This window comes from Leucoraja erinacea, chromosome 35 (genome assembly GCF_028641065.1).
Source record: "Leucoraja erinacea ecotype New England chromosome 35, Leri_hhj_1, whole genome shotgun sequence".
NCBI lineage: Eukaryota > Metazoa > Chordata > Chondrichthyes > Rajiformes > Rajidae > Leucoraja > Leucoraja erinaceus.
In genome coordinates, this window is record NC_073411.1 from 13,185,463 (window position 1) to 13,328,076 (window position 142,614).

At 50.3% G+C, this 142,614-nt stretch overlaps 4 protein-coding genes and 1 long non-coding RNA gene across 8 annotated transcripts in view; 4 read left to right on the forward strand and 1 right to left on the reverse strand.

The window, feature by feature from the left end:
* The first annotated feature begins 7,442 nt into the window (after positions 1-7,442).
* LOC129713358 (serine/threonine-protein phosphatase 2B catalytic subunit gamma isoform-like) lies at positions 7,443-31,395 on the forward strand. 2 transcript variants are annotated; one of them, XM_055662355.1, is made up of 14 exons: positions 7,443-7,592; positions 12,745-12,942; positions 13,574-13,698; positions 15,945-16,056; positions 17,612-17,757; positions 18,845-18,984; positions 20,682-20,759; positions 21,789-21,883; positions 22,053-22,178; positions 22,980-23,045; positions 24,422-24,503; positions 24,649-24,746; positions 25,391-25,423; positions 28,802-31,395. In XM_055662355.1, the coding sequence occupies exons 1-14, from the start codon at positions 7,451-7,453 to the stop codon at positions 29,143-29,145; spliced, it is 1,785 nt and encodes a 594-aa protein (XP_055518330.1). In that variant the 5' UTR covers positions 7,443-7,450; the 3' UTR covers positions 29,146-31,395. The 2 variants fall into 2 exon arrangements, with proteins under 2 accessions (XP_055518330.1, XP_055518331.1); XM_055662356.1 differs by having other exon boundaries at positions 24,425-24,503.
* Positions 31,396-35,580: 4,185 nt separating this feature from the next.
* On the forward strand, positions 35,581-65,332 carry LOC129713290 (E3 ubiquitin-protein ligase SH3RF1-like). The gene is given in 23 exon segments (XM_055662241.1): positions 35,581-35,777; positions 42,030-42,086; positions 42,600-42,794; positions 44,354-44,426; positions 45,245-45,393; positions 46,039-46,102; positions 46,426-46,467; positions 47,081-47,159; positions 48,774-48,885; positions 50,568-50,609; positions 50,706-50,804; positions 51,035-51,084; positions 52,197-52,293; positions 53,096-53,191; positions 53,922-53,968; positions 54,333-54,346; positions 54,349-54,446; positions 56,855-56,980; positions 58,755-60,140; positions 60,218-60,517; positions 62,196-62,236; positions 63,167-63,273; positions 63,653-65,332. Coding segments are annotated over 22 exon segments (3,291 nt in total). The 5' UTR covers positions 35,581-35,777; positions 42,030-42,074; the 3' UTR covers positions 63,715-65,332.
* A 4,787-nt stretch (positions 65,333-70,119) lies between these two features.
* LOC129713359 (PDZ and LIM domain protein 2-like) lies at positions 70,120-82,025 on the forward strand. Its single transcript, XM_055662357.1, is given in 10 exon segments — positions 70,120-70,269; positions 75,454-75,605; positions 75,902-75,962; positions 76,610-76,743; positions 77,204-77,282; positions 77,654-77,693; positions 77,696-77,810; positions 80,675-80,823; positions 81,165-81,261; positions 81,675-82,025. Coding segments are annotated over 10 exon segments (1,095 nt in total). The 5' UTR covers positions 70,120-70,176; the 3' UTR covers positions 81,850-82,025.
* A 3,144-nt stretch (positions 82,026-85,169) lies between these two features.
* LOC129713360 (uncharacterized) lies at positions 85,170-93,030 on the reverse strand. The gene is made up of 3 exons (XR_008726211.1): positions 88,078-93,030; positions 87,316-87,402; positions 85,170-86,339 (listed from the first exon to the last, which is right to left on the reverse strand). It is a non-coding gene; the product is annotated as an uncharacterized LOC129713360 (long non-coding RNA).
* A 17,111-nt stretch (positions 93,031-110,141) lies between these two features.
* LOC129713361 (cell division cycle and apoptosis regulator protein 1-like) overlaps positions 110,142-142,614 on the forward strand; it is a 33,886-nt gene continuing 1,413 nt past the window's right edge. The window contains exons 1-21 of one of the 3 annotated variants that reach the window (XM_055662358.1): positions 110,142-110,201; positions 113,503-113,619; positions 114,952-115,022; positions 117,790-117,899; positions 118,455-118,569; positions 119,809-119,941; positions 122,278-122,401; positions 123,078-123,212; positions 125,269-125,494; positions 126,638-126,751; positions 126,929-127,095; positions 128,683-128,893; positions 133,552-133,635; positions 135,163-135,357; positions 135,899-136,090; positions 136,832-137,155; positions 137,642-137,753; positions 138,482-138,549; positions 139,226-139,378; positions 140,826-140,952; positions 142,106-142,306. In XM_055662358.1, the coding sequence (XP_055518333.1) occupies positions 113,583-113,619; positions 114,952-115,022; positions 117,790-117,899; positions 118,455-118,569; positions 119,809-119,941; positions 122,278-122,401; positions 123,078-123,212; positions 125,269-125,494; positions 126,638-126,751; positions 126,929-127,095; positions 128,683-128,893; positions 133,552-133,635; positions 135,163-135,357; positions 135,899-136,090; positions 136,832-137,155; positions 137,642-137,753; positions 138,482-138,549; positions 139,226-139,378; positions 140,826-140,952; positions 142,106-142,306 (2,899 nt within the window). In that variant the 5' untranslated portion in view covers positions 110,142-110,201; positions 113,503-113,582. Of the gene's footprint in view, positions 110,206-113,502; positions 113,620-114,951; positions 115,023-117,789; positions 117,900-118,454; positions 118,570-119,808; positions 119,942-122,277; positions 122,402-123,077; positions 123,213-125,268; positions 125,495-126,637; positions 126,752-126,928; positions 127,096-128,682; positions 128,894-133,551; positions 133,636-135,162; positions 135,358-135,898; positions 136,091-136,831; positions 137,156-137,641; positions 137,754-138,481; positions 138,550-139,225; positions 139,379-140,825; positions 140,953-142,105; positions 142,307-142,614 lie in introns of all 3 variants that reach the window. The other 2 variants (XM_055662360.1, XM_055662361.1) reach the window with 2 other exon arrangements.

Consider the following 142,614-nt stretch of genomic DNA (forward strand, 5'->3'; position numbering starts at 1 on the left):
TCATATTGAATGGCGGTGCTGGCTCGAAGGGCCGAATGGCCTACTCCTGCACCTATTGTCTATTATCTACATTAGTCCCACCTGCTCTCGTTTGTCCCATATCCCTCTAAACCATTAGTCCCACCTGCACCTGTCCAAATTTCTTAAAACACTGTTAAAGTACCTCCCTCAACTACCTCCTCTGGCAGCTCGCTCCAAACACCCACCAACCGCTGTGTGAAAAAAAAGTTGCACGCTCAGGTTCCCATTATATCATCCCCCCCCCCCTCACCATAAACCTATTGTGCAATGTGTTTGATAGAAAGCAATTGCCCGATCTAAGTCCTGAAGCAAATGAAATGTTTACTCTCAACAGAAAATGCAGGTGATCTTGTCTCCGGAAGTTGTGTATCAAAGATCCTATAGCGGAGCAAGATAGACCACTCCTGCTAAATGCAATGGGCTGACGTGTAGTACGCAACGGAGCGGAACGTGGGCCTTTTTTTCATCCATTTCAGTAACCGGACCCGACCCGACTCGCAGTGTAATCAACGTTGCGGGGAAAAGTTTCTGTTAATACATTATAATTCTGAAAATGAGGAGAAGATTTTTACCAAATAACTTTTATTTTTACGAGGATGTTTCCGTAACCGGCTTCCGTCTCCGCACTAGTATCTTTGCTCCGCTACGGGATCTTTGGTGCGGAGATGGAAGCCGGTTATGGAAATGGCGCCAAAAATGACCCATGAATCTGCCCACGACCGTACTACGTTTTTTTCGTTGAGTGGACTATCTTGCTCGCTGTAGGATCTTTGCTGTGTACTGTGTTATCTGCTGATGGAGAGCCTATAGTACGATCCTACCACATGTTCATCAGGGGCGGAGGTTGGCAGTGAGACGGGGACATTCAGATGTCCATTGGCGCTCAGACCAATGTCTGCTCCCCGTCTCAGACATTCCTTTAGAGGTTCCCTCAGTCCACTAGCCAGAAGTAGTAGAAGTCCACTGGCTGGAAGGAGTAGAAACAGGAACCTGCAGATGCCGGTTTACACAAAAAGACACAAAGTGCTGGAGTAACTCAGCGGGTCAGGCAGCATCTCCGGAGAATGTTGATTCCGTGACGTTTCGGATCAGGATCCGTCTGATCTTATTGAAACCTTTAAGGGTTTGGACACGCTAGAGGCAGGAAACATGGGGGAGTCCAGAACCAGGGGCCACAGTTTAAGAATAAAGGGTAGGCCATTTAGAACGGAGACGAGGAACTTTTTCACGCAGAGAGTGGTGAGTTTGTGGAATTCTCTGCCTCAGAGGGCGGTGGAGGCTGGTTCCCTGGATACCTTCAAGAGGGAGCTAGATAGAACTCTTAAAGATAGCGGAGTCAGGGGATAAGGGGAGACGGTACAGATTGGGGATGATCATATTGAATGGCGGTGCTGGCTCGAAGGGCCGAATGGCCTACTCCTGCACCTTTTGTCTATTGATCTGCCAACAGTTATAAAACGCAAATTACATGAAACATGAAATTAAAGTGATGATTGGAAAGGATTGGAGATGTGCAAAGATTGGGGGGGGGGGGCGGTCTAAATCTCAGTGTCAGTCTACCCCACAACAGAAGGGGGAGGAGTTGTGATACAGTTTGATAGCCACAAGGAAGAAAGATTTCCCATGGCGTTCTGCCCTGCATCTTGATGGAACCTGTCTGTTGCTGAAGGTGCTCCTCAGGTTGACCAGTGTGTTACCTTTCTGTGTTCTCCAGAGCTGCTGTCTGGCCCGCTGAGTTAAGGGCCTGTCCAAATGTACGAGCTCACCCAAGAACTCTCCCGAGTTTTAAAAAAATCAAACTCGTGGAAGTACGTAGAACGTACGTAGTGGGTATGTCAGAGCTCGTAACGCTAACGGCAGGTACTCGGGAAACGCGGTAAGTTCGGGAACATTTATCAACATGTTGAAAAATGTCCACGAGAGCCCCGAGTACTGACACCGTATTACCGTAATTCTCCGAGTTCGAATCGGAGGAAACTCGGGGGAACTCTGGAATTAGCTTGTATAGTGGGATAGTGTGTACAACCTTTCCCTGTACTGCCTGGCTGTTCACAGCCTGTGCTATTTAAAAGCAATATCACTTGTAAAAGCCAAGAAGTATTACACCAACGTGTTAGATGCTGTTTGCGTGATTTACTCGGTTATCAAAATGCTATTTATTTGTTGCTGTTGTACTATACTAGTCAAGGGTCTGTGGGCTTTGATGCCAGTGCAGGGTGGTCTCCTCACACCCATCCTCTGGCAAGAGGGGCTTCAGGGGGCTGGATCCTGGAGGATACAGTGTGGGTCACACCCAGGAGGTTTTGTGGGCTTCTGACAAACTCATCTGGACCCCCTGCTGTAAATACCTCAGCTCTGACTGCAGGGGTGACATCTGCTGCTGTATGTTGTGAAAGACTGAAGCAAAATGAATGAACGCACCATGCTGGCGATGGGATAGCCTATATATTGTGAACTGTAGAAACTTCAATAAAGGTGAGCTGAATTCTGACTCTGGTGTCTGCGAATCGTGGACCATTTGGGCCATTAGACTTGTGCCTGTTCTCCCATTAGTCCAACTCCCTTGCTATCCCCCCTCACAATTCTGCAATTTTAATTTTCTTTTTGGGTATTTGTCCAAAATATTCTCCAGCTCCCTACACTCTTCCTGGTTGCATCCAAAACATAAATCTGATTCCAGTTCTCCAGCCTCATAGGTTCATAAATCACAGGAGCAGAGTTGGACAATTCAGTTTCTCCAGTCTACTCCGCCATTCAATCATGGCTGATCTATCTCTCTCTCTCTCTCTCTCTCTCTCCTAACCCCATTCTCCTGCCTTCTCCCTATAACCTCTGACACCCGTACTGATCAAAAATCTATCTCTGCCTTAAAAATATCCACTGAGGGCCTCTACAGCCTTCTGTGGCAAACAATTCCTCCTTGCTTATGACGTGCACAGCCTAAAGTTGCAGGACAACTTGTTCTATTTGATTGAGCACGCCGGGTTGATTGCATTAGTCGAAACAGGGTGGACCACGTGAAGGTCGCAATCTCCCATCCCAGTAATGGAGTGTGGAAACAGGCCCTTTGGCCCAACTTGCCCACATCAGCCAACACGTCCCACCTACATTAGTCCCACCTGCCTGGGCTTGGTCCATATCCCTCCAAACCAGTCCTATCCATGTACCTGAATGAATGAATGTTTATTGACCAAATAATCACATACAAGGAATTTGCCTTGGTGCTCCGCCTGCAAGTGACAACGTGGCATACAGTGACAGTCCATCATCGGTTCTGACCTCCCAACCATCGAGGGGATCTATCGCAGTCACTGCCTCAAAAAGGCTGCCAGCATCATCAAGGACCCACACACCATCCTGGCCACACACTCATTTCTCTGCTGCCATCAGGTAGAAGGTACAGGAGCCTGAAATCTGCAACATCCAGGTTCAGGAACAGCTTCTTCCACACAGCCATCAGGCTATTAAACACAACTTCAAACAAACTGATCTATAACAACCTATTGCACTTTATCTGTTTACTGGTGTGTGTATATATATATATTCTATGGTATATGGACACACTGATCTGATCGGTATTTATGACTACAATATCCTGTTGTGCTGCAGCAAGCAAGAATTTAATTGTCCTATCTGGGATACATGACAATAAACTCTCTTGACTTGGCTCTTGACTTGAATGACACATAAAACATTATTAATTAAACATTTAAATTCAATAAAATACCAGAACAAAAGGAGGCTACAGATTTTTGGTCTTAACTATTTCTTAAACATTGGGATCGTCCCAGCCTCAACTACCTCCTCTGGCAGCTTGCTCCATACACCCACCACCCTTTGTGTGAAAACGTTACCCCTCAGATTCCTATTAAATCTTTTCCCCTTCACCTTGAACCTATGTCCTCTGGTCCTCGATTCCGCTACTCTGGGCAAGAGATTGTGCATCTGTGGTTGAAAGTGCATTGCAATCCAATCTGATGTGAATTGGGGGGTGAAAAGACCACCCAAATCTTGGGTAAATATTCTTTGAAGACACCCAAGGGTGCTGTTGCTCTGGGGTGAAATGTACACACCAGCCATTTGGAGGCAGCAGAGACCAAAGTAATTGCACTAAAGGACACATGGTGCTGGAGTAATTCAGCAGGTAGACAAAAATGCTGGAGAAACTCAGCGGGTGAGGCAGCATCAATGGAGCGAAGGAAATAGGCAACGTTTCGGGTCGAGACCCTTATTCAGACACTTTCAGCGGGTCAGGCAGCATCTCCGGTGAACATGGATCGGTGGCATTTCAAGCCGGGATCCTTCAGACTGAGTTGGAGGGGTGGGGGGAGAAGAGAGAAGAAAGCTGGAACAGGGGAGAGGCAGGACAGAGCGGGGCTGGTAAAAGGTGGGCACAGGCGAAGGGGGGGTTTTGATACACAGTTGGTTGGAACAAAAAGGCCAGTCGGAGTGGAGGTCAGAATTGAAGAGATGAAGATTGTGAAGCCCCAGGGAGTAACTGCAGGTGGATCAGTCTCATTTTTCCATTGGACTCCCGGAATTCAGATCTGTGAATGCACACTGGGCCGTTACATAACCCCCTGTGACAGGCATGAAGGGACATGGAATTCCTGATATGCATGCAGTAGGGTTGTGATCAGAACATTGAAAATTCAGACCACGAGAGAGGGAATAAATCCGGGCAAGTGGGAAGACAGTAAATCATTATTCAGTTAGATTTAACGTGGATATAGAAAATAAAGAGAATTTGTGCAGGTTGTGACAAGGTTAAGGCAGAGGTAGACAAATTCTTGATTGGAACGGGTGTCAAGTGTTATGGGGTGAAGGCAGGAAAATGGGATTAGGCGGCAGAGATCAGCCATGATTGAATGGCGGTGTGGACTGGATGGGCCAAATGGCCTAATGCTATTCCTCTCACTTGCACAGGTTAATGTTTCCAGTAAGGAATATGATTTAGCTTAAGGAGAACAGATGCAACAGGTCAGGTAGTATTGTGGGTGTGATAGAGGGAGGTCAGTGGGGACTCACCAGACCAGTTCCAGAGATGGGGAGTCAAGAGGCTTTAATTGTCGCATGTCAAGAGTCAAGAGTGTTTTATTGTCATATGTCCTAGATAGGACAATGAAATTCTTGCTTGCTGCAGTACAACAGAATATGTAAACATAATACCTAAATGAGAGAAAAAAAAGTTCAGTGTGTATATACAGTATAAAGTAAGGTTGTGCATTGTTCAGGGTAAACGAAAGTGCTGGAGAAACTCAGCGGGTGAGGCAGCAACTATGGAGCAAAGGAAATAGGTTACATTTTGGGCTGAAACCCTTCTTCAGACCTTGTGCATTGTTGAAGAATAGCCTGCTTGAAAGAAGCTATTCGAGAACCTTGAGGTCACGGTTTTCAGGCTCCTGTACCTTCTTCCTGATGGTAGCAGCGAGATGAGAGCATGGCCAGGGTGGTGTGGGTCCTTTTTGAGGCAGCCCTCCTGTAGATCCATTTGATGGCGGGGAGCTCGGTACCCAGGAGTAGGCTATTCAGCCCTTCGAGCCAGCACCACCATTCAATATGATCATGGCTGATCATCCAGAATCAGTACCCCGTTCCTGCTTTTTCCCCAGATCTCTTGATTCTGTTAGTCCGGAGAGCTATATCTAACTCTCTCTTGAAAACATCCAGTGAATTGGCCTCCACTGCCTTCTGTGGCTGAGAATTCCACAGATTCACAACTCTCTGGGTGAAAATGTTTTATGAGGAGATTAAAGAAATTAGATTTCTGTTCTCCTGAGTTTGGGAGAATGACTGGCGAAACGTTTAGAATGCTCCAGTAAAATGCAAAGTCGATGATTCCCATGTCAGGGGTCACACCCTCAAGATAAAGGGTTGGACTATTAGGACAGATTAGTTTAGTTTAAAGACACAGCATGGAAACAGACCCTTCGGCCCACTGAGTCCATGCCAACCATTATCACTCATTCATACAAGTTAGAGTCATCGAGTTATACAACATGGCCACAGGCCCTTCGGCTCAACTTGTCCATGCCGACTAAGATTTAGTTTAGTTTATTGTCATATGTACCGAGGTACATTGAAAGCTTTTGTTGGATGCTAACCAGTCAACGGAAAAACTACAATCAAGCCGTCCACTGTGTACAGCAGAGTAGAGATTTAAAAGAGTGGAGCGATTACAATGCATAATTGCAGATCTACTTCTGTGACCAGCACACAAAGAGTTGCCTGGTATGGGCGCCTCCTTGGATAGTTGCTCCATCTACACCACTCCCACCTGCCCGTGTTTGGCCCATTATCCCTCTAAACCTTTCCTTTCCATGTACCTGTCCAAATGTCTTTTAAATGTTGCTATCGTACCGGCCTACTTACTCAACTACTTACTCTGTCTGAAGAAGGGTCTCGACCCGAATCGTCACGCATTCCTTCTCTCCAGAGATGCCTGTCCCGCTGAGTTACTCCAGCATTTTGTGTCTATCTTCGGTTTAAACCAGCGTCTGCAGTTCCTTCCTGCACACTCCACTCTGTGCTACATCTATGCTGGGATGTGTAGACTGTAAACAACTCGTGCTGTCCATGCCCTGGGAGAGAGCAGAGGGCACTTGGAAATAGTAGACATCTCCTCTGGATGCTCGATCCATGCACCCACCACCCTGGCCTGTATGTGAAAGATTACAGGTTGGAAAGAATTAATAACCATATAACAATTACAGCACGGAAACAGGCCATCTCGGCCCTTCTAGTCCGTGCCGAACACTTATTCTCCCCTAGTCCTATCTACCTGCACTAATCTATGGATTCAGATTCATATTCAACTTTAATTGTCATTGTTAGTGTACAGTAACATAGAAACATAGAAATTAGGTGCAGGAGTAGAGGCCATTCGGCCCTTCGAGCCTGCCTGCATTCAATATGATTCATAGCTGATCATCCAACTCAATATCCCGTACCTGCCTTCTCTCCATACCCTCTGATCCCCTTGGCCACAAGGGCCACATCTAACTCCCTCTTAAATATAGCCAATGAACTGGCCTCGACTACCCTCTGTGGCAGAGAGTTCCAGAGATTCACCACTCTCTGTGTGAAACAAGTTCTTCTACATCTCGGTTTTACAGGATTTACAGAGATCCTTAAGAGAAATGGTTCTGTGCTATCCCAATTTAGGGACTATTTACAGAGGCAAACCTGTACATCTTTGGGACGTGAGAGGGAACCCGCGTCCTTGCAGGGAGAAAGTGCAAACTCCACACAGACAGCACCCGAGGTCAGGATCGAACCCGTGGCCCTGCATCTCCGGTCCCTCGCCGTCGCCATGGCGACCGCAGCCGCCCGCCATGATCGCCCGGCCGGCCGGCCGCCCTGCGCATGCGCCGCTCCCCAACACCGCCCCCCCCGCGCGCTGCCCGCTGGGAGTTGTAGTCGGGTGGGGATGAGGCGGCGGTTGGACTACAACTCCCGGCGGGCGTCGCGCGGCGCGAGGGGCGGAGCCTGGCTGCCCGTTCACCAAGACATGGCGGCGGCTTCGGAGGCGAGGAGCGCTCCCCTGCCCACCGTCGAGAGGGTGATGAAAGGTACTGGCAGCCGGCGTGAGCACCCACACCCCCCCCCCACACTGTACCCCCCTCCCTCACTCCCTCACTCCCTACCCACGCCCCCGGGGTCACTCGCCCACACACCCAGCCAGCACCCCACGGCCTCACCCCCTCATCCTCATCCTCCATCCCATCACCCCCTCACTCATCTACCCCCCCTCCTCTACCCCCCTCACTCCCTCCCACAACCTCGCCCACCCACGGCCTCACCCCCCCCTCATCCTCATCACCCCCACCCTCACCCCTCTACCCCCCCCTCACTCTAGCCCCCCCCCACTCCCTCACTCCCTACACACGCCCCCGGGGTCCTCCCCACACACCCAGCACCCCACGGCCTCACCCCTCATCCTCATCCATCATCACCCCCACCCTCACCCCTCTATCCCCCCTCACTCTACCCCCCTCCTCTACACCCCCTCACTCCCCTCCAACACTCGCCCACCCACGGCCTCACCTCCTCACTCTACCTCAACCCCCTCATCCTCAACCCCCATCATCCTCAACCCCCATCATCCTCAACCCCCATCATCAAACCCACTCATCCCCAACCCCCCTCATCCTCAACCCCCCTCATCCTCAACCCACTCATCCTCAACCCCCCTCATCCTCAACCCAACCCCCTCATCCTCTCCCCCCTCCCTCCCCAATCACCCTCCCCCCTCCTCCCTCAACCCTCCTCCCTCACACACACCCTAACCCTCAACCCCATCTCCCTCACCCTCCATCATCTCTCCTTCAACGGCCTCTCCCTCCTCTACCTCAACCCCCTCTCCCTCATCCTCAGCTCTCCATCAGCCTTGATCACCTCTTCCCCTAACCCCCCTCCCTCCCTCATCCTCCCCTTTTCCCTCACCCCCCTCAACCCTCTCACCCCCCTCACCCTCAACCCCATCCTACATCACCTCTCCTTCAACGCCCTCTCCCTCAACCTCAATCGCCTCTCCCTCACTGTCCTTCGTATTCCTCCACCCTCTCTCCCTCATCCTCAGTAATCTCTCACTCATCCTGTCACCTCTCACATCCCGTCACCTCACTCCCTCAGCAATCTCCCCCCTCAATAAACTCCTTAATACCTACCCTCAGCCATCTCCCCTCAAAAAAAGACTCTCCCTACCCAAATACTCAGCTCAACCATCCCTATCCATGCACCCTCAACCACTTGCTCCCAAACACACCCTCAGCTCAACCTCACCCTCAACCACCTCCCCTCCACACCCTCATCTCCACATCCCTCCCCAGCAACCACTCCCCTCAAATCTCCTTCTTGCAACCCCTTGTACCTCCCCGCATAACCCCCTGTGTGAGTCCTCACCCCACCCTGCGTCACCCCAGTTAACTCTTTCCACATTAAAGCACCCACCTCATCAGACCCACTCCATAATCCCCCCTACATCATTCCATTACGACTCTTCCTTATCTACTTCATCTCTTACAACCATTCCTATGCATCATCTTACACTGATCACCCTCTCGAATCCTCCTCTTTTTTCCCACTCTCTGCAATCCTCTCTGCATAAGCCCTTACAACCACGTCCTACAAACCTCTCCGACATGTTGCCCCCTGAAAACATTATATAACACCTTCCACTTGACATCACCCACTCCCCCTTCCAACTCCTTCACCTCTAAATCAACCTCCTGTTCAACCCTACCCCATCCTCCCACTCCCTTCTCCATCCCTTCCAATTTCCTCCCTCAGTTTACTCCTCCACTCTCCTTGTCCTCATTTCCACATTATGTATCAATTTGCAGAGAAACACAGATTAGAGGCAGAGTTGTTTATAGAATCTCAAAGTATTTTATAGAATCTCAATGCACAGAAATAGCTATTCACAATTTATTTCATTTACCACTGGCTATTTTTCCAGACTGCTTGGTCAGCTCCGTTTGTATCTTCCTTATTTATTCGTATAGTTCTGGGCATTGTATCATATGTCATTTTTGACCTATGGGCAATGGTTCTGATATTCCAGAAGATATTATTGAATGTAGCCTTCTGGTCTTATAAGAAAACACCCATTCACCGTTGCAAGTGCCTTCTACACTGTTGTATGCACATACATTCACACTCCCTTTAGTCCGACAGCATATGTTATTGTTGACAAGATGGTGCAGTGGCAGTCCTTTCAAACACTTCATGGAAGTCACAGAGCCACAATATAAACCACACTATTATTGACAACTTTTTCTGTTCGTATTTCAAACCTCTCCATTTCAAACCTCTCCACCAAACAGGCTGTAATAAATCTTTGATAGACCCTAAGCCCTGGAGTAACTCAGCAGGTCAGGCAGCATCACTGAAGAACACAGATAGGTGATGTTTTGGGCTGGGACGCTTCTCTTAGGCATTCTATTTATTATTTTTCTGTAATAAATCTTTATGGGTTAGCATGTGCTCAAACGTTTCCATCAAAATGGCAACTAATTTAGTTAAGTGATTGAGATCTCTAGACTTTCTCAGTAGATAGTTTATCTCTCTTCCTGTATTGAACTGAGAATTAGACATGTCCAACTTTCAAATTCTCTGCAGAAAATACAAGACATGAATTATAGCCACCCCAATTACTTCTGAGCTGGACTAGATGCCTTTTCTTTGTGAGTAGGTCGAAGCTTTGTTGCCACCCCCTCACTGTATCTGCTTCTGTCTTGCTACCATTCCTCCTTTACAATTATATTGGCGTCCGTTTTCTTGAAGATAGACGCAATAAGCTCACTTGGCTATTTGACCCAAGCTGTACAGGACTTAAGTCCACTGCCTTCAGTGAGACAAGAATGGCAGTAGAAAGTCAGCTTAAAGAATAGAGTGGCATAAGTCAGGAGACCATGTACCAGTTTTTCTTGGTGGAGAAGAGAATTAGCATCTCAGATGACCTGTCGTGGGCACAGCACACAGATGTAATTATGAAGACGGCAATCCAGCATTTAAAAGATCTAGACCTCAGACCCAGCATGTGAGCTTATGGACTATTGAGCAACAGTGATCCCAACCCTTCTGCAAATTATTAATCAATTGATTTGATTATCGTGGCAATGTCAGCTTCCCCTCCAGGCTGATATCTCTACGTCAAGTCTCTATCTAAACACTGAGTGGGTCACGATCACAAGAAAATTGGAGCAGGAATAGACCAGGAGACCCCCATTGCTGATCTCTACTGACCTCAACTCATATGTTAGTTCCCCATATCCCTCAATTCCTCGATCTTTCAAGCATTTATCTATCTCCTCCTTAAATATATCTGATGATGCGGTCTACACCACTATCTGGGGCAGAGAATTGCCTTTTTCCACTGCTACCGTACTTATTTTGTTTACATCATTTCTAACTGTTTTTTCTGCCTTGTTCCTTTCCCTCCTAATATTCTTCTTGGGTTTTAATCCCTGGTCTAAGTTTATTTAAACCATCTTGAAAAGCATGGCAGTGGAGGCCAATTCACTGGATGTATTCAAGAGAGAGTTAGATTTAGCTCTTAGGGTGAACGGAATCAAGGGATATGGGGAGAAAGCAGGAATGGGGTACTGATTCTGGATGATCAGCCATGATCGTATTGAATGGTGGTGCTGGCTCGAAGGGCTGAATGGCCTACTCCTGCACCTATTTTCTAAACCCAACTATCGAGGTATAACCTGTTTATTGAATTGAATTGAATACATTTTATTAGCCAAGTATGTATACATACAAGGAATTTGCCCGCAAGGATAGCAACACGATATACAGTAGACAATTAAAAACAAAACATTATAATTTAAACATGTGAAGAATAAAATAAAATACCAGAGGATAAAATATCCGTATCATCTCCCCAGTCATTTATTCTATCTTCCTATTTCTGTGATTATTAACACGTACAACTAGGTATAATCTTGAGATTGAGATACAAGGAACTGTTGATGCTAGGTTACAAACAAAAGATACAAAGTGCTGGAGTAACTCAGCAGATCTGGCAGCCTCTCTGGTGAACTTGATAGGTTACATTTTGAGTCAGGACCTTCCCGACCCAAAACATTACCTATCCATCTGATGCTGCCTGACCCGCTGAGTTACTCCAGCACTCTGAAACGTCACCTATCCGTGTTCTCCACAGATGCTGCCTGACCCGCTGAGTTACTCCAGCACCTTTTTAACTTCTTTCTTCATTCTCTAAAACCTGCATGGAGGACCTCCCTTCATCTTCTACCAATTTGTCAGAGTTGCATTGCTCCTCATGTCCCTTCTCACTGTTGCCTCTACCTCACTGAACACCTCTTACTCAGCAGACTTCACATTGAAAGAATCATTCATTCAGAACAACGCTGTGTTCAAACCAAACCTGCCCTTGAAGATCACTTTTAGTTTTTAATTGAAAGGTTTCATTTGAAGCCATCTCAATTGAATTCCTTTTCATCTTCCAGGGAAGGATCAGAAACATTTCACTGTTTTCGATCCTTTTCCACAACCACTCGGCTGATATGTTACATTCTTTGTCTACACTTCAGCATAGTACTGAGGGAGCACTGTACAAGTATTAGTATGGGAGTAAAGCACTGTTGAAAGTGTGCTGATATGAAAAACATTACCTTTCAGATGGGATGCAAAAGCAAGGTGTTGTCTGCTCTCCACAGAGGAGCCCATGTCACGCAAGAAGAAAAGTAGTGCAGACCTCATCAGTATTGTGGCTAACATTGGACCCCTCCGGTTAAAATCACTACCTGGTTACCATTAAAGGTAGACAAAAATCGTTGACGTCATCTATTCCTTCGCTCCATAGATGCTGCATCACCAGCTGAGTTTCTCCAGCATTTTTGTCTACCTTCGATTTTTCCAGCATTTGCAGTTCCTTCTTAAAGTCTGTTAGTCTACATTCTAAAGTCACTGGTTATCATAACTGATAGGAGCAGAATTAGACCATTCGGCCCATCAAGTCTACTCCGCAATTCAATCATGGCTGATCTGTCTCTCCCACCTAACCCCATTCGCCCGCCTTCTCCCCATAACCCCTGACACCCTGAGAGGTTATCGTGAGGGGTGTGCTGACAATCCTGGGAAATTGACTAAATCTTTTAATAAATGCAACATTGTCTGTCTGCTCAGTTACTTGGGCTGGTGTGATCTCTTACTGTGGACTGGTCAAGGTCTGTTGTAACTCTCTTCCAGCTGTTCCCTTACCACCAGTTCGCCGCTTGACCTTGCAGGATATTTACTTTGACGGCAAACCCAGGTTCGATATCCTCAAAGCACATTTCATTAAAGAAGGGCGGCTGGAGGAGGAAGCTGCCATCAAGATTATAGAAGATGGAGCTGCTGTATTTCGTAAAGAGAGGACTCTGATTGAGGTGGACGCACCTGTCACAGGTCTGCAACATCAACCTCTAGCTAATGGTTTACCATTCCCGCTGCTCATCCCACGGCTCACCTTCATTGCACCCCTCCCCTCCCCACCTCACCACCCTTGCTTTGCCAACTCTTGCCTCAAGGCATGTGGGTTGGCAAAACGAGAGGACAAAAGTCGTGAGGCATTGCTGCCGCACTAACCCACACCTCACTTCTTCTGCCCTCCCTCTTTGCTGCTCCTGCCTTCTCTCCTGTCACTCTGCATCTCATCAGCCACCCCCATTTCACCACACAGACCCTCGGCTCACACCCCATCCTCTCGTCTCCATCACTCGACCCAGCCTGCCACCACACACCTAGTGACTCTAGACTGACCACCCACTTTCCCTGGCACCACGCATTCTCTTTACCACGCAACCCTCCCCAGCCCAAACCCTCAGTTCCGCACTACCCTCCCTGCCACCTTAATCCTGCAGCAACCCAGTCCCCAATGGCCATCCAGCTTCTCTGTTGCAATCCCCTCCATCCTTTTCTTCCTTCTCCCAGACACAATTTCTCCACTCCTCTGAGGCTGTCTGCAGCCCCGATCTTCCGTGTGGTTTGTGTGCTTCGGAGAGCAAACTCTCACTTAACTTCTCTCTCTTCCCTTCAGTTTGTGGTGACATCCATGGTCAGTTCTTTGACTTGATGAAGTTGTTTGAAATTGGTGGAGCGCCCAGCAGCACACAGTATTTATTCCTTGGCGATTATGTGGATCGGGGCTATTTCAGCGTTGAGGTGAGATCTGGACCTGGAGTTTTGTTCGTTCAGAGGGAATGGGAAGGTATTAACAATTCTTTTCAGAGCCACAATCAGTCATTCACTCCTCGGCCTCTTCTGGGAGAGCTTTAAGGTCACAAACATGCTGCATTAAGGTCCTGCATTGAGTTTGATGAAGGGTCTCGACCCAAATCGTCACCTTCCATTTTCTCCAGAGATGCCGTTGAGTTACTATAGTATATCTTTGGTATAAACAAGCATTTGCAGCTCCCTTTTTATTGCATTACGGTCTGTGTGCTTGTAATTGACCTGTGGCTGGACGCAATCTGTGACAGAGCTGATCATTAAACACCCAAAAATCTGACACTGATTGAAAGAAAGGCTTGACACTAATTTTGGAGCAAACTTCAGATGCTGGACTTCACATCAGATGTTAATTTATCTGCTCTGCTTCAGATTATGACTGAGCTTTTGTACATTTTCAGCTCTATTTTTTTTCAAATTACAAGCAGAACCCGCAGTCAACATGTTGATTAAATTTAGAGATCTCAGAGTTAGCAGGGTGGCAGTTGACAGTAATGAGTATTTCTAAATGACATAAAGGAGCTAGATTAATATCAGTAGAGATTAAATCAGTAATATATGTTGCTGCGGTGTGGGAAGGAACTGTAGATTAACCGAAGATAGACACAAAATACTGGAGTAATTCAGTGGGACAGGCAACATTTCTGGAGAGAAGGAATGGGCGTCGTTTCGGGTCGAGACCCTTCTTCAGACCTCGACCCGAAACGTCACCCATTCCTTCCCTCCAGAAATGCTGCCTGTCCTGCTGAGTTACTCCAGCACTTTGTGTCCATTGCTGGGGTGTAGGGTTGTGGAGTATTGATTGCTTGATTAACCACAGTGGAGTTAATATTACTGGGTATTGAATAGACAATAGGTGCTGGAGTAGGCCATTCGGCCCTTCGAGCCACCACTGCCATTCACTGTGATCTTGGCTGATCATCCACAATCAGTACCCCGTTCCTGCCTTCTCTCCATATCACCTGATTCTGCTATCTTTAAGAGCTCTATCTAACCCTCTCTTGAAAGCATCCAGAGAATTGGCCTCCACTGCCTTCTGAGGCAGAGAATTCCACAGATTCACAACCCTTTGTGTGAAAATGTTCTTCCTCATCTCCGTTCTAAATGGCTTACCCATTCTTAAACTGTGGCCCCTGGTTCTGGACTTTCCCAACATCAGGAACATGTTTCCTGCCTCTAGTGTGTCCAAACTTTTAATAATCTTATATGTTTAAAATAAAACCCACTCATCCTTCTAGATTCCAGAGTATACAAGGCCAGCTGCTCTATTCTATCAACATATGTCAGTCCCGCCATTCCGGGAATTAACCTGGTGAACCTACGCTGCACTCCCTCAATAGCAAGAATGTCCTTCCTCAAATTTGGAGACCAAAACTGCACACAATACTCCAGGTGTGGTCTCACTAGGGCCCGGTACAGGGCTTACTACTGAATGACAGTGTGATGGAACTGGAATAACTTCATTAACTTCTCACAAGGTTTCAGATATTGGATGGGAACATTCCGAAACGTTGTTTCTCAACAAAATGACTTCCGTTAATGCATAAAAGGGTACGGTATCAGATTGATTGGTAACTTTAATAGGGAAATTGAAGAAATGCACACAAAGGAAATGTTTGCAGGTTCCTTACTCTGTCAGTAACTTATCTCTCACTCGTTGATGTTAATATCATTCTATCACTAACCACTGTAATCAGCAGTTACTGTCTTTAATGATGCAATGCCAGTTCAATCCTACTGTCATTCAGTAACTATGTATTTCTGCTGATATTAGCTCTGTCACACTATCACTCAGTGAGCCATTTTCCCCACTGCTCTGTACTACCACCGCAACTGCTGCTGTGCCAGTTCTCTCCTCCTGTCTCTCTGTTACCTCTCTACCCCATTGCACTGTGTCACTGATTGTAATGTTGAGATTACAGCCTTCAGTAAGCCCTACATTCAATACCTTGTCTTACTACATAGAGGTCAATCAAGCTTGCTCACGTAATCTCCAGAACCCTACTCCCCAGCAACATGTACTGGTTTTACATCTACTGATGTTAATACAGCTCTCGCACATTGCCGCTGTTTCACTAACTATAGGTTGATCCATTTCTCTGGTTGCTCTTACCTGCCACACAATCGCTTACATATTCACCTATTCCTGCCTGGTTCTCTGTTAATGTTTCCTCTTGCAGTGTGTGCTGCTTCTCTGGGTCCTGAAGATTCACCATGCAACCACGTTGTTCCTGCTCCGGGGGAACCATGAGTGCAGACACCTCACTGAGTACTTCACGTTCAAACAAGAGTGTGAGTATAATTCATCGGCCGACTGAACGTTTATCTAGCCAGAGCCTGAATATCCAGCGATTAGCTTGGGATGCCGCTCCATTTGTCCAGGGCAAGAAAGAAAACAAGCTGACAAGAATACCCGGTACATTACTCATCCTGTCACTATCCCAGAGTTGCAATGTGTGACTTTGCAGCTCTTCTTACACGTAACCCTATATTACACCGTCATCTCCTCTGGGGCAGACTGCACACTAGACAGAGTGCTTTAAACTGTGTGACAATCCTTGGGTGGCAAAACTCTAGTTACATTCATCGAATCCTCTCGCTAAACCAGGGCAGCACTGTGGCGCAGCGGTAGAATTGCTGCCTCACAGCACCAGAGACCCAGGTTCGATCCTGACTACGGGTGCAGTCTACGGAATTTGTACATTCTCCCCGTGAGAAACCTGCGTGGGTTTTCTCTGAGATATCTCCCGGGAATCCTGGATATCTTTGGGATATCCAGTTTCCTTCCACACTCCAAAGATGTACAGGTCTGTAGGCTAATTGGCCTGGTATCCTTGTAAATTGTCACCAGTGTTTGTAGGATAGTGTTAGTGTATGGGATGATCGCTGGTCGACGTATGCTCAGTAGGCCGAAGGTTATCTGTATCTTATCTGCGCTGCATCTCTACACTAAACTGAACTAAAATAGCTCTCACCCTTCATAATGACCCACCTTCATCATTTCCTCAGTGATCATCCTCTCCCCTTTATGGATCCCTCCCTGCCCCATGAAAAGTGATTCCTCTCTTTTCCCATACCCTGCCATGAGAAAAGCTATACATGTAGCAGACCTTGGATCTGGAGCCGTTGACTGACACCATGGAAATGTAACATCGTGCTGCAAAAACAGAGTGACTGTGGGGTGCCACCATTCCGATCCTCATCAATTATTTTGTCCATGGTGGGATGTGAAATATGTGCAGAATTATTCCCAGTTTCCGGTGACCTCTTTGTAGGAATTCTGGTAATTTTCCTTCTGTATATTGAGTCTCTCCTGCAGTGAAGATAGCTAACAAGTCAGTGAGATTAAGAAATCTCTGCTGCTGCACACAAGGACTTTACTTGTTGATAGAGGATTTGAATCCAGTGTTAAGGATGCTCATTATTCTAGCACCCTCCCATTTGTGAAGGGCTTTCTTCGGTAAAATGGGAAGTTTCCTTTAAAAAATTACAAATAGTGCACAAAATATCCAAATGATACGTATTCTCCTGGGGCTGGATTGACAGTTGCGTATTATATTTCATCAGCGGCTCAACCTGGGATAATCCTAGGGATAAGGAAGATTTATCAAGGGCCAAACTCATCTGGGCGTCTGTATGTTGTCTCTGAGGACTATGACATGGGGGCGGTCCATGTGATCAACAGCAATGAGACTGCAGTGTCAGCAAGTGAGACGAAGTGCAGTAGGGGAGCTAGAGGTTTAGTCAGTGATGGGGTGCTAAGCCAGTTTGCCAGGCAGTTTGTCTCTGCTTTGTGGGGGTAGTGTACGTGGTGTGTTAATATTCCTTATGTCGTTCCTGTGTGTAGGCAGAATCAAGTACTCAGACCAACTCTACAATGTCTGCATGGGTGCGTTTGACTGCCTGCCTCTGGCTGCCCTCGTAAATCATCAGTTCCTCTGCTTGCACGGGGGCCTGTCACCGGACATCCACAGTCTAGATGACATTAGGAGAGTAAGTACGAGTGCTCATGAAGGTGGGACAGGATGCCCAGCAGAAGCAGGTCAGTGGCAAGCAGGTTAACCAGGTCACCGTTGGAGAAGCAAGTTCACTCCCTTGGTTTTGAACCACTATTTGGTTTCTCAGTAAACCTGTGCTGACGACTGGAGGACTGGGAGATGACTTTGGGTGCAGAGTGAGAAGGGTGGAACGTGGGTTTGGAGATGGGACTGTGAGAGAATGGAGCAGGGCATGGAAATACAATGAGGAGTGGACAGGAGCGGGTTGTAATGGGGTGGGGAGGAGTGCTGCCGTGCTGTAGGACCACCTGCGCCCTCCTGTACCTCATTCCTTCTTGTATTGGAGCTTATAAACATTGGGATCTGCTGCCCACCCAGCCTGCACACCTCCACACATGGAGTATCTTCCACCTTTATCCCCTTGTTTGTCCTAGACTACCCTCACATAATAAACCTTTCCCCTTTTACCCAAACTAGAAACCTCTGCATTATAGACAATAGGTGCAGGAGTAGGCCATTCAGCCCTTCAGGCCAGCACCGCCATTCAATGTGATCATGGCATTCATTTGGCCCTGTTCTGACTCATGCTTGCTTCCTTTCTTTGTTCCCCTTCCCCCTTGGATTCACATCAGCAGGGACTTCCCTTCTCCATTTTGTGAATTAACTGGTAACGGTTGCAGACTTTGTTCCCGTTCCAATCTCCAACCCTACTCTCTTCCCAACAACTATCCGCAGTTCCCCACATCCCTCGCACTCCCCTCCCCCCATCCCACACTTCCTGTCTGAAGAAGGGTTTCGGCCCGAAACGTTGCCTATTTCCTTCGCTCCATAGATGCTGCTGCACCCGCTGAGTTTCTCCAGCTTTTTTGTGTACCCACACTTCCTATCACCCACTTCACTCAAACATCCACAAGCCCAGCACAATTTACGGGATCGCGTGCATGCAGCCACACTGTATCAGAGGCTACATATCAAATGAAAGCTTTGTGGTTGGGAAGACATTTGGGGAAGGTCCTGATATTGCAAAATGCGTTCTGTAATTGTAAGTCTATTTTCTTTTAATGTTTCATCTCATCTTTTAGTTAGACAGATTTAAAGAGCCACCAGCCTTTGGTCCCATGTGTGATATGCTGTGGTCGGACCCAACCGAGGACTATGGCAGCGAGAAGACTCCAGATCACTTCAGTCACAACACTGTACGAGGCTGCTCCTACTTCTTTAGGTTTGTGCATGTGCTATTGAGGGTATGTGAAAGATGGCTTGGCCCAGTTATAGGGGCAGCTAGTCCTAGTCTGCATGGACAGTATTGGGTCATCCTCCAGCCTTGTGCCTTTTGAATCTGGAGCGCAGGAGGCTGAAGGGTGATCGTATAGAGATGCATAAGATCATGAGGGGAATATACAGTGTGATAGCATAGAGTTTTTGCCCAGGGTGGGGGCATCGAGAACCAGAGGTTTATGGTAAGATTTCATAGGAACCTGAGGTTGAGGCAGGTTCTATAACATAATTTAAATGACATTTGGACAGGTTCATGGATAGGAAAGGTTTAGAGGGATATGGGCCAAACACCAGCAAATGTGACAAGCACCTTGGCTGGCATGGATGAGTGGGGCTGAAGGGCCTGTTTCCATGCTCTATAACTCAATCACTCTGTGCTTCTTCTGCAATATTCCACCCAGCTCCTTTCAGACCCTTCCTAACTAGCTCTGCGACATCCTAAAATATAGTCCCACTTATTCTAGATTCCACCACAGGGAAGAATTGTTCTCATCTACTCCACCCACCTCTATTGATTAAATCCCTTGTGTATGTCTCTGATCTACCCAGTTTTTAAACAGTTTAATTAATTGTTGGATCATCCAGCCTTCAGTTCTTCGAGCCTGCTCTACCATTCAGTTTCAATGGTATAGCTTTATTGTCATGTATACTGAGGTTCAATGAGAAACCTTTTTTTGCATGCTGTCCAACCAGTCCAAATAGGGTCTGAAGAAGAGTCTCGACCCGAAACGTCACCCATTCTATCCACAGATGCTGCCTCCCGCTGAGTTAATCCAGCATTTTGTGCCTATCTTCGGTGTAAACTAGCATCTACAGTTCCTTCCTAAGCAGATCAGATAATACCATACATAAACACAATGAAGTCAAACTCAAGTACAACAGATAGAGCAAAGGAGAGGGTACACAGTGCAGAATATAGTTCTCAGCATTGCAGTACATCAGTCACATAGACAAAGTCCACAGTGGATAGAGATGAATTGGACAGTACCATCATAGAAGGATCGTTCAGAAGCCTGAAACAGAGGCTGTTCCTGACTCTGGTGGTGTGCGCTGTCCAGTTCATCTTAGCTCCTTAACCTATAATACTTTTACCCAACCAGCATCTTTTTTAATCTTAGTTTTGAAAATGTTATTGACTCCCTACACTCCCAGGTTCAGCCTTTTGGGGGAGAGACTTCTAGATGTCCATTGTAAAGAACAAGCTGCTGTAATTTGTAAGAATATGCCTCCATGTTCTATCCATGTATGGATCTGGTTTATCTGACTCTATCAACCCTAACACAAAATACTGCTAGAAATGTGAAATATAAACAGAAAATACCCAGCAGATTAGAAAACATCTATGGAGAGAGAAGAGCCAACTGTGTAAATTGTTGACCTTTCATCGATAGCTATTTCTGGACACTACTCTAGATGAATCTATTTAAGAGCAGGCTCGAGGACTTGTTGGTCTTTTCCCATTACCCCGTTGAATATTTGCACTGTTTCTCCCCTTAACTCTCTTCATCTATATCTCGAAACTAGATATGGAAACAGGCTTATAGTCAGTGCTGAAAGGATTGGGATGTTTTACATGGGCCCTGTCATTACTCGACGACAAGCCACTCGCCTGCTCTAACAGTATTTGTGTCTCCTTTGCAGTTATGCCGCAGTTTGTAAATTTTTGCAACACAACAACTTGTTATCAGTAATCCGTGCACACGAGGCTCAGGACGCTGGGTAAGCTGTGATTTCCCCGGATCAAGTTGGGAGTGAATGCTTTATTTATTTATGTGCTTGTTTTTGCTGTCTATGGTGCTGAGAGGCAGAGCTTTGCTGGGAAGATCGGGTTGGCAGGTGAAGCAGCCGCCTCATCTCCCCGCCAACCTTCAGGGGAGTGAGGATTGGTCGGGAGAGGGCCAGATAAGGTTCCCAGCTCTCTCCTCTCTCCCTCTCAGCTCCTTCCTCTGTAGAACTGAGCTGCACACTTCTACCTGGTATAACTGCAAATTAAGAATGAAAGCTTGTACACTGGTAAAAGGCAACTGCTGCTATCCCCAGAATCTCCAGCAAGTGGCACTCATTACAGAACCTTCAGTGTCAGAGAGGTTTACCAAGAGAACTCAACTGCATTGTTCTGAGTTCCATCTTTTGTATGGGGCTTTAATCTTTAGCTCCACTGCCTACGCAATGAATATAAATGATACAATAGTAACATTCAACTTCAAATAAGGTTCTTCTATTTGTTGGCCTACCAGATATTTGGCCTGTAAATGATCTCGGCCAACTCATTGCTGCCTATGGCATTTTTAAGTGTGCTGTGATTCCTATAATAGCAGAGTCAGGGGATATGGCGGGAAGGCAGGAATGGGGTACTGATTGTGGATAATCAGCCATGATCACATTGAATGGCGGTGCTGGCTCGAAGCCTAACTTTATAAAGCACTCCATAGTTTGTACTCCCAGACCTGTTCCCTGATCACTCCGATTCAGGAGCCCACTCTTCACTTGCTGAAAATCAGGAGTCTATTTCCCAGACTCCGGCAGGGGGTCTTGTTCCCCACTCAATCCAGTAGTTTTCCACTCCGCGCTTGCTCTTGTTCCAGAGTTAATTTACCTCTTGCTCCAGTATTGAAGGCTTCTCCCCCTTCACTTTGGTGGAGATGCCTATTCCCCAACCAGGGGTTAGCCCTCAACCCCCCTCTGTTCCCTGCTTTTGGTTATTTGAAATGATTGTACATTATTAACTTATGATTCCCATATCCACAGATATCGAATGTATAGGAAAAACCAGGCGACTGGCTTCCCATCGTTAATAACGATATTTTCTGCACCAAATTATCTGGATGTCTATAATAACAAAGGTGAGGTTCATCTTTTAAAACAAGAGCTTGAATCATTCATTCATCCTCGTATTGCCACAGTCAGACAATGATTCTGCTCATCAGCTTGTGTGTACAAGATAGTAAGGGATGATGTGCCAGTGCCAACTACACAGAAGTATTGACCGGCATTTTCCATCTCTCTCCATAGCTGCTGTATTGAAATATGAAAATAATGTGATGAATATTAGGCAGTTTAACTGCTCCCCACACCCCTACTGGCTGCCAAACTTCATGGATGTCTTCTCCTGGTCTCTGCCATTTGTTGGTGAGAAAGGCAAGTGATGCGTTTATAAATAATTTGGTTCCTTTTCCTACTTGGAGAAATAGGTCAGAGGGCAGGCCAAAGTCCATGGAAGGGTGAGAGTGAGGGAGATGGGGCAAGCGTGGGATTGCAATGAGGGAAGGAGGTAAAATTAGGAAGAGGCGTGCTCCAGTGGGCGGCCACGATGGCACAGCGGTAGTTGCTGCCTGGCAGCACCAGAGACCCGGGTTCGATCCCGACTACGGGTGCTGTCTTCACGCAGTTCTCCCCATGACTGTGTGGGTTTTCTCCGAGATCTTCCGTTTCCTCCCACACTCCAGACACATACAGGTATGTAGGTTAGTTGGCGTGGTGTATGTATGAATTGTCCCCAGTGTGTGTCGGATAGTTAATGTGCGGGAATCGGTGTGGACTCGGTGGGCCGAAGGTCCTGTTTCCGCGCTGTATCTCTAAACTAAATCCAGAACAAGGGCATTGGAGTTGGGTCATTTTCTCGGTGGAGGCAGGGGGAGATGTTGCGTGTGAAAGTATTGGAAGTGTTGTACAAAATACCAAGTGCTGGAAGAACTCAGCAGGTCAGGCAGCATCTGTGGAAGGAATGGACAAACGATGTTTCGGGCTGGGAACCTTCTTCATACTGGGAGTTTTGCACTTTGGTTGGGCTGGGTGACGTGATCCAGTTGTTACACTGAGTGTGATATTGTAACACACACCTGATGTGCTTTGGCTGTAGACATTGTGAGTAAGGCTTCATTCAGTGAGTGCGGGCTGTGTGGCTGGCACTATGTGGAACTACTCTGCTTTCTTTTACAGTTACAGACATGTTGGTTAGTATCCTCAACGTCTGCTCCGATGACGAGCTCTTGGATGAGGATGATGGTGAGTGCAGTTTTACACTAATGCTAGAAGTACGTGAACCATTTTAGACATGGCCAAATTTCAGAGCAAAGAGGGAGGGGAGAAATGATTTGCAGGCAGCACCGGCGAGCATCTGGAAAGATGAAGACACTAGAGACTGCAGATGCTGGAATCTGGAGCATAAAACAAGCAGCTGCAGGAACTCTGCAGGTCAGACAGCATCTGTGAGGGCAGAGGGGTAGTCGACAATTTGGGTTGCGAATGTAAAGAGGAAGTAGCCAGTGTAAAGACCGCGATTCAGGTTGAGATCCTGCATTAGGACTGTGCGTGTCAAGGGGGGGGGGATACCTGTCCAGTGTAAAGAGCTAAGGATGAGGGGTGAGGCAGGAGCTGACAACTTAGTGATGGGTGGAGAAATGGCAGATGGAGTTTAATCCGAGCTGGTGTGAGGTGTGGCACTTTGGGAGGTTTAAAATGTATGGGGAAAATATACAGTTAATTACAAGACACAACAGCATTGACGTGTAGAGGGATCTTGGGCTTTAAGTCCGTAGCTCTCTGAAAGTTAAATCACAAGTAGATAGAGTGGCATGCTTGCCTTCATTGGTCAGGGCATTGAGTATAAGAGTTAGTTGCAGCTTTATAGGACTTTGGTTAGGCCACATTTGGATCATTGTGTGTTGTTCTGGTGGCCCCATTACAAGATCTAAATGGAGGCAGATGGCGTTTACAAGAATGCTGCCTGGATTAGAGGGTATTAGAAGAGATTGGACAAACATGGATTGTTTTTATCTGGAAAGTCAGAGACTGATCGGAGACAGGATAGATTATATAAAATTATGAGAGGCACAGATAGGGTAGACAGTCAGAACCTTTTTCAACAGGGTGGAGGAATGTCAAGGACCAAGGAAATAAATGTCAGAACTTTAAGGTGAGAGGAACAAAGTTTAAAGGAGATACGCAGGCAAACGTTTGTTTGCACACAGAGAGGTGGGTGGCTGGTACGAGCCAAGGGTGGTGGTGGAGGCAGAATCGAGAAGGACATTTGAAAGGCTTTTAAATAGGCACGTGAACATGCAGGTCAGGGAGGGCAATAGAGTACATGCAGGCAGACGAGATGAGTTCAACTTGGCATCATTTTTGGCATGGACATTGTGGGGTGCTGTGTTTTCCTGTTCTATGTTCTAACCCATTGTAGTGATAAAGTTTCAGCTGGACTTAGGTTATCTCTGCCCCTGCACCGCTCTCCAAGTTTATACAAAACTGTACAGTGCCAGTAATGATCACACCCACCTAGGAAGTGGCCGGGTGCAGTTGCCCCTTTTTTCCTTTGCTGTGCACTGCTTTGAAATGTGGATGGTGCTCTTTCTGTTCCTAATTCATGTTTCATTCCTCAGCAGCTCAACATGATCGCAAGGAAGTGATCAAGAATAAGATCCGTGCAATCGGCAAGATGGCCAGGGTCTTCGCAGTGCTCAGGTATTCTAGTGTCAGCGTGTTGGTGCAGTTCACCGCTCCGTGGTGGGATTGTAAAGGTGGCTCTAGATAAGGTTGGATGTTGCGATAGGGTTGAGGAATATGGTGTGCCACATCTTGACCGCTTCTTGTTTTGTGGTCTTCATAGAGAGGAACATGAAAATGTGCTGACGTTGAAAGGCTTGACGCCATCCGGCAACCTGCCGCTCGGTGCCCTGACAGGAGGGAGACCAGGCCTGGAGCAAGGTTAGGAGCGTTCAAACATGCCCAGCAGAGCCCCTGTACACTGGACCCCCAACATCAAAGCCCTCAGCACTGCATCTCCTGTGCTCTGGCCAGTCCGCCCTCTGCTCTGCTCCCTCGTCCCTGGTGCCCCCTTCCTATCTCCCCCCCCGGTGCGCCCCTGCCCTTCCCTCGCTTCCGGTGCTGCCCCACCCCTCCCCTCGCCCCTGGTGCCCTCATCCCCTCCCGCCCACCCGCCTTTAGTGCCGCTCTTCCCCTCTTGCTCATCCCTGGTGCCCTCATCCCCTCCCACACGTCCCTGGTGCCATAGCCCCCCTCCTGCCCTTTCCCCTGGCACTGCTCCTCCCCACCTGATTGTGTATCGGGTACTGATTGGGGATGATCAGCCATGATCACATTGAATGGCGGTGCTGGCTGGAAGGGCCGAATGGCCTCCTCCTGCACCTATTGTCTATTGTCAGCCGCCCGCCCCTCGCCTCTCCCCTGCAACCTTGCACTCCTCATTGTCTCTGCCCTCTGCCCTCTTCCCTGTCCACCCATTGCCGTCTCCTTCTTGGCCCCCATACATAATGTTTATTCAATGATAATATTTAATGATGACTCTGCTTTCCTCTCTCTCCCATTCCATGCTGGGATTCACCCTGAAGCTTTAACTGATGCAACCACTACCCCCTCTAAGGGTATGTATATGCATGTTGGGAATTGTGTGTGACTCATGCTGTAACACTGTGTTTTTGTCCCTTTATTTTGGACCCAAACCTGCCACCAACTCATTCAGCTAATCAGTGCATGAAGATTTGTGTGTGTGTATTCTTTGGCTTCTGAACGACAGAATTTGTTTCCTCGCCCTTAGTGAAGTGGGTTAATCTTTTGGCATCATTTGAGTCCAATTCCTGCTTTTTTTTTGGCTGCAGAAGCTCCAATTCTCTGTTCCATTTGAACTTTGCCAAGTTCGAAGGTGACAACAGGAAAACTGTTGCAAGCTATTAGGGAAGTTCTCTTTTACCTCCTCACTTCTCAGGCTGTGTGAGCTGATATTTGTTGCCCTGATCTTGAGGCTATGCAATGATTTGGAACTGCAGTAGCATGAGCCCAGGTTATGAATGTTTACATGGTGTGCAAAGGTGAGAATATCAACTGATGGATAGAAACCCCCTCTTGCTGTGAGAGTCTGGAGTGTTATTAACCCTTCAGATCACAACCCTGTTTTTGTTCTGTGTAAGAAGGAACTGCAGATGTTGGTTTAAACCAAAGATAGACACAATAAGCTGGAGTAACTCAACGGGACAAGCAGCATTTCTGGAGAGAAGGAATAGGTGACGTTTCGGGAGTCTGACTTGTCTGAAGAAGGGTCTCGACCCGAAACGTCACCCATTCGTTCTCTCCAGAGATGCTGCCTGTCCCGCTGAGTTATCCCAGCTTTTTGTGCCTATCCTCTTTTTGTTCTGTTCAACATTATCAACCCCTCCCATCTCAACCCCATCTCACCTCTTGATAGAACATTATCAACTGCATTTAATTTTTGAACAGTGGTGGATTTTTAAAAGCACATTGCTGTCTTTGGTCAGGGCAGAGTATTGAATTACATCAGTGTTGCTCAGCTATCTTAGTGGAGAGTAGTGTAGAGAAAGCAGGGACTATGCAGAAGGACTTGGACAGGTTGGGGAAGTAGGCAAAGAAGTGGCAGATAGAAAGAGTGTAGCAAAGTTTGCTGTCATGTATTCTGGTGGTAGGAATAAAGACATAGAATATATTCGAAATGGGGAAAGGGTCCAGGAATCGGAGGTGCAAGGGGACTTGCGAATGCTGGTGCAGGATTCCCAAAGAGTTAATTTGCAAGTTGAATCCATAGTAAGGAGGCCAAATGCAATGTTAGCATTTATTTTGGGAGAACTGGAATATCGAAACACACCTTTAATGGTCGGAGTAGAAATGCAGAAACGTTCTCAAAATTCGAGTAAGACTTAAAACCTTGGCTCGTGAGAGGCAAAAGTGTTAGCTAGTGACCTGCAATGTATCAGATGTTGACAAAAGGTGAGGAGCAGATAAGGTATCCCGGATGTGTTTAGCATTGGAAGCGTGTTACCTGCAGAGCTGGAGTCTGCACGCAAGGCCTAGATAGACTGCAGCTGTAAACAATGCACTGTCATTATGAATAACCCCACTGTCTAAGCCTGAGAGCACAGTCATGCCTTCACCTTTGTTCCTCAATTCACAAAGACCTTTGAGCTTGTTCCATCATTCACTTAGATCAAGACTGATATACAGTGTAAGCGATGTGTAGAAAGGAACTGCAGATAATGGTTTACACCAAAAATGCTGGAGTAACTCAGCGGGCCAGGCAGCATCTCTGGAGAACATGGATAGGTGATGATTCGGGTCAGGTTCCTTCTACAGACTGACTGGAGTCTGAAGAAGGCTCTCGACCCGAAACGTCAGGTATTGCTTTTACCCACAAATGCTGCCTGACCCGCTGAGCTACACCAGCACGTTGTGTCTGTCTTTGAACAATAAGTGATGTAACTTGTGTGCTCAGCTTTTCTGATCAGTAACAAATGAATCAATCTCAGTTCTGAAGTTTATGGGAGAGAGAGTCCTGTTTTTATTCCAAGTAGTGTGGAGAAGTTCTTCCTGACATTGCCTCTCAGTGATCTGGCTCTAAGAGAAATAGGCATCCTATTTCTGTAGGTAATAAAGGAAATAGATTAACCTCAAACCTTTGAACCAATTATACCTCCACTCCTTAAAGTTCTATATACAAAGCACTGTAATCTGTTCTTCCAATGAAGTCTGACGAAGGGTTTTGGCCTGAAACGTTGCCTATTTCCTTCGCTCCATAGATGCTGCTGCACCCGCTGAGTTTCTCCAGCACTTTTGTCTACCTTCAATTTTCCAGCATCTGCAGTTCCTTCTTAAACACTTCTAATGAAGTCTTCCTGCCTCAGTATTATTTGATGAGTCTATACTCCTCTCCAACTAAGGTTTTATTTCTTGGAGCACAGAGGATGAGAGTATAGAGGTGAACCGGATCATGAAGGGGTTAGATAGAGTAAATGCGTAGTATCTTACCCTGATGTGTAGGAAGGAATTGCAGATGCTGGTTTACACCAAAGATAAGACACAAAATGCTGGAGTAACACAGTGGGCCAGGCAGCATCTCTAGAGAGAAGGAATGGGTGACGTTTCGGGTCGAGACCCTTCTTCAGACCAAAATATCACCCATTCCTTCTATCCAGAGATGCTGCCTGTCCCGCTGAGTTACTCCAGCATTTTGTGTCCATCTTCGTCTCTTAACCTGATTGGGGGAAATCACAAACTGGAGGACGTAGGGTTAAGGTGAGGGGAGAAAGATGTATTAGGAAGCTGAGGAGCAATTTTTTTATACAAAGCGTGGTGGGTATATGGAACCGGCAGCAGAGGAGGTAGTTGAGGCAGGTATTATTACAACGTTTAAGATACATTTGGACAGTTACATGGATAGGGAAGGCTGGCAGGGATACGGGCAAAACGCACGCACGTGCGACTAGTGTAGATGGGGCATGTTGTTTAGTGTGGACAAGTTGGGCCGAAAGATGACTCTATGTCTCCCTCCAACCCAGGAAGCAGTGCTTTGCAATTTGCACAATTACTTTAGATGAGGTGTAACCAGGGTTTTGTCCAGCTGCAAGGATGTAGATACCAGATTATTTTTTGGTTGTGATTTCTCTTACAGAATGTGTTAATTTTCTTTAATAATTAGGCCTGAAAGGATTTACACAGTTATGAGTTTAGTTTATTGTCATGTGTACCGAGGTTCAGCAAAAAGCTTTTGTTGTGTGCTAACCGGAGTGGCGTATACTGTAGGCATATGGATGTGCAGGAAATGAAGGGATGTCGATCATAAGAGTTGGTCTTGGCATCATGTTCAACACAGACATTGTGGGCTGAGGGCCTGTTCCTGACCTGTGCTGTTCTATGCTCTATGATAATCAGAAACCTTTCCGTTACAGTGTTGGGAATGCGATTAACAGGCTGGTTGGTGCCTTACATTTTGCTTTATCTCTGTGTCTGTTTCCAAGGAAAAGGTCCTATCTCGGCTATCAGCTTTGAACAGGCCAGAGGTTTGGACCGTGTTAATGAAAGGATGCCACCACGCAAGACAACGAAAGAGAAGACTACGGGTCTGGCAACACCCCAGGGTCATTCGCAGACCACAAGTCAGTCTTGGATTCAGTCTCGGATGCAGAAGCAGGGCAGCCAGTCCTCAGCCAGCCCGCCAAAGTCAACCCACACAGATACTTCTTCCGACCAGGCGTCAGAACGACCTACGACCGTGACCTCCCGCAGACAGCAAGTTCAGGCCACCGAACACAAGACACGTGATATGCCACCTCTCAAGTCTGACAAGGGGAAAGGCAAATGATAATTGGCACATTAACTGCTCACCCCATCTCACAGGTGCAACAAGGGCCTATTTATTTATTGTAACTGTTTGCAAGATGGGAGTGTCTTGGAATGCAAACCACTGACCAGCCCTTTGGTTCCAGCAATCAACAGCGAATGATGCCAAGTTTGTGCGGGACGTCAGAAGAAGACCTCTGTCGGAGTGGGAGATCCATGGACCTCATTAAGTTACCGGAAGATCCTGGGTCATTACTTACAACTTCCCGATCGCTATCTCCAGGGGGTTGGGGGTGAGGATTGGTTTGGATGTCATCTTGAATGGTTCCTTTGGCCTCCCCACCTACTTTTCATCCACACCTTCCACAGCGGTACCTTGATAATTGCTCTCCTTGGACTAAATCCTCAGGATAGAAGAGTTGGTAGTGGCAGGAATGAAATCCTCACGTAGTCCCCATTGCAAACACCCTTTTGGCAATCCTGTGGTGCCATTATCTTCTACCCATATGGAGCAATCAGTGTTTCCTTCACGAACCCCCACATCTGTGAATTCACCTGGATTAAGGAACTTATTGTCACTCATGAGCCTGTCCATTTCTCCATTACACCGCCACTCTTTCAGTATTTGAATACCTCAGCCGTCCTGTTTGTTCACAACCCAATCACAAGGTTACATGATCCCAGGCTGTGAATCCATGAGATTTTTAGCTGAAGTGTTAGAAGCCCAGAGAGTGGACCAGAAGTTCATGCCAGGCTTTTGTTTCACTCGGATTTTTAATGAACAATATTTTTTTTAAATATACTTGCACGGTCCTCCACTCTTGATCCTTCATTACGGAGTGAGTGAATCCATTGCCTGTTCACATGAGAGCACCAGACTCAGGGGACTATCTGGGAGAAGAAAGAGCAAGTTCTGGTGCTTAAAGGTCTCTGTCAGCAAAGGGAATTGAAATACTCATTGTGCCCTTATTATTTCAAGGGTTGGGCTGTGTAGCTTTTTATTAATGTATCTCTCATATTATCAGCTTATGTTTAGCTTTACAACAGAGAGGGGTGGACAGGGCCTCTGGAGGGAGATGCGCCAGTGAACTAGGTTGACATGTTAGTTTTACATCTTGCTCTCTCGGTGGTCTGGTTTGATCTCGAGCTCATCTGCAAAGGGGGAACGGTGCTCTCAGTCTCCCACCTGAGCAGTAGCAGCCAGGGAGGTGTGCTGATTTCACCTGACAGGTGGTTGCTCTTGTGCTCAGTCTGTGCAACTTTAGCAGCACTGTTACAGCTGACGAGCATGTTAGTCAATGTGGTGGTATCGGTGTATTCCTTCATTGAGGTGACTGTCAGTGAGCTGATTAATACCTGTTTAAAGATCCCATCCTTGCTGCCTGGCAGTGAAGCGATGGCCATTAACTGCTTTCACTTTTTTTGTATTTAATTATGCAAAGTTGCATCGCGGCATCCCTTGACTTACGCTGACAAAGCTGTGTTTACATCGTGCCCAGTCCTGCTGCAGTTCATCTGACCCAAGACCCAGCAACTATTCCAATCATTAACCTGTTTCTAAAGCCACCGTTTGCTTGCTGTTGAGATAAGGAGGTCATAAATTGATACCAAACAGAGCTGTGAACTTCTTCTGTTCTCCCTGTCATAGCAAATGCACAAAGACATCATTCAAGTGCAGCTCTTGGCCCAGCCTTAGAGTCCCCCCCCCCCCCCCCCCCCCCCAAATAATGACTACTGACTACTGTTCACTGCCACTACCAAGATTAAATTAATGGCTAAATTCACTTAAAACATCTTCCACTTCCACCCTACTCCCTAAAACGATGTCTAAGATGGGCTTCAAGGTCTAATTTAATGTGCGGGTTTAAACACTCATAGGGACTGATCAGTTCATAATCTTAGGCTGAAATTTGGAATCTCCTCAGGAATAATTCACACTGGTGCGGTGGGACCCTTCAGGGAACCTGAACCAATCTCAAACTCTTGGCTTCCAATTCATCAAGAACGTGATCTATTTCTGCTGTTTTTTTTAAAAGGAAGAGTTCTACTGTTTGCAGAATTTTTAAATGTGCAGCAGTCGTTCTTGGGGTTGAAATGTCGACCCCCCTCTGGAGAGCAACGCTGCATAAATACTGTTGTTTAAAAAGTGTTTCATTAACTTGTTTTTTTTTTTGTAAGTACTAAAAATCTGGAACCGTTTCTAATTTAGCACAGCAATAAGATTTTTCTTGTAACAAAATGTGCATTAAAAATATGTTTGGTTTAATCAGAACATTCTCCGAGTATGTTTTCCAGTTCTTCAAAACTGAACCTGCGGTCTATGAAACGCTGCCAGATCAGGATCCGTGTGCAAGCAGCTTAGGTGGTAGACACCTGTCCTCCCAAACGAGGTGGAGCTATGGACACGCTTCTGTCACCAGGTATCCTCAGTTTCATTCCACTCTGTTCATTAACTTGAGGCCCTTCCTCCTTCTGACCCATTACATTCATTCTCAGGACTTGAGATTCATGTTCATAATCCTACCCTGAGTCTGATACAGCAGGGGGTTGAGGCTGCTGTTGGCAACAAGATGCAGGTGGACTGGGATCACACATTATCTTTCCTCAAGGATATTATTAGTGAACCCGGTGGGATTTTACAGCAACTTTAAACTCACTTGTCCCGTCACCAGATTTTTCAAACTGTTCTATTTCTCAGACACGTTGACGGATGTAAACTTGGCTTCTTTGGGTTACTCCTCCAGTACATAAGGCCACTAACATAATCAAGGACGAGTCTCACCCCAGACACTCTCTCTTCTCCCCTCTCCCGTTTGGCAAGAGGTACAGAAGTGTGAAAACGCACACCTCCAGATTCAGGGGTCAGTTTCTTCCCAGCTGTTGTCAGGTAACTGAACCATCCTATCATGCTGGAGAAAATGCTGGAGAAACTCAGCGGGTGAGGCAGCATCTATGGAGCGAAGGAAATAGGCAACGTTTTGGGCCGAAACCCTTCGTCAGACTCGAACTATCACAAACTAGAGACCGGCTCTGACCCATCATCTACCTCATAGGAGACCCTTGGACTATCCAAATTAATCTGTATGTATATATCGAGTTTGAAGGTTCTCCCCGTGATCTGCGTGGCTTTTCTCCAGGTTCTAAGGTTTCTTCCTACACTCTAAAGATGCACAGGTAAATTTGTAGGTAAATTTGGCTTGGTAAAATTGTAAATTGTCACTGGTATGTGTCGGATAGTGTTTAGTGTGTAGGGATTGCTGGTGCTGTATCTCTAAACTAAATTGAAACTAAACTATGTTGAAGTGTATATAAGTATTTCTAAACTAGACAAAAATGCTGGAGAAACTCAGCGGGTGAGGCAGCATCTATGGAGCAAAGGAATAGGTGACGTTTCGGGTCTCGACCCGAAACGTCACCTATTCCTTCGCTCCATAGATGCTGCCTCACCCGCTGAGTTTCTCCAGCATTTTTGTCTACCTTCGATTTTTCCAGCATCTGCAGTTCCTTCTTAAACACTGTATCTCTAAACTAATCACTTCTCGTGCTATTTCTTTGCTAATACTAATTTTTTTAAAGGTTCTCGTTTTATTGAACTGAACCGTTCATTCTCTAGTAGATTGGAGGTTATGGAGGTAGTGGTTGATGGAAGATGTATCTTGTGTGAAGGCAGACTCAAGGAATTTAACTCCTCTCCGCACCTTATTTCACATTATTAATTCTCCCAACTCTGTAAGGATCCTACATTTGGCCTCACTGCCTATTGCTGTTTGCGTACACTTGGAAACACATACACACACACACATACACACACATTCGCACACATTCACACACACACACACACACACACACACACACACACACACACACACACACACACACATTCACACACACACACACACACACACACACGCACACACATTCACACACGCACACACACATTCACACACACACACTCACACACATTCACACTCACACACATTCACACACACACACACATTCACACACACACACACACATTCACACACACACACACTCACGCATACAGATACACACACACACTCACACACATTCACACTCACACACTCTCACACACACACACACTCACACACACATTTCACACACACACACATTCACACTCACACTCACACACACACACACACACATTCAATGGTGGTAAACGGAGCCTCTGTTTCACGCACACAGAGAGTCAGTGCTGGGCCACTCTGTTCTGTTTAATAGTCAGTAGTTTCAGGGACAGCCAGTCCCTGTTGTACACACACACACACACACACAGTTAGTGCTGGGACACTGGGTCCCTGTTCCGCTCAGCCAGTCCGGAGACAATCAGTCCCTTCAAAGTGTCAGAGTCACAGCCAAAGATCTTAGAGCCGAGCTCTGCTCTAAGATCTTTGGTCACAGCTAGAATGATGCTGGTGACTGGGTGTGTTCCTCACTCAGCTCCCTGCCTTGTTGCTGTTTGGGGAGGGGACATCGGTGGCCTGAAGCCCCCCCCCTCACAGTGCCCATCCCAGCCCTCGAGGCTGCGGTTCACCGCTGCTAATGTTTCAAGAGGGAGTTCTCGTTCAAGTTGGGAATATGATTTATATCAAAGTTGAAGCATTTGCCGAGGAGCGAGCGTGGGTGACAAGAGGGCGACTGGGGTGGGAGGGGGGCAGTGACGGGGCTGACTCTAGCGACAGGGCCGTGGGTGGAGATACTCAAACAACTCCATTCCCTCTCGACATTACAACACCGCCCACAACATTTAAAACTCATTCCGATTCGCCTCGTGGGTAGAAAAGGTTGAGAGACGCGGGGCAAACGCAGGCACGTGTACCCAGTGTAGATGGAGCCCCGAGAAACATAGACAATAGGTGCAGGAGTAGAGGCCATTCGGCCCTTCCAGCCAGCACCGCCATTCAATGTGATCATGGCTGATCATCCACAATCAGTACCCCGTCCCTGCCATCTCCCCATATCCCCGCTCTGTAAGAGCCCTATCTAGCTCTCTCTTGAAAACATCCAGAGAATCGGCCTCCACAGATTCACAGCCCTCTGTGTGAAAAAGTTTGTCCTCATCTCCGTTCTAAATGGCTTACCCCTTACTCTTGCTGTGACCCCTGGCTCTGGACTCCCCCAACACCGGGAACATGTTTCCTGCCTCTAGCGTGTCCAACCCCATTAATAATCTTATATGTTTCAATAAGATACCCTCTCATCCTTCTAAACTCCAGAGTGTACAAGCCCAGCCGCTCCATTCTCTCAGCATATAACAGTCCCGCCATCCCGGGAATTAACCTGGTGAACCTACGCTGCAGTTCAGAGCTCCGAGCTTATATGTTGTAGTGTTTAATAGCCTGATGGCTGTGGGGAAGGTGCTGTTCCTGAACCTGGATGTTACAGTTTTCAGGCTCCTGTACCTTCTTCCTGATGGCAGTGGTGAGATGAAAGACAATACGTGATTATAATCCAGCCCTTTACAGCGTTATAGATACATGATGAGGGGATAATGTTTAGTGCAAGGTAAAGCCAGCAATGTCCGACCAAGGATAGTCCGAGAGTCACCAATGAGGTAGATAGTAGACAAGGAACTGCATGTGCTGCTGTACACTGAAGACCGGCACAAAGTGCTGGAGTTACTCGGGCAGCGTCTCTGGAGAGAAGGAACGGGTCACGTTTCGGGTCGAGACCCTTCTTCAGGCGGTTTTGGGCGGGCGGGGGGTCTTCGTGCCCCGTGGGAGAGGGTCGTGAAGTGACCGGGAGTGAGGAGGGCGGGAGATTCCCGGAGCAGCCGGTGAGCTGAGGCACAGAGTGAGTTAAAGCCCAGCTCACTGCCCGCTGCCAGAGCATGCGAGTAACACCACGGGCCACTGTGTTCTCTCGCCCACCGAGTGTGTAGTGGCTGCAGAGGGTGCTACCCTCTCCCTCCCCGCTCCCCTTCTCTCTCCCTCCCTTCTCCATCGCTCCCTCCCTCTCTATCTCCCCCTCTCCCTCTCTCTCTCTTCTTCTCTCCCTCCCTCTTTCCCTCCCTCTCTCCCTCCCTCCTCCCTCTCCCCCCTCCCTCTCTCTCTCTCTTCCTCTCTCCCTCCCCTTCTCTCTCTCCTCTCTCTCTCTCTCTCTCTCTCTCTCTCTCTCTCTCTCCCCCTCTCTCCCTCTCTCTCTCTCTCTCTCCCTCTTTCTCTCTCTCCCTCTCCCTCTCTCCCTCTCTCCCTCTCCCTCTCCCTCCCTCTCCCCCTCTCTCCCTCTCTCCCTCTCTCTCTCTCTCTCTCTCCCTCTCTCTCTCTCTCTCTCTCTCTCTCTCCCTCCTTCTCTCTCCCTCTCTCTCCCTCTCCTCCCTCTCTCTCCCTCCCTCCCTCTCTCCCTCCCTCCCTCTCTCTCCCTCCCTCTCTCCCCCTCTCTCCTTCTCCCCCTCTCTCCCTCTCTATCTCTCTCTCCCCTCTCTCCCTCCCTCCCCCCCCTCTCCCGCTGCCATTCACACACACGCCCTGTTGCCAAGTGACCTTGGTGAGTGGCAGACTGGCGATCCAGTGAAGAGCTGAACTTGAGCATCGGACTTCACCCGGGCGGGCAGTTGGAGGGAGCAGGAGACAGAGGTTTGGAGAAGCGAGCAGGGACTGTACAACACAGCTTGACTGTCACCTCGCCAGGAACACTGTAAGTTAATCTTTTATCCAAGATTCGGGGCCCAAAGGAAATGTTTTTATATTTTCCACTGATGGTTTGTGAAGGAATGTGTTTGGCAGATCTGCCTGTCCACTGAGTCCAGGAGCCTCTGCTGTCAGTAAACAGTGACTGTGTGTGTGCGTGTCACACTGTGTGTGTGTGTGCGTGTCACACTGTGTGTGTGTGTGTGTCACTGTGTGTGTGTGCGTGTGTGTGACTGTGTGTGTGTGTGTGTGTGTGTGTCACTGTGTGTGTGTGACTGTGTGTGTGTGTGTGTGTGTGTGTGTGTGACACTGTGTGTTTGTGTGTTTGTGTGACACTGTGTGTTTGTGTGTGACACTGTGTGTGACACTGTGTGTGTGTGTGTGTGCACTGTGTGTTTGTGTGTGTGTGTGTGTGACACTGTGTGTGTGTCTGTGTGTGTGTGTGTGACGCTGTGTGTGTGTGTGTGTGAGACTCCCTGTGTGTGTGTGTGTGTGACACTGTGTTTGTGTGTGTGTGTGTGACAGTGTGTGTGTGTGTGTGTGTGTGTGGTGTGTGTGTGACACTGTGTGTGTGTGTCACGTGTGTGTGTGTGTGTCACTGTGTGTGTGTGTGTGTGTGTGACTGTGCGTGTGTGTGTGTGTGTGTCACTGTGTGTGTGTGTGTGACACTGTGTTTGTGTGTGTGTGTGTGGCACTGTGTGTGTGTGTGTGTGTGTGTGACACTGTGTGTGTGTGTGTGTGTGTGTGTGTGTGACACTGTGTGTTTGTGTGTGTGTGACACTGTGTGTGTGTGTGGCACTGTGTGTGTGTGTCACCGTGTGTGTGTGTCACGCTGTGTGTGTGTGTGTGACACTGAGTGTGTGTGGGTGTGTGTGTGTGTTTTATGTGCCCACGTGATACAGCAACAAAAGAGACCATTCGGCCCATTGAGCTGCTGCCAACCACTATCAGCCATTCACATCAGTGCCACACTAATCCCATTCTCCCCACTCCCATCAAACTGTCTAAGATTCCACAGACATGCCTCGGTTTACAGCAGTTGGGATGTGGGATGAAACCGGAGCGCCAAGGGAAAACGCAAACAGTCACAGGGAGAACGTGCAAACTCCACACAGTTAGCATGGGAAACTGGGATTGAACCTGGGTCACCCGAGCAGTGAGGCAGGTGTACCACCACACACCACTGCCCCTGTGACCTGTGGCGGTTCCACAGTTGTATAAATACTGAACCACTTGCTCCCTTTAAAGGCTGTGAAGGATGTCAGGAACTGCAGATGCTGGTTTAAACCGAAGATAGACACAAAGTGCTGGAGTAACTCAGCGGGACAGGCAGCGTCTCTGGAGAGAAGGAAGGGGTGACGTTTCGGGTCGGGTCTGAGAGTGAGGGGAGAGGGACATGAGAGATATAGAGGGTGATGGAGAGAGAGAGAGAGATTTCCCCATGTCAGCAAAGATGCTACTTCAATAACTATCATATGTCCGTAACTCCCTTCCTTAGCCTCTTGCAGTTGCTGTCAGTGTGTGTGTGGGTGTGGGTGTGGGTGGGGGACAGCTCAGACACTCCCCTCTATAACCATTCGCAGCCGGCAGGGGCCGATCCTCTGTGACTTTGGCCGAGATTCACTTTGTACCAGAAACAGGAACTGGGAGAGTGAGTCATTGATTCCCCAAACTCCAGCTCGGCACCAAGAGAGCGGACACAGATCCTACTCACTGTGACCACAGGGTTAACCCCTCAACAACTGCACCAGCCCAGGCAGGAGAGCTGACATCCTGACCCATGGAACCATGCTGCCTACAGGCTAAAGTTTAATTTACAGGGAACAATCCTAATCCTAAGATTCATAGAGTGATACAGCCCGGAAACAGGCCCTTCGGCCCAACTCGCCCATACTGGCCAACATGTCCCAGCTACACTAGTCCCATCTGCCTGCATTTGGTCCATATCTCTCCAAACCTGTCCTATCCATGTACCTGTCTAACTGTTTCTTAAACAGTCTGAAGAGGGTTTCGGCCCGAAACTTTGCCTATTTCCTTCGCTCCATAGATGTTGCTGCACCCACTGAGTTTTATAACCATATAACCATATAACAATTACAGCACGGAAACAGGCCATCTCGACCCTTCTAGTCCGTGCCGAACACATAATCTCCCCTAGTCCCATATACCTGCGCTCAGACCATAACCCTCCATTCCCTTCCCATCCATAGGAGGATGAGGGGTGACACAGTTTCTCCAGCAATTTTGTCTACCTTCGATTTTCTAGCAGTTCCTTCTTAAATAACTGTTTCGTAAATGTTGGGATAGTCCCTACCTCAACTACCTCCTCTGGCAGCTTGTTCCATATACCCACCACCCTTTGTGTGGAAAAGTTACCCCTCAGATTCCCATTAAATCTTTTCCCCTTCACCTTGAACCTATGTATGTGGAATTCTCTGCCTCAGAGGGCGGTGGAGGCAGGTTCTCTGGATACTTTCAAGAGAGGGCTAGATAGGGCTCTTAAAACTAGCAGAGTCAGGGGATATGGGGAGAAGGCAGGAACGGGGTACTGATTGTGGACGATCAGCCATGATCACAATGAATGGCGGTGCTGGCTCGAAGGGCCGAATGGCCTCCTCCTGCACCTATTGTCTATGTTTCTATGTTTCTATGACCCGAAACGTCACCCATTCCTTCTCTCCAGAGTTGCTGCTGCCTGTCCCACTGAGTTACTCCAGCACTTTGTGTCTACCTTCTTCAGGAATAGTAATGAGCCTGAGCCTGTACACAAGAGTTGCCACGTTTCCCTTCAAGTTCAAAGTTGTTAAAAACTCTCACCTTGGCCATAAAGGCCGGTTGTCGTGGCGACGGCTCTGGGCCGGAGTTGCAGGAGTCGGCCTGGCGATGTTGGCTGTGTTCTCCACCGTTCTCTGTAACAGGCCCTTCTGCCCATCGAGTCCGTGCCGACCAGCGATCCATGCATGCCAACACTATCCTACACACACTAGGGACAATTTACACTCACATCTGAAGCTACAATGAACCTACAAACCTGTACGTCTTTGGAGTGTGGTCTTTGGCCCCACTGTATGAGCTCACTGTACTGATATCTAACGCAGGACAGACACCTACTGACTCAGTCAACCCAAACAACCTTGATTTCTGCAACACTCCCTCAGTGTTCAGCTCAGTTTAGTTTATTGTCACATGTATCGAGGTGCAGGGAAAAGCTTCTGTTGCGTGCTAACCAGTCAGCAGATGTTAGGGGTCATGGGGAGAAGGCAGGAGAATGGGGTTAGGAGGGAGAGATAGATCAGCCATGATTGAATGGTGGAGTGGACTTGATGGGCCGAATGGCCTAATTCTGCTCCTATCACACATGACCTTACGAGGATGGTTCCGTTGCCTGATAACAGCCGGGAAGAAACTGTCCCTGAATCTGGAGGTGTGCGTTTTCACACTTCTGTATCTCTTGCCCGATGGGAGAGGGGGGGAGAGGGAATGGCCGGGGGGGGTGCGGGAGAGATGGGGGGTGCGACTGGTTCTCGATGATGCTGCTGGCCTTGCCGAGGCAGCGTGAGGTGCAGATGGAGTCGGTGGAAGGCCGATACCCCTCCCTACTCAGTATCCCAGAATTGTTCTCCAAGAAAGAGAAATCACCCAGCAATGGGAGAGAGAGAGAGAGAGAGGGGGGATTGGCACAGTGTTATGGAAAAGCATGACTAATCCTGGCCTTTTGGAAAACTGTACACAATTCCCGGATGCTGCCAATGGGAATGACAGGGAGCCGATCTTTGGAATCCGAGTGCAATAATGAGCGGGCAGAATGAGTCAGACCGTCTCCTTGCCCAGGGACCACCCTGCACAGCTCGCTGTTAACCCCTTCATCTGCAACACCACACAAGCAAAGGGTGGCAGGGTGGCGCAGCGGGTAGAGCTGCTGCCTCACAGCGCCAGAGACCCGGGTTCGATCCCGACTATGGGTGCTGTCTGTACGGAGTTTGTGCGTTCTCCCCATGACCTGCGTGGGTTTTCTCCGGGATCTTCGGTTTCCTCCCACACTCCAAAGACTTGCAGGTTTGTAGGTTAATTGGCTTGGTGTAAATGTAAATTGTCCCTAGTGTGTGTAGGATAGTTTTAGTGAGTGGCAGCGTCTCTGGAGAACATTAGTTCAGACCCAGATCCAAAATGGCACCTCCATTTCCTCCAGAGATGCTGCCTGACCCGCTGAGTTACTCCAGTATTTTGTGTCTATATTTGAGTGCCAGTGAATGTTGCTCACTTGGATTTTCAGAAGGCCTTCGATAAAGTGCCGCACTTTAGTTTAGTTTAGTTTAGAGATACAGCGCGGAAACAGGCCCTTGGTCCACTCCCAGGATACGAAAATAGGTGGAAGGGCAGGTGGTGTAGAGAAAGCTGGGACTCTGCAGAGGGACTTGGACAGGTTGGGAGAGTGGGCAGAGAAGTGGCAGATGGAATATAGTGTAGCAAAGTGTGGAGCCGTGCATTTTAATAGTAGGAATAAAGGCTTAGACTATTTTCTAAATGGGGAGAGAATCTAGAAATCGGAGGTGCTAAGGGACTTGGGAGCTGGTGCAGGATTCCCAAAAAGTTAATCGGCAAGTCGAATCAGTAGTAAAGAAAGCAAACTCAATGCTAGCATTTATTTCTAGAAGCCTTGTATACAAAAACAGGGATGGAATGCTGAGGCTCTATAAGGCGCTGGTCAGTCAGGCCACATTTGGAATATTGTGAGCAATTTTGGGCCCCATATCTGAGGAAGGATGTGCTGGCTCTGGAGAGGGTCCAGAGGGGTTTACAAGAATGGTCCCAGGAATGAGTGGGTTAACATATGATGAGCGTTTGTCGGCACTGGGCCTGTACTCGCTGGAGTTTAGAAGAATGAGGGGGGGGACCTCACAGAAGGAGATGAGGAGGAATTTGTTTAGTCTGAGGGTGGTGAATCTGTGGGAACCCCCTCCCCACGCCCCCTTCTCTCTCCACTCCACACAGAAGACTGTGGAGGCCAAGTCCGTGGATATTTTTAAGGCAGAGATAGATAGATTTTTGATCAGTGCGGGTGTCAGGGGTTACGGGGAGAAGGCAGGAGAATGGGGTTAGGAGGGAGAGATAGATCAGCAGTGATTGAATGGTGGAGTAGACTTGATGGGCCGAATGGCCTAATTCTACTCCTATCACTTATGAGCTTATGAGCCTGTGATGGGGCTTGGGGCTTTAGTAGGGAAGCAGCTGCCACAGTGGGGCTGTGCCCACACACTGAGTTACCCCCACACTCCTCTCATAGAAACATAGAAAATAGGTGCAGGAGTAGGCCATTCGGCCCTTCGAGCCTGCACCGCCATTCAATATGATCTCGCTTCCACCCAGGTTAAACACCACCGCAACATTCTCCCCGCCAGCCACGTTTGTCACCATGCTGAAAACATTCCTCTTCGGGGAAAAAAGCTGGAGGAAGATTAATGATTAAACTGAATGAGTAACTTGATTCGGACCGGTTTCCGTAATAATTAGCATGCTCGCTAAGCCAGTAACACAATAAAAACATTATAAACTTTCATGGTCAGGATAAAAACACTCTGTGTGTGTGTGTGTGAAGGAACTGCAGATGCTGATTTACACCGGAGATAAACACAGAGTGCTGGAGTAACTCAGCGGGACAGGCAGCATCTCTGGAGAGAAGGAATGGACGTGTGTGTGTGAATGTTTCTGTGTGTGTGTGTGTGTCAATGTTTCTGTGTGTGTGTGTGTGTCAATGTTTCTGTGTGTGTGTGTGTGTGTGTGTGTGTGTGTGTGTGTGTGTGAATGTTTCTGTGTGTGTGTGTGTGTGTCAATGTTTCTGTGTGTGTGTGTGTGTCAATGTTTCTGTGTGTGTGTGTGTGTCAATGTTTCTCTGTGTGTGTGTGTGTGTGTCAATGTTTCTGTGTGTGAATGTTTCTGTGTGTGTGTGTGGGTGTCAATGTTTCTGTGTGTGTGAATGTTTCTGTGTGTGTGTGACCACTGTCACCCTATTTCTGTGTGTGTGTGTGTGTCAATGAGCCGGCTGTGTGTGTGTGTGTGTGACAACATGTTTCTCTGTGTGTGTGTGTGTGTCAATGTTTCTGTGTGTCAATGTTTCTGTGTGTGTGTGTCTATGTGCATGTGATAGATGTTAGGATGATGGGGGGGGGGGTGGGATGATTGGAGGTGGAATGAGGGGGGGGGGGGGGGTTGGGGAGATGTCTCTGACTGCATTTGTCTGACCACTGCACCCTATCTACAGGCCGTGTGTGGGAAGGAGCCGGCAGAGAGGATTGGAGTGGACAACATGCAGGCACAGGTGGGCAAACATTCCCGTCCCCCCTCTCTGTATCACCCCCTAACTCTACATTTGGACGGCACGGTGGTGCAGCGGGTAGAGCTGCTGCCTCACAGCGCCAGAGACCCGGGTTCCCTCCCACACTCCCAAAGACGTGCGGGTTTGTGGCTTCATTGGCTTCTGTAAATTCTCCCATGTGTGGAGGATAGTTCTTGTGTACGGGGTGATCGCTGGTCAGCATGGACTCGGTGGACCGAAGGGCCTGTTTCCGTGCTGAAAAACTAAATTAGCCATCAGGCTATTAAACCTGGCTCGGACAAAACTCTGAACATTAATAGCCCATTATCTGTTATTTGCACTTTATCAGTTTATTTATTCATGTGTGTATATATTTATACAATGGTATATGGACACACTGATCTGTTCTGTAGTCAATGATCTGTTCTGTAGTCAATGCCTATGTTCTGTTGTGCTGAAGCAAAGGCAATGAGGGACACATGACAATAAACTCTCTTGAACTTGGTCTGTTGGCAGGAGGCTCCGATATTCCTGATTTCCAAGCATACGAGTGTCCAGCTGGCACAGCAAACCAATGGAATCTTCCGGAAGCGAGTTTCTCCCGAGCGGGATCCTGAGACGGGGGTCTCTCCCGCCCACGATGGGCTGCCTTGGCCGGAGATGACCAGGGAGTTCACCGTGGCCACTGGCTCCAGCAGTGGACGTCTGCAGGTAGGTGCACCAAGCACTGGGCATGATGCCAGAGGAAGAACTCTGTCCCTCTGTGCCAGTGCTGTGTGGTCAGCGACAGGTCCATGCCACACCCTCTATGGTCAAGACTACAGGCCCTGAGCTACAGGGAGAGGTCGGGCAGGCTAGGACTATCCAACGGAGCGCAGGAGTATGAGAGGTGATCTTATAGAGGTGGACAAATACATGAGGTGAATCTCAACACTAACAATTATTTATTGTAAAGATGAAAGAATAGACAACAGACAATAGGTGCAGGAGTAGAGGCCATTCGGCCCTTCGAGCCAGCACCACCATTCAATGTGACCATGGGTGATCATCCACAATCAGTACCCCGTTCCTGCCTTCTCCCCATATCCCCTGACTCCGCTATCTTTAAGAGCTCTATCTAAATCGCTCTTGAAAGCATCTAGAGAATCGGCCTCCACTGCCTTCTGAGGCAGAGAATTCCACAGATTCACAACTCTCTGAGTGAAAACGTTTTTCCTCATCTCCGTTCTAAATGGCCTACCCCTTATTCTTTGCCCAGAGCAGGGGAATCAAAAAACAGAGGACAGTTTTAAGGTGAGAAGGGTAAGATTTAACAGGAACTTTCTAACACGGGTGTATGGAACGAGCTGCCACAGGAGGTAGTTGAGGCAGGGACTATAACAGCATTTAAATGACATTTGGGCAGGTACATGGATAGGACAGGTTTAGAGGGATATGGGCCAAACGGGGGCAGGTGGGACTCGTGTAGATGGGGCCATGTGGGTCGGCACGGGCAAGTTGGGCCGAAGGGCCTGTTTTCACGATGTGTGACCTTCTGATGATGACCGTCTCATTGTCCCCTCAGGTTCCAGAGACAAAGGAGTAGGCCATTCGGGCCCTTCGAGCCTGCACCGCCATTCAATATGATCATGGCTGATCATCCAACGGTATCCCGTACCTGCCTTCTCTCCATAACCCTCTGCTCCCCTTAGCCACAAGGGCCACATCTAACTCCCTCTTAAATATAGCCATTGAACTGGCCTCAACTACCCTCTGTGGCAGAGAGTTCCAGAGATTCACCACTCTCTGTGTGAAAAAAGTTCTCCTCATCTCGGTTTTAAAGGATTTCCCCTTATCCTTAAGCTGTGACCCCTTGTCCTGGACTTCCCCAACATCAGGAACAATCTTCCTGCACCTAGCCTGTCCAACCCCTTAAGAATTTTGTAAGTTTCTATAAGATCCCCTCTCAATCTCCTAAATTCTAGAGAGTATAAACCAAGTCTATCCAGTCTTTCTTCATAAGACAGTCCTGACAGGAATCAGTCTGGTGAACCTTCTCTGACTCCCTCTATGGCAATAATGATCTTCCTCAGATTTGGAGACCAAAACTGCATGCAATACTCCAGGTGTGGTCTCACCAAGACCCTATACAACTGCAGCAGAACCTCCCTGCTCCTATACTCAAATCCTCTTGCTATGAAAGCCAACATACCATTCGCTTTCTTTACTGCCTGCTGCACCTGCATGCCTACCTTCAATGACTGGTGTACCATGAATCCTTGTCCCCTCAGGTTCCAGAGATGAATGGAGTTGGAGGAGAGGGAGCGAGGGGGCCCTCGTGTGTCACGGATGGAGTGTCCACAGGTAGGTGACGGTCTGGTCAAGGTTAGGGATGGACAGTGGTCACGCAGTGTTGATCAGCTGCCAACCCACCACTGAAGACAGACACAAGATGCCGGAGTAACTCAGCGGGACAGGCAGCATCACTCGAGAGAAGAAATGGGTGACGTTTCGGGTCGAGACCCGTCTTCAAACCGGTTAGGGATATGGGATACGAGAGATATAGATGATAATGTGGAGAGATACAGAACGGTGAATGAAAGACGCAAAAAAAGTAACGATGAGAAAGGAAAGAGGCCGTTGTTATCTGTTTGTTGGGTGAGAACAAGAAGCTGGTGCAACTTGGGTGGGGGAGGGGTAGAGAGAGAGGGAATGCCGGGGCTACCTGCAGTGATCATTGGCTGATCTATCGTTTCCTCTCCACTCCATTCTCCTGCCTTCTCCGTGTGTGTGTGTGTGTTTGTGTGTGTGTGTGTGTGTGTGTGTGTGTGTCTGTGTGTGTGTGTGTGTGTGTGTGTGTGTGTGTGTGTGTGTGTGTGTGTGTGTGTGTGTGTGTGTGTGTCTGTGTGTGTGTGTGTGTGTGTGTGTGTGTGTGTGTGTGTGTGCCTGTGTGTGTGTGTGTGTGTGTGTGTGTGTGTGTGTGTGTGTGTGTGTGTGTGTGTGTGTGTGTGTGTGTGTGTGTGTGTGTGTGTGCCCCCACTATTATCTATTGTATCTTGTTATCTATTTTATCCTTTAGTTATTTTTATGTTGCACGGAGCCAGATGCAACAACATTTTGTTCAGACTTGTTTATTGGTGTATTTTTGAATGACAATAAAGTCTTTTGATTGATTGATTGAGGTCTAGAGACCCCACCCCCCTCGCCCCCCACGGGTCTGGTCACTGGGGCCGTGGTCAAGCCAAAGGCGTCCACGCTGGAGAGGATCTGGGTGAAATATGACGGGGCTGGGCCCACGGATGAAGCAGGCATGCCCATCGCCTCCCGACCGGTGAGTGGTGGCATGGCTAGCGTGATGTAGAACATGGGTGACACACGACACGGGTGACATAGGACACGGGTGACATACAACACGGACCCTCACCAGGTTTATTAACGTCACGTGTACCGAGGTACCGGGAAAAGCTTTGTTACGCACTAACACTTACACTAACACAACCAAGTCAAACTCCAGTACAACAGGTGGAGCAAAGGGGAAGATACAGAGTGCAGGGTGTAGTTCTCAGTATTGTAACGCATCAGTTCCACAGACAAAGTCCAATGTCCACAATGGGGTAGAGGTGAATCGGACAGTACCCTAGCTTATGGAAGGACTGGTCACAAGCCTGATAACAGAGGGGAAGTAGTGGGTTCACCAGTGTTTTACTTCAATTTAGTTTTACTTGGGTTACAGGTGAGGGTGAAATGTGGGAGAAGGGGAGGGTGGGGGAAGGGTCATGGAGTGAGGATGGACCATGAGTTCTAACTCTCCCTATGTCTCTCCCCATGTTCATCTCTCCCATCTCTCTATCCCCTTGCACTCACCGTTTCTTGGTCCCTCTTTCCCGCACCCTCCCCCCCCCCCCCCTTACCCCTCGCTGTCTGTTGCTTTCTGAATCCCCCTCCCCCCCCCCCCCCCCCCCCCCCCCCCCGCCAGAGCGTGGACAAACCGCGGGACTGGTACAGGAAAATGTTCAGCCAGATCCACTACAAACTCACAGGTAACTGCTCACCTGGGCCACAGGTGTGGGGACAGGTGGGGAGGGGGTGGGGGGGGAGTGGATGTGGTGAGGACAGGGGGGGAGAATGGTGTGGTGAGGACAGGTGGTTGAATGGGACAGGTGGTGGGGGAGACGGGTGAGGGAGGAGGGGACAGGTGATGGAGAGGGTACAGGTGGGGGGGGGGCAGGTTTGGGGGGGTATACTGAGGGAATAGGAATACTGTGGTAGTTGGGGATGGTGTGGGATTGCTGTGGGGGTGGGGATCTCTGGCGGCGGTGCCAGGGGTGGGGGTTTGCGGTAAACGTGTGCTGTTCCCTCACAGGCACGGAGTCCGGTGTAACCGATGTCACCGACACATGGCACGGTAGGTTACAGACTCACTTATTGCTGCCGGTTCCCAGCGTGTAACTGATCCCCGTGTAACTGATCCCCGTGTAACTGATCCCCGTGTACCTGATCCCCGTGTAACTGATCCCCTGTGTAACAGATCCCCGTGTAACTGATCCCCGTGTAACAGATCCTCGTGTAACTGATCCCCGTGTAACAGATCCTCGTGTAACAGATCCTCGTGTAACTGATCCCCGTGTAACTGATCCCCGTGTAACAGATCCCCGTGTAACAGATCCCCGTGTAACTGATCCCCGTGTAACTGATCCCCGTGTAACTGATCCTCGTGTAACAGATCCTCGTGTAACTGACCCCTGTGTAACAGATCCCCGTGTAACTGATACTCGTGTAACAGATCCTTGTGTAACAAATCCTCGTGTAACTGGTCCCCGTGTAACTGGTCCTCGTGTAACAGATCCTCATGTGACGGTCAGTCCTGTAAGGGACACTGTCCACTCCCCCCGTGTGTCCTCATGCCAGTGGTCCACGTCGGTCACACAGCCTCTGACCCACACGCCACTGCCGTCCCCAGGGTCAGTGGGTCAATGGTCGCCACCCTGGGGCTCACGTCTCCCTCTGTCTATCCACAGACCAGCATGTTGCGGACACACCGGGACTGGATCCAGAGACACGCAACGCACAGGAGGATCCAGATATCTTCACCGAATGGTGGGTCAGTGTGTGGCATCTACAGGACTTTCATATGAAGAAAGACTGGATAGACTCGGCTTGTACTCGCTAGAATTTAGAAGATTGAGGGGGGATCTTATAGAAACTTACAAAATTCTTAAGGGGTTGGACAGGCTAGATGCAGGAAGATTATTCCCGATGTTGGGGAAGTCCAGAACAAGGGGTCACAGTTTAAGGATAAGAGGGAAATCTTTTAGGACCGAGATGAGAAAATCATTGTTCACACAGAGAGTGGTGAATCTGTGGAATTATCTGCCACAGAAGGTAGTTGAGGCCACAGTTCATTGGTCTATATTTAAGAGGGAGTTAGATGTGGCCCTTGTGGCTAAAGGGATCAGGGGGTATGGAGAGAAGGCAGGGATGGGATACTGAGTTGGATGATCAGCCATGATCATATTGAATGGCGGTGCAGGCTCGAAGGGCCGAATGGCCTCTACTCCTGCACCTATTTGCCTATGTTTCTATGATACTTCCAGTTCCCAACCAAAGGGTTATGTCATGAGACAGGATCTAGCGAGTGATCTCATAGTAACAGTCTCCGGGTTAAGAGCTGTCACAGAATGCAGGAGGATTTCAACGTCAGTGTTTTCATATTAAATAAAAACAGACTCTTCTTCAGACCTCGCCCCAAAACGTCACCCATTCCTTCTCTCCAGGGATGCTGCCTGTCCCGCTGAGTTACTCCAGCTTTTTGTGTCTTCAGGGAATGACAAGGGGGGGTGATTGGGGGGGGGAGTGAGTTGGGGGGGGGGGGAGGAAGAGGGGGGGGGGGAGGGGATGGGAGGGATTAGATTGAGGGGCATTCAATTTTAATTGGTCATTGGGTTGGTACAGTACAGAGACAACGGGGGGCATTTAGCATCTCCCTGGAAGAGCGACATAGGGCACATGATTTGGGGGAGGGGTAATAATAAGTGTGGGGGGGGGGGGTGGTGATTGGCAGTTCACCGAGTGAGTTTGGGGGTGGGGGAATGAGTTGGGAGGGAGGGGGAGAGTTGGGGGGGGGGGGTGGAGTGGGAGAGGGGGGGGGGTTGAGTTGGGGGGGAGGAGTTGGGAGGGGGGGTTGTTGGAGGGGGAGTTGGGAGGGAGGGGGTTAGTTGGGAGGGGGAGTGGTTGGGAGGGTTTGGGAGTTGGGGGGAGTGAGTTGGGAGGGGGGGAGGGGGGGGGAAGTTGGGGGGGGGGGAGTTGGGGGGGGGGGGGTTTGGGGGGGGGGGAGTTGGGAGGGAGGGGTTAGTTTAGTTGGGGGTGAGTTGAGGAGGGAGGGTGAGTTGGAGTTGGGGGGGGAGGTTGGGGAGGGGAGGGGGTTAGTTGGGAGTTGGGGGGGTGGGGGGGGGTTAGTTGGGCGTTGAGGGGAGTTGTGTGTTGGCGTTGAGGTTTGAGCTGGCGTTGAGGCGAGCCTGCAGACTGAGCTGACAGACTCATGATGAAACACGGGCTGTGGAATGCGAGCTATGTGTTTGCTGGGAGCGCTGCCAGCCGCAGCCGCCTCAACAAGTCGTGAGATGCCGCGTCTGACAAACTCTCGCCCAGACACTCTCCCGTCTCCCCCGGCAACCCTAACCCCACGCTCGGCATTTCCTCTCCCGACTGTAGGGAGCTGCGAGCCGCCGCGTTGAACAACGACAGACACAAACTGCAGGCAGAGCATCGAAGTATCTACACCTACCTGCCCGGAAACTGCTCCGCACTACTGCCCGACCCACAGGTTGGTGTCTCCCCCTCCCCCTGCCGCTCCCTCCCTCTCCTCCCTCCCTCCCTCCCTCCCTCCCTCTCTCTCCCTCTCTCTCCCTCTCTCTCCCCTGTCTCTCTCCCTCTCTCTATCTCTCTCTCCCTCCTTCTCTCCCTCCCTCTCCTCTCTCCTCTCTCCGTCTCCCCTCCTCTCTATCTCCTTCTCCCCTCTCCTCCCCCCCCTCCCCTCCCCTCCTTCCCTCTCCCTCCCTCCCTCCTCTCTCCTTCCCTCCTTCTCTCCTCACTCCGTCTCTCTCCTTCTCTCCTTCTCTCCCTCCCTCCCTCCCTCCTCCCCCTCCCCCCTCTCCCTCCCTCTCCTTTATTTCTTTTTTTTCTCTCCCTCCTTCTCTCCCCTCCCTCCCTCCCTCCCCCCTCTCCCCTTCCCCCCTCCCCCTCTCTACCCTCTTCCCCTCCTCTCTCTGTCCCTCTCTCTCTCCCCCTCTCCCTCTCTCTCTCTGCTCTCCTCTCCTCTCTCTGCTCCCTCCTTCCCTCCTCTCCCTCTCTCTCCCCCTGTGTCCCCCCTCCCCCTCTCCCTCCCTCCTTCCCTCCTCTCCCTCTGCACTTCCCACCCTCTCCCTCCCTCCTTCCCTCCTTCTCTCCCTCCCTCCCTCCCTCCCAGAAGCTCTCGGTATCTCTCCCTGTGCTCTGGTGGATCTAGCTCTCCTGGGTGTAGGGGTCACAGATAATGCAGAGTTTGTCAGTGGGAGGCAGGGCCTTGGGGACAGATAAATGACAATTAGAATCTAATTCACTAAAGTGTGATGTTAGTGATCGGAGGCCGATATAGCTGTGTGGGAAGGAACTGCAGTTGCTGATTTATACCAAAGATCGAATCAAAATGCTGGAGTAATTCAGCGGGAAGAAGGGCCTCAACCTCTCTCTCTCCCTCCTTCTCTTGCGCTGCTGGTGGGACTCCAGCACTCTAGACTATCTTTGGTGTAAACCAGCATCTGCAGTTCTCTGCTGGGCTGTAAGGTGTGGGTGTGATTGGGAAGCAGGGTTCTGTAGTGGGCTGGGTGAAGGGGGGGCCGAGCTGCACGAACACCAGCTGGGAAGGGTTGGCATCTGTCCTTGTCTCAGGCTGTGACCCAGAGCTCAGTATCAATGCCCTGTGATGGTGGTGGATGTTAGAGATCTGGACCTGGGTGTAGGGGTGAGGTCACAGATAATGCAGAGTTTGTCAGTGGGAGGCAGGGCCTTGGGGACAGATAAATGACAATTAGAATCTAATTCACTAAAGTGTGATGTTAGTGATCGGAGTCCGATAAAGCTGTGTAGGAAGGAACTGCAGATGCTGATTTAGACCAAAGATAGAATCAAAATGCTGGAGTAATTCAGCGGGAAGAAGGGCCTCGACCGAAATGTCACCCATTCCTTCTCTCCGGAGATGCTGCCCGTCCCGCTGAGTTACTCCAGCACTTTGTGTCTATCTTCGGTGTAAACCAGCATCTGCAGTTCCTTCCCACACAACTTTATAGGACTTTGTTAAGGCTGCCTGTGGAGTTGCTATATGTAGGCAGGGTTGCTGGGGAGAGGGGTAACACTAGGGGTATGGTGAAGGGGGCTAAGATTTGCACTGGTTCTGATCAGCCATGATCCTTCCCCCGGTGCAGGCCGAAGGGCCCCCCCCCCCCTACTCTCTGCACCTAATTTCTACAGAGGCATGTTAGTCCCACCAGGAGCCGGGTGTCCTCAGTTGAGGTAAGAATGGCCTCTTGTAGCTGTGTTCCACTCCCCGCACTGACCGCTCCCCGCACTGACCGCTCCCCGCACTGACCTCTCTCCCTCTCGCTACAGGTGGCCCTGGAGGCAGAGTTGGCCCAGTTGGAAGCAGAGTTGGATTCTGACCTCGAGAAGATCAGACTGCGCCTGTCACAGAGAGACGGCAGCTCCCAGGTACTGTTCCCCCCCCACCCCCCCCCCCCCCCCCCCAATCCCCTGCCCCCCTGCCCCCCCCCCCAACCCCCCAACCCCCCCACCCCACAATCCCCTCCCCAATTCCCCACACCCCTCGTCACACTGCAGTCAGCAACATGCAGCCTCTAACATTCCCCCCATTCCCCATTCCATTCATCCCATCACAGTCTCTCCCCGTCTCCCCCGCTCACCCCTGTCTGTCTCCACAGGTCGGCTGGGGCAGGGAGCTGGTGGACAGGCTGGTGCAGAGTGGCGGCGGGTGAGTGTGGGGGGGGGGGGGGGGGGGGCGAGGTGGGGGGGTGGGGTGGGAAGACAAGGGGTTTGGGAGGGAGTGGTGGGGGATGGCGGGTGATGGTGGGGTTTACCAAAATGTTACCAAAGCTTTACTAAAACTTAAACTTAACTTAAACTAAAAGTTAAACTAAAGCTAAACTCTTAAACTAAACCACAAACTCCCTGCAACAAGGTGCAGCTATGTGTGTGTGTGTCTGTCTGTGTGTGTGTGTGTCTGTGTGTGTGTGTGTCTGTGTGTGTGTGTCTGTGTGTGTGTGTGTGTGTGTGTGTGTGTGTGTGTGTCTGTGTGTGTGTGTGTGTGTGTGTGTGTGTGTGTGTGTGTGTGTGTGTGTGTGTCTGTGTGTGTGTGTGTCTGCGTGTGTGTGTGTCTGTGTGTCTGTGTGTGTGTGTGTGTGTCTGTGTGTCTGTGTGTGTGTGTGTGTGTCTGTGTGTCTGTGTGTGTGTGTCTGTGTGTGTGTGTCTGTGTGTGTGTCTGTGTGTGTGTGTGTGTGTGTGTGTCTGTGTCTGTGTCTGTGTCTGTGTGTGTGTCTGTGTGTGTGTCTGTCCCAGTTACCTGAGTGTCTGCTGAGGTGGAGGTGTCCGGGCCTCAGGCCTGTGGTTGTGAGCTGAGTACAACCAGAACTTCATAGGGAAATGTAAATCTGTAAGCAGTGTTGCTCTTGCCCTTTGAGGACATTTTTTTGCACCCAGAGAGTTGTGAATCTGCGGAATTCTCTGCCAGACGGCAGTGGAGGCTAATTCACATAATGCTTTCAAGAGAGAGTTAGATTTAGCTCTTGGGGCTAACAAAATCAAGGGACATGGGGAGAAGGCAGGAACGGGGTACTGATTTTGGATGATCAGACAATGAATGCTCACAATGAATGGGCTCCTGCAAGGGCTTTCTATGGCCTCCAGCACCATGTCCTGCACCGATTGGTTCTATGTTTCTACCTTGCTTTGCCCCTTCCCAGACAGGCCAGATGTCCTCAGGTAAGGAGAGGGGTCCGGTTCAGGGACCGGTCAGTCACTTGGGCAATTGGTACTGTGATCAGTTTTGTTTTGAGATACCCCCATAAATACTATCAACTTTTCCAGTACAACAGGTGGAGCACAGGGGCCAGTATCAGATCCCAACTTTGTAGCGCCCCAGACAAAGTCCACAATTTTGGGGTCAGGGTCTGGAGTTCAGCAGGTCAGGCATGGCAGCACTCTGGAGACCAAGGATAGTAACATAGAACATAGAAATTTGGTTTTAAACGCTATTCAGACATTCCCCACCGCCATTAATATGATCATGGCTGATCACGCCAACCTCCAGTCTCCACAGGTGGAGCAAAGGGCCAAGTACAGTATACAGAGTGCAGAATACTTGTTCTCAGCTTTGTAGCGCATCAGATTTCCACAGACAAAGTCCCACAATTTTGGATGGACGCAAAGCACTGGAGTAACTCAGCAGGTCGGGCATGGCAGCATCTCTGGAGACAAAGGATAGGTGACTCTTCTGGGTTTTGGGTTGGGACCCTTCTTCAGATGTTTTTGAAGAATTGGACAAGTTTGGATTCTGTGTCCTTCAGTATTTCTCGTTCTCTCTACATCATTTGTACGTCTGTCGCTCACGTTCCCGTGACTATCAACCTTCTCTCCAGAGACGCTGCTCGTCCCGCTGAGTTACTCCAGCATTTTGTGTCTGTCTTCAGTTTGAACCGGCATCTGCAGTTCCTTCCCACTCATGAGCCTAGAGAGTTGGCGCAATTTGTACCAGCAGTGAAATTCTTACTTGCTGTATCACAACAGGCCTGTAACACAATAGACAATAGACAATAGGTGCAGGAGGAGGCCATTCGGCCCTTTGAGCCAGCACCGCCATTCAATATGATCATGGCTGATCATCCCCAATCAGTACCCCGTTCCTGCCTTCTCCCCATATCTCCTGACTCCGCTATCTTTAAGAGCCCTATCTAGCTCTCTCTTGAAAGTATCTCCTGATTATTGAGTGTGTGTGTCTCTCTCGTTGTCCCGCAGGTTCTGGCAATGGTGAGAGCAGTCCTGATGGGACCACGGAGAGGCCAGGCGGCTCAGAGACGTCCAAGGTAATGTCAGTGGGCAGAGTGTGGGGTGAGAGGTCATCAGTGGCCCGTTCACCCGTGATGTAGAGTCACACATGCAGAACCGTCCCAGTACCGACCTCCCCACCATCGAACGTCCATCACCAACCAGTGACCGCTCACTCCCACCATGGGTGGTCTCCAATGCCGCTGAGCTCCAGGCACTTTCTATGCCCTCGCTGTGACCACCTGGGTTTCCCCCCCACATCCCTGCACCACACACAGATGGTGGTCTCCTTGGCCGTTGTCCAGGGCCCCACAGGGGATTTGCTGGGAATAGGGGCAGGGTACCTGTTGGTGGAACTCAGGGGGTCGGGCAGCATCTGTGGGGGGAAATGGACAGGCGACGTTTCAGATCGGGACCTTCATCAGACCCTTCTGGCCACGGCGGTCTCTTGTGTCTCCTTAGTTTGGGTTAGTCCAGGGGTGGCCCGGGAAGTAGGGACGGCTGGATGGGCCGAAGGGCCTGCTTCTGTGCCCCACAGCCTCTGGCAGATAGTGACAGGGTTTAGTTGGTTCTGGGATACCAGTTCCACTGGATCACTGCACATCTCGTATGTGTATGTGACAAATAACTTTGACTTGACTTGACTTCCCGCTCCACCATACTCCCACTTCCCCTCCACTCTCCGCACCCCCCCCACCCCCCCCACCCCCACTCCCCCCACCCCCACTCTCCCCACCCCCACTGACTCCCAGCTTTTCCCTCCCGCAGATGAAGGCAGCTCGAGCCAAATTCGACTTCCAAGCCCAGACTCCAAAGTAAGTAGTGGGGGAGTGGGTGGGGGGGGGGGGCGGTGACAGAAGGGGTGACGGTGGCTTGGGAGGGGTGGTGGTGTGGGAGGGGAGGGGGGCCAACAAGATTGAATAACGAAAAAACCCTCACCTCCACCTCCCCCCCCCCTCACCTCCACCTACCCCCCCCTCACCTCCACCTGCCCCCCTCCCTCACCTTCCCCCTCCCCCCACCTTTCCCCCCTCCCTCCACCTGCCCCCCCCCCTCACCTCCCCCCCCCCCCCTCACCTCCACCTTCCCCCCCCCCCCCCCCACCTTCCCCCCTCCACCTGCCCCCCCCCCCCCCCACCTCCACCTGCAGGGACCTGCCCCCCCTCACCTCCACAGAAGGGAGCTCACACTACAGAAGGGGATGTCGTTTACATCCACAAAGTCCTCGACCCGAACTGGATGAAAGGGGAGCATCACGGGAGGCTTGGCATCTTCCCCACGTCCTACGTTGAGGTAAGCTGTCTTTACACCCCCTTAAACTCCCTCTACCCCCCCATCGAACCCCCTCCCCACGCCCCCTTCTCTCTCCACTCCGCACACAAGGCTGTGGAGACCAAGTCAGTGGATATTTTTAAGGCAGAGAGAGATAGATAGATTCTCGATTAGTACGGGTGTCAGGGGTTATGGGGAGAAGGCAGGAGAATGGGGTTAGGAGGGAAAGATAGATCAGCCACGATTGAATGGCGGAGTAGACTTGATGGACCGAATGGTCTAATTCTACTCCAATCACTTATGCGCCTTATGACACTTGCTTCCCTGAGGAAGATCTAAGCGTCCAGCCACCAGTTTCTTGACCCAGAGCCACACAAGCCTGAACCTACCTCAGCAAGGGGAACAAATGCTCTCCGTACAGGAACAAACTGTAGATAGATGCTCCTTCACAGACTCAAAAAGCTGGAGTAACTCAGTGGGACGGGCAGGGCAGCATCTCTGGAGAGACGGGACGGGTGACGTTTTGGGTCAAGACCCTTCTTCAGATTTGCACTACTATGGACTTTTCTAATTTTATATTTTTCCATCAAAGTCTTATCATTTTACATGGCCTTTTGTTTGTATTGCCTTCTAGAATATGCGCACTATGACTTCATGTAGATGGTCCAGTTTCTGCCAGTTCACATCATGGCTTTGGTGCTCTGCCTCCCAGTTAGAATCCCATTTTCCTTATCGATTAAACCATTTTCTGGCCCATCTTCATTGTACCTGTTCCATGTTATGTTTAGGTTCATTATACTGAGGTACAGCTATGTTTACACAAGTTATAGGGGTAGAATTAGGCCATTCGGCCCATCGAGTCCACTCCGCCATTCAATCATGGCTGATCTCTGCCTCCTAATCCCATTTTCCTGCCTTCTCCCCATAACACATGTATATTATATTATATTATAATATATTATATTATATTATAATATATTACATTATATTATAATATATTACATTATATTATAATATATTATATTATATTATATATATATGTATATTATACATAACATAACACTTGACCTAATCAAGAATTTATCTATCGCTGCTTTAGAAATATCCATTGACTTGGCCTCCACAGCCATCTGTGGCAATTAATTCCACAGATTCACCACCCTCTGACTCAACTCGCCTCTGTCCAAACAGATCAAATTCCTCGCATGTTGCAAGACGTATTTGGCTAATAAAATATGAGTATGATTATGAGATGATACATAACACACACACCCAGGTCAAACTCCAGTACAACAGGTGAAGCAAAGGGGAAGATACAGAGTGCAGAATGTAGTTCTCAGCATTGTAGAGCATCAGTCCCACAGACAAAGTCCAATGTCCACAATGGGGTAGAGGTGAATCGGACGGCACCCTAGCTTATGGAAGGACCGTTCAGAAGCCCAATAACAGAGGGGAAGAAGCTGTTCCTGAGTCTGGGCGGTTTTTCAAGCTCCTGTACCTTCTGCCGGACGGGGAGAAGGAGGAATGGCCGTAATTCCAGTAGTCTAAGGTCCAGTTGATACTGCCAATGTGACATATGTAAGATTACATCAAGCCACTTTTATTTATATAGCACTTTTAAAAAACAACTCTCGTTGGCCAAAGTGCTTTACATTTGTTATAAGAATAGTATTGTGTTTTGAATTGAATTCTGTCTTTACTTTGTGTACTAGTCATGTCTCTACTATTTATTTCATTCCACTTACATGTTTTTCCTCTACCTGCTAATTTTTAGTAAGGTGTCCTTGAGACTCTTGAAAGGCGCCCATAAATAAAATGTATTATTATTATTATTATTATAAACAAACAAACTACATATACACATAAAGTAGCTCTTTCTTCCCAATAACCCTTTCTGGCTTAAGCCCTCCCTTCACCACCTCCAGTTTAAATTCCATTTGGAATATTTTGGAGGACCAAGATATAACCCTCGCTCAGTGGACGTCAGGAAATTGTAATTGTAATTGTAATTGTAATTGTAAATCTTTATTGTCATTTCCTGAGTATTCGCTCAGAGGAAAAAAAAAAAACGTTTCTCAGGAACCAGTTTTTCGCAAAATAAATGGGACATGCATGATACTAATAACATTTTAGTTCAGCGGCACCACAGTGGCTCTGCTTGCGCGATAAGGGGGGAGTAACGATGGGAAGAAGGGGCAGTTTTCTGATGCTCCTGGAAGATGGGAGGATGGTGAAAAAGTCATGCGATGGGTGGTAAGGGTCTTTGATGAAAGGCTTGGGAATACAGATAAGTTTTTAGTCTAGACTTAAAGGAGTCAATGGAGGGGGCAGTTCTGATGGGAGGAGGAATGGTGACCATCGAGCTCTTCAAGGTCTCTCGGCATCTGAGCGACGTCCTCACGAACCTTCTCCCCGTTCCCATTTTGCAGATAATCCCCGCTCACGAGAGACCGACTCCCATTAAAACTCCCCCCACACATCTGGTGGAGTACGGGGAAGCCCTGGCCATCTTCAACTTCAAAGCCGACTCCACCGTGGAGCTGGCCTTCCGCAAGGTGAGTGCGCTACAGCTTGCAAATGTCTGTGTGATTGTCAGGAAGTAAGTTTAATTATGTAGCGCGTTTAAACCAACTCGCGTTGAAACCAGAGTGCTTCACAAAGAATAAATAATAAAGTTTCCGTACATCCATTGGCTATATTTAAGAGGGAGTTAGATGTGGCCCTTGTGGCCAAGGGGATCAGGGGGTATGGAGAGAAGGCAGGTACGGGATACTGAGTTGGATGAATGGCCTCTACTCCTGCACCTAATTTCTATGTTTCTATGTTTCTATCCATAGAATTTTTTTTTTTTCTAAAGACTGCTCTCTCAACCTCATCTCTCGGTCTGTTTCTGTCCTCCCTCTACGCCTCTCAACCTCCCCCTCTCCCCCTCCCCCTCCCCCCTCTCCCCCTCTCCCCTCTCTCTCTCTCTCCCACCTCACTCTCATCCCTCTCTCTCCCTTCCCTCTCTCCCCCTCTCTTCTTCTCTCTCTCCTCTCCCCCCCCCTCTCCTCTCCCCCTCTCTCTCCCCCCTTCCCCCCCTCCCCCTCTCCCCCCCCCTCCCCCTCTCCCTCTCCCCCCCCTCTCCCCCTCTCCCCCCACCCTCTCTGCTCCGCCCCCCTCTCCCCCTCCCCCCTCCCCCCTCCCCCCCCCCACCCCTTTCCCCCCTCTCCCCCCCCCTCTCCCCCCCCTCCCCCCCCCCCTCCCCCCCTCCCCCCCCCTCTCCCCCCCTCCCCCCCTCTCCCCCCTCCCCTCCCCCTCTCCCCCTCTCCCCCTCTCCCCCTCTCCCCCCCTCCTCTCCCCTCCCCCCCCTCCCTCTCCCCCTCTCCCTCCCCCCCCCTCTCCCCCTCCCTCTCCCTCCCTCCTTCTCTCTCCCCCTCTCCCCCTCTCCCCTCTCTCCCTCTCCCCCTCTCCCCCCTCCCCCCTCTCCCCTCCTCTCTCTGCAGTTCCCAGCTCCTGGTCTTTGTGAGATTCAGCTCCATCTAGTGGAGATGTGGAGGTTTGCAGTGGACACTGCATTGTTTTAACAGGAGCCGAGGCTACAAGAGGCTTGGTTACAGGTTTGTGAATGGGCTGCAGTCTCAAGGACGTGGGAGTTGGAACAGGCCATTCGGCCCCTCCAACCTACCCCACCATTCAACGCAATGATTACTGGGCTACCCCTGGCCTTGTCTCCACCTCCCTGCTCACAACCCCCTTTCAAAATTGTAGCATTCAGCTTGAAATGGTACAGAGAAGATTGACGAGGATGTTGCCAGGACTAGAGGGTCTGAGCTATAGGGAGAGGTTGAGTAGGCTGGGTCTCTATTCCCTGGAGTGCAGGAAGATGATGTGATCTTATAGAGGTGTACAAAATCATGAGAGGAATAGATCGGGTAGATGCACACAGTCTCGTGCCCAGAGTAGGGGAATCGAGGACCAGAGGACATTAGGTTCAAGGTGATGGGGGAAAAAGATTTAATAGGAATGGGGGAGTGGGAGGGGAGAGGGACGGGACGGCAGGTGGTGGGAGGGGGGAGGGGGTGATGGGAGGGCAGCAGGAGATAAGAAGGCAGGGATGAAAGGGCAGTGGAAGGGGAGGGGGATTGGAGTGGGATGGGGGAGTGGTGGAGGGGGGTTTGGGAGGGGGGGGGTGGGAGAGGGATGGATGGATGGATGGAGTGTACACCAGGCCATGGATGATGGCATTAACAATTGGCCTGGAGTCGGGAGCAGAGTGGGAAGACGTTCTGGGCGTGGAGATGAGCCGCCACCTCTCACATCTCTGCTCATCCTTTGTTTGTTGCTCAGGGTGAAACCATCTCACTCACCCGCAAGGTCGATGACAATTGGCTCGACGGGAGAATTACCGGGACCAATCGGCAGGGCATCTTCCCAGCCAACTACGTCCAGGTGGTGAAGTGGCCAAAGATCAAGGTCTCCAATAAGTTTTCCATTGGTCCAACCTCACCCAACCCCAACTTCCCCAAGCCCCCGACCAGCCCCATCTCCAAGCATCAGGCCAACACCATGATGGTCCCATGCCCGCTCTCCCCCAACCCCTCTCCAGCCGGCACAGCCCAGACACACCCCTACACCTCGCCCGGCCCCAGCGCCAAGCTCCAAGCCCCCTCCTCAATGATGACCCCAAACCAGCCCGGCCCCAACCCCCCCCTGACTCCCAAAGCCCACTCTTACACCAACACCCACCCCGACACCAACGCCCAACCAATGCCCAGAAACCCAATCGTACCCCGTCCCTCAACAGTGCCCACAACTCCATCCGATCATAGAACCTCGGCACTCCACAAAGCCCAGACCCACCCTAATATCTCACCATCCCCTCAAACCCACCAGTACCCCAATATCTCACCATCCCCCCAAATTCACCAGTACCCCAACATCTCACCCCCCCAAACCCACCAGTACCCCAATATCTCACCATCCCCCCAAACCCACCAGTACCCCAATATCTCACCATCCCCTCAAACCCACCAGTACCCCAATATCTCACCGTCCCCCCAAATTCACCAGTACCCCAATATCTCACCATCCCCTCAAACCCACCAGTACCCCAGTAGTTCACCGTCCCCCCAAATTCACCAGTACCCCAATATCTCACCGTCCCCCCAAATTCACCAGTACCCCAACATCTCACCGTCTCCCCAAATTCACCAGTACCCCAATATCTCACCATCCCCCCAAACCAACCACTTCTTCAACAGCTCGCTGACCAACATAAGCCCAGACCACGGCAACATTGCACGGACCTCCCCTATCCAGTCTTACCCCAACATCTCATCAACGTCCCCAGCCCAGCCCCCGCCCAAAGCCAACCACTACCCCAACACACAAACCCCCACAGCCCAAACTCACCCCAAAACTTTGTCCATTCCCCAAACCCAAGTCCACTTCGTCATCTCACCAATGCCCTCATCCCAGCCCCATCCCATCGCAATGCCCCCCACATCCCAGCCCCATCCCATCTCAATGCCCCCCACATCCCAGCCCCATCCCCATCTCAATGCCCCCCACATCCCAGCCCCATCCCATCTCAATACCTTCATCCCAGCCCCATCCCATCTCAATGCCCTCATCCCAGCCCCATCCCATCTCAATGCCCTCATCCCAGCCCCATCCCATCTCAATGCCCTCATCCCAGCCCCATCCCATCTCAATGCCCCCCCACATCCCCCAGCCCCATCCCATCTCCAGCCCCATCCCATCTCAATGCCCTCATCCCACCCCATCCCATCTCAATGCCCTCATCCCAGCCCCATCCCATCCAAGCCCCATCCCAGCCCCATCCCACCACTGCACCACCCCCCCACGCCAGCCCCTACGCCCCCCCCCCACAGCCCTCCACTTTCTCCCCCGCTCCCCCAATGGACCCCACCACCTCATTGACCAGATTACCAGCCAACCAGCACTGGCAGCCCGTTCGGCCGGCCAATGGGCATGAGGACGTGCCGCCCGGCGCTGCCCAATGGCCCCTCCGGCCATCACCGTCTCCACGGACACTGCCGGCACCGGGAGTCATGGCAACCACCGCCTCCGCCCAGCAACCTGCCCAGGTAAGGCCCGCGACCGGACCAGTTGGAGAGTCTAGGATTAGAGGGCACAGCCTCAGAATTAAAGGATCTTAAATAAATAGAATTAGGAAGGAGATGAGGAGGAATTTTTTCAATCAGAGGGTGGTGAATCTGTGGAATCCATGGCCACAGGCGGTTGTGGAGGCCAAGTCATTGGGCATTTTTAAAGCAGAGGTAGATAGATTCTTGATTAGTACGGGTGTCAGGGGTTATGGTGAGAAGGCAGGAGAATGGGGTTAGGAGGGAGAGATAGAGTAAGTAAGTTTATTGGCCAAGTATTCACATACAAGGAATTTGCCTTGGTGCTCCGCCCACAAGTAACAACATGACATACAGTGACAGTTACGAATGAGTGAGAAAACACTAAACATTAATAATAATAAAACATTAATGATAAAACACCATTGATCAAGCATGTGAACCAACACAATACCAGATCAAAGGGAGGCTACAGATTTTTGGATGTTGAGTAGAGCTACTACTCGTGGATAAAAACTGTTTTTATGTCTGGCTGTGGCAGCTTTGACAATCCGGGGTCATGATTGAATGGAGTAGTAGACTCTCGATGGGCCGAATGGCCTAATTCTGCAACGATCACTTCTGAACTGATAATTACACCGTGCGGTTCGCGCTCGTTGCCAAGGAGGCGGCCACTCCTCACACAAATCGCACATCCCCGACATCGATATTCCAGATTCAAGAGAGTTTATTGTCATATGTCCCAGATAGGACAATGAAATTCTTGCTTTGCTTCAGCACATGTAGGCATGAATACAGAACAGATCAGTGTGTCCATATACCATTGTATAAATATATACACACATGACTAAATAAAACAGATAGAGTGCAAATAAACGGATAATGGGCTATTAATGTTCAGAGTTTTGTTTGAGTTGAGTTTAATCGCCTGATGGTTGTGGGGCAGCTATTCCTGAACCTGGACGTTGCAGTCTTCAGGCTCCTGCACCTTCTACCTGAAGGTAGCAGGGAGATGAGTGTGTGGCCAGGATGGTGTGGGTCTTTGATGATGCTGCCAGCCTTTTTTAGGCAGCGACTGCGATAGATCCCCTCGATGGAGGGGAGGTCAGAGCCGATGATGGACTGGGCAGTGGTCACTACTTGTGTAGTGCCTGGTCCCATTGTGTGAGGTGTCCTGCAGGAGATGCTGGCCCACCATGCCCCAAAACCAGGGCATCACACCTGGCCACAGCACACCGAGGTTCACCTGCACCTACCTGGTGCAACTGAGAGCCTAACAAATTATAACATGGAGAGGCAACGTCTCTGGAGAATGGGGATGGGCCACGTTTCGATACGATACGATACAACTATTTATCCCTGGAGGGAACTTGGTCTACCGACAGTCATAAAACACAACTGGATACAGGAAACATGAAATGTAACTGACAAGTGGACAGTCCAAGATTGAGGACGTGCACAGATTGGGGGGGTGAAGGGGAGTCAGTCTACCCAACGACAGAAGGGGGGAGTTATTGTACAGTTTGGTGGACAAACCGTACATCTATGCGCTCATGGCCACCACTCAGATCCTGGAGAAACATGGGAAGGGTCTCATCGCCTCCCCTCCCCCTCTCCTCCACCCTCACCCTCACCCTCTGCCCCCTCCCCTCCTTTAATGACACTTCCTCTCTGTTGCCAGGGGTCGCAGACAGAGGTCGCGAGGGGAGGGGGCTGGAGCACGTAAGTCATCAAACTCCACCCCCCCCCTCACTCACTCACTCACTTTCAGGGGGGAGCTGAGGGGGGAGGGGAAGGAGGGCGTGAAGGGGGGAGGGGAGGGGGATGGGACTGTGGAGGGGGGGGGGGAGGGAAGGGGCTTGGTCTTACTGGAGGCTAGGAGGGCCGAATGGACCAACAGGCTGGCATGGGCAGATGCCATTAACATGGAAAGGATACAGAGAACATTTGTGAGGATGTATGCATGCAGGACCCGCGGGCCTGAGCTACAGGGAGAGGTTGGGCAGGCTGGGTCTCTATTCCTTGGAGTGCAGGAGGGTGAGGGGTGATCTTATAGAGATGTACAAACATGAGATGAATAGATCAGGGAGTCTCTTGCCCAGAGTAGGCGAATCAAGAACCAGGGGACATAGGTTTAAGGTGAAGGGGGAAAGATTTAATAGGAATCTGAGGGGTAACTTTTCCACACAGAGGGTGGTGGGTGTATGGAACAAGCTGCCAGAGGAGGTAGTTAAGGCTGGGACTAATCCAACCTGGAGTCTGAAGAAGGGTTTTGGCCCCGAAACGTTGCCTATTTCCTTCACTCCATAGATGCTGCTGCACCCGCTGAGTTTCTCCAGCATTTTTGTCTACCTTTAAAAGGCATTTAGACAGGTACATGGATAGGACAGGTAGAGAGGCTATGGGCTAAACGTGGGCAGGTGGGACAGGTGTAGATGGGCATCTTGGTTGGCATGGGCACGAAGGGCCGAAGGGCCTGCATGAGAGGATGTGGGTGCCCTGCGTACTGGGAGGGGGTGAGGGGGGGGTAATGAGGTGAGGAGTTGAGGGGGGTGTGGAGGTGTGTGGGTGGTGAGGAAAGGGTGAGGGGCCCAGGGCAGGGGTGAGGGGGTGTGAGGGTCCCGCTGACCGCTGCCCGTGTCTCTACCCCAGGTACCGGGCTCTGTACAACTACCAGCCACTCAACAGTGACGAGCTGGAGCTGCGGGAGGGAGAGTTGGTGGACGTGATGGAGATGTGTGATGATGGCTGGTTTGTGGGTAAGGCCGGGGCCCGGGGATGGGGATTAGGATGGGGCCTAGTCTGGAGGCCGGGGTTTGGGGCCCAGACGCACTGGGCTGGAGACAGGGGCCTGGGGACAGGACTAGGCCTCACTGGAGCTGGCCGGGCTGAAGGCCTGAATGGAGCCTTGCTAGATGGGCCGGGTGCTGGGACTGGACTAGGCCTTTGCTGGGCCGCCGGAGCAGGCCGGAGCCAGGGTTGAGGCTGAGGCCTTAGACTGGGCACACAGGGCCGGGGGCCGGGGATGGGGGCTGGGCCGCTGGAGCAGGGGCCGGAACCAGGGGGTGGGGTTGGGGCTGAAGCCTGAGACTAGGCCCAGGACGTTCACTCACTGCCTCCCTCCCCTCTCTCTCACAGGAACCTCTCAACGGACGTGTCGGTTCGGAACCTTCCCCGGGAACTACGTGAGGCCTGTCTGACCCCCGTCTACCCCATGTCTGGTCCCTGTCTGGACCCCGTCTGACCCCCTCCCCCCGCGGGGAGAGTGGGCTGTGGGGGGAGCAGATCGGGGCCTGTGGGAGGGGTACATTCTGTTTCAGGGGCACAGTAGCAGTTTCAGGGGTACAGAGGCCATCAAAGGGGGTTCAGGTGCTTTGAGGGGGTTCAGGGAGGAGTGAAATACAGGAGGGTCGAGGGGGGTCACAGAGGGTCCCAGGTCAGAGGTCAGCGAGAGGTCATCACCCCCCCTTTCTCTTAATCAAAATCAAAAATGAAATATAATCACTTATTGCAAGAATATATACAATAGAAACCAATATCGAACAAACCCTCCACCCTAATATAAAATTACCCGACTAACTAAACAAATATTCTAAACTCTTCTATGATCTTATACAACTGTGTTACAATCCTTGTCAGGGATGTATTTCACCCCCAGTGGTCCCGGAAATCCCCCAGCGCGTGCTCCCTCTCTAACTCCACCCGGGCACGGACTTTACCCCGAACAAGGGGCGGGCAGCCGGCTCGGGCAGAGCGCTCTGCCGCCTGGCGCCGTGACCCGTGGATGGCTAGCTTGGCCAGGCCCAAGGAGCAACCCAACCAGGACATCTTCAGCCCCAAACCCTCTCCCCCTACGCACAGGGTGTCCAAAGATGAGGGTGGTGGGTGTGAAGGCGAGGAGCAGCCCCTTTAGATATTGGAACAGGGGCGGCAACCTCACATGCTCCATGTACACGTGGAACACAGACTCTTCCAGCCCGCGATCGTGGCGAGTCTGTGAACCGTGAGAGAAACAGGTTGCACAGGACTCCTCGATGCAGTAGCCCCCAACCCAGGTCCCCGATGTAGAGGGGTCACCCCCCTCTTAGGGTCAACGGCAGTGAGAGAGAGGGGGGAGGTCAGCATCCATATCAGGGTCCTGGGGGGAGAGGAGGAACCAGATGCATGTGGTGGTGGGGGTTGGGAGGCAGTGAGTCGTGTCGGAGGGGGCCAGTGTGGTGAGGGCATGGTGCGATCCCAGCCGGGTGGGGGTGGGGTCTCCCCAACTTGATCCCAACGTCAGCCAATCGCCTGTAAAACCTGTTTCACTTCAATAAATGGATGTGAGATCCAGGCTCTGTCCTCATGTACATGGGTCAGTCGGTCACTCAGTGGGGTCACCACACCCGCACGGATCAGCCTAGAGGGGTGACCCCCCTCCAACACTGACCAAACCCGCCCCAAACTCTGACCCTGAAGGACCTGAGGAAGCACAGGTAGAGCTGCTGCCTCACGGCGCCAGAGACCCAGGTTCGATCCCGACTACGGGCGCTGTCTGTATGGAGCAAGGGGGAGGGGACGATGGTTCGCTGGACAACTGGACAATCCGGACGGAGGCGACGGCTGGAGGCCCAGCAGCAGCCTGGGGCTCGCCTGGATCGGGCCCCGCTCCTGGAGACCGATTTTGGAGTCTTGCATGCTGCCTCAGTGGACTGTTTCTGTACACCTTGCTAATCGGGGATTGTGCTCAGCTTTGCTTGTACTTTACTGAACTGTAATGCAAAAAAATGAATCTCTCTGTGAGTTTGTACATGTGACAATAAAACACATATTGACCATTGAGCAGAAACTCTCAATAGGATGAGGGAGGAAAAGGGGGCCACGTAAATGCAGAGGGCATCCCCTGCTGGGACCGCTGGTGGCCAGGCAGTGGACAATGGTGGAGCAGAGACCACTCCCTTGTTGTCAGACACTGGGTCCCTGGGGAGATGTCGGACTCTGACAATCTCCTGCTCATTGCAGTTAAAAACTCTCTAAACTCTATTAAAGCACGGTGGCGCAGCGGGTAGAGCTGCTGCCTCACAGCGCCAGAGACACGGGTTCGATCCTGACTACGGGTGCTGTCTGTACGGAGTTTGTACATTCTCCCCGTGACCTGCGTGGGTTTTCCCCGGGTGCTCCGGTTTCCTCCCACACTCCAAAGACGTACAGTACAGGTTTATAGACGCGTTTAAGAAGGAACTGCAGATGCTGGAAAATCGAAGGTACACAAAAATGCTGGAGAAACTCAGCGGGTGCAGCAGCATCTATGGAGCGAAGGAAATAGGCAACGTTTCGTCCCGAAACGTTGCCTATTTCCTTCGCTCCATAGATGCTGCTGCACCCGCTGAGTTCCTCCAGCATTTTTGTGTACCTCAGGTTTATATGCTGATTGGCTTGGTATAAATGTAAAACTGTGTGTAGGATAGTGTTAATGTGCGGGGATCGCTGGTCAGTGCGGACTCGGTGGGCCGAAGGGCCTTATACCGGGCTGTATCTCTAAACTAAACTAAACTAAAATTTCAGTGGAATTCTCTGCCTCAGAGGGCGGTGGAGGCAGGTTCTCTGGATGCTTTCAAGAGAGAGCTAGATAGGGCTCTTAAAAATAGCGGAGTCAGGGGATACGGGGAGAAGGCAGGAACGGGGTACTGATTGGGGATGATCAGCAATGATCACATTGAAGACTTTGCCTTCCATCACAGTGGGTTCACTGTGATGGATGTTTTTGTAAATTGAATTGTGTGTATGTCTGTGGAAATAGTTTGGCTGTGGAAACGGAGTTTCCTTTGAGCCTCACTGGGGTTCTAATGGCATGTAATAAATATTGAATTGAATGGCGGTGCTGGCTCGAAGGGCCCAATGGCCTACTCCTGCACCAATTGCCTATTGAAACTAAACTCAAACTAAGACTCGGACTGAACGGTGGCCCCAGTGAGCTAGGAGCCTGTGCTGCCTGATGCGATGAAGCAGTGTCACGGAATGTGGCTTTGTGGTGCAAGGCAAGAGACGCTGGGTTTCCTGTCATCATTGCTTGTGTTTCTCTCCTCTCCTCTCCCCATTGCTGCTCACATTCTGCCTCAACGTCACGGCTCTAGAGAGGGGCCGCCTCAGGTTCATTGTTTGCCACGTTGAACGAGGTACAGTGAGAAACTTTGCTAAACACCCTGCCCAAACACAACAGTTATTCCTTAAATTAACATGACCAAGTCAAACTCAAGTCCAACAGGTAGAGCAACGGGGAAGATACAGAGTGCAGGATGCAGTTCTCAGCATCAGTTCCACAGACAAAGTCCAATGTCCGCAATGGGGTAGAGGTGAATCGGACAGTACCCTAGCTTATGGATGCTCCGGTTTCCTCCCACACCCCAAGACGTACAGGTTTGTAGGTTAATTGGCCTTGGTATAATTGTAAAGGGAGTTGTCCCCAATGTGTGTAGGGTAGTGTTAGTGTGCGGGGATCGCTGGTCGGCACGGACTCGGCAGGCCGAAGGGCCTGTTTCCCAGCTGTATTTCCAAACTAAACTCAACTCAAACATTGAATGGCAGTGCTGGCTCGAAGGGCCGAATGGCCTACTCCTGCACCTATTGCCTATGCTTCTATTGCTTTTTTCTCTAAGGTGCTGGTAGGTTGAGGAGGAGAGTGGGTGGGTTCCCCTGAAGCTGTGAGGCAAAAGGGAACCTGGGTGGAACCTGAACGCACGGACTCTGTGTGCGGGAGACACGTACAGAGAGGCAGCGAATGTTGCTCTACCGGTTGGACAGGCATCCCGGGAATGAGCTGAAACTAACCCAGCCTCACCCAGTGACACCGGGCAGGCCAGGCCAAGCATCGCCCGCGGAGAGAGAATCCACCCAGCCACCCTTCCTCAGCGCTGGAGAAGGCTGGCCATCGCAAGTGTTTTGGTTTGGAGAAGTGGGTGAAGCCAGGAATTGTTGAACATTGGGATCTGCCCGGTTAGAAAAAGGGACAAGAGTGTTTAGTTTAGTTGTTAAACGAACCGACAACTGTACATCCCTCGATCAGTGCGGGTGTCAGGGGTACTGGCGAGAAGGCAGGAGATTGGGGTTGGGAGGGAGAGATAGATCAGCCATGATTAAATGGCGGAGTAGACTTGATGGGCCGAATGGCCTAATTCTGCTCCTATCACTTAAGACCTTATGACCTCATGAACACAATGGCATTCTCACTTGTGGCATCACAAGCTCCTGGAGCGGGGCCTACATCACTGCCCCGCGCGGCTGGAATGGCCGCGGACTCTGCGAGCGCACACCGGGGGCTCTAACACCAAGACCCGGTGTGCGACCTCGCACCACCCGGCGTGGCTTTAATGGCCGCGGGACAATCGCCATCGCCAGCCGGGGGCTTTGACTTTGACTCTGACATCGGGGGGGGGGAGAGTGCAGTGGAGAGATAAGTTTATTTGGCCTTCCATCACAGCTATGTGATGGATGTTTATGTTAAATGTAATTATTGTTGTGTCTGTGGTCTATTTGTATGTAATGTATGGCTGCAGAAACGGCATTTCGTTTGGACCTCCAGGGGTCCAAATGACAATTAAATTGACTCTGACTCTGACTCTCTGACTCTGACTCTGACAACAACCCTGTAAACACGACACACACACAGTAGATAATATATAAAAAACAGCATTTAACAAATTAAACCCAATACCAGCACAAAAAAGCTCAAAGCCCCTGGTAAAATTAAAGGGCCAGTCCCACTTGCCGATTTTTTTCGGCGACATATCAGTGTCGCCAAAAGATTTTGAACGTTTCAAAATCCAGCGGCGACTAAAAAAAAATGCTGCGGCACTTGAAAAAACATCCGCAAATGTTTCGGTGACCTGATACATCAGTCAATGATGCTGGCAGTCGCCGAAAAAATGGCCAAGTGAGACAGGCCCTTAATGATAGTTCCCGGTTTAGCTAGTGTTGTGCAGTGTTCAACAGCCTGATGGTTTGTTGGGAAGAAGCTGTTCTTGAACCTGGAGGTCGTGGTTTTCAGGCTCCTGAACCTTTCCCATTTACACCAAGCCAATTAACCTTTCTCTGGGAGAAAACCCTCGCAGGTCACGGGGAGAGAACGTACAAACTCCGTACAGACAGCGCCCGTAGTCGGGATCGAACCCGGGTCTCCGGCGCTGTGAGGCAGCAACACTACCGCTGTGCCACCGTGGCTGACCATCTAAAATCAGTAGCCTGTTCCTGCTTTCTCCCCTTATCCCTTGATTCCTTCAGGCCTAAGAACTTGTTCCAATGTAGCACATCTGCCTAATTACTGTGGTGGGATTCGAACCTGGAACCCTCTGGTTAGATGGCCAGACCCCAAAACGGCACCAGGACAACTGGCCTTCATAGGCATGTTGAAACGCTACACCTACAACAACTGGGACTTGAAAATGGTGCCAGATCTGGTGACTCTACACAAAATGCTGGAGTAACTCAGCGGGACAGGCAGCATCTCTGGAGAGAAGGAATGGGTGACGTTTCGAGTCGAGACCCTTCTTCAGACTCAGGGGAGAGAGAGACACAGAGATAAGGAAGGTTTAAGGTGTGAAGGACACACATCAAAGGGGATGAAGCTCAAGGAAATTGCAGTATAGATCATTGTTAGCTGGGGGAAGTTGTATTAGTGAATGTTTACACTGAGACTAAAGAGTTTTATTCATATGGCTTTTGTTTTGTAGATATTTTTTAAATCTGATTGAAGTTCATATTTGTGATAAAATAACTGTGGAGGGAATGGACAGACAATGTGGATGCTAAGTTTAGTACCCATGGAGGTTTAGAGATACAGCACAGAAACAGGCCCTTCAGCCCACCAAGTCCGCGCCCGTTCACACTAGTTCGATGCTATCCCACTTCCCCATCCACTCCCTACACACCAGGGGCTGTTAACAGAGGGACAATTAACCTACAAACCCGCACGTCTTTGGGATGTGGGAGGAAACCAGAGCACCCGGAGAAAACCCACGCGGTCACAGAGAAAACGTGCAAACTCCACACAGACAGCACCCGGTAGTCAGGATGAAACCCCGGTCTCCGGCCCCAAATGGTTTAGACTTGATAAGTTCAGGAACCAGAGGCCTTGGGTTTAAGTTGAGAGGACACAAAGTAAATATGAACCTGAGCAGCAACTTTAATTCACACAGAGGGTGGTGGGTGGGTGGAACGAGCTGCCAGAGGAGGTGGTTGAGGCTGGGACTATCACAGCCTTTAAAAAATACAAGGTAGACAAAAGTGCTGGAGAAACTCAGCGGGTGCAGCAGCATCTATGGGGCGAAGGAAATAGGCAACGTTTCGGGCCGAAACCCTTCTTCAGACTGAAGAACACATTTAGAGACAATTTTAGAGAATACATTTAGAGACTTTAAAAAATACATCTGGACAGGTACATGGAACTCACGGAAATAGGCCCTTCGGCCCACCTTGACCATACTAGACCCATTTGAGAGCATTTGGCCCACATCTCCCTCACTGTGCGGCGCTCCCTCAGTACCGCCCCGCCCACAGTGCGGCGCTCCCTCACAGTCTCGGGTTGCGTGGTGCCGGGGCGGGGCGGGTGTCGGGGTGGGGCGGGTATATAATTAGCGGCGGGGCGGCGCCCTGACTGTCCCGGGACGGTGTCTCTCTGTGTCGGGGCGATGTCGCGCTCGCTGCGGTTGCCGGCGCCGGGTCCCTGGGGATTCAGCATCAGCGGCGGCCGCGACTACCAGACACCAGTCGCCGTGTCCAAGGTGGGTCTCACCCCGACCCGCCCCGACCCGACGGCACCGTCTCCCCGCCCGCTCGCTCGCTCCACCTCCCTCACTCGCCCAACCCACGTTACACACTCACTCTCTCTGAGTCTCTCGCCCCCCTCCACCTCTCCTCTGCCCCCCGCACTCCCCTCTCTGCCCTCGCACCCCCATCTCTCCTCGCCCCCCCCCAACTCTCCTCTGCCCTCGCCCCCCAACTCTCCTCGCCCCCCCCCAACTCTCCTCTGCCCTCGCCCCCCAACTCTCCTCTGCCCCTCTCCACCTCTCCTCGCCCCCCGCACTCCCTTCTCTCTCCTCGCCCCCCCCCCTTCTCTCTGTCCCCTCGCCACCCCCCCTCTCTCTGCACTCGCCCCCCTCTCTCGCCCTTGCCTTCACCCCCCCTCTCTCCCCTCACTCTCTGCCCTCCCCTCCTCTCCTGTAACCCCCAGGGTCGGGCTGGGGTGCACAAGTTGCTTCTACAGTGAATGAGGGGAGGGGAGTCTCGATGCTTGGCTCTCTGGGTCTGGGAGAGTGGACAGGGCATTGTATACCCTGCTGCCCTGTGGGGGGGGGGGGGCAAGGGGGTCGCTGGTGACCCCCCCCCCCTCCTTCGCTGCCTTGCCCAGAGGCCACTGATGTTAAGCAGGTGCAGGTAGATTCTTGATACCAGCTGGGAGATGAGAGCTCGCTGTCGATAGATGGAAATTGATTTGGTGTAATCAATGCCGTGTCCCCGTCCCCACCCTGGTCATTCCTTCTTTGCCCCACTCCCACCAGGAGCTTCAAACCCCCACCACCAGACCCAGGAACAGCTTCTTCCCCTCTGTTATCGGGCTTCTGCCCGGTCCTTCCATAAGCTAGGGTACTGTCCGATTCACCTCTACCCCATTGCGGACATTGGACTTTGTCTGTGGGACTACAATGCTGAGACTATATCTGCACTCTGTATCTTCCCCTTTGCTTCACCTGTTGTACTGGAGTTTGACCTTATTGTGTTTATGTCTGACATTATCTGATCTGATTAAGCAGTGTGCATCGCAAAGCTTTTCCCTGTCCCTCGGTACACGTGACAAAAATAAACCTGGCCCTAAAATTCGGATTGGGTGCGGTCAGTATGGAAGGCGGTACAGGCCTGAGGGGTCGAATGGCCTCATCTCCCTCCTGGTTCAGCTGCTGACTGGGTGACTCTCCTGGAGCCACCCTTGGGTGTTGACCTGGACCCCACCTATGTAAGGGATGGTCATGTACACTGGAACCAGGCCCTTCGGCCCAACTTGCCCATGCCAACCAAGATGCCCCATCTACACTAGTCCCACCTGCCCGCATTTGGCCCATATCTCTCTAAACCTGTCCCAAACGTGCGTGTGTGTGTGTGTGTGTTGCACAGCTGAATCTTCATGTCACAAGGCCTTGAATTAGGCCATTCGGCCCATCAAGTCCACTCTGCCATTCAATCATGGCTGATCTATCAACCCCATTCTCCTGCCTTCTCCCCATAACCCCTGACACCTGTGCTAATCAAGAATCTATCTCTCTCTCTGCTTTTAAAATATTCATTGACTTGACCTCCACAACAGTCTGTGGCAATGAATTCCACAGATTCACCATCCTCCGACAAAAGAAATTCCACATCTTTCCAAAGGTGTGTCCTTTATTCTGAGGCTGAGCCCTCTAATCCTAGACTCTCCCACTAGTGGAAACATCCTCTCCACACCCACTCTATCCAGGCCATTCACTATCCTGTATGTTTCAATGAGGTTCCACCCCATCATCCTTCTAAACTCCAGCGAGTACCGTCAAACGCTCATCATATGCTAACCCACACATTCCTGGGATGGTTCTTGTAAACCTCCTCTGGACCCTCTCCAGAGCCGGCACATCCCTGCTGCCCGAAATTGCTCTCGATATCCCAAAAGCTGCCTGACCAGGGCCTGATAGAGCCTCAGCATTACAGCCCTGTGTTTACATGTTAGTCCTCTCCGATGTGAACTGACCCGGACTGACAGCTTACTGTTCTGTGACTGTGGGGGTCTGGTGACTGGGTCTGGCTTTTGTTGGGGGTTTAGCCCTGAGTCACTCCAACAATGGGAGGGAGCTTGATGTTTTGCTGAGGCTGCAGCCTCTGCCCCCCTCCCGGCATCTATCAGATCTCACCAGCTCCCATTGTACACTCTGTGTTACCATGCTGCATGGTCTGGCTTGGCTGCCCAGCTGTGGCATTGTCCATTTCACCATCACTTCCTGCATTCAGCATGGCTGCTATTGTTTCCTGCAGAGAGAGGAGGGGGGGTTGTGTAGGAGCAGGCAGCTGGAGGGGGTGGGGTTGGTTGGGGAGGGAGGGGGAAAGAGTGGGATTAATTCAGACTGTAGACAAAAATGCTGGAGAAACTCCGCGGGTGAGGCAGCATCTATGGAGCGAAGGAAATAGGTGACGTTTCGGGTCGAGACCCTTCTTCAGACCAAAGATCCTATAGCGGTGGGTGGGAAGAAGAAAGGAAGAGGCGGAGACAGTGGGCTGTGGGTGAGCTGGGGAGGGGAAGGAGGGGGGAAAGCAGGGACTACCTGAAATTGGAGAAGTCAATGTTCACACCGCTGGGGTGTAACTGGTCGGTGTTCGAGATCGTACCTGAGCAGGTCACAGCGGGAAGTGACCCGACCCGAAACGTCACCTATCCACCTTCCCCAGAGATGCTGCCTGACCCACTGGGTTACTCCAGCACTTGGTGCCTTGGTTTGTGGGATAGTATGGACCCAATAATGGGCTGAATGGCTGGCCTACTGTGGAAGCTACCCTGTCAGGCAAGATGGAGGCAAGGCAGGTATGAGGAACTGCAGATGCTGGTTTACACAAATAGACACAAAGTGCTGGAGTAACTCAGTGGGTGAGGCAGCATCTGAGGAGAATGTGGATAGGCGATGTTTCGGGTCAGGACCTTTCTTCAGACTCATTGTTATGGAGGGGGGGAGGCAGGACAAAGCCTGGTGAGTAATAGGTGGATACAGGGGAGCGGGGGGGGACGAGGTAGGGACAGGGGGAGCGTGTGACGTGGGGGGAGGGGAGACACTCTGCATGAGGAAGTGGTAGAGAGAGGAAACAGGAAGGGGGCTGACAGTTAGACGTCAGTCACAAACTCTGAACCCAAGCACGGTGAAAGCAACCCACACCGATCTGGGGCAACTCGGTGGGTCGGGCAGCATCTGTGCAGGGAATGGAAATCCCAAAACTACTTTTCAGTCTGTTTTTTTTGGTGTATAAATGTCCTGCTGTACCAACTTAACATTAGAGCTGAGATCACAGCCTTTGAAGCGGTCTATCGAAGTCCCTGCCTCAATAAGGGAGCCAACATCATCAGAGACCCACACCATTCTGGCCACACATTCATTTCACCCATCATCGGGAAGAAGGTACAGGAGCCTGAAAACTGTAACATCCAAGTTCAGGAGCAGCTTCTTCCCCACAGCCATCAGTCTATTAAACACTACAACATATAAGCTCTGAACTACTACAGACTATTATTAATATTATTGCGCAATATTTGTTTATTTATTGAGTATGTGTGCATGTGTACACACCAACTGTGTGAAACATATAAGATTATTTAGGGCTTGGACACACTAGAGGCAATAAACATGTTCCCGATGTTGGGGGAGTACAGAACCAGGCCACAGTTTAAGAATAAGGGATAAGCCATTTAGAACGGAGACGAGGAAACACTTTTTCTCACAGAGTGGTGAGTCTGTGGAATTCCCTGCCTCAGAGGGCGGTGGAGGCAGGTTCTCTGGATGCTTTCAAGAGAGAGCTAGATGGGGCTCTTAAAAAATAGCGGAGTCAGGGGATATGGGGAGAAGGCAGGAACGGGGTACTGATTCGGGTTGATCAGCCATGATCACATTGAATGGCGGCGCTGGCTTGAAGGGCCGAATGGCCTACTCCTGCACCTATTGTCTATAACTGAACTTTTATCTCCTGTTCTGTATTAGGTTTACATATTCTGTTGTGCTGCAGCAAGCAAGAATTTCATTGTTCTATTCGGGACAATAAAACTCTCTTGACTCTAGACTCTCTTGGCAGGAAAAATGTTCCCAATGTTGGGGGAGTCCAGAACCAGGTCCCACATGAGCTGCCTGATGCTGCAAGTTGCTCACTGACTCCATTCTGCCAGGCAGTCTGGCATCTATCTGTCTGAGTTTATGGTGGTGTGAGGATGCATTTGTTAGTAAAAGCCATTACACTCCTGGAGTACAGGTCGGCACCTCCAATGGTGTTGGCGGTCAAACAAAAGCTCTAAGGCTTCCATCCTTGGCCATCTTTGAGTTGTCGACACCAAATGGCAGCTTGGTCTAGAATGGGGGGGGGGGCGCACATGTGAGTTGGCGTGCTAAGGTCACAAGTGATAGGAGTAGAATTAGGCCATTTAGCCCATCAAGTCTACTCTGCCGTTCAATGCCATGGCTAATCTATCTCTCCCTCCTAACCCCATTCTCCTGCCTTCTCCCCATAACCCCTGACACCGCACTAATCAAGTATACACTCACTGTAGGTGTGTGTCGGCACCTCCAATGGTGTTGGTGTGACTGTTCCATGGGTGTGTGTGACTCTTTGGTGTGTGTGACTCTGTGTGTGTGCTTGGTGTGACTCTGTGTGTGTGTGTGACTCTGTGTGTTGTGTGTGTGACTCTGTGTGTGTGTGAATTGCCATTTGTGTGTGACCTGTGTCTGTGTGTGTGTGTGTGCTACTCTATCTCTGTGTGTGTGTGACTCTGTGTGTGTGTCCCTCTAACCCCTGTGTGTGACGCACTGTGTGTGTGTGTGTGTGTGTGTGACTCTGTGTGTGTGTGTGTGTGTGTGTGTGTGTGTGTGTGTGACTCTGTGTGTGTGACTCTGTGTGTGTGTGACTCTGTGTGTGTGTGTGACTCTGTGTGTGTGTGACTCTGTGTGTGTGTGACTCTGTGTGTGTGTGTGACTCTGTGTGTGTGACTCTGTGTGTGTGTGTGACTCTGTGTGTGTGTGACTCTGTGTGTGTGTGACTCTGTGTGTGTGTGTGTGACTCTGTGTGTGTGTGTGTGTGACTCTGAGTCTGTGTGTGTGTGTGACAGTGACTGACTGTGTGACTCTGTGTGTGTGACTCTGAGTCTGTGTGTATATGGGGGTACAGTGACTGACTGACGTGTGTGTGTGTTCCAGGTGATGTCGGGGAGCAAGGCGGAGCTGGGGGAGCTCCAGGTGGGGGATGTGATCACCGCCATTAACGGGGCCGACACGTCGCTCATGATACACGTGGAGGCTCGGAACAAGATCCGGATTTGCCCCGGGGACCTCCTGCTGCACATAGACAGGTGGGGAAATGGGGGTGGTGGTTGGTGGGATGGGTGGGGGGGCCTTGGGCTGAGGGGAGGAGAGGGAGGTGGTTCGGGGGGGGGGGGGGGGTTGATGCAGACTGGGGTTGGAGAATGGGGTGGTGGGGGGGGAGGACAAAGGTGGTTTGGGAGTGTGTGGGGGGGGGGACACAGGGGAGAGGGGGGCTGGGGGTGAAACCAAAGGAGGTGGGTTTGGGGGTGTGGGGGCTAGTGTGTTGTTGGTGAGCGCGGGGGTCTTGACCATGGAGTCTTGACCGCTGGTTCTCTCTCCACAGGACTGAGTCCACTCTGCCCAACGGACCTGCAGCTGACTCCTTTGTTGCACAGAGGTTCCAGGTCAGTCCCTGGTGGGGGGGGGGGGTGTGTGGGAGGGGACTGAGGGTGAGCATGGAGGGGTTTGGGGGTGATAGGACGAGGGAAGGATTGTGGCTGTGGGAATGTGGGGGGGGGGGGAGGGGGAATGGGCGAGGGGTGGTTGGATGGGGAGGGGGATAATGCTGGGGGTTGAGAATGGGGAGGAGGGGGCTGGATGGTTTGGGAATGGGGGGGAGGGAGGTGGTCGGGGTGGTGGGGGGGGTTGGGTAAGGGTGGGGGGGGGGGGATGGTGGGGCGGAGGGGGAATGGTGGGGGGGGTGGGGAGCCGTGATTGACCGCTACTCACACCCTCTCTGGTCATCGACGCCGGAGTTCCATCTGCACGGCAAGAGGGCCCTGAATATCATCGGACTGGCTGCACGGCCACAAATGGGCCCCGACTGCCTTTCCCCACAGTGGACATTTTTGAATCTGCTGTGGGGGGGGTGGGACGTTTGTGTTGAACTCTATAATGTGTTGTGTACATTTTCTTTATTTTTTTTAACATGTTTCTATGGTGTGTATGGAAACTTAATATCTATTTTATGTAAAGCACTTTTTAGTGTCAATGCAAGTTGACTTAAAACGTGCTATATAAATAAAACGTGCTTACTTACTCTCTCCTGCAGACTGTCCTCCACATGAGCGAGAATGAGGGCGCGGAGGCGGAGGACAAGGGATCCTGGTCATCGGGAGGGGGAGGGGGTCGATCGTACACGCCCCCCGCCCGATCCCACCCCCCCACCCACAGCTCCGGCCACAGGTCAGCGATGCGGGGGGGGGGGGGGGGGTGAGGTTTAATTTGCTTTGGTTTTTAGTTCCGCCTTAGTTGAGGGCAGATACAAAATGCTGGAGTAACTCAGCGGGACGGGCAGCATCAAAGGTCGAGACCCTTCCTCAGACTGATCTCAGGGGAGGGGGGCGGGACAAAGACAGAATGTGGTCGGAGACAGTAAGACTAGCGAGAGAACTCGGAGAGGGTGGGGATGGAGAGAGGCAGCGAGGACTATCTGAAATTGGAGAAGTCAATGTTCATACCTCTGGGGTGTAAACTACCCAAGCGAAATATGAGGGGGGGGTCAGAGCAGTCTCTTCTCACGAGGATGGTGGGTGTACGGAACGAGCCTCCAGAGGAGATAGTTGAGGCAGGGTTTAAGACACTCGTGTGGGAAGGAACTGCAGACGCAGATAGACACAAAAAAACAACGGACTCTGTGTTTCAGATCCGTGTCCCCGAATCGCAGACCGCGGAAACCGAGCGAGAGGAGTCCGTCTCCTGCAGTGTCGAGGCTCAGTGTCAAGGTAAAGGCACCCTGGGGTGGGCGAGTGGTGGTCGCATGGGTGCTGGTGGGTGGGGGTTCCTGGGGTTTAGATGATGGGACCTCAGGGCAGGGATTAGGGTCCCATCATCTCTGGGGTCTCTGGCCTCTCATTCTGTGCCAATGAAGGGTGGCGGGGGAGATGGCTGGGGTTGGGGCATGGGGTCAGTGGGATGGGGATAGGGGGTTAGAGTGTGGGATTGAGGGGGGGCGGGTGAGATTTGGGGTTCAGGGAGTGTGTTTCAGGGGTCGGGGGGGTGTGATTGTGGGCGGGGTGAGCTGGACGGAGCAGGGCGCTGACCCTTGCTCCCCCTCTCTACCTGCGGTCACTCTCGGTCTCTCCTTCCCCCCCAGGAAGTGCAGTCGGGAAGCGGAGGACGCCGGAGCCTCTCCCCCCCCCCACCGCCCACCCGGAACCTCGGCTGACCCGCTCGGCAGACTCCAGCCCCTGGGGGACGAGGGGTCGCGCTGACCGCTCCCTCACCCCCAGCCCCGTGTTGGCCGGCCCTGGGTATGTAACGCAACCGCGTGGATTCCCACCCGTACCCCTGGACACCCACTGACCGCCCCAAATCACACTGACCCGCCCCACCCCCCACACTGACCGCCCCACCCCCCCCACACTGACCCGCCCCCCCCCACCACTGACCGCCCCACACCCCCCACACTGACCGCCCCCCCCACTGGCTGACCGCGCCCCACCCCCCCACACTGACCGCCCCACCCCCCACACTGACCCCACCCCCCACACTGACCCCCCACCCCCCACACTGACCCGCCCACCCCCCCCCCCACACTGACGCGCCCCCACACCCCCCACACTGAGGCCCCACCCCCCCCACACTGACCGCCCCCCACCCCCCCCACACTGACCCCCCCCCCCCCCCACACTGACCCGCCCCACACCCCACACTGACCCCCCCCCCACACTGACCGCCCCACCCCCCCCCCCCTGACCCCCACCCACCCCCCACACTGACCGCCCCACCCCCCCACACTGACCGCCCCACCCCCCACACTGACCCCCCACCCCCCCCACACTGACCCCCCCCCCACACTGACACCCCCACCCCACACCCCCCCCCACACTGACCACCGACCCCACACCCACACACTGACCACCCCCACACCCCCCCACACTGACCACCCGCCCCACCCCCCCACACTGACCGCCCCACCCCCCCACACACTGACCCCCCCACCCCCCACACTGACCGCCCCCCACCCCACACACACACCCACCACCACCCACACTGACCCCCACACACCCACACTGACCCCCCCACCCCCCCTGACACCCCCACACTGACACACTGACCCCCCCACACACACTGCCACCCCCCCACCACCCCCCCCACACACTGACCGCCCCACCCCCCCCCACACTGACACCCCCCCACACCCCCCACACTGACCCCCACCCACACCCCCCCCACACACTGACCGACCCCCACCCCCCCCCACACTGACCGCCCCACACCCCCCCCCACACACACACCCCCCCACCCACACCCACCCACCCCCCCACCCCCCACCCCCCCCACCACCACCGCCACACCCCCCCCCCCCCCCCCACACTGACCCACCCCCCCCCCACACTGACCCGCCCCACCCCCCCCACACTGACACCCCCACCCCCCACACACACCGCCCCCCCCCCCCACACTGACCTGCCCCGCCCCCCACCCCCCACCACTGACCCCCACCCACCCCCCCCACCCCCCCACACCTCCCCCCCCCCCCCACACTGACCCCACCCCACCCCCCCCCACACTGACCGCCCCACCCCCCCCCCACACTGACCACCCCCCACCCCCCCCCCACACTGACCACCCCCCCCCCCCACACTGACCGACCCGCCCCACCCCCCCACACTGACCTCCCCCCACCCCCCACACACCACTCGACCCACCCCCCACACCACCCCACCCCCCCACCCCCCCCACACTGACCGGGGGGACCCCACACCCCCCACAACTGACCCCCCCCACCCACACTGACCACACCACCCCCCCCCACCACCCACACTGACCCCCCCCACACTGACCCCCCCCCACACTGACCCGACCCCACCCCCCACACTGACCCCCCCCACACTGACCGCCCCACCCCCCCACACTGACCCCCCCCACACCCCACACTGACCCCCCCCCCCCCCCACACTGACCACTGACCACCCCCCCACACTGACCGACCGCCCCCCCCACACTGACCCCCCCCCACACTGACCCACCACACACCCCCCACACACACCCACCCCCCCCCCACACACGACCACCACACCCCCCACACTGACCCCCCCACACTGACCGCCCCACCCCCCACACTGACCGCCCCCACCCCCCACACTGACCGCACCCCCACCCCCCACACTGACCGCCCCACCCCCCACACTGACCGCCCCACCCCCCACACTGACCGCCCCACCCCCCACACTGACCGCCCACCCCCCACACTGACCGCCCCACCCCCCACACTGACCCCCACCCCACCACCCCCACACTGACCGCCCCACACCCCCCACACTGACCGCCCCCACCCCCCCCACTGACCGCCCCACCCCCCCCACACTGACCGCCCCACCCCCCACACTGACCGCCCCACACACCCCCCACACTGACCGCCCCACCCCCACACTGACCGCCCCCACACCCCCACACTGACCGCCCCCCCCCCCCACACTGACCGCCCCCACCCCCACACACTGACCGCCCACCCCCCCCCCACACTGACCGCCCCCACACCCCCCACACTGACCGCCCCCCCCCCCCACACTGACCGCCCCACACCCCCACACTTGACCGCCCCACCCCCCACACTGACCGCCCCACCCCCACACTGACCGCACCCACACCCCCACACTGACCGTCCCACCCCCCCCCCCCCCACACCACACTGACCATCCCCACCCCCCCACACTGACCCGCCCCACACCCCCACACTGACCGCCCCACCCCCCACACACTGACCGCCCCCACCCCCCACACTGACCCCCCCCCCCCCCCCCACACTGACCGCCCCACCCCCCCCACACTGACACGCCCCACCCCCCCCACACTGACCGCCCCACCCCCCCACACTGACCGCCCCCACCCCCCCACACTGACCGCCCCCCCCCCCCCCCACTGACCGCCCCCACCCCCCCCCACTGACCGCCCCACCCCCCCCACACTGACCGCCCCCACCCCCACACTGACCGCCCCCCCCACACTGACCGTCCCCCCCCCCACCCCCACACACTGACCGTCCCCCCCCACACTGACCGCCCCCCCCCCCCCCCCCCACCTACTGACCACCCCACCCCCAGAGTACGGTTAGAGGTGCCCGGTACTGACAGGTTTGCCTCTGCCCCCCCCCCCCCCCCCCCCCCCCCAGGTCACCTGTCCAGAGGGGTCTGGGCCGGGTGGACAAGGACTCTGAGGTCTACAAGATGATCCTTGAGAACCAGGCAGCGAAGGAGCCTCCGAAGCAGTCTGCTCGCTTCCGCCGCCTCCTACAGGAGGCCATGGACAGTGGCCGGGAAGGTACGGGGGGAAGGGGGGGCTGTTTCTAAAGGGGGGGTCATTTCTGTGGGGGGGGGGGGGGCTCCGGAAGGTGATGTGAGAGGGAGGGGATCAGGGACTGTCGGTGGTCTTGAGGTTGTGGGGTGGGTGGTGGGTGGGGAAGGGGGGGCTGATTAGAAGGCTGGACTCGATAGAGGGGGGTGGGATTAAGGATGGGGCTGGGGGGTTTATCAGGGAGAGGGTGGGTGGGGAGGCGAGAAGGGGAAAGGTGCAGGGGTGGTCTGGGGGGGGGGGGGGGGTTTCTCTGGGGGCGGGGTCCCAGCTTGCCCCTCGACTGCCCCGTCTCTCTCTGGTCTCTCCAGCTCCTGTGCCCCAGTTTTCCAGCGGGCTAGCCCCATCTGCCCCCCGATACACGGCCCCCAAACGCCTCGTGTGTGAGCAGTGTGGATCCGTCATCCTGTGAGTATTCTCTCCCCCCCCAACTCCCAAACCCAGGACAGACGGGGCCAGTTATCGGGGGCGGGGGCAGGGGGGGACAGTGTGGGGTCTAAAGGTGAACCCAGTCAGGCAACATCTCTGGGGAGAAGAAAGGTGTGACATTTTGGGTCGAGACCCTTCTTCAGACCCCGACCCCACCTGAAACGTCACCCATTCCTTCTACCCAGAGAGAGGGGGTCGTGGATGGTTCTGTTGGTCACGGAGAGTTGTTTGGGGGGGGGGGGGGGGGAGGGGCTCGGTTGGTCCAGGGAGGATGGGGCGTGAATCTAGGGTGGAGAGGGGCCGGGGTCCAAGGGGGTTGAGGTTCGGGGAGTTTGTGTCCTGTGCTGCAGCCCCTCACCCTCTCTTCTCTCTCCCCCCCCCCCTCGGTGCAGCACGGCGGCGGTGAATATTCAGGAGGGCCGCTATCGCCACCACGAGTGCTATGCCTGTGCGGACTGTGGCCTCAACCTGGGCATGAGGGGCCACTTCTGGTTCAACGAGAAGATGTTCTGTGAGAAGCACGCCTGCCAGCGCTACCAGGACCAGGCGGCAGAGAGCAGCTCCTGACCCCACCGTGACCCCCCCGCCCCAACACCCTCTGACCCCTGGCATCCTCCCCCATGACCCCGGCTGCGACCCCAACACCCTGACCGTGACCCCAGCGCCCTCTGACCCGCAACACCCTGACTGTGACCCCGGTCCTGATCTCACCACCCGCTGACCCCAACACCATCCCGGACCCCAACACCATCCCGGTGACCCCTACCACCCTCTGACCCCCGACCCCTTCCAGCCGCCCACAAACTAATTGTAAAATACAGGATGTTATAAATAAAAGATAACAATAGCATTAAGCAACTGAATCACTGTCTTCTGATTTTTACCCAGTTCATAGGTAAGTGGGGGTTCCCCCAACTGCCCCCCCCCCCAACACATCCCAAAGACGGAGATGAAGGAACAGCACCTCATATTCCGTTTGGGGAGTCTGCACCCCGGGGGCATGAACATCGAATTCTCCCAATTTTGTTAGTCCTTGCTGTCTCCTCCCCTTCCTCAGCCCCCCTGCTGTCTCCTCCCATCCCCCAGCCTTCTGGCTACTCCTCCTTTTCCCTCTCTTGTCCCCACCCACCCCCGCCCCCGATCAGTCTGAAGAAGGGTTTCGGCCCGAAACGTTGCCTATTTCCTTCGCTCCATAGATGCTGCTGCACCCGCTGAGTTTCTCCAGCTTTTTTGTGTAACATCCCAAAGACGTGCGGGTTTGTAGGGTAATTTGCCCCTCTGTACATTAGCCCTAGTGGATGGGGAAAGTGGGATAGCATAGAACTAGTGTGAAGGGGTGACTAATGGTCGGCATGGACTGGGTGGGCCGAAGGGCCTGTTTCCTTCCAGCATTGACAGTGGCAGAAACGGTAGATGATAAACGATGCTTCACATCTTGTCCTGAACCCAATATTCTTTCTGAAATCGCTTCTCTCAGATGCCCTAACCATGTGCGCATCCCCCCTGATCTCCGTTCTTGCACCTCTTCTATAACTCTGCCCTCTACTTTGACTCTCCTCCAGATTAACAAAATGTAAGGGTCGGCACGATGGTGCAGCGGGTGGACCTGTTGCTTTGCCACCACAGTCAAGTCAAGTCACATTTATTTCTATAGCACATTTAAAAAACTCTCGTTGGCCAAAGTGCTTTACATTGGTGAAGGTACTAACATTATCCAACATTGGTCATAGATTAAGTACATACATAAATACACACATGTAGCCCTCGCTCAGAGGACGTCAAGAAAGGCTTGGGAGTAAAGATGAGTTTTATGTCTCGACTTAAAGGAGGCGATGGAGGGGGCAGTTCTGGTGGGAAGAGGGATGCTGCTGGTCCAGTCTAGGAGCTGCAACCGCAAAGGCACGGTCGCCCCTGAGCTTATGCCTAGACCGCAGGGTGTTCAGTAACCCCAAGTCGGCCAATCTGAGGGACCTGGAGGTGGAGTGGTGGGTGAGCAGACTTTTAATGTAGGTGGGGGCAAGCCCATTGAGGGCTTTGTAGACATGGAGGAGGATCTTGAAATGTATTTGGACCCGCACAGGGAGCCAGTGGAGAGAGGCCAGGATCGGGGTGATGTGGTTCCTCGTTCGATCCCGACTACAAAAGTACGTCCTTGTACATCCGTGTGGCTTTTCTCTGGTGCCCCGGTTTCTTTCCACATCCCAGAGACGTGAGGGTCAATTGGCCCCATTGTGTGGGATGGATCTAGTGTATTAGTGTCGTTTCGATCCAGACTCTCTGTGTGGAGTTTGTATGTTCTCCCTGTAACCATGTGGGTTTTCTCCGAGTTCCTCTCGCATTCCAAAGACGTCCAGGTGTGTAGGCTAATTGGCCCTCTGCAAATTATCCCTAGTGTGTGGGGATCGCTGGCTGGTGCAGACTCGGTGGGCCAAAGGGCCTGTTTCCATGCTCTACAGAGACTGAAGTACTGCTGCACATGTCTCAGCATGAAGCCTCTCCTCATCCACAACACCTTGGGCGCTAACACTGCAGGTACTGACTCGCGTTTGGGTTGTGTTGGTTGAACAACCTCCCATCCCACACCACTCTTATACTCCTGGCTGATTTTTTTGTTGAAGAAATGGAACACAAAATGGGCTCCAAAAGAGATCATCTCTTATTCTTCTCAACAGGGGGTTCAAATTAGGTCTTTGTCTCTTCGTTTGGGGGTGGCACAGTGGTGGAGATGCTGCCTCGTAGCGCCAGAGACCCAGGTTCGACCCCGACTACGGGTGCTGTCTGTGTGGAGTTTGTACGTTCTCCCGGTGACCCGAGTTACTCCCACATTCCAAAGATATCTGGGTTTGTAGGTTAATTGGCTTTGTAACATTTATTTATTTATTTTTTTTGTTTTATTTATTTATTTTTTTTGTTTATTTTATTAGAAGTTAATACAGCACAAAACAGTACAGTGGAACCTAATTTTAGGTGCCAACTATGTAATACCGTAATCCATTCTATGTACAACCTCTAGTTTTATGTTATAAGAAGGAAGTAAGCAGGACAAGAAAAAGAAAACAATAGAAAGGGGAAAAAGTGGAAAAATAGATGGTAGAGAGTAGAAAAACGTGAAGTGTGTATATAAAAAATAAAAAAAAGGAAGAGAGAAAGTAGAAATAGAAGAGAAGGCCCCTTAAAAGAGAATTTTTCAAATCTGTATTCGGAGATGTAGCTCTATCCGCGTCATGAACTGAAATCAGCAATCCTTACGGCACCGCTGCATCACATGATTCCAAAAAGTCGATGAAAGGAGACCAACTCTTTAAGAATTGGTCATATTTATCTATTAGTCGGAGTCTCATTTCTTCAAGGTGTGCTATGTCCATCATATTCCTAATCCACATTTTAACAGTTGGCGTGTTTTTTTTAAATCCCTAGAGTGTAGGATAGTGCTAATGTGCGGGGGTCGCTGGTCAAAGGGCCTGGTTGTGCCCTGTAAATTAAAACTAGTGTATTGGTGATTGCTGGTTGGCGAGGACTTCGTGGCTGAAGGGCCTGTTTCGACGTATTTCTTTTTAAAAATATTTTTATTAGAAGTGATGTATAATAATATAAGGCATAAATAACATATTACATTTCAGCGACAACTCCTTGTTTTTAATTTAATAGGAAAAAAAAGAGTAAGAAAAGCAAGAAAAATATAGAGACTATTATAGTTAATTTCTAAACTAAAGACTTGCCCTGAGTTTAATTAATGTAATTCATGCTCCATCTCCCCCCTCCCCCCAGCCCCCCTCCCGCCTGCCCAGTGTGGTTCACTATATCAAGGGTTTACTGTAATACAAGCTCCATCTCTCTTCCCCCCCCCCCCCCCCCCCCCCCCAAAATAAAACCAAATTCTTGTCTCACCTCAGCAAGATTCAGTGCCTACGCCCCAGTTACACCATAACAAGATTTCTTAGCTCTGGTGAGAGATGTATTGAGAGTCAAGAATTCCAGAGACACAAGATAAAAAGAGACCAATATACAAGATCACGGCTCTTCATTAGTGGCTTTTTCAATGACCTTTGAAAGGGTGGGTGGGATTTGAGTTGCCTGCTGTAAAAGAAAGGGAGATCAGGACTTCAGAACAACTCCTTGGTTGGACAATACACCCACTGGTCCTCATGACCCCAACAGGTTAAGTCTTGCTGTCTACATAGACACCCTTTGGAAGGGTACGTACTGAATAACGTCCTGCACCCTGGAAGAGCAGTGTCCAGAGTGGTTACAGTGGGTTTCTGGTGGAGGAGCAGGCAGAACATTAGGGGTTCGAGTCCAACCCCTGGGGCCTCTGTATCACATTTAGTTCAGAGATACAGTGCCCTTCGGCCCATCGAGTCCACACTGACCAGCGATCCCACGCACAATAATCCCGCACACGTTTGGGACAATTTATACATGTACCAAGTCTATCAACCTAGAGTTAGTGTTAGGGTTAGGGCTAGTGTTAGTGTTAGGGTTAGGGCTAGGGTTATGGTTAGTGTTAGGGTTATGGTTAGTGTTATGGTTTGTATAAATTGTCCCCTAGCGTGTGTGAAATAGTGTGCGGATATTCGCTGGTCACAGGCTGGGTCCACAAATGGGGAGCATCGGGGAAAGTGTGTAGGGGGTGGGGGTTTGGAGAATGGGAGAAGGGGATAGAAACATAGAAATTAGGTGCATGAGTAGGCCATTCGGCCCTTCGAGCCTGCACCGCCATTCAATATGACAATACACCCACTGGTCCTCATGACCCCAATAGGTTAAGTCTTGCTGTCTACATAGACACCCTTTGGAAGGGTACGTACTGAGTAACGTCCTGCACCCTGGAAGAGCAGTGTCCAGAGTGGTTACAGTGGGTTTCTGGTGACATCTGACCTCTCTCGTTGGAACCGGTTGCAGTCCGTAGTGACGAGGCTTCAATGGGCTTCTGCTCGATATTTCCCTCTGGCTCTGTGCAGCAAAATGTTGGAGGTAGATCACCAGCCGTGGACTTGAAGGGCAGGGCAACACTGAAGATCCCAAAGGCCCACTGTTTCTCCAAATACTGAGCGATCCTGCACATACAAATAACAAGGCAAATGCAATGTTAGCATTCATTTCAAGCCAACTGGAATATAAACTCAAAAAGCTGGAGTAACTCTAAAATATATAAGAAGAGATGTAATGCTGAGGCTTTGGTCAACCCCACATGTGGAATATTGTGAACAGTTTTGGGACCCATATCTGAAGAGGGATATGTGCTGGTATTGGAGAGGTTGTAGAGGAGGTTTATGAGAATGATTGGATTAACATATGATGAATGTTTGACCGCTCTGGACTTGTACTCGCTGGAGTTTAGAAGGATGAGCGGGCGACCTCATTGAATAGTGAAAGTGTGGATGTGAGAGGATGTTTCCACTAGTGGGAGAGTGTCTAGGACAAGAGGGCACAGCTTCAGAATTAAAGGATGTATCTTTGGAAAGGAGACAAGGAGGAATAAAATTAAAGAGAAGGCATATAACATTGCAAAGGTTAGTGAGTGGGGTAGCTGGAGAATTGGGAAGCTTTAAAAAAACCAACAGAAGGTAACTAAATGTTGAGAGAGTGGGCTGAGAAGTGGCAGATGGAATACAGCATAGCAAAATGTGGAGTCAAAGGCGAAGGCTATTTTCTAAATGTGGAGAGAATTCAGGATTTGGAGGTGCAAAGGGATTCGGGAGTGCTGCTGCTGCAGGATTCCTAAAAAGTTAATTTGCAAGTTGAATTGGTGGTAAGGAAGGCGAATGCAAAGCTGGCAGTTATTGTGAGAGGGCTAGAATACAAATGCAGGGATATAATGCTGAGGAGTTCCTAGAGCACTGGGTCAGACCACATGTGGAATATTGTGAGCAGTTCTGGGCACCAAATCTCAAGAAAGATGTGTTGGTCCAGAGAACATTTACGAGAATGATCTCAGGAATGATTGGGGTTAAGATATGATGGCGTTTGGCAGCACTGGGCCTGTACGTGCTGGGGTTTAGAAGGATGAGAGGGTAACTCATTTAAACTTACCAAATAGTAAGAGTGGATGTGGAGAGGATGTTTCCACCAGTCGGAGAGTCTTCGACGACGCCATAGCCTCAGAATAAAAGGACGTACCTTTAGAAAGATGATAAGGAATTTCTTTAGTCAGAGAGTGGTGAAGCTGTGGAATTCATTGCCACAGATGGAGATGGAGGCCAAGTCAATGGATATTTTTGAGGCAGAGATTGACAGATTTTTTATTAGTACGGGTATCGGGTTATGGGGCGAAGGCAGGAGAATGGGGTTGAGAGGGAAAGAGAGATCAGCCCTGATTGAATGGCAGAGTAGACTTGATGGGCTGAATGGCCTTATTCTACTCCTGTAACTTATGAATTTCTTTAGAGAGGGCGGTGAATCTGTGGAATTATTTGCCACAAACGGCAGCGGAGGCCAAGTCATTGGGAATTTTTAAAGCGGAGATTGACAGGTTCTTGATTAGTAAGGGGGTCAAATGTTACGGGGAGAAGGCAGGAGAATGCGGTCGAGAGGGAGAAATAGATCAGCCATGGTTGAATGGTGGAGTAGACTCGATGGGCTGAATGGCCTAATTTTGGTCCTATGACCAATGAACTTATGACAAGTGGCAGTTTGAAGACCGACAGCTGTCTACATTGTTGGTGACACAGGAGCTGCTTCAGACGGGGAGACATCGGGAGCCATGAATATGCTGCCAGTGAGTGTTCTTCAACTGTTTGTAAGGTCTATCTCGTGGGGAATTGCAGGGCAAGGATACCCAAGTAAATGTCTTACCTGAAGTCCCGAGCGATGTCCCAGACCAGGCACGGGAAGGCAGTTCTGCGGAGAAGCAGCTCAGTCTATTCCTAGTAGCACCACATCCTCAGGAGCACAGAAGAGTCGGGAGCGATGAAGCTTCTACGTTTCCCTTGGTCCATGGCCCATCTCTTCAGATCTTGTCCTTTGGTCAATCTCAGGTCAATCAGATGCTGATGATCACACTGGCGAGCCCAGCCTGTGAATGCAGAGAACAACAGCCAGCCAACCATGTCATCTCTACCACCCACCAAATGGAGCTCAGGGTCTGGCAGACATCGACCCCAGACTCCACTATTTTTAAGCTCTCTCTTGAAAGCATCCAGAGAACCGGCCTCCACCGCCCTGAGGCAGATAATTCCGCAGACTCACCATTTTGTGTGGGGAAACAAAGTGTTTCCTCGTCTCCGTTCTAAATGGCTTACCCCCTTATTCTTAAACTGTGGCTCCCTGGTTCGGGACTCCCCCAACATCGGGAAGATGTTTCCTGCCTCTAGCGTGTCCAAACCCGTAACAATCTTTTATGTTTCAATGAGATATCCTCTCATCCTTCTAAACTCCAGAGTGTACAAGCCCAGCCGCTCCATTCTCTCAGCATATGACAGTCCCGCCATCCCGGGAATTAACCTTGTAAACCTACTCTGCACTCTCACAATAGCAAGAATGGCCTTCCTCAAATTAGGGGACCAAAACTGCACACAATACTCCAGGTGTGGTCTCACTTGATGTTGAAATCCGCAGGCAGTGGTTGGAGTGTCGATCCCAAGCAAGGGCTCAGATGGTAAGTCCACGGGGCTTAAAGTCAGTCTCGAGCAAGGCCTCCAGCTCAGCACAAACTGGCAACACCCCCTCCTCTATACTTCTTCTTGCGTTTGAAGCAGTAGAGGTTATGTAACGGCCATCAGGAGCTGTAGCCAATTCAAGGTGCTGTTGTCAAGGGCTGTGAGATCCAGCCCTCCACCAGGGGGGAACGGAGGACAGTGCTGTTGAAAATGTCGTGCTGCGCTGTTTGCTGGTCTGCTCCACACACGCAGGCTGCTGATCACACAGCCCCCAGTGATGCATGTTGACGTTGAACCGGCCGACCCCTGTACGGAGCCGGTTCAGGGCGACACACTCTTTACGGGGCAGGGTGGAGCCGAGTGGGGCTGTGGTGTTTGGAGCAACAGTGAATTGAGGAGGTCGTGAAGTCTGTTCCCAGCTGGTTCTCCGTGCTCCTGGTGTGTTGAAACTGGAGCCACACAGGGTCGCTGCGTGACGGGAGAACAGGCGACGAGATGACAGGCGTTGAGGTCCCAGTAGCTGTGAGTCCTGGGCGAGGTGGTGCAGAGGATGTTTGGCGTCCGATGGGGCCTTGTATACCAGCCTGTGGGTGAAATACTCTCTGTGATGCTAGGGGGTGCAATACCTGCGAACACCAGAAGAACATTCATCGGAGTAGGACGTAGGCAGCCGGTGATGATATGCATGGTGTTGGTGAGGATGGCATCAAGATTGCTCATATGAGCGCTGTTGTCGATCTCCCCATGGTGAGTCCTGTCAACTGACCTCAGTCAGGTGAACGACAACTTTGTTCCCGATGTTGGGAAAATCCAGAACTAGGGATCACAGTTTAAGGATAAGGGGGAAGTCTTTTAGGACCGAGATGAGAACATTCTTTTTCACACAGAGAGTGGTGAATCTGTGGAATCCTCTTCCACAGAAAGAATAGTTGAGGCCAGTTCATTGGCTATATTTAAGAGGGCGTTAGATGTGGCCCTTGTGGCTAAAGGGATCAGGGGGTGTGAAGAGAAGGCAGGTACAGGATACTGAGTTGGATGATCAGCCATTATCACATTAAATGGCGGTGCAGGCTCGAAGGGTCGAATGGCCTCGACTCCTGCACCTATTTTCTATGTTTCTAAAGAGACAGCAGCAGAAATAACAATGAACAACAGCTTGCAGCCCTAATGCAACACATCCTCTATAACCAACACAGGACCAGCTCAAGGCTGTGTGCTCAGTCCCCTGCTGTATCACCAGGACTGCATAGCCAGACCATTCCAATGCCGTCTTTAAATTTCACAGATGGTACCACCAATGTTGGGCAAATAATGGGTAATGACAAGTCAGAGTGCAGGAGAGAGATTGATAATCTGAGGGAATGCTGCCAATAGGACATTATTACTCCTGGAAGGAATCGACTATGAATATTACAACTAGCACAGCAATTGGCAGAGCAGCAGCCCCGCCAGGACATAAGCTACGAAGCTGCATCTGTGGCTGGGAAAAGATAACATCCGAGAAGGGTCTCGAGATCCACCAGGGCCTGAGAGAGTTTGGTGAGAGGCCTCGCAATGACCATTACTTTCTAAGCGGTAGGTCAAACCAGTCGAGTGAAGCCCAGTGGCAGGTTGACCACAGGGTATCAGCACCCCAGGAAAAGCTCAACCAAGTACTGTCCCACCAAATGACACGAGTCCAGAGCCCAACCAGCCACAGGCAGCGGAACAGAGGAAGATGGAAGGAAAAAAGCCGAATGGAGCAGTCACTGGCTGTGTGGCTGAAGAGAAAGGATGCTGTCAGGGCTGTCACGTGACTGACCATCTAGAGGCTAAGCATAAGACACACACCCAGGTCTGATCACCCTGCGGTGGGCCTGCCTCGACTGAGGGTGTCTTGTGATAAAAGGCCGCAACGCCCAGTGACGTTGAGGTACACAACTGAAGATGTGTCCGATTGGTAGCAAAATGACCTGGTGGTCATCCCCAAGAATGTCAATTGTAGTGAAACCTTAGGGATTGTAACATCGTCCTACTAATCAATCTGTTCTTCCATATCTGCTTGGATATCCTCCAGAATGTGGTTACTGTAGAGGAAGGAGGTTTACTGTAGATTAATTGATGATTTCCTCATCCAGAGAGTGGCTATCAGTCACTGTTGATCCTCGGTAGGTGAATTGGATGAGTTTCCAGCTGAGTGGTGTTTAGGATGATTACAGAGGGGAGTGGAGTTCCTTGATCCATGACAACAGTTATATTAAAACTGATTGCCAGTCAGTAACCATTGCAAGCATGAGACAGTCTGTCCATCAGCCCCTGAAGTCCTTCTTCTGTTGGGGTGATGAGTGACCAATATGATCCCGATGGTTCCTCTTCCTTCTCCGCGGCGTGCCATTCCATGAGCAGTCTGACCTCCGGCACCTACCGAGGGCCCGTACTTGACCCTTGTCTCGGTGGTCACTTCGGCTGCCGGGTTCGTCCTTCTTCGTGGCCAAAGCAGGCCAAGTCCGGTCTTGAGTGGCTTCAATCTTCTGTCATTCAAGTCCACGGTGATCATCAATCTTGGTCATTTCCTGTCATCAGAAACCGACCTGGTAAATGGAGACAAGAATGGAGTCTTGAAGATTCCTGATCCAAACCGGTGTCTGTCCAATCCCTCCGCAGATGAAATGTCCTCTCGGAGTCGTGTCCTCGACCGACCTGCGGCATCCACCTTCAAACAATCTGGAGGAGATCCAGCGCCCTAAGAAATCCCACCAAGTTGTTCCTCAACAGCTTCTCCAGTGCCAGGTGTGGAAGTTCGCAGAGAACGTGGAGCAAGATTGGGTCTCCAGGATCTTCAAGCATCTGACATGCAAGTCCATGATGATCATCAACCTTGGCCATTTACGGTCATCAGAAACCGACCTGGTAATTGGAGACGAGAATGGCGTCTTGATCCAAATGTCATCAGTCCATTTCCTCCACAGATGCTGCCTGACCCACTGAGTTCCTCCAGCAGTTTTCTGCTCCATCTTTGCTGACAGCCGAGCTCTAAAAACACATCTCCATCACGGTCTTCCACTGAGGGCAGTTTACAGAGGATCAGCTCCACATTCCCAGTGACACCAGATCTTCCTCAGCAACACAGCAGGGTCAGGTGTGATGAAGCTTCTGTGTGCCAGCCCTGGTCCATGGCCGTCTCGTCAGATATTGTCCTCTGGTCAATCACAGGAAACATGGCCGATGGTCGATGACCTCAAGAGGGGAAAGCCGATGATCCACAAACTTGTCTCCATTAATGGGACAGTGGTGGAGAACGTTATGTTGCAAGTTCCTGGATGTCCATGTCTCTGAAGGTCTGTCCTGGTTCCGACGCAGGTCCCATTTTGTTCTCCACATCACTCCTTGATGTTTCTTGATGGAGGTAAGTCGCCCAAGCTTCACTGCTGTACAGTAACGTGTTCAACACTCACTCGTTGTAGACAGTTGCCTTGGTCTTCATTGTGAGTTTCCTGTTCTTCCATGTCCACTTGCTTAGTCTCCCGAACCTGGGTGCTGTAGAGGAAGGTGGTTTACTGTACGTGAAGTGGTTTCCTCATCCATGAGTTGCTGTCGGTCACCGTAGATCCTAGGTTGGTGAATTTAAGACATTTTCCAGCGGAGTGGTGTTTATGGTGATTTCAGAGGGGAGCGGAGTGCCCTGACCCATGACAAGTCATCTTAACGCTGATTGCCGGTCTGTCCATCAGTCCTGAAGTCCTTCTTGTGTTGGGGTGATGAGTGACCAGTGTGGTCCCAATGGTCCCTCTTCCTTCTTGGGCCCCCCCCCCCCCCCTCATTCCAACGCCGGGTCACTCTTTGTTCTCTCGGCCGCGCGACCTCGACTGACCTCCGACACCCACCGCGGGCCCGTCCTTGACCCTTGTTCTTGGCAGTCACTTCAGACGCCGGGCTGATCCTTGTTCGTGGTCACTGCCGGCCGAGTCTGGTCTTGGCCAGCTCCGTGCCGACTGCCCGGTGCTCACCAGGAGGTTCCCTCAGCGACACAGCAGGGTCAGGTGTGATGGAGCTCCTGTGTGCCACCCCTGGACCGTGGCCGTCTCTTCACATCTTGTCCTCTGGTCAATCTCAGGAACATGGCAGAAGTTGATGATCACTGTGGGCTTGATGGTGTGAGGGGGAAAAACATGAAACATCTGCCGACTGATGTGGTCGGCAGCTGTTTGCGAGGAACTTTTCCTCCAAAGACTTGCAGGAAAATGCTACTGAGGCAGATGATGAGCCCAAGCCCGAGCCAGATGAGTTTGACAAATTTCTTAAATGGCGTGCAACAGTTCGCTGCCAGTTGTACTGTGAAATGTTGATGATGAAATAACAAATGTAGACGAGAGTGCGTGCGGGGAATAGGTTGTAGCTCTTTCTAGAAATGGCTCTTAAAAGGGCCTTTGTTGGACGTAGTGAGAAATTCCGGTGCGGTCCCCTCCGATGTGGCTTCATATCCGATGGTTTTTCACGAACGGCACTCGGGCTCCTGACATCCATTCTCTCCGAAGGCTTTTGTTCCGTGCTATCCAATCCCTCTTGGGGTTGCACGGGAGAATCCATGGCATTTAAGAAATTTGTCAAACTTGTCGATCATCTGCCCCAGTGGCATTTTCCTGCAAGTCTTCGGAGGGAAAGTTCCTCGCAAACAGTTGCCGGTCACATCAGTCAGCAGATGTTTCATGCTTTCCTCTTCACTGTCTGGAGGAGATCTGGGGCAACAAGAAATCGCTCCAAGTTGTTCCTCAACAGTTTCTCCAGCGCCAGGTGTGGAAGGTCGCGTAGAACGTGGCCTTTGGCATCTTCAATGTTCTGCCATTCAAGTAGACCTGGTAAATGGAGACAAGAATGGAATCTTGAAGGATCCTGATCCAAACATAGTCTGTTCATTCCCTCCACAGATGCTGCCTGACCCGCTGAGTTCTTCCTGCAATTTTCTGCTCCAACTTCGCTGACAGCCGAGCTCTAAAAACACCCTCATGGTCTTCCACCGAGGGCAGTTTACAGAGGATCAGTTGTATATTCCCAGTGACGCCAGATGTTCCTTAGCAACACATCACGGTCAAGTGTGATGAAGCTTCTGCGTGCCAGCCCTGGTCCACGGCCTTCTCTTCAGATATTGTCCTCTGGTCAATCACAGGAAATGTGGCAGATGGTCAATGACCTCAGGAGGGGAAAGCTGATGATCCACAAACTTGTCTCCATTCATGGGACAGTGGTGGAGAACGTTATGTTGCAAGTTCCTGGTTGTGCATGTCTCTGAAGGTCTGTCCTGGTTCCAGCACGTCAATGCAATCACACACAAAACTTATGACCACCTCTAAGCTTTCGTAACATCCACAAAGGCGATGAACAATGGGGTTTGCTGCTCTTGACATTTTCCTTGTATTTGTCCATTGTGGATCTACCTCCATGGAAACCGCATTGTGCCTCAGGTCAGAGAGTGCCTAAGGTCAGCAGTCTTTGCAGGATCACTCTGGCAAAGGCCTTTCCTGTAACACTCAGAAGTGAGATGTCCCTGTAGTTGGTGCACTCACTGTGATCTTGTACAGTGTGATGATGTTGGTGTTACGCATGTGTTACGCAGAAACTGCTCAATCCATCACAGATGATGATCTCTTCACCATCAAAGGGATCTACAAGAGATGCTACCTGCAAAAGGCAGCTAATATCAAAGCCCCACACAAACCTACCAGTGTGAAAAGCCAACAGAAGCAGGGAAACTGACCACCATGTTTAAGACCAACTTCTTCCCAGCAATTACAAGCCTCTCGAACACTGCACAACATGAACCACAACAATGAGATATTATGGACTGTGTCTTTCGCTGCCCGACAGATGTTTTTTACACTAGAATTTAATTATTAATTTCCTGGATTTTAATTTTATTAGTTACCTGTGTGTCGTTGCACTACGCTCCCATTATTTTGTTCAGAAGCCCAAAAAACGTGACCTCCAGGTTCAGGAACAGCTTCTTCCCAGCAACCATCAGGCTCTTGAACACTACCCAACACAAACCACATCTATGAACTGTGAAGAACTGTGGACTGAGGTTTTGGTTGCATTACAGACATATTTACAGTAGTATCGTGAGTATAAATTTACTGAAATGTAATTTAATGCATTTTTGTGTTATTGCAATTACAGGCTTATTAATCTGCACAAGATCAGCCATGATCATATTGAATGGCAGTGCAGGCTCGCAGGGCCGAATGGCCTACTCCTGCACCTATTTTCTATGTTTCTACCCCTCCCCCACCCCCTCTCCGGCTCCACAAAGCTCACTGCCCCTCCCTCCACCTCCTGCCCACACCCCCCTCCCACACACACACCCCCCCCCCCACACACACACAACCCCCCTCCCACAACCCCCCCCCCACACCCCCCCCCCCCCACACACACATCCCCACCACCCTCCCTTCCCTCCCACACATTCCCCCCCTCTCCCACACACAACCCCCCTCCCACACAACCCCCCCCCCCCACACATCCCCACACCCCCCTTCCCACACCACCCCCCCCTCCCAAACACAACCCCCCCCTCCCACACAACCAACCCCCCCCCCCACACACACCCCCCCCTCCCACACACAACCCCCCCCCTCCCACACACAACCCCCCCCCCACACACACCCCCCCCCCCACACACACCCCCCACACCACCCCCCCCACACACACACCCCCCCCTCCCACACACAACCCACACCCTCCCTTCCCCACCCCCCCCACACACACACCCCCCTCCCACACACAACCCCCCCCCCCCACACACACAACCCCCCCTCCCACACACAACCCCCCCCCCCCCACACACAACTCCCCACCCTCCCCCCACACCCCCCCCCACACACAACCCCCCCTCCCACACACAACCCCCCCCCCCCACACCCCCCCCCCCCCCCACACACACCCCCCCCTCCACACACCCCCCCTCCACACACCACACCCCTCCCCACACACACACCCCACACCCTCACAACCCACCCCCCCCCCCAACAATGCTCACTGCACTCCCTACTCCCCCCACACACACAACACAAGAACTGTTCACTTACAAACTGAGACTTGAGAAATGGCACCAAACCTGGCCTCTCTGTCCACTATCACAATCTACTACTGTTATACACTTGTACCGTATCCGAGATGCTTATTTAAGATTTGTCAACGTGATTATGCATCCAGAGAACCGGCCTCCACCGCCCTCTGAGGCAGAGAATTCCAGACTCGCAACTCTCTGTGAGAAAAAGTGTTTCCTCATCTCCGTTCTAAATGGCTTACTCCTTATTTTTTAAACTGTGGCCCCTGGTTCTGGACTCCCCCAACATTGGGAACATGTTTCCCGTCTCTAGACTGTCCAAACTTTTAATAATCTTATATGTTTCAATAAGATCCCCTCTCATCTTTCTAAATTCTAGCGTATATACAGCAGCTCCATTCTCTCAGCATATGATAGTCCCGCCATCCCGGGAATTAACCTTGTAAACCTACACTGCACTCCCTCAATAGCAAGAATGTCCTTCCTCAAATTTGGAGAACAAAACTGCACACAATACTCCAGGTGTGGTCTCACTAGGGCCCTGTACAACTGCAGAAGGACCTCTTTGCTCCTAGACACAACTCCTTTTGTATATGGAATCAGTGAGTGTAGACTGAACTGTCCTTGCTTCAAAATGGGTGGGTGGGTATTTAGTGGCCGGAGCAGGTGAGTGACACTGGTACATTGGCCACATTGCATGTACCCAGTTGAAAAGCCCGCTGCCTCTGGGGGTTTGGAGAGACCATTGGAAGAGAGATCTGCCCTCTGGGACAACTGGTGGCCAACAGTTTAGTTCCCATGAGGAGCAGGCAGAACATTAGGGGTTCGAGTCCAACCCCTGGGGCCCCTGTATCACATTTAGTTCAGAGATACAGTGCCCTTCGGCCCATCGAGTCCGCACTGACCAGCGATCCCACGCACAATAATCCCGCACACGTTTGGGACAATTTATACATGTACCAAGCCTATCAACCTAGAGTTAGTGTTAGGGTTAGGGCTAGTGTTAGGGCTAGTGTTAGGGTAGGGCTAGGGTTATGGTTAGTGTTAGGGTTTGTATAAATTGTCCCCTAGCGTGTGTGAAATAGTGTGCGGATATTCGCTGGTCCCAGGCTGGGTCCACAAATGGGGGGCATCGGGGAAAGTGTGTGGGGGTTTGGAGAATGGGAGAAGGGGATAGAAACATAGAAATTAGGTGCAGGAGTAGGCCATTCGGCCCTTCGAGCCTGCACCGCCATTGAATATGATCATGGCTGATCATCCAACTCAGTATCCCGTACCTGCCTTCTCTCCATACCCCCTGATCCCTTTAGCCACAAGGGCCACATCTAACTCCCTCTTAAATATAGCCAATGAACTGTGGCCTCAACTACCCTCTGTGGCAGAGAATTCCAGAGATTCACCACTCTCTGTGTGAAAAACGTTTTTCTCATCTCGGTTTTAAAGGATTTCCCCCTTATCCTTAAGCTGTGACCCCTTGTCCTGGACTTCCCCAACATCGGGAACAATCTTCCTGCATCTAGCCTGTCCAACCCCTTAAGAATTTTGTACGTTTTGTAAGGGATATGAGGGGAGGGGGGAGGGAGAAGAGTGGAACTGACTCCAGCATCTTCCCCACCACCGATGTCAGGCTAACTGGTCTATAATACTGTTTTCTTTCTCCTGTCTTTCTTAAAAAGTGGGATAACATTAGCTACCCTCCAATCCACAGGAACTGATCCTGAATCTATAGAACATTGGAAAATTATCACCAATGCGTCCACAATTTCTAGAGCCACTTCCTTAAGTAACCTGGGATGCAGACCATCCGGCCCTGGGGATTTATCAAACTTCAGTCCCATCAGTCTATCCAAAACCATTTCCTGCCTAATGTGGATTTCCTTCAGTTCCTCAGTCACTCCAGATCCTCTGGCCACTGGTACATCAGGAAGATTGTTTGTGTCTTCCTTAGTGAAGACGGATCCAAAGTACCTGTTCAACTCATCTGCCATTTCCTTGTTTTGTCTTAACTATTTTTTGACTTTAGTCTTAACTAATTTTTTCCATCTTCACATACCTAAAGAAGCTTTTATTATCCTCCTTTATATTCTTGGCTCGCTTACCTTTGTACCTCATCTTTTCTCCCCGTATTGCCTTTTTAGTTATCTTCTGTTGCTCTTTAAACGTTACCCAATCCTCTGGCTTCCTGCTCATCTTTGCTATGTTATACTTCTCTTTTATTTTTATACTGTCCCTGACTTCCCTACTGTCCCAGCCACAGTCACCCCTTACTCCCTTTGGAATCTTTCTTCCTATTTGGAATGAACTGCACCTGCACCTTCTGTATTATTCCCAGAAATACCTGCCATTGTTGTTCCACTGTCATCCCTGCTAGGTTATCTTTCCAGTCAACTTTATCCAGCTCCTCCCTCATAGCTCCATAGTCTCCTTTGTTCAACTGTAACACTGACACCTCCGATTTACCCTTCTCCCTCTCAAATTGTAGATTATAACATCATATTATGGTCACTATCTCCTAATGGCTCCTTTACCTCGAGTTCCCTTTAACAAATCCGGTTCATTACGCAACACTAAATCCAGAATTGCCTTCTCCCTGGTAGGCTCCAGTACAAGCTGCTCTAAGAATCCCACGGAGGAACTCCACAAACTCCCTTTCTTGGGGTCCAGTACCAACCTGATTTTCCCAGTCTACTTGCATGTTGAAATCTCCCATAACAACTGTAGTATTACCTTTACTACATGTCAATGTAAACTCTTGTTTCAACTTGCACCCTATATCCAGGCTACTATTTGGGGGCCTGTAGATCCCACAACATCATACTTGCTAATGTCTAACTGAGCCTCAGGCTCGTCCACTTTATTTCTTTATTCCCCCCCCCCCCCCCGTCCCTAGACCCCTCTCCTGCCACCCCCCTCCACCCCCCCCCCCCCCCCCCCCCCTCCCCCCCTCTCCCACACATACTCCTCCCCCATACCCCCCAACACACCCCCCCCTCCCTCCCACACCCCTCTCCACCACACACACCCCCCTCCTCCTCCCCTCCCACACCCCAACACACCACACATACCCCCCCCCCACCCTCTCCCTCCCACACATACCCCCTCCTCCCCTCCCACACCCCACCCCCCCTCCCTCCCACCAACACCCCCCCCCCACACCCCCTCTCCTTCCCCACACCTCTCCACCCCCACTGGGACACCAATCCTGGGACCCTCCTCTCCACCCCCCCCCCCTCCGGCTCCACAACGCTCGTGCCACCCCCCCCCCCCCTACTATCCATACACTTGTACAACTCAACAACCCTGCACTTGAGAAATTCACCAAACCTGGCCTCTGTGTCCACTATCTTAATCTACTACTGTTATACACTTGTACCGTATCTGAGATGCTTATTTAAGATTTGTCATAGTGATTATGTATGATGATACATGTATTAAACTGTATACAGAAAACATTTTCACTTTAGCTCAGTATGACTAATAAAGAACCATTGGACATTTGTAAGCACATTTCTTACCTTAGTCTTGGCTTTCAGCGTTGCTAGAATGAAGAGGTTCCTGTCGCTTCTAGTGTGAAGATTCGCTCCTTCTGTGTCAGTCATGAAGACAGAGGACAGATAGGAAGATGCCAAACAGCATGGGAGCTGGGACACAACCTTGCTTCAATAGACAACAGGTGCAGGAGTAGGCCATTCGGCCCATCGAGCCAGCACCGCCATTCAATGTGATCATGGTCGATCATCCCCAATCAGTACCCCGTTCTTGCCTTCTCCCCATATCCCCTGGACTCCACTATCTTTAAGAGTTCTATCTAGCTCTCTCTTGAAAGCATCCAGAGAACCGGCCTCCACCGCCCTCTGATGGAGAGAATTCCACAGACTCACAACTCTCCGTATGGAAAAAGTGTCTCCCCATCTCTGTTCTAAATGGCTTACCCCTTATTCTTAAACTGTGGCCCCCGTTTCTGGACCCCCCAACATCGGGAACATGTTTCCTGCCTCTAGAGTGTACAAACTCTTAATAATCTTACATGTTTCAATAAGATCCCATCTCATTTTTCTAAATTCTGGAGTATACAAGCCCAGTTGCTCCATTCTCTCAGCAGATGACAGTCCCGCCTTCTCGGGAATTAACCTTGTGAACCTTGGCTGAACGCCCTCAATAGCAAGAATGTCCTTCCTCAAAGTCCAGGGGTCCAGTACCAACCTGATTTTCCCAATCTACCTGCATGTTGAAATCTCCCATAACAACCGTAGCATTACCTTTACGACATGCCAATTTTAACTCTTGATTCAACTTGCACCCTATATCCAGGCTACTATTTGGGGGCCTGTAGATGTCCTATTAGGGATTTTTACCCTTACAGTTCCTCAGTTCTATCCATACTGACTCTACATTTCCTGATTCTATGTCACCCCACGCAAGGGACTGAATTTCATTCCTCACCAACAGAGCTACCCCAGCCCCTCTACCCACCTGCCTGTCTTTTTGATCGGACGTATACCCTTGAATATTCTGTTCCCAGCCCTAATCCTCTTGCAGCCATGTCTCTGTAGTTCCCACAACATCATACTTGCCAATGTCTAACTGAGCCTCAAGCTCGTCCACTTTATTTCTTATATTTCGCGCATTAATATAGAACACTTTAACTTCTGCATTCACCTCCATTCTCACAAAGGTGACCATTGGCCCTGACCTTACTCTCTTATCCCATCTCGAACTTTCCTTCCCATTAATTCGGGAGTCTTTTGTAACTATTCCTGTACTTTCTTTCCCTTTAACTCTATCTTTATACTCCCAATTCACTCCGCTACTCATGGGGAAACTGTCCGAAGTAGCGCCATCAAGATGCATGTTCTTGTGGAAGGACTGAGTGAGGTTTAGAAGATGTGGACATCCATCCGTCTCCAATACCTGCTAGAGCCACATCTGCGGACAGAATCGATAGCTTTTGCAAAAAGGCCAATCTTTCTCCAAGTTTGAAGCAAACTTCCACGTTGGAGCAGCTGTTGAGGAACAACTTCCTGTGGCTCCGTAGGAACTCAGCGGGCCAGGCAACATATGTGGAGGGAATGGACAGATGATGTTTTAGAAACATAGAGAATAGGTGCAGGAGTAGAGGCCATTTGACCCTTCGAGCCTGCACTGCCGTTCAAAATGATCGTGGCTGATCATCCAACTCAGTATCCTGTACCTGCCTTCTCTCCATACCCCCTGATCACTTTAGTCACATCTAACTCCCTCTTAAATATAGCCAATCAACTGTGGCCTCAACTACCTTCTGTGGCAGAGAATTCCACAGATTCACCACTCTCTGTGTGAAAAATGTTTTTCACATCTCGGTCCTAAAAGACTTCCCCCTTATCCTTAAACTTTGACCCCTTGTTCTGGAACCCTAGGATCACGGTCCTTCAGGACTCCATTCTAGTCCCCATTCACCAGGTCAGTTAATGACAGCAGATAGCAGAGGTTGATGTTCACCATGGACTGGAATAACACATGGTTGAAGATCCCAAAGGCCAATCTTGCTCCACGTTCTGCGAGATCGTTCACATCTGGCGCTGGAGATGCTGTTGAGGTATAAGTTGGTTGGATTTCTTGTGGCCCCAGTTCTCTCTCCAGATGGTGTGAAAGGGGAAAGCATGAAACATCTGCCGACTCATGTGGTCGCCAGCTGTTTATGAGGAAGTTTCCCTCCAAGGACTTGCAGGAAAATGCCACTGGGACAGATGATGAGTCAGAACTGGACGAGTTTGACAAATTTCTTAAACGCCGTGGATTCCAATGTGGTCCCCATTGATGTGGCTTCAAATCTGATGGTTATACACGAACGGCACTCAAGTTCCTGACATTCATTTTATCTGTTTTAGTTTAGTTTACTTAAGTTTAGATTAGTTAAGTTTGCTTTAGTTTAGTTTGGTTTATATTGTCATGTGTACTGAGGTACAGTGAAAGGCGTTTGTTGCGTGCTATCCAATCCCTCTTGGGGTTGCACAGGAGAATCCGCGGTGTTTAAGAAATTTGTCAAACTCATTCAGCTGACCTGATCATCTATTCCAGTGGTATTTTCCTGCAGGTTTTTGGGGTGAAAGTTCCTGGCAAACAGCTGGCGACCACATTAGTGGGCAGATATGTTTCATGTTTTCCACTTCACACCATCTGGAGGAGATCCAGGTCGACAAGAAGTCCCACCAAGTTGTTCCTCAACAGCTTCTCCAGCGCCAGGTGTGGAAGGTCACAGAGAACTTGGAGCAAGACTGGGTTTTGGGAGCTTCAACGATGTGTCATTCCATCAATGGTGACCATCAACCTCTGCTACCTGCTGTCGTCGTTAACTGACCTGTTCAATGTAGACAAGAACGGAGTCTTAGAAACATAGAACATAGGTGCAGGAGTAGGCCATTCGGCCCTTCGAGCCTACACCGCCATTCAATATGATCATCCAACTCAGTATCCTGTACCTGCCTTCTCTCCAAACCCCCTGATCCCTTTACCCACAAGGGCCACATCTAACTCCCTCTTAAATATAGCCAATGAACTGGCCTCACCTACCTTCTGTGGCAGTGAATTCCACAGATTCACCACTCTGTGTGTGAAAAACGTTTTTCTCATCTCGGTCCTAAAAGATTTCCCCCTTATCCTTAAACTGCGACCCCTTGTTCTGGACTTCCCCAACAGCCAACATCGGGAACAATCTTCCTGCATCTAGCCTATCCAAACCCTTAAGAATGTTGTAACTTTCTATAAGATCCCCCCCTCAATCTTCTAAATTCTAGCGAGTACAAACCGAGTCTATCCAGTCTTTCTTCATATGAAAGTCCTGACATCCCAGGAATCAGTCTGGTGAACCTTTCTCTGTACTCCCTCTATGGCAAGAATGTTTTTCCTCAGATTAGGAGACCAAAGCTGTACGCAATACTCCAGGTGTGGTCTCACCAATACCCTGTACAACTGCAGTAGAACCTCCCCCGTCTTGAAGGATCACGATCCAAAACGTCGGCTGTCCATTCCCTCCACAGATGCTGCCTGACCCGCTGAGTTCCTCCAGCTCTTTTTCTTCTTACCGAGGAGATTGAAGCTCACCGATCTCAGACAAGATCTCGGTCTGGAAGCTCATCTCGGTCGCGGTCTCCCTCCCACGGCATAGTCTTCAAGGCTGCTCGTCCAGGGGCGCTGGATCTACTCAGAGCCAACCTGACCTGTAGATGTTTGTGCGGAGCTGGACTTGCGGGGACTTAGCGCCGGTGAGTGTAACCGCGGACACCATCAATGGAGCAAAATGACACAAGAAAGAGACTCCCCTCCCTCACCCCCCTTCATACTCACCCCTCGACCCTCTGGACAGGGAGGGTGGGAAGGAAGGATTGACCCCTGAGGGGATATTTTATTAAATTGGGGGAGAGGGGCGATGTCTTTGGTCTTGACCCTTGGTCTTGTCCGGAACGCAAACCCGGTCCGTCCGGTGAAGCGTCGCTGACCAGTGGGATGACCATGGCGATGGGCTGTGTCTTGAAGGATCGCGCCGCTATCCGCTCGGTGTATTGAAGGATCTCGCCGCTGTCCACTCGCGGTGGGGTCACGCGTCGAGGTTCTTCTCCGGCCATCGTCCACGGACACTGTGGACGCTGCCTGGACAGCGCCGCCTTTTATAGACACCGCCATGTCCCGCCCCCCTCGATGACCATTGGACCTCGCTCCGGCCACGGCGTTGGCCCGTGGGGCGGACAGTCCATCCGATTGGTGGAGACCGCTGTCCGTCAACGCTAAACTTCAGCGCCAAATTTCAGCGCGCGAAGGACAGCTCGTGCGAAGCGATTGTCCGTTCGCTCCGGCCACGAGCCCCGCGTGACCCCCCCACCCCGCCAACACTGGCGCCAAGCCGGACACCGAGGGAAATGAGGGACACTTGAGGAAGATTTTAATGACCATTGGTCACTGAGGGAATAAAGGACACTGACCAATGTTGAGGGACATTGAGGGGATGAGGGACATTGAGGGGACGATGAGGGGATGAGGGACATTGAGGGGATGAGGGACATTGAGGGGATGAGGTACATTGAGGGGACGAGGGACATTGAGGGGATGAGGAACATTGAGGGGATATTGAGGGGATGAGGGATATTGAGGGGATGAGGTACATTGAGGGGATGAGGGACAATGAGGGAAATTGAGGGGATGAGGGAAATTGAGGGGATGAGGGACATTGAGGGGATGAGGGAATGAGGTACATTGAGGGGACGAGGTACATTGAGGGGATGAGGTACATTGAGGGGACGAGGTACATTGAGGGGATGAGGTACATTGAGGGGATGAGGTACATTGAGGGACATTGAGGGATGAGGGACATTGAGGGGATGAGGTACATTGAGGGGACATTGAGGGGATGAGGGACATTGAGGGGATGAGGGACATTGAGGGGACATTGAGGGGATGAGGTACATTGAGGGGATGAGGGACATTGAGGGGACATTGAGGGGATGAGGGTGAGGGGACATTGAGGGGATGAGGGACATTGAGTGGATGAGGTACATTGAGGGGATGAGGGACATTGAGGTGATGAGGTACATTGAGGGGATGAGGGACATTGAGGGGACATTGAGGGGATGAGGGACCGCTGCTTATTGAGTGTCTGGTGGATACTGAGGGAATGAGGACACTGAGGGAATGAGGCACGCTGAGGTGATGAGGGGCACCGAGGAACTGCGGAACAGATGATGCAGAGGGATTTAGGGACGTTGAGGGGGTGAGGGGCCAACTCCCGAGGGTGACCCCTCGCACAAGGGAAAGTCCGCACTCCCAGGGGGCAACATGAGTTCAGGGAATAAAGGAGATGTTGGTACTACTGCGTATAACACCAGCAATATTGGTTTATACCCAAAGAACCGCAGATGCCGGTTTACAAAACAAGACACAAAGTACTGGAGTAACACAATCGGTCAATCTACAACAAAAGTGCAGAGTGAGAAGGAGTTATTGCTCTGTCTGGTGGTGTAGATGCGTGTACCTTTCACCTCACAGCAGCAGGGAGAAGAAGGAATGACCAGTCTGTTTGTTAAATTTGTTATAAAGGCCAACATGCCATTCCCTTTCTTCACTGCCTGCTGCACCTGCATGCTTACTTTCAGTGCCTGATGAACAAGGACACCCAGATCTTGTTGTACTTCCCCATTTCCTAACTTGACACCATTCAGAAAATAATCTGCCTTCCTGTTCTTGCCACCAAAGTGGATAACCTCACATTTATCCACAGTAAATTGCATCAGCCCACTCACAAAGAACACATACCAAACATAGAAATTAGGTGCAGGAGTAGGCCATTCGGCCCTCGAGCCTGCACCGCCATTCAATATGATCATGGCTGATCATCCAACTCAGTATCCCGTACCTGCCTTCTCTCCATACCCCCTGATCCCCTTAGCCACAAGGGCCACATCTAACTCCCTCTTAAATATAGCCACATGAGCTGGCCTCAAGTACCCTCTGTGGCAGAGAGTTCCAGAGATTCACCACTCTCTGTGTGAAAAATGTTCTCTTCATCTCGGTTTTAAACGATTTCCCCTTTATCCTTAAGCTGTGACCCCTTGTCCTGGACTCTCCCTAACATCGGGAACAATCTTCCTGCATCTAGCCTGTCCAGCCCCCCAAGAATTTTGTAAGTTTCTATAAGATCCCCTCTCAATCTTCTAAATTCTAGAGAGTATAAACCAAGTCTATTCAGTCTTTCTTCATAAGACAGTCCTGACATCCCAGGCATCAGTCTGGTGAACCGTCTCTGCACTCCCTCTATGGCAATAATGTCCTTCCTCAGATTTGGAGACCAAAACTGTACGCAATACTCCAGGTGTGGTCTCACCAAGACCCTGTACAACTGCAGTAGAACCTCTCTGCTCCTATACTCAAATCCTTTTGCAATAAAAGCTAACATACCATTCGCTTTCTTTACAGCCTGCTGCACCTGCATGCCTACCTTCAATGACTGGTGTACCATGACACCCAGGTCTCGCTGCATCTCCCCCTTTCCCAATCGGCCAACCTGTCCAAGTCATCCTGCATTCTCATAGCGTAGAGGATTCAGGGTGACTTGGACATTGCAGTGATATGGGCCCTTCGGCTCATTGAGACTACATTGACCATTAAGTTACCTCAAGATCAGACTCATCTAATCAGTCTGAAGAAGGGTTTTCGGCCCGAAACGTCACCTATTTCCTTCGCTCCATAGATGCTGCTGCACCCGCTGAGTTTCTCCAGCAATCTTGTGTACCTTCGATCTTCCAGCATCTGCAGTTCCTTCGTGAACAATTAATCTACCTCTGTTGAGGTAGTAGATGGGGGAATCAAGGGCTGTGGGGCACTGGCATAGAGGAGGAGGTGAGGTTTGGGCAGATCAGCCATGATCATGGTGAAAGGCAGATACAGTATAGGTTTGAGGGGCTGAATGGCCTCCTCCCATTTACTAATGTTGCTGCCAGAACCCTACTGCCACCCATTGGCCTGCTGTGGGACTGCGGGGAGCTGCTGGCCTTCACATTTTGTAGACAGGAGGTACAAGGAACTGCAGATGCTGGCTTTAAAAAAAGACACAAAGTGCTGGTGGAACCCAGTGGGTCAGGCAGCATCTCTGGAGAAAATGAGTAGGTGTCGTTTCAGGATGGAACCATTCTTCAGGCGTTTTGACCCGAAACGTCACCTATCCATGTTCTCCAGAGATACTGCCTGACATACTGGGTTACTCCTGCACTTTGTGTCTATGGTTTAACCTTGCATCTGCAGTTCCTTCATACACACACCATATCTGGTGATTGCTTGGTGACGCTGGGCATGGAGGCAGAGGTGGAGACAAGAAGTGGAGTGCAGGAGGAGGCTGAGGGGTGATCTTATGGAGGTGTATATATTCATGAGAGGAATGCCCCTGCCCCCCCCCCCCCATGAACTGTCTCCCTCGGATGGTCACGTCGCACATCGACCCAGCACAGACCTATTTGCACTTATCTGAAGAAGGGTTTCAGCCCGAAACGTTGCCTATTTCCTTCGCTCCATAGATGCTGCTGCACCCGCTGAGTTTCTCCAGCATTTTTGTGTACCTTCGATTTTCCAGCATCTGCAGTTCCTTCTTAAATAATAAACTATTTGCACTTTATACTGTTTTACTGATTTTTTTTAAAATCTTGTTTCTCTGGGTGTCTAAATTCTTAGTTGATATAGTTATTACATCGGATGGAAGCTGCATACCAAATCTCGTTGTACCTCTGTGCAATGACAATAAAATCTATTATTATTATTACATATCTAGAATAGGGGAAATCAAGAACTTGTGGTCGTGGGTTTAAGGTGAGAGGGGGAAATGATTTTCAAAGAACTTGAGGGGCAACTGTTTTCACACAGAGGGTGGCAGGTGAATGGATTGAGCTGCCAGAGAAGGTGGATTAAAAGGTGTATTGAGAAAGGACTCGGTGGATCCTGTGGGGTGGTTTCCCCCACGGACTGGCTAAGGCATTTTGCAAAATATGCCTCAGACAGGCAGCGTCTCTGGAGAGAAGGAATGACTGATAGACACAAAAAGCTGGGGTGACTCAGTGGAATCTGAAGAAGGGTCTCAACCCGAAACATCACCCATTCCTTCTCTCTAGAGATGCTGATCGTCCCGCTGAGTTACTCCATAATTTTGTGTTTCTATCTGCAGTTATGTCAATAGACAATAGACAATAGGTGCAGGAGTCGGCCATTCGGCCATTCAAGCCAGCACCGCCATTCGATGTGATCATGGCTGATCATCCCCAATCAGTACCCCGTTCCTGCCTTCTCCCCATATCCCCTGACCGTTATTTTTAAGAGCCCTATCTAGCTCTCTCTTGAAAGCATCCAGAGAACTGGCCTCTACCGCCCTCTGAGGCAGAGAATTCCACATACCTACACTTATGATCTCCTGCTGAGTCCCTCTTTGTTCCATCATATGTTCATAAGTCATAGGGGCAGAATTAGGCCATTTGGCCCGTCGAGTCCACTCCATCATTCCACAAGGGCAGGAGTTCCCAACCTTTTTCGTCCCGTTTACCCCTGGCAACTTTAACAGCACATAACAAAGTTATTTCACTTATTTATGAACAACTAATGATGAACAGAAGGTAGACAAGTGCTGGAGAAACTCAGCGGGTGCGGCAGCATCTATGGAGCGAAGGAAATAGGCAACGTTTCGGGCCAAAACCCTTCTTCAGAACAGATACCGGTATACCAGAACCAAACACAGTCAGTCAATGAGTAAAAATATGTACAAATCCAGAATCATCAAATTTACCCCCCTGGGTAGGTGAAATTTACCCCAGGTTGGGAACCCTTGCACTAGGGAGATAGATTGGGCAAGTGCAGTCTTTAGGAGGTAGACAAAAATGCTGGAGAAACTCAGCGGGTGCAGCAGCATCTATGGAGCGAAGGAAATAGGCAACGTTTCGGCCCCTGTACCTGCCTTCTCTCCATACCCCCTGATTCCTTTAACCACAAGGGCCACATCTAACTCCCTCTTAAATATAGCCAATGAACTGGCCTCAACTACCTTCTGTGGCAGAGAATTCCACAGTTTCACCACTCTCTGTGTGAAAAATGATTTTTTTGATCTCGGTCCTAAAAGTCTTCCCTCTTATCCGTAAACTGTGACCCCTTGTTCTGGACTTCCCCAACATCGGGAATAATCTTCCTGCATCTATCCTGTCCAACCCCTTAAGAATTTTTGTAAGTTTCTATAAGATCCTCCCCTTCAATCTTCTAAATTCTAGCGTGTACAAGCCGAGTCTATCCAGTCTTTCTTCATATGAAAGTCCTGACATCCCAGGAATCAGTCTGGTGAACCTTCTCTGGTTGCAGTCCCTAGACTGTGGAACAGCATTCCCTTTCCTATCAGAACTGCCCCCTCCATCGACTCTTTTAAGTCAAGACTAAAGACTTATCTGTACTCCCAAGCCTTTCCTGACGTCCTCTGAGTGAGGGCTACATGTATATATGTATGTAGTCTGTTTTGTTGTGGTATTCTTTTAACAAATGTAAAGCACTTTGGCCAACGAGAGTTGTTTTTTAAATGTGCTATATAAATAAATGTGACTTGACTTGACTTGACTTCTCTGTACAATGGCAAGAACGGAGCGGGCGGCGGCGCTGACTTTAAAAACGGGAGCCTGGGATCTCTCGCTGAGATCGCCAGTGGTGAAGCTCCATCTGGCACAGCCCTGTTGGCTTCGGAAGCCGCGGTCTCCGGTAAGGGAAGCAGCCGTTCCAGGGTTCCCACGCCGCTGTGAGGATTCTCCCGACGCTGGAGCACCATCACCCGGCGAGAAAGGCCTAGAACATTGGGCCTCCGTAAAGGCAACTGTGGAGGCCTCAATAGGCCCGACTATGGGTGGACATGGGATGGGGACTGGACATTGTGCCTTCCCTCATAATGGGAACCATTGTGGGGGGATGTTTTTATGTTTAAACCTCTCTATTACTGTTATGTCTGTATTCTTTCTTGATGGTGCTTTGGAGAAATGAATGGAAGACATGCAAAAAACACCAATAGTCCAGGAAGTGTTCAAGAAGGAACTGCAGATGCTGGAAAAATCGAAGGTACACAAAAATGCTGGAGTTTCTCCTGAGTTTCTCCAGCATTTTTGTGCACCTTCTTTCTTTATGTGCTGCATTGGCAAGAAGAATGTCACTACACCTAGGTGTATGTGACCAATTAAAATAACCTTTGAACCTTTGAGCAAACAAAATCATGAGAGACCTCTTCCACCCTGCAACGGACTGTTCCAGCCGCTACGGTCAGGCAAACGCCTCCGTTGCCATGCGGTGAGAACGGAGAGGTTGAGAAGGAGTTTCTTCCCAGAGGCAATTCGGACTGTAAACTCCTATCTCACCAGGGACTAACTGTACAGAACGTTTTTCCTTCTATTATTTATTATGTAAAATAATATGTGTGTTATGATTGTGTTTATAATTTGTTTGGATGTTTTGTTGTTCCGCGAGCATTGCCACTTTCATTTCACTGCACATCTCGTATGTGTATGTGACAAATTGACTTGACTTGACTTGACTTGAATGTCTTTCCTCAGGTTAGGACATCTAGTTGACCATCTTTGGTGAGCTGCAGCTGCGGGCAGGGGCCGCACGGTGGGGGTGTCGGCGGAGGGTGGCGATCTTTCCCCTCCAACTGGCGGGCGGCGGGTCCTGCTTGGCGCAGCGCACGCTCCTCGGTCTTGGCTGAGTCCTCCAGGGCGGCGGGACGCGGCGACCGCTCGGTGACGGCAGGCAGGCAGGTAGGTAGGCCGCGGCCGCGGTGTTGGCGGCGGAAAAGGCCGGGAATCCACCCACTAAACCCGGGGTGGAGAGCGAGGGGTGTGGGGGGGGAAACATTCTTTGGTGTGGGGAGGCCGGATCTGGGCCCGCGCTGTATTTTATCCCCCCTGCCGCCCAGCGAGGCCGCGCTCCCCGGGAGCCGCGCGGGAAAGGCCGCAGGCCTGGGCCTAGTCGTCGCGCTTCAAGCCTCGGGCCTCGAGTCCGGGCCAGGCCGTTCCCCGGCGACACCGCGCCCGCTCCGACACCCGCCAACGCGGTGCGGCCGTTTTATCGCTCATTTTGGATCTTTTATATTTCCCCCCATTGTTACAAAGCCCGCTCTCTCCCCGCCTCAAACCACCAATAATATCTCTCCCCCTTTCTCTCTCTCTCCCTCGCTTCCTTTTATTCCCTCTCTTCCTTTTATTTCCCTCGCTTCCTTTTATTCCCTCTCTCTTCCGTTTATTCCCTCTCTCTCCCTTTTATTTCACTCTCTTCCTTTTATTCCCTCTCTTCCTTTTATTCCCTCGCTTCCTTTTATTCCCCCTCTCTTCCTTTTATTCCCTCTCTCTTCCTTTTATTTCCCCCTCTCACCCTTTTATTCCATCTATTCCTTTTATTCCCTCTCTTCTTATTTCCCTCTCTCACCCTTTTCTTCCCCCCTCTCTTCCTTTTATTCCCTCTCTTCCTTTTATTCCCTCTCTCTTCCTTTTATTCCCCCTCTCTTCCTTTTATTCCCTTTCTCTTCCGTTTATTCCCTCTCTCTCCCTTTTATTTCCCTCTCTTCCTTTTATTCCCTCTCTTCCTTTTATTCCCCTCTCTTCCTTTTATTCCCTCTCTTCCTTTTATTCCCTCTCTCCCTTTTTTTTCCCTCTCTTCCTTTTATTCCCTCTCTCTTCCTTTTATTTCCCTCTCTTCCCTTTTATTTCCCTCTCTTCCTTTTATTCCCTCTCTTCCTTTTATTCCCCCCCTCTTCCTTTTTTTCCCTCCTCTCTTCCTTTTATTCCCTCTCTCTTCCTTTTATTCCCTCTCTCTTCCTTTTCTTCCCTCTCTTCCTTTTATTCCTCTTCCTTTTATTCCCCCTCTCCCTTTTATTCCCCCTCTCTTTCTTTTTTTTCCCTCTCTTCCTTTTATTTCCCTCTCTTCCTTTTATTCCCTCTCTCTTCCTTTTATTCCCTCTCTTCCTTTTATTCCCTCTCTCCCTTTTATTTCCCTCTCTCTCCCTTTTATTCCCTCTCTTCCTTTTATTCCCTCTCTTCCTTTTATTTCCCTCTCTTCCTTTTATTTCCCTCTCTTCCTTTTATTCCCTCTCTCTTCCTTTTATTCCCTCTCTCTTCCTTTTCTTTCCCTCTCTTCCTTTTCCCTCTCTTCCTTTTATTTCCCTCTCTCCCTTTTATTCCCTCTTCCTTTTATTTCCCTCTCTCTTCCTTTTATTTCCTCCCTCTCTCCCTTTTATTCCATCTCTTCCTTTTATTTCCCTCTCTTCCTTTTATTCCCTCTCTCCCTTTTATTCCCCCCTCTCTTCCTTTTCTTCCCCCCTCTCTTCCTTTTATTTCCCCCCTCTCTTCCTTTTATTCCCCCCCCTATCTTCCTTTTATTCCCTCTCTTCCTTTTATTTCCCTCTCTCCTTTTATTTCCCTCTCTCTTCCTTTTATTTCCCTCTCTTCCTTTTATTCCCTCTCTCTTCCTTTTATTCCCTCTCTCTTCCCCCTCTTTCTTTTATTCCTTCTCCCACCATCTCTTTCTTTCCACCACTATATTTTATTTTATTCAATCTTTGCCAGTTTTTCCTTATTATTTTTACCTTCTATTCCGCATTCTCAGTTTTTTCCCTCTTTACCACAGTCTAAATCTTATTTTTATATCTCTTTACCAGTGTTTCTTATTTTTGAATCTCTTTTTCACACTTTCTTATTTTTTTAACCTCTTTCCCAGTCTTTTCTTATTTTTTAATCTCATTACCAAAGTCTTTATTTTTTAACCTCTTTAGAACACTTTCTTTTTTTTTAACCTCTTTGTCACAATCTCTCATTTTCCCCCCTCTCTGCCACATTCTCTCATTTTATTTCCTGTTTGCCACAGTCTTTTCGTCTTACCCAGTCTTATTTCTCCCCCTTTTCCCGCAGCTTCACATAATTCTTTTCCTTTTTTTCCTCTTATTTTTGTCCTCTTTAGCCACTAACTATGGCAATGAGGGGAAATAGAAAAGCCCCTGTGTATTTTGCCGTAGTCTCCCAATTTTTCCTCCCTGCTATTTTATCCCTCTGTTACGGTCTCGTTTCCCAATCACAGTTTTTCCAATCCCCCTTCTATTTTTCTGTCTGCCCCACTCGTTATTTTTTTTCTCTGCCACATTCCTCTGAAACGTAATAATTATAGCAGGAGGAGAAAATTAGATTTTGCTTTAAAGATGGGTCCGTTTGTGTTTTCTCTCTCCATTTGGCTCTATTTTCTCTGATGCATTAAACCCTTTTCCCCAGGTATTAATCTGAAGCAGTCACTTTTTTCACAATAAAATCACTTTTCTCAAATACAATTCCTCCTATGTATTACCTCTATCAGCAATCTCAAATACCTTTGATATTATTGCCTCATTCCAAGTCTAATACAATAACCCTTTTTTTTAAGTTGAATTTATCCTTTTGTTTTCCACCACACAAGAAGTCTACCTTGGTTTGGTGGCAGGTGATGATTATTTAGAGATACAGCACCAGCAACAGGCCATTCAGCCCACCGAGTCCCTGTGTTTGTGTGTCTTTTTCCTCTCTTTTTCCTCTGAATGCCTTTTCTCAAATGGTTTCCACTTTTACCTGGATATCTATGTACTGTTTTTTTTCCCAGCTGAATACCCACTTTGTTTCCCATGTGGCCCAAAGCTCAATAATTCCTAATATCTGGCGAAAATAAAAATTCTCTCCTCTGTCCATTTCTCAGCCTGGTGCTGATGGAGGTTCAGACAGTTTATTGTAGGCCCTTCAACTTCACAAAAGTCCCATTCATTCCTTGCAATAATGGGGTGTGTGTTTGGAACTCTGGAACTCATGTGCCTTCTGTCTGAGGGTAGCAGCCTTGCACCAGTGGCCAACAATGTTCCAAGCCACCTCCTCCCTTTGGCATTGAGTATTACATGCTTCATTTGAGGTGCAGGATACGGTGGAGATACCAAGAACTGCAATTGCTTGTTTTATAAGTTCTAGGAGCAGAATTAGGCCATTCAACAATTGGAGCAAACTGCAATGCAGATTCTAACCTACCATCTCTCTCTCTTGCCGTGTTTCTCAGGTGCGTTTCAGCTGAGTCGGACGCTGCCTTCTGAGGGATAAAACATTCATCTTGCTTGGTGAAGAGTGCAGACAAGACCAATGTGGGGCAATCAGTTTCAGTCCGCGTCCAAGTCAGGTGTGTATTTGATCTGCTATTGTATTGAATTGCAATTTTCATCAGTCAATAAACATTCAGTGTCCTCATCATCATTTGTTCCTCAGTTTCAGTTTTCCCCATACCCCTAGTTCATAAGGCCCAGCAACAGAATAAGGCCATTTGACCCATCAAGTCTACTCTGCCATTCAATCATGGGTGATCTATCTTTCCCTCTTAATCCCATTCTCCTGCGTTCGCCCCATAACCCCTGACACCCGTACGCATCAAGAATCTGTTAATCTATTGATTTGGCCTCCACAGTTGTGTGTGTTAATGAATTACACAGATTCACCACCCTCTAACTAAGAAATTCCTCCCCATCTCCTTCCCAAAGGTACTTCCTTTTATTCTGAGGCTGTGCCCTCTGGCCCTAGACTCTCCCACCTGTGGAAACATCCTCTCCACATCCGCTCTATCCAGACCGTTCACTTTTCAACCCTTTCCCCTCTGTCACTTTGGCCCCAAGTCAACGTATCCCGTTCCTGATCATCCTCCACAGCACACCCACCACCCACCGCCCACTCCAATAAGGGATGTGTCATGTGTGTTTCCTGTTCCTCTTGCCAGTGGGTCAATCCAGCTGGCATGCAATTGATGAGCTCTGAAGCCCGGTAATCTGCAGTGACAAGTGTATCGTGGATACTGGTTACTCAGTAAGTGTCAGGTGTTGGAATGATCAGTATCTGAAAAGCAGCCAATATGATCAAAGACTTGTTCCAACCCGCTCATCCATCCTTCTCCCAGTTCCTGTCGGGCAGAAGATACAGAAGCTTGAAAGCTTGCACCACGAGACCCGGGAACGGCTTCTGAACATTCCTTCCATAAGTTAGGGTACTGTCCAATTCACCTCTACCTCCATTGTTCTCCCTGTGACCACATGGGGTTTTCCCAGGTGCTTTGTTTTCCTTCCACTCTCCACAGATGTACATGTTTGTAGATTAATTGGCTTCGGTAAAAATTGTAAATTGGCCCTAGTGTGTAGGATTGTGCCAATGTGCGGGGTGATTGCTGGTCGGCACAGACTAGATGGGCTGAACGGCCTGTTTCTGTGCTGTATCTGCAAACTAAACTAAACTACCAATGAATCTTTGATAGACACAAAAAGTTGGAGTAACGCAGCGGGTCAGGCAGCATTTCTGGAGAAAAGGAATGGGTCTGAAGAAGGGTCTTGACCCGAAAAGTCACCTATTCCTTTTCTCCAGAGATGCTGCCTGACCCGCAGAGTTACTCCAGCTTTTTGTGTCTCTCTTTGGTTTAAACCAGCATCTGCAGTTCCTTCCTGCCAATGAATCTTGTGTTCTTTTTCTCTAGGCTCGCATGGAGGCCAGCAACAGTCGCTGCTTGGACCTGGGCCGCCATCCATGCAGCAGGCATTGCTACAGGTAATGTCGCGGGCTGTACTGATCAATTGTGGGGCCTCGTCGAGATTGTGCTGGTGTCTGGGCAGATGTTTTGGTAGGGGGGGGGGGGGTAATTATCCCTTGTGGTTGTCACTTGGATGGTGGTGGCGGCAGTCATTAGGTTGGAATACCAGCAGGGGTTCTTTACAATGTGGACAACTGGCTTGGACCGGTAATGTTGTTGCAGACTCCAGGGGTGGGCATAATACTGGCGTAGGATGTTACTTTTAGCTGGCTTACCAATTTGGCTTTACTTATGGTCGGAGTATCATTGCTGACTGTTAGCTGGAGAAAAATCGGTGGTGACTCTCTTTTCAGAGATTACTCCAGGGGGATTGATACTGGAATATTAAATTAAAGGAATAATATTGCTGGGCAGTAATGTTATTGCTCGGAATAATATTAGTGGGGTGATAGTAATAATAACGTGGCTTGTCGATGGATGGGGGTGATGATCAGTCAGGAGAGGCTGAAATGTTGCCGCTTGGCATGGATGTGTTCGTGAGGGCTGTCGCTTGGTGGGGAATAATGTCACCCGCATTCTCGTGTGGCAGGCGGATTAATGTCGGAGGGTCATGTCACAGGGTGGTAGGCAAAAATGCTGGAGAAACTCAGCGGGTGAGGCAGCATCTATGGAGCGAAGGAAAAAGGCGCCCCGAAACATCCAGCAGTTCCTTCTTAAACATGTCACAGGGTGGTGGTGTTAGTGTGTGGGGGCTGTCACTTGATGTGGAGAGTCAATGTTGTGATCGGGCCAGTCACTTGTCTGGATGTTAATTTTGGTTAAAGAGAGGGTAACGGGGTTGGGTCATTTGTTGGGCAATACTGAAAGAGGGTGTTGACTGGGCCAATAATGGAGCAGCGGCATCGTGTATTTTTGATGCTTTCTGATCTAATTCATATTAAATATTGTCGAGCCAGCTCAGGATTTCTGAAGCTTATCAAACTAAATTGCAATCCTGCTGCTTATCCCTGGTTTTCTAGCGCCCCAGCTGCTCACATTGGAGCCAGATGACCTGGAGAAGAGTACGCATTTTGCCTTAAAACTGGAGGCGTTCCACATTTCCACACTCTGCCCATGGTTTGCAAATCGGTGACGTGCCCTTTCACTCTCAGGCTTTGTACTGGTTCACGGGGGAGACAAAGTCTTCCCATTTCAGAAGCCCAATCTCAGACTCCCGACCCTCACCCGTCCCACCAACTCGGATCTGGAACCAGGGTGGCCTGGTGGTGTTTTGGTTCACTCTGGCCTTGATCATCACTCTCATGTATTTTAAAATTAACTTTTCTCTTCAATAATTCATGGGTCATCTGGCACCTGCTATGATTGCTGTGACACTTGTTCTGTTCTCTAACCACCTCACTTGCCTTTCTCTTTCAGCCTTCAATGCTGTTGGGGGTACGCAAACAAGGTGTTGCAGGTTGCTTGCTTTCTCAATAAATGCTTAAGATGCCTTGTGATTTCCCTCTTTACGGTGTAGGTCTCAGTGTTATTATGGTCGGGCCAGATCACCGCCTAAGGAGCAGAGCAGAATTGAGGCCCTCCTGTCCGATAATTTTTAATGTGCAAAGTATTTGTCTTGGTGCCGACTTTTCAAGTTGCTGGTTGTTGCATCATAGCAAAAGCACTCTGCACTCGAGTTACCACGCCATGTCCTTCCTCATCTCTTCCTGCCTCTCCCACCGACGCATCGCCCCCATCCCATCTCTGCTGAACTCCTGACCCATGCTGCCTTTAGTTGCAACCAAACCACAGTTCTGTTGGAAGCTCGTCTAAAGCTCCACTTCTTGCATAAAGTCTGCAATTGTTGTCTCTCCCCCTCACCCCCAACCTCTCCTCTTTATCTCTTGCTGCCCACCTACACTGGCTCGTGATCTGGTGGGAATGAGCGGGGTCTTTGTCACCCCCCATCCCTACAGCTCGCTCTAATTCGTGTGTTCCTTAAATTCTGGCCATCCTTCGCTTTCCACCAGTATCTTCAGCCATGTAGAGCCCCGGAACTCTATTCCTAAACCTAACAAATGTCTCTTAATTTAAGAAAATTCTGCTCTAACATGTTATGCAGTTTGCAAATGTTGACTGACAGCACAGCACACCTTTGAAGGTTCTTGGGACACGTTGCTAACATTAAAGGTGTTGTGTTAAACCAAGTTGTTGCTGTGGGGAACATGCATTGTCATGGCACATGCCAGTGTTATTATTACAACAGAAGAGGTTTAAGACAGGAAATACAGCATTCTTCCATTTACACACAGGAGAATGCTGCAAGTGGCAAATTAGCTGATTAAATGGTCAATCTGTATGATGGATGAGTGCTGGCCAGGACACCAAACAGCAGGCGGAGCTGTAGTTTTATGTTGACTTGCGTGTGGACGAGTGTAGTGTGAGCTGTTCATTTACCTGGGCAGGCAGTGCTGCAATTACACAGGTCTTGCTCACCACTTGGACTTCATTGATCATTGCTCTTTATCAGCTGATGGTAACCTTTTGTTCTACGCTTCTTGGCGTAAACAATTGACAGCATTATTAGGGTGGTGCTTTGAAAGGTGCGGGTGCCACCCATTCATTATAAACCGATATGAAGCAGGAATGATCAGATTTGACTGGGAGTTCCCTTGCAATTAAATGCCAGTCTGAGGCTTGTCTGGCAAGCTTGTGAGCATAGTGCTTCTGTCCCGAGAAGGTATGCTGCTGGAGATTTGTTGTCCCTGTGAATGATAATGACACTGGTTCTGTTGCTATTGGCAGGACCACCAGCAGTCAGGCCAGTCGCAGAAGCAGCGAGTGTTTACAGGAGTGGTCACAAGTCTCCACGACTACTTTGGGTTCATTGACGAGGAAGTGTTGTTCCATTTGAAGTAAGTGGTGCTTGAACCAGTAGAGAGTGTAGTATTGGAAGCTCCTCTTAATGGCTCCCCTATCTTCCCCTCCCCTCTCCCCTTCCCCACACTGTTTTGGCCACTGCGGCACTTGCTCAGATCCCACTTGCTCCAAGCTCGATTACAAGTTTGCGTAATGGCTGACATTTGTGTCTTGCTTGAGGGAGAGTTTTGCTGAGAGATCCTGTCACTGATCTCTGGAAGAGCTTTGGACAGTTGCCACAGTCACCAGCCTGTCAGAATGTGCTGTTCATGCAAAGATGGGCACTTTCAAGAACTGCCAAAAGCTGTTGGGCAGTGAGTGGTCCCTGCATCTTGTGACTTCACCCAACCATGCCCCTCGGGCTGTGGTCCTCAGTTTTAATGGGGCATTATGTCCAGTGGGATAGTTAGTGCCTCATAACTTTGCCCTGAGCGATTAGTCACCCATGCCCACTTTGGGAAGCCCCTATCTTTGGGAGTATTGTATGTTGCGCAGACAGCAGTGGGTGGTATGTGCAAGAGTTGTGATCTGTGCGTGTGTTTGTATTGCAGTGTGGTGAAGGGTCGGATGCCCCAGGTTGGGGAGCGAGTACTGGTGAAGGCGGTGTACAACTCTAGTCACTCAGTGCAATGGAGCGCACTGAAAGTCCAAGTGCAGCCCACTCAGGTACAGGCTTTAGTGCAGTGCCTAGGAACCATGACAGGCAGCTTAGAATACCGCATTCATCTCTTGTAGTTCAGTTTGTATAAAGCCTCCAATGTCCCTTTTGTGAAGGGAATTTATGAGATTTGGACACCTCACCGCTACTAACCCTTCATTTTCCTCCCCACCCCAAAACTTAGACTCTGTTTCCTTCCGCTGCTCCTCTCAAATCCCCTTTCTTCCCACACCTCTAAATTCTTGAATGCCTCAGAACCGCATCCCTGTCCCTCTAAACTCTTTGTCCTCTTCTAAATGCCGTCTTCCTTTTGGTTTGTGGCCCCTCAGTGCTGGGTGGCAATGGCTAGTTGTACTTGGTGCATTTTATGATGCTGAGACTGGAACTGATAGTAGATAGAGTAGTCGGCTGGTCAGCGCACACTCGCTCATTGCTTCCTCCCAGGAGCTCCCGTCAGCCGTGCAGATCGTGTGATACGAGGTTCTGTTCCCATCGATGCAGGGATCCGCTGGAACTGGCGATGGAGGTCTCGCGGCAACGCCAGGCAGTCTTCATTAATGGCTTCTTTGCTTTGCAGGTTTGATTTGAGCTGAAGTGGTGTAACACAAGGACAATATACTCTTCTCTACCCTGCCACGTCCCACTGGAACCAAACGCACAACATCCCCCGTTCCCCACCCCCCACTCCGCCCCACCCATCTAAACCCAAACAAGGTTTAAACCAGGGGTGTCAAACTACCGGCCCGCGGAGGGGTCCAATCCGGCCTGGGGGGGGGGGGGGGGGGGAGTATATTCACGACCATTTATTATGTATCTATGGCAACTGCTCTCTCTCACCGCGCTGTCTGCCGCCTGCTGCTCTGTCCACCTCTCCATGAACGGCCCGCGGTTGCCATGGGGATGGTCCCCCCCCCTCCGGCAACCACTGTCAAACAGACAAGATGGCAGTGCTGAGCTCCCCCTGGCCTCGGGCTGGCTGGCTGACTGACGTCCGCGTGTGCACAACTGATCCGGCCCGCATGAAGTCACATTTTGCCCAATCCACCCCTTGACCTAAAATGAGTTTGACAGCCCTGCTTTAAACCCAATAAGCCTCTGCTTGTCCTGTGTCCCTCACCCAGTGTAAATTGCCGAGGTTCCAGATGGCATTTGTCCCCAATAAGTTTCTGAGTTTTCCGGAATCGTTTTTCCCCAGGAGAAGCCTCCCTCATGTTGACTCCTTGTGTTGTAATCGTTTCTCATTGCAGAACCCATCGCACATGATGTCTGGGCAGAAGCAAGGCATCCTTGGAGCCAAGCCCCAGCCACAGCCTCTGCTCCAAGCACGCATCCCCTCCCTGCTTTCTTCACAGCCACTGCTCTCTCAGCTCCCCCACAAACGTGAGTATCAACACTCGAACACAACAGAGAAGTGCCTCAAGTACTCACCACTTGACACTGACAGTAATCACATCAACATCCATCTCTTATTCATTAGTCCCATGCGACAAATTAATCTCCACTCTGGTTCACTCCATTGGTCACCTCCCCATTTCACAGTCAGACGTTTGAAGTTTGTGTTCCCCTTGAAGCTTGCACAACTGGGTGGCACATTGGGGCAGCGGGTAATGCTGTCGCTGTGGAGTTTGCGAGTTCTCTCTCTGACCGCGTGGTCTTCCTCCCAATGCTCCAGCTCCCTCTAGCATCCCAAAGGCGTGCAGGTTTGTAGGTGGTTCGGCCTCTATAAATCACCCCTCATGTGCAGGGAGTGGATATGAAAGTGGGATAACATAGAACTAGAGTAAAAGGGGATCAATGGTTGGCATGGACTGAGTGGGCTGAATGGCCTGTATCCATCCATGCTGTATCTCTAAACTAAACTAAGCTCTAAAAGCCTGCACCCCTGTTTCCATTCATCAGAGATGGGGTCCTGCATTGCCAGGAAGCCAGTGCTGCTGGAAGGACAGGACTTCAGAGGGGTGTAGGGGTGGTAGAACTATGTGAATGGTGAGATTGCATTGGGGCACTGCATCGCTGGAGTGGAGCTCCTGCAGGAGCCACTCACTCTGAGGGTGTTCGTCTTTTGATTGAACATTAAATCAGCGTCACTCAACCGATTATCTGGTCGTGGTCACATTGCTTCTCGTAGTAACTTGCTGTGCACAGCTTGGCTACTATATTCCCTTCATAAAAATAATGCCCGCAGTTTGCTCCTTCATTGGCTTCAAATTGTTATGAGATTTGCTGTGATCGCAAACGTGTTATACCAATGCAAATTTCTCTTCCAATGTATAAGCACAGATAGCGTTTAACACACCACAACCAGCCTTGGGTTAGTCTGTTTACCTTTCATAGTTCTAATTGCTTATGTTCTTTTTCCATATCCCCTTCTACTTAATCTAATCTTGAATATTGGTAGTTTCACCCGCTCACCGTTAGTGGATTTCATAACCACGCAGGTGTCTGTTGTGTTCTACATATAAATGATGTACATATATAATTAATGTACAACAGTTTTATTGGTGTATGTCGCAATTGAAAACTGCTTGCTTCAATCCTTTGCCATACTTTCATCAGTTTTACCATTTCTATTGTGATTGGCACCAATTTTTGAATTATTTTCTTGGGCCAGACTAAATAGTTGTCACTCTAAAGCTTTATTATAGCTGAACCTGTCCCCCGCTCCCCCTCCTCAGGGCTGGTCGCTCCCGCCAGGCATTTGTATTATATTCTACACAATGCTGTAAATGTTGTGTGGTCCATACTTGTGGCTTCCAGCATTGTGCCACCGATCAGATTTGGTCACAGAAGAAGTGCCAGGAAATGGTGTGGGTAAATATAATTGTGGTCATTGTTGCACACTTTAGAGTTTAGAGTTAAGGCGTGAAAACAGCCTCTTTGGCTCACCTCGTCCACGCCGACCAGCGATCGTTAGCACTATTCTGCGCACCAGGGACAATTTACAGCTAACAGAAGCCAATGAAGCTACAAACCTGCACGTCTTTGGAGTGTAGGAGGTAACCGGAGCTCCCAGAGAAGGCCCAAGGGGCAACGTAGAAACTTTTCTTCTCGGGTCTATCACTTAGGCAACAACTCTACCACTGTGCTGCCTGGGTTCATGACTCTCTGTAAATCATGTACAGCAAAAGCAGAAAATGGTGGAAATGGTTAGCAGACCAGTCAGCATCTGCGGAAAGAAACAAATTCCTAAATTCTCCTGTGCTTTCTGAGCATTAAGCCTGTTCCCATGTCTGTTTCTAGCTGCTTTTAGCATTTGCATTGCGAATGCCAAACTACCTGCTGCACTTCAGTCTTTTCCTCATCTTGGCAGTGTACTGATCACTCTTAGCCCATGCGCAAAGACGAGGGTGGCATGCTAATCCAGGTCATATTTCCACCATTTCACCACAATCACAGAGCTCACATAACGATGTTTGGTTCATACTAAAGTTATGGAAGAAAATAAAAAGTCAGACCATTTCTGCATTTCTCGTGTTTTCCATGAGTGGTCTCTGCCCTCGTGAAAGGTTGTGCTGTTTTAACGGCTTCTCTCTTTTTCCCTCTTCTCTGTTATCTCTGCCCAACCTGACTCCTCCTGCCCTCTGTGTCCCTCTTCCCCATTCTCAAATCCCCACCTGACTCACCCTCCTCTTCTCCACTTGGCTCCCTTCCCTCCCAACCTCTGTACCCCACCCATGCACACTCTCCCTGTTGTCTCCCCACACTTCGCCTTCCAGCTGGTTTGCTGCAGCCCCTGGTTCACTTGGGTCCCCATGGCCAGCTCGGACGCAGGATGGACATGGGAATGCGGTCAATGGGCAGGAATGGCCGCATGGACATGGGTCGCAGAGGTGACAGAAGGTAAATACTCTCGCGTTCCTGCAAGTTTGAGAAACGTTTTTTTATCGCCCGGTTCAAAAGTTGATTAGTGATAGGACAGAATTAGGCCATTTGGCCCATGAAGTCTACTCCGCCATTTAATCATGGCCAATCTATCTTTCTGTTTTAACCCTTTCTCCTGCCTTCTCCCCTTAACCCGTGGCACCCGTGCTAATCATTTGGCGGTGGTTGTTGTTTTATTTGGGGTGGTTCCTCTTCAAGGTAGGAGACTAAATTCATCCAGCTGTATTAGCTTTGGGGGGGTCACACGCTTGGAAGTCCCAGTTCACGCAGACTCAGTGCTGGCAGTGATCTCTCCTGCAGTGTGGGGCGAGGCAGTTGCGAGCCCCGTCTGATACCAGAGTCAGGGCATCACCTAATGCTGTGACCAGTCTGGCTCTGAAACTGAGCTCTCATTGTGCGTTGGGTATCAGTGTGAGTTCACACTCCGTGTTGGAAGCCTGACTCTCGGGTCTGAGTGTGAGCTTTCAGCACGTCCGCAGGTCTCCGTGTTTTATCTTTCTCGGTATTGAGGAAAATGTCTTCCAGCTTGGGCATGGCGTACTCGGGTTGTATTGGAGGCATTCCGCCTGATGTTACTCGTGATCAAAGTTGCCGATTGTCTCTCGATGTTTACCCCTTGTTTATCCCCACACAGGGACAATTACAAGCGGATGGGCCAGGGCTCCCACAAAAGGTATCAGGATATGGCATCCGGGGAAGGGCCCGCCAAAAAGGCACGACATTACATTCCCTCCTACAATGTGCAGTATTCCCGCTTCTGCCTGGACAGGTACCGGCCCTTTCAATGTTTTTTTTTTGTATTTTTATTAGAAGCAATGTATAAACCGCGGCATATGACATAATACATTTAATGTACATCTTCTATTTTAAATTTAACAAGAAAGAAAGAGCGAGAAAGAGAAAGAGAGAAAGTGAAAGAAAGAGAGATGTGTAAACCCCTAGACTACCAGATAGTGCAGTCCAGGAGTGAAAGAGTAAAAGCCTATAGAAGAATAAGAAGACAAAAACCAAAAATAATAAAGAAAAAGAAAAAAGGGACCCTTACATGTTGATATACCAGCTTCATTTCTCACCACACCCATCACCCTGTTTGTGAATCGGTTTATTTCCACAGTTGTGTTCCACCATACTATACTTGTAATGAATCAATGAAAGGAGACCATATCTTTAAAAATTGCTCTGATTTTCCTGCTAAGACGAGTCTCATATCTTCAAGATGTAGCGTCTCAGACATGCTTGTGTTCCACATTTTAAGCGTTGGGGTGGATGCTGTTCGCCTGAGTTGATGAGTGTTGTTGGCTGCCTGCTTGATCACTGAGGCATCTACGGACTGCCGTGCCGTTTCTACGGCTCTTATTTGCAAAGCTTAGTGACTTGAAATCCCAAATGTGTAATGGGACAGACTGTTCACCACCTTCTTGCAGGGTAGCGAGACACATTGTCTGTGAATCATTGTTGGGACAAGTTGGGCTATGAATTCTTGTCCGGGCCACGGGTTTGGGTGTGATTACTTGGATGCTCGCTGGGTGATGGAACGGATCGGAGTGAATCACAGAGGAGTAGAATCTTTCTGTGATTCCCATAGCAGGGGGGGGACGGGACAGGTGAGACTGTAACACTCACACACGCACAGTGGAGGGAGGGGAGGGGACACGCACACACACACACAGGTAGGTCTGTGACTCCCCACGTGAGGTTAACCCAGGTTGATCAATCCAGTTTGTTCCCTCGCCATCTTGCTCTGGAGATTTGGAAAGAAGGCAAACCTGTACTGAGCTTTGTGTAAGAAAGAACTGCAGATGCTGAAAAAATCAAAGGTAGACGCAAAATGCTGGAGTAATTCAGTGGGTGAGGCAGCATCTCTGGAGAGAAGGAATGTGTGAAGTTTCAACCCGAAAAGTCACCCATTCCTTCTCCCCAGAGATGCTGCCTCACCAGCTGAGTTACTCGAGCATTTTGTGTCTACCTGCACTGAGCTTGTCGGCTTAATGACTTGCACCTATATATATTAAGTGCCATGGAAAGGACCAGTTGGCTGAGCAACATTGTCACCAGTCAATGGAGAGTACCCTCAGTGACTCGCAGTATATTGACAGAATGGCTTTGGAGATCCGCGGTCTGTGGAGTGTCCTCTGTAGGTCCACGGTGATGGAATGTGAGAGTCAAATTAAGTCACGAGTCTTTTTGTCTGAAGAAGGGTCTCGACCCAAAACGTCACCCATTCCTTCTCTCCAGAGATACTGTCCCAGCATTGTATGTCTACGCAGTAAACCAGCATGTGCAATTCTTTTATTTCTTTTTTTTATTATCGGATGCCCTGAAAGAGAACAATGAAATTCTCACCTGCAGCATCGCAACAGATTTGTGATCTTTGTCCTACAACAAGTAAAGTCCGGTGTGTGTATATATATATATATTTTATTTTTTTAAACAATAATAGTGCAAAAATAAAAACAGTGCCTCCAAGTCTATGTGGTTTGGAGCTTCTTCTTGAATATGGGGCGCACAGCCTAAAGTTGTAGGACAACTTGTTCTATTTGATCTTATTTGATTGTGCACGCCAGGTTGATTGCATTCGTTAAAACAGGGCGGACCACGTGAAGGTTGCAATCTTCCACCCCAGTTTGGAGCTTATTTGGAGGTAGTAGTGTTTAGAAGCCTGATGGTTTTAGGTTGTAGGTGACTGATTGCCTGTTAACAGACTTAACATTAATGTGAACCCATTCCTTCTCGCCAAGGATACTGCCTGTCCCGCTGAGTTACTCCAGCATTTTTGTGTCTACCTACCGCCCATTAACAGCCGGTCCCTCTGCTTTTCCCTTTAGCGCTGCTTGTGATACCATTGAAGTGCAGCGCCGCTACCCGTGCCTCAACATCCCAGACACATTTTTCGATGGCAGACTGGGCTGGGTGAATACATTCCCATTGACCGAACCTTTTCAGTTAGGCCAGAAGTCTGTTTTCCACGTGATGGAGAAAGGGCTGGAACCAACTGAGGAACAAGATGGTCAAATGGATCCTCCTGATGCTGACTCCACCTACAGTGCCAAGGTGAGTGGGGTTGTTTGGGATCAAAATGGTTTTGGAAGCAGTGCTATTTTTAAGGAACCTATCACTCTAATACTAGTTCCACTGAATCAATTGTTTCGATTTCATTAAGTCGGTACTAACCCATTCAACAGATTGAAGACTGAACTTTTCAGATCATAGTGCGAGCCTAGATTTTGAAGTAAACTAATTTTCTTTCACATTTGATAGTAGTGGACAGGGAGATATCTAAGGGTATTATTTAGATGGACTTCCACACATATGTCATATGTAAAGTTCTGCAAAAGGAATTGTTAGTTAAAGTTAACAAAACATAATTGATATGGTTTAAAGATTTGCTTGAACAGCAGTGATTAAAAATAGGCAGGTACTCAGTGACAAAGTGTGCCCAGCACCGTCATTCAATATGATCATGGTTGATCATCCAAAATCAGTACCCTGTTCTGGCTTTTCCCCCATAATCCCTTGATTACCCTATCCCTAAGAGCTAAATCTAACTCCCTCTTGAAAACATCCAGTGAATTGGTCTCTGTGGCAGACAATTCCACAGATTCACAACTCTCTGGGTGAAATGCTACTCTCCAGGGATTCCCAGCAATGAATGCAAGTTTAATTATTCTGGTTAAATACCCTGGCCTTTGCCCTCGTATTTCAGTAGCAGAATAATGAATGTAATTTCCCCACCCATGTGCATGGTTCCCAAGTCGAGAAAAGATTGCATTTAGGGCAACTGTGGTAATCTCACCATTCTGTTCCATGGACTTGCACATGCAGTCCCATCTCTCTGCTCCCACACATTGAGAGGTGCATTTACCCCCAGCAAATGAGCGTAAAAATTTACAGAATAGCCTTGCATAAAACCACATCTATTTGGGGAGGTCTTGACATGATTATAATCGAGCCATTCGTACCAAGCTGAGAGTTCAGAGTGTGTAACTGTGCTGACTGTGGAACAACAAAGTTTTTCCTGCTGCAGCTTATCAGGCCTGTAAACTCAAGATGCATAGATAACACATAAACGCAAATTCAATAAACTTGTTAGCACAGTTTGAAAGGTGAATGCTGTGATTCCAGTGGATTGTGTCTTATGCAGATGTCATTGCTTGACTGCAGCTCTTTCACTGACATGTCCGCTCTACACTTCAGGTGATACTGCTGTCCTGTCCAGACCTCTTGGACCTGTACCGCCAGACCTGCACAATGGCTGAAGCACCCAAAGAACGGGCCGAGCCGGCTCAGCATGCCACAAAGCTGATTAAGGTCAGTTCCCTTGTGCCTGCCCTTCTCCATCACGATCGGGCGCAGAATCGTTTCTCCACTTCGCTCCCCGCGCTCCCGTTCTCTCTTTCCCCCTCTCCTACCTCCTACACTACTAGAAACCCCTCCCACTCCGAACCCCCCTCGCTCATCTCTGGTCTCCCATGTTCTTTTGTACAGTTCTTGGTTGGGATGAAGGGCCAGGAGGAAGCGATGGCGATTGGGGGGAGTTGGTCTCCTTCTCTCGATGGTCTAGGCCCGGATAAGGACCCCAGGGTGCTGATCAAGACGGCCATTCGCACCACCAAGTTCCTGACTGGCATTGATTTGAGCGTCTGTACTCAATGGTAAGTCCCCCAATGCAGAGTGGGGTGGATGGGCGTGGATGCATGTTGACTTGATGGAGAAAGATGGTGGTTAGGGAGGGGAACAGCAGGGGGGAGGTTAATCATATATCCTGGCACCTGCAAGACTTCATTGTTAGTTGGCGTGCTCTGGCACAGGCTGTGGAAACTTGGACCAGGGAAGGGGTTCTCTGCAGGAATAGTGACTTGGGTTGAGGAGATGCACCAGCGAGTGAGAAGGCATCTGTGGAGGCACAGTGAGCCTGGCCGGCAGCTGCGGTCTGTATCTGACTAGGGACAGCGCTGCCCAGAAGTGACGTGATGTTCAGAGCTACAGAAAGAGTCCGGCTCCACTATCTAGCTTGGTTACTTGGTGAATTGTTCCAATGTGCCCGCGTCGCACTGTAATTCTGGCTGCTGCAGTGTTGGTGAACGCTGAGCTTCCCCCCACTTCTGGGGCAACAAGACATATTACTTTAAGGGGCCTGTCCCACATGTGATTTTTTAATACAAAATGTTGAAAATCCAGTGGCGACCAAAAAAAGGTGCGACTCGCGGAGTGACACCTGTACGGTCGTGAGTAGTCGCCCAAAGAGTCGCACCTTTTTCTGGTCGCCGCTGGATTTTCAAAAACATGTTGAGAATTTTCGGCGTCCTGCTGCCACCATGACGGGTGCCTGCAAGTCACCGGAAAAATCGCGTAAGTGGGACAGGCCCCTCAAGTGTCCCAGAACCCAGGAGCTTCCGTCACAGCCCACCGTGCAGGGTCTCCCCGTGTACGGTGAAATACTATTGCTAACCTGTTTGTTTCTGTTGGTTCAATGGATGCACTGATTCAGCTGTACACCTGAGCGTTGTACCAGAAAGGGGGAATGAGTTTCGGGCAGGAGTACAGAGTGCTGCCATTGTTTGCCTTGTAGTTAGCCTGACGGGTGCTTCTGTGGGGTGTGGTGGTCTGGCAGGTGGGATTTTTACTTGGCCCTATCACACTGGGGATTAATGAAGGGAACTCAGTCAACTCATGACTGAGTCTTATCTATGGGAGGAAAAAAACACCAAGCACTGGAGTAACTCACCAGGTCGCAGCATCTATGTAGAACATGGATAGGTGACGTTTTGGGTTGAGCCCATTTTCAGGCTGATGGTTCCCGGCCCGAAGTGCCACCTGTTCATGTTCTCAAGACTGCATTTCGTTGTCTCTGTACTGTACACTGACAATGCCAAAGTTGAATCTGAATCTGAATCAGAGATGCTGTCCGACACACTGAGTTACTCCAGCACTCTGTGTGTCTTCATTTGGATCCATCCTTGTATCCATCTACGGGAGGTTGACTTGACCTGGACTTAAGGAGACCGGTGCTTGGAATGGGTGAAGGGTGCCTCCTGCTAGTTCTCGCCTCCTTTTGCAAAGTACTTTTTCCAATGGGGAATTTGGGATTGCGACCGTGCGAGGGTCTGAATGTGTAGTGGGGGGGTGCGGCGTGGTAATTGAGTTGTGTGGGTGGCGCGTATCGTTGGACTGTAAGCTTTGGCGATGGTTTTGCGGTGCTGTGTGCTATTGTATCCAGTAACCCTCTTCCCTTGTGACAGGTTTCGCTTTGCTGAGATCCGCTACCTTCATCCTGGAGAGCTCTGTGAGGGGCGGCTGCTCCCAGCCCGTGTGGAGACTGTGGTTGTATTTCTGCCGGATGTTTGGCATTGCCTCCCTACTCGCTTGGAGTGGGACGCACTGTCCCTGGGATACACGCAACAACTGACTGACAGGGAGCAGGCAGAGCACAAGGACACGGACCGAGATGAGGCATTGAATCTTTTTTTATTACTCCATTCTCTTACACACACACACACCTACATATACATACCTTCACACATACCTACACTCACACGCACATACACATACACACACACACACACACACACAGATACAAACTCTTTTCCCCTCCACTGCCATAGCAAGAGTGACCGATAACTTTCAGTTCAAGTGAGCATTTGCCAAGATAGCATAACCATGAGACTATAAAATGCTGTAGCAGGGAACTGCGGCACTGCTGCTGGCACTCTTTATGAATGTGAACGGGACTACACTATTACACTGCCACGTCACAATTCCTTAAACAGAGACAGGGTGCTGGGGGTAGCAAAAGAGTCGGTGACTAGAATTGATCGTCACATAGTCTGGGGATTGGCCCACTGGTTGTTCAGGGTCAGTGGAGTTGTGGAGCTGGGTGTGGGAAGCAGCAACTCGTTCCCCAAACCCCCAGTTACCAATAACAAACATCGGGCTGGTTGACATCTGGTGAAGCCGGCTTCCAAGGCAGGGCAATATCTCCTGGACTATGTCTAGTAGTGCCACAGGCTGAAGCCGTTTCCACACAGATACGCCACTGACTGTGGTTCCCCACAGCAAGCTTCAGCATAGATTGGCCTGAGCTTCCTCACTGGAGAATGGGGTGTGCGTCTGTATATCGACGCGGGTGATAACGACACAGCGGCGTGTGCTCCTAGTGGGGGAATGAGATGTGTCTTTGGTTCCCCTGTCTGGTGACGAGACGGGTTAGTCTTTGGTCTCCCATGATGAAGGACATGTTCGCTGGCCATTCCCTCGCGGGTAGTGGAACAAGTCAGCCTGTGGTTCCTCACTGGGTGGTGGGTCTGCAGTCTCGTCACTGGGTGATAGGATGTGGGTGGGTAGTGATCTGCCATTGTCGTGGGCGCTACTGCTGCTGTGTATTAGAATGAAAGAGTATCCTGTGATACTTTTACCATAGAGTAAAAAGTTACCCCTGCTGAGGTAGTTATGGTATTAGCTAATAGTATGTTTATTCAACGATTAATCTCTCTCTTGAGCAAAACAAAACACAAAATGGCGGAAGAACTCGGCAGGTCAGGTTGTGAATAGTTGGGGGTGACGTTTGTGGTTAAGTCCCTTCTGGAGATGATATTTGGCTTAATCTTGCTCACTGGCATTGTGCCTGGGGTAACAATGATTGGGTAAGTGGGGAACTGAAGCTGGGAAACAAAATCTCTGTTTAAAGAAATGTGACGGGGCCACACAGACCAAGGCCACACTGGTGACGCATCAACACTTACACTCTGATTCTCTGACATCCTTTCACCCCAACTGAAACACTGTTTATGATGCATTGTTCCAGACACTTTGCCGTTCCTTCCTTCCCCTGACGGGCTCACATGAACTCCCATGTGTTGCGTATTCTGGTGCTTCAGGGTGCCCTTGCCCTTTGTGTAGCTCACACCTACTGCGGGTTTCCGTCCGATACTCGTGTCATTCCCATTCCCATATTTGACGAACCTATACCACAACGACAGCTCCCTCTAGGCGATTCCTGCCCCTCACAGTGTGTCCTTTCAGGCCCAAGGCTTTAATGCTGGAGCAGCTATAGAATTAAAGTGCAGCTAGGCCTGTCCTTTAAAGCAGTCACAGCAAGAGCTGGCCTCCATCTTGTGGGTTGGCGATCTGTTACTGTCCTGGCATGGGGACCCTTGGATGGTCTAACTTCTGCTGGCTGAATCCATGTGTGTTTATCACTGGGTCATGAAAAGCTGGCCCTATGGCCGTTTTGGGGCTCATTGATATACTTGTCGAGCTAAGACGGGCTGGTGTCATATTGATATCCAGAACTGCCAGTTCCGAACACTGGACATAACCCTGCAAAATGCTCTACCCCAAGACTACTATTACCCAAAATTATACAACGATAAAGTCACACACTTCCTACCCTTGCTAGACTTTTAAGCACAGCTCTGAACCTCAGTGTTAGATAGGAACAAGCCAATGTGACCAGTGTCGTACAGTAACAGACCTGTTCCCACCATCACCTTGCACCAATGTTAAACGATGTATAAGTAACACAGGTACTATTGTCAGTGGGCAGACCTTTATCCATCTATACTGTATCCAATGTGACATCAGGTACCCCCATGTAGGGCTGTACAGCCATTACTGTATCTCAGTGTAAGGCAGTGGTAAGCTTCTACCCATTAACAATCTGCCCAATGAATGAGTCCAGAGCTAGCCATCACAATCTGCCCCACATTAAATCTCCTGTCTATCCTGGGTTCAGGCTCAGTCAGAAACTACTTGCTGCTCCGCATTAAATCCAACACTGAAAGAGACTTGTTAGGTGAGGAACCCCTGTAGTATATATAGCCTTGGTGAAACATTTCACCTATGAAGTCTGTCGACTCTGTTCTCTTACCTCAAAACCTGGTGAATGACGTTGATGCTGTTGGCTGCCTCCTTGAAACAAACGGAGTTACCACCTACAGTCTCGCTGCTGCTGGCTGCTAGCATGACCTGGTCTGGCTTGAACCAGCCCTTGGGTTAATTAACGTTTTACTGAAGTGTCCTCGTCTGTGTTCCTGCCTCCACACCAGGAAGTTTGTTCCGTTCAGAGGCAGGCGGGGCGTGGAGGGTTCAGCACCTGAATGATCTTGGGAGCAATTGGCAACTTCTCTGTGTGGAGGTGTCAGAGCGGGACATTGGCTAATGGCAGTCCATTGCAGCTGATAAAGCTATGTGTTTAACCCATGAACCGCGCTGGGAGTGCTTCATAATCAGAGTCTAAAGAGTGCTTTAATCTGTGTAAGAAAAAACTGCGGATGCTGGTAAAATCGAAGGTAGACACAAAATGCCGGAGTAACTCAGCGGGTGAGGCAACATCTATGGAGAGAAAGAATTGGCGACGTTTCGTCACCCATTCCTTCTCTCCATAGATGCTGCCTCACACGCTGAGTTACTCCAGCATTTTGTATCTACCTTCGCTTTAATCTGTATCTGGTTCCACTGAGTGTTTAACGGGACAGTGTAGTAAATATGTCCATCTTGTATCCCAAGAATGATGAGGCAGTTTTTAGGGGCTTTTGCCTGTGCCTAGCTATGTTATATCTGCTCTGGGAGTATTGAATACAGTGTCGGAGGTGAACCAGCTGTGGCTAACCAAGGAGCTTAAAATCGAGTGTTAAAGGAATTCGATGGCTTAAGGATTAAGATATTTACCCCTTTTAAACCCCCCTTTAACTACATTGGATAGGAGGTACAGTAGATGTGGATTTTCAAACTATGGCCTACAAAGTGCTTAACAGAACACGAATGATAAAACATGGCTAGTGAAAGCTGCTGCATAAAGGACTGGGGATCTGTCTATGTGAAACAGAAATTGGTGGTAGTCAGGAAAATCATTTCAATATTGGCCTTTAAAATTGAGGTGGTAAGTGTACTGTACTTGAATTCTGGAAGGCATTTAATAGGGCAGATGGCCATGCTCTTTCTCCCAGGGTAGCACAGCTATAGGACATAGGTTTATGGTGAGGGCAGAGAGATTTAAAAGACGTGGAACTAGCTGCCTAAGGGAGTGGTAGAGGTGGCTACGATTAGAGGGATGTGGGCTTATCGCAGGCAAATGGGGACTGGCTTCTTTCGGCGACTTGGTCGGCATGGACATGTTGGGCTGAAGGGCCTGTTTCCGTGCTGTAAAACTGTCTAAATGGTAGGATAATGAGACCAGGACAGAACAAGAACAGTGTTCTCTAAAATAACGTGCTCGGAAGAGCTAGTGGGACTCGGAAAATGACGTAGTTAAAAAAAATACACACCGAATTTCTTAGCTGAGACATATACGAGAAAGGTGGTTATGTATAAAACTCAAGCCACAACTAGATGGAGTTTCATCACCATGATACAGGAAGGTTGTAAAAGTGTAAAATGGACCTTTGGAAAATTCAAAGGGATGTTGTCAGGGCTGGAGAACTTTACTCATGAGGAGAGTCATGTTGCACGGAGGTGGTTTTATTTGGAAACTGACAGGAGATTTAACATCTGAAAGTATGTTTAAAATGTTAAAGGGCTGGACCTATTTCCTGAAAGAGATTCTTGGTTTTAGGGTGATAGAGTTGAAGGATTGGAGGAGTTAAACTCACTCTTTCAGTGGATGGACAGTGGGGTCTGCAACTCACTGCCTGAACAGGTGGTGCGGGCAGAAACCCTCGTCACATTTAACACGAACCTGGGTCAACATTTGAGGTGCTGCATCCTATTAGGCTGGGCAGCTCTTACTGCCCTGGCATGGACACAAAGAGCCAAAGCTGGCTCCAGGGGTTGTGAAGGAGAGTCCAGGGTGCGGTGTGATCATTGGGTAAGGGGCGCAACTTTGTTCTGTTGCGCTGTGTGTCTCAGTGTGAACTGCGTGTTTCCTAACCATCCCCTTTTTGTCCCTTTCATTGCCTCTTGCCTCCATGTGTCCTCCCTCACAGGGGAGGAGGATGTAGGCTGGGGACACCTCACCGATTGTTCCAGACCGTCTCCTCCCGCCTGCTGTTAGTGGCACAGTGCAGGCCGCACGATGTAATGACAGACTGCCGCCCGTGGAGCCTGGATCGCGACGGCAGCTCGACTGACACTGCAGCTTGCTCGCTTTAACGTGACCCTATTTGTCCTTGCAGGCTGAAGAGAAGATGGAGGAGCAGGGAGAAGATGCACCCCCCACCCCCACCCAGTGGAGCCACCTGGATCTGAAGTCAATGAAAGTAAGAGCTGCTATTTGTATCTGGCCAGACCTGCCTCATGGTCACTGCTCGCCTAAGTGCGCGTCTATAATAGGCACCTTTCCGCTTAGTGTCCAGTTAGAATTCAGAATGGAGTTGCAAAAGATTGCAAAAAAAACTACTGGAGCAACTCGGCGGGTCAGGCAGCATCTTTGGAGGAAACAGTTGACCTTTCGTGTCAGGGCCCTTCCTCTGGACAGACCCCCAGGCTCCACGTACGCACTCTCAGTTGGAACCATAGCCCACTCTGACTCATTGATGTCTGACCATCATTATAGAGACTGTCTGAGGAATGAGGAAGGAGCAGAGGGTTGGGGTTTAATCAGACGGCTGAAGCTCTGAACTGCACAGAATGCCAACTGTAAGACTCAGCGATTCTCGGCTAATCGGTGGAAACACCAGCAAGTCCAAAATGGATGAGTATCCCTGTTAAAACCAGGCCTGAGGTAGAGCAGTGTGAGAAAGTACTGCAAATGCTGGATAAAATCGAAGGTAGACACCAAATGCTGGAGTAACTCAGCGGGTCAGACACAAGAGTTTAGTTGGGGGCGCCGTCTCCACGCGTATACGCAGTGAGCCCGGTATCCGTGCGTGAGCATTTGGGGAAAACCATCAAATTCTAGGTCATTTGGAATTCTAATTCAGGGGGAAAACATTGTTGAGGTGTGGAAGCACTGATGGAGTATGAGATTTACCTTGCTGTATAAGGCAGTTAGCCGGGTAAAATCGTTTTTTCCTGGTCAATACAATACAATACAATTTATTTGTTCTCATTTGAACCTCTTGAGGTTCAAATTAAATGTTGTTTCTGCAGTCATTCACACAAGAAAAAGAACCAAGACACAACACAATTTACACAAACATCCATCACAGTGAATCTCCTCACTGTGATGCAAGGCAAAGTCTTATCTCTCCCCTACACTCCTCCCGATGTCAGAGTCAAAGTCAAAGCCCCCGGCGGGCAATGGTAAATAAGTCCCACGACCGTTAAAGCCACGCCGGGCAATGTAAGGCCCTGCTCCAGGTACTTTTCAACCCCGCAACTCGGGCGGGAGAAGTCGCCATTGCGGAAGCCCCGAAAAGCGGTCTCCCAGCAGGGACCCGCGGGCTCCCGGTGTCACTGTCCACCAGACCTGCGGTTGGAGCCTCCGAATCTCCGGGGTCGGGCCGCAGCAGCGCGCCACCACAGCTCCTCCCGCTCCGAACTCGGCCAGCTCCGCGATGGTGGGTAAGTCCGTAGGCTCCGCGACTGGAGCCCCAGGTCGTTCCTGTTGGTGGCCGCTCCACGGTGCTCGGCCCCAACGACAACGGAGACCCGACAGAGAAAAGGTCGGGTTCTCCGTACAAGGAAAAGATTTAAAAGTGTCCCCCGCCCCCCACACACATACTCAGTTAAAAAAAACACTATAACTGCATTTAAATGCGACAAAAAATAAAAATAAATAAAATATAGTCAATACAGAATCAAGCATATTAAGGCCGTGGTGTGACGGGTTCCACTATTTCCAGGTGGAAGATTTCCGCAGGGAGCTGAAAGCAAGGAACATGAACTGGAAAGGCACAAAGGCCCAGCTTGTGAGTCGGCTGGAGAAGGAGCTGGAGGAGGAGACAGCGAAAGAAGAGATGGAGAAAGATGAATCTCCAGTCAAGGAGGCAGAGTCGGTCGTGACTCCAGAGCCGAGCCCTGATGAGGAGCAGAAGCAGGTGAGACAACTTGGGCCAATAAGCCCGATCATAGGCTGCAAATGGCACAAAACACGCGGTGTGCTGAGGGAGCTGCAGCTGGCAGGCAGGCGCGATGGGAAAGGACAAGGCATGGAATTCAACTCAAACCTGTGTGGATTATGGGGGGCTGAGTTGAGGCACTGTCTTCCAGGGGGTAAGAGTTGAAACTGGGGATGTTTGGGTTTGTTTGAAGTTGGGTCAGATCAACCTGAGGGATTCAGATGGGATCCTGGCTTTATAGGTGGAGACATGGAATAGAAAAGCAGGATGCTATGGTGAAGCTTTAAAAATTCCTGTTTGGACTCGGTATCTAATGCAGAGGAGGCCTTGGGGGGAGAGGGGGAGGGTTTCAGAGGCGATGGCAAAATAGTCCAGAGATGAAACTATTTTGCTCCTGCCATTCAGTAACATGGTGGCTGCTCAGATGGATAGCTTGGCTGCACATTCCTGCCTCTCCTCAGTAACCTGAATCACCCCTGTAATCACTGGGTGTTAAACTGTTGTCTGTTGTGCTGTGCAGGATGCCGAGGAGAAGCAGCCTGAAGAAGCCCCTGCTGCACCCAAGGTGGAGCCTCGATGCCCCCTGCCAGCCGAGCCTGCGGTGATTGTGACCCCCAACGTCGCCGCCATGGGGGGCAACTTTGGATGTGCCGTGCTGTCGCTGAGTAACCTGAGGAGCTACCGCATTGATTCCAAGGGCCATTCCTTTGAGGTACTTGTTGGCAGATTGTCATCTTGCCTGCAACGTAACAGGTTTACAAATGGTATTTCCATGTCTTATGATGTTGTTAGTGCCTATACTGATCAGGTACTTAGAGATGCAGCGTTGAAACAGGCCCACCCAGTACACGCCAACCATCGTCTTCTGTGTTATCCCATTGCCTCAACCGATCCTTACACACTAGAGCTATTGTACAATGGCTAATAATACACCAGGACACATTCACACACTAGTAAAGCACGACCTTGCACACTAAAGCTATTGTACAATAGGTCATAATACACACTAACACACTAGTAAAGCATGTCCTTACACACTAGTAAAACACGTCCTTACACACTAAAGCTATTGTACAATAGGTCTTAATACACTAACACACTAGTAAAGCATGTCCTTACTAGTAAAACACATCCTTGCACACTAAAGCTATTGTACAATAGGTCATAATACACTAACACACTAGTAGAACCAGTCCTTGCACACTTGTGTATTATTCCATTTTTTCAAACTGTCCTTACACACTAGATCAATTGTACAATAGGTAATAATGTACTAGTAGCCACAGATACACACTAACATACTAGTAGAACCAGTCTTTGCGCACTAGTACATTAGGCAATTGTGCGGTGGCCAGTTAAGTTACAAAGCCGCATGTATGTGGGATGTGGGAGAGACCCGGTGGCGGTGGATGATGTGAGTTAGTTTGGTGACAGGGTTCTGGTTTTCCCTCAGGTCCTGTGGCTGGCGGAGATATTCAGTGAGATGTTGCAGAGGGACTTTGGTTACGCCATCTACAGCGCCCTGCTGGCCTACCCAGAGAAGAAACCAGAGGAGGTCCCGGAGAAGCCAAAGGCAGCCACTGGCGGTCAGGAGCAGGAACAAAAGGATCAGGACATGGAGCAAGACGAGAAGCCGAAAGAAGCGAAGGGCGAGGGGGAGGAGATGGAGAACGCAGAGTTGAAGGACTCTGGAGAGGAGGCGAAGGAGTCGAGCGATGCCCTGGCTAAAACCACAGCCATGGAAGAGGATGACAACTGGGAATGGGAGCTGACAAAGGTATGGCCCCTGGGGAAGGGGAACCAGAAAGGGGGTTGGGAGGAACTGCAGATGCATGTTTACAATGATGATGGACACACAATGCTGGAGTGACTCTGGGTCAGGCAGCATCTCTGGAGAAAGGGAATAGGTGATGTTTTGGGTCGAGACCCTTCGTCAGAAAGGGTGATGGGGCCCACCCTAACCACCGGCCACTGTCACTGTGCCAGGTGAATCTTAACGTCCAGGCCTTGGCCCACAGCCACCCTTGCATGGGCAAGTGTTTGGGCAGTTTTTAAATGCTGTGTGTGACTGCAACCAGCGCTCTCTGGCGATGTGTTCCAGGTACTCGCCACTCCCGCACTCTGTGTCTAGTTTGCTCTTCCAGGAATGCTGCCGTCACTCTGAGCTGGGTATAATATTGACACAGTGAAGTTGGGCGGTGTTGTATTCTGTGCATGTGTCTGTGTGTGGTACTGAAACATGTCTTCTTGTCACTGCTCACAGCCAGAAGAGGGAGAAAATAAAGAGAAGGAAACCAAAGGAAAGGAAGCGGACGATGACAGCCTTCTCCAGATGGACGATGTTCTGTTCCTGGAAGACAACGAGGAGGATTTTGGTGAGGAATTATGTCCCCAGCCATCGCACAGCACACCGCAGTTACTGTTGGACAATATCCCAGACCAGGCAGCTACAGAGCAGTGTGTACTCTATATATGGCTGCTCGTCCCCAAACCTATTTGTCCTTACAGTGGCATAACATTGGAGATGTGAGTCTGCAGCTGCACAAAACAAGTGATCGGGAGCACAGCGGCTCAGGCAACAGCTCTGCACAACATGCATAGGCGATGATTCCTATCGGGGCCCTTCTTTGGACCCAAAACCTCACCTCACCATGTTCTCCAGAAATGCTGCCTGAGCCGCTGAGTTACATAGAAACATTGAAAATAGGTGCAGGAGTAGGCCATTCGGCCCTTGGAGCCTGCACCGCCATTCAATATGATCATGGCTGATCATCCAACTCAGGATCCCGTACCTGCCTTCTCTCCATACCCCTGATCCCTTTAGCCACAAGGGCCACATCTAACTCCCTCTTAAATATAGCCAATGAACTGTGGCCTCAACTACCTTCTGTGGCAGAGAATTCCACAGATTCACCACTCTCTGTAAAAAATGATTTTCTCATCTCGGTCCTAAAAGATTTCCCTCTTATCCTTAAACTGTGACCCCTTGTTCTGGAGTTACTGCAGCACTCTGTATTCTACACAAGATTCCAGCCTCTCTAGTTCCATGTGTCTACGTGTTTAAGTCGTCTAATTCTGACGTGTCCAATGTTGTTCTTCGCAGGTATCGCCAATGCTGGTGAGAAGAAGGCAGCTGAGAAAAGCAATGAGGCCGAGAGTGCTAAAGAAACGGTAAGGATGTAGTGAGAGGCCGACGCGTGAGAAAGATGGGGTCTTGTCCACCACTGGCTCAGAGTGCGAGCAGCACCTGGCAAACTATGTCGGGTGGGGGGGGGGGGGGGGGGGGGGTACAGGATCGGATGGGTAACTGGCCTGGGTTTGGCCTTCAACGGGAGCACGGTGAAACTAGACTAGAACTGGAGGTGTACTTGGACTCAGTGGTCAGGGAGCATCTTTGGAGGAAAGGGGTGACATTTCTGGTCAGGGCCATGCAGAAGGGAACCGATCCAAAACTTCTCCATCCTTCTCCAGGGATGCTGTCTGACCCGTTCAGTTACTCCAGCACTTTGTGCCGATCTTTGGACAGGTACATGGCTAGCAAAGGTTTAGAGGGAGATGGGCAAATGCAGGCAAGTGGGACTAGTGTAGATTGGGCATCTTGGTTGGTCAGAAGCGTCTGTTGCCTCTGCCAAAGTCAGCGTGGGTTTTGTAGGTTAATTGGCTGTCTGTAGTGCTGAGGGAGTGGATGACAGAGGGATAGTATAGAAATAGTGTGAATGGGTGGTCAATGTGGGCTGAAAGGCCTGTTTCCTTCAATGAATCAGCCAGGATGGGGAGGGGCGCGAGTGGGGGGAGTGTTGACATACTGGTCAGGATGACGGCAACAACTGTTTTTGATCTCTACTAGCCGCCAGAGAGGGATGTCTCCCAGATGGTGACCCTGCGCAAGGATCTGCTGCTGGCCTTTGCTTACTTTGACCGCAACCTGTGCAGCTACCTGATGGAGAAGGACCTGGAGCTGATCCTCAGCACCGTGGGGCTACACATCACCAGATCTCAGGTACGCTGGCTGGCTGGCTGTCTGTCTTTTGTCTGCTGCTAGAGGCACAAGGTGGTGCTGCCTGCCCACTGCACCCTCGTCCATCACTGCCCCGAAGCCAGTCACTGTGCCCACTATCTATCTACCCATCATTGCCCGCTGGTGCTGGCTGGGTTCTGCTCCTGCACTGGGTTCTGTGTGTCGGGAGTGGATGAGAAAGTGGGATAACTGAGGCGATGAATGGTCAGTGCCGACTCGGTGGGCCGAAGGGCCTATTTCAATGTTGCATCTGTAAACTAAACTAAAGATCCTTCGCTGCTGCTGCTGTCAGACCACTGAACGGACCTCACATAGACTAGAGTGTATTCAACTATCTCCCACCCACCTCGTTGCACAGCTTGCATATTATTTGATCTGTACTTTCTCAGCCACTGTAGCGTTATAACACTGTGACACTATTCTGCACTCTGGTATTTGTCTCTCTGCACCACCTGTTGTACTCGTGTGTGGCTTTTGATTGCACTCGTGTATACCAGTGCTTCTTAAACTATTTCAGTGTCAGTCTTTATCACAAAATATCATTCACCCTCGACTACATTTTCTTATGTGTTTTGGTAATTTTGGTCTTATTCGCCCTTATGTATAATTTTATATATAATTTATTTTGTCACGTGAGCAAAAAACATAAAATAACTGATTCCTTAAGTGTTTATTCAACTTTTTGAACATCCTAAAAATATGTAAAGAAATCTGAGAGTGGGGAAAAAAAAGTGTAATTACCACTGGAGTTGGAAAATCATTCTATTAGAATGATTAAAACAAAAACATTCCAACATCTAAACGCAGGGCTTCAGCCCCATCCTACCCTTTCAGGCTTTGATTACTGCAGTTTTTTTTTTCTTGGAAAACTAACTCAAAAAACCATGGTCTTCCCTAAAAGGTTATATTGCAGTAAATTTGGGAAATGTCCTGCTATGAAATTAGAAAACCATAGGTAGAGAGAAAAAAACGTATCAAATTTCCAGCTCCACTGCCTTTAAAACCAACAAGAGCTTACTAACCACTTTAATGGCAGTGCCTGTTTTAAGTATATATTTAAAAAATGCCTGAATAAATTAAGTAATTCACCCCAAAATAATTAAATTTGCCCTTGGGTGAAGCATTCACCAGTTTAAGAAGCACCGATGTGTGACATAATGTCACTGGACAGCAGACAGTTTGTGTAAGAGAGAACTGCAGATGCTGATTAAATCGAAAATGCTGGAGTAACTCAGCGGGTGAGGCAGCATCTATGGAGAGAAGGAATGGGTGACGTTTCACTCCACCCGAAACGTCACCCATTCCTTCTCTCCATAGATGCTGCCTCGCCCGCTGAGTTACTCCAGCATTCTGTGTCCACTAGGCAGAGTTTGTCACTGTGTCTCGGTGAATGAGCCAACACTAAATACGAGTTGTCTGCATGTTTCAGATCAGGCAGCTGTTGGGGAAGGTGTGCTCCCAGAATATGTGTCTGTACCGCACGCTGACTGACGGCTGGGAGGGAGACCTGGAGAAGATGGAGGACAAGAGCCTGGTGCCAGCGGACATGGTGCTCGGTAAGTGTGGGGGCGCTGTGTGTGAGGGCCGGTGACTGGGGGCGGGGGGGGTCGCTGTAGAACGGGAACCGTGGCTGCTCTTTCCCCCTCATTACATCCACTAGGGCAGCACGATGGCGCAGCAGTAGAGTTGCTGCCTTACAGCGCCAGAGACCAGGGTTTGATCCCGACTACAGGTGCTGTGCTGTCTGTACAGAGTTTGTACGTTCTCCCCGTGACTGCGTAGGTTTTCCCCGTGAAATTTGGTTCCCTCCCGTACTCCAAAGATGTACAGGTTTGTAGATTAATTGGCTTGGTATGAATGTGAACTACCCTAGTGTGTAGGGTAGTGTTAATGTGCGGGGACCGCTGGTCAGAGCGGACTCGGTGGGCCGAAGGGCCTGTTCCCACTCAGTATCTCTAAACCAAACCATTGGTCGTCTGCTGAGTGGGTCACACACACACACACACACACACACACACACACACAGACACGCGCACACACACGCACACACACACACACACACACACACACACAGACACACACACACACACACACACACACATATACACACACACACACACACACACACACACACACACACACACACACACACACACACACACACACACACACACACACACACACACACACACACACACACCGCACACACACACACACACACACACACACACACACACACACACACACACACACACACACACACACACACACACACACACACACACACACACACACACACACACACACACACACACACACACACACACACACACACACACACACACACACACACACACAAGCCGTTCAACGGTCGCAGTCACCTCGTGGTCTTTTCCTCTTCTTGCGTATGGGGTGCACGGCCTAAAGTTGGAGGACAACTTGTTCTATTTGATCTTATTTGATTATGCACACCAGGTTGATTGCATTCGTCGAAACAGGGTGGACCACGTGAAACCTTGCATTTACCATTCCTGACGTCCCCTACCCATACTATCCCACTCCTCCGTCCCGCTGAGCTCCCTCCCTCACCTCTCGCTCCCCCCCCCCCCCGCGTTGCTGCTCTGCTCCCCTCCCCCTTGCCCTCCTCCCTCGTGGTCTGCGTTTCCGTGCCGTGCCGTGACGTTGCGTTGTGTTGCCTTCCTCCTGCAGGGAACCACCACCTGTTGCCCACGGCAGCCGTGGCAGCGGTGGGAGCGGCGAGCAAGGCCCGTCTCCGGTCTGCCGACGGCAGTCTGGTCGAACACAACGGCAACATGGTCAACGTGGGCAACCTGATCCAGAAACTGGAGCGGGACGAGAGGAACCGCGCTGACATGGAGCACAAACTGCACTCCGTCGAGTCACAACTGGGTGGGGGGGGGGGGGGGGGGGGGGGGGGGGTGTGATAACGGGAGCTGGGGGGGGTGAAGGGGTGCATGTCATAGCCCTGAGGGGGGTGGTGAAGAATCGGGACAAAGTTCTGGGGGTGGTAAGAGGGTGGTGTGTTGAGGGGCACTGGTGAGGGGGCGGTGTCAGGTGGGGTTTCGAGGGTGGGCTGGCCGTGTGGGGAGGGGGCAGGTTGGTGAGGGGGCGGTGTCAGGTGTGGTTTCAAGTGCAGGCTGGCCCTGTGGGGAGGGGACAGGTTGGTGAGGGGGACGGTGTCGGGCGGGGTTTCGAGG

Excerpts from the sequence above, each read along its gene's own strand:
- LOC129713358 (XM_055662355.1), top strand. The coding sequence starts at position 7,451 with ATGAGGCGGCGGTTGGACTACAACTCCCGGCGGGCGTCGCGCGGCGCG. Across the intron at positions 12,943-13,573 it reads GGTGGACGCACCTGTCACAG|TTTGTGGTGACATCCATGGT; the intron begins GTCTGCAACATC and ends TCTTCCCTTCAG. Across the intron at positions 16,057-17,611 it reads CTTCACGTTCAAACAAGAGT|GCAGAATCAAGTACTCAGAC; the intron begins GTGAGTATAATT and ends TCCTGTGTGTAG.